The sequence below is a fragment of the Mus caroli genome, unplaced genomic scaffold (genome assembly GCF_978045245.1).
Source record: "Mus caroli unplaced genomic scaffold, Mus_caroli_1 scaffold_2, whole genome shotgun sequence".
Lineage (NCBI taxonomy): Eukaryota > Metazoa > Chordata > Mammalia > Rodentia > Muridae > Mus > Mus caroli.
Genome location: NW_028227257.1, coordinates 177,320,944 through 177,458,827, shown reverse-complemented (window position 1 = coordinate 177,458,827; position 137,884 = coordinate 177,320,944). Strand labels below are relative to the sequence as shown.

Sequence of the window (137,884 nt, the reverse complement as noted above, 5' to 3'; positions counted from 1 at the left end):
TAGCAAGAAAAATGCTTTATTTTAACACAACCTTGCTCTGTCCTCCCTGAGTGAGGCGTACAGAATCCACTCAGAGGTCAGCATCCTTCTCTACCTGTAGCTGTTTAAAGTCAAGGGAGACAAGCAGTCTATCAGCACACTGTCCTTGGCCTTGTTTCAACCAGCTGCTAGTACTACATAGTAAATAACTTCAACCCTGAGCCAGCAGAGACGGGGTAACCAAACAACCTGCCCAGTCACACTGATGTGACTTGAACTCTGGTCAATCTTTTTGCATAGCTATGATTTTAGTAACTGAGTTCATACCACTTCAAAGCACAGATAAAGAACAGTGTTAGGGCTGTGTGGTGGTGGCGCACACCTTTAATCCTAGCACTTGGGAGGTAGAGGCAGGCGGATTTCTGGGTTCGAGGCCAGCCCGGTCTACAAAGTGAGTTCCAGGACAGCCAGGACTACACAGAGAAACCCTGTCTTGAAAAAAAAAACCAAAAATAAAATTAAAAAAAAAAACAAATAAATAAATAAAAACAAAACAAAAGAACAGTATTAGAGGGACAAAAATTTTCCTGTGCACTGGACAGTAGTTGAAACTTATTGATTTACCATTAATGCTGTCACAGCCAACAGGGAAAGAAACAGTGAGACCAACTTAGGAGCACATGGGGGACTGGGAGAGTCAGGGGTCCAGCTCTGCTTAAAAATCAGTATAAAGCCATGGTACAGTTTCAGTATGCACATATCCCGTAGGCTGTGTGGTGGTTTGAATGAGAAATGTCCCCGATAGGCTCAAGAATGGTCGCCCGTAGATTGTGCACTGTTTCTAATTTCCTTTCCCCACTTCCTATTTGTGGCTGAGATGTGAGTGCTTGGCTTCCTGCTCCCAATGCCATGCCTCCTGTCACAATGGACTCCTTCCCTCTGGAACTGTAATACAGAATACTCTTTGTAGTCAGGAAGTTACAGAGACTTTAGGAGCAGTGGCCCAGCCGTATGAAGGTTGTCACTGGTTCATGAGGATATATTGTCCCTGGCTCCAGTCCTCCATAAGGTTCTGCCCAGGCACATGGGGTCAAGAGAACATGGAATGAGCCCTTTGAAACTGTGAGGCGGAATAAGTCCTTCCTCCTCTTAGTTGTTTCTTCAGGAATTTTGGTCATAACTATGTAACGCAAACTACTACAGCTATATTATAGGTTGTTACAAAAAAACACACATACTTTAATCTTTATTAGGCAAATACTATTACCATATGGTACAACTTATACATACTTTTGGAATACATTTATAGACAATGTGACAACTGCACATATATTTTGTATCTTACTTTTAAGAGTGACACTGCATCTATTAATTAACATGTACTTTCCTCTTTTTATGCATAGCCTCTGAAGTAGTTTGTGTAGTTCATATTTCATTACGTGGTCTTTATTTAAATTATTTCCTTCACTATTGGATATTTAAGTAACTGAAAGCTTTTGCTATTATAAATTATTCTTCAAGGAACATCTTTATGCAAATAGTAGCTTAATTACATAAAAATGTAATTCATCATTTCTTATGGTCACTACCTAGGCCAAGCCTTACACATCATATATCTCAATTAGTGGATTAGCATGCTAGCCAGTCTCTTCTCCTTTATCCATCCTGTATAATACTCAGGGATGGGTCATCCCATAGGTCATTTTCATGATGCCATCTTCTTAGGATGTCACGGTGTTTATCTGCCCATCTTTCATATGGTATGGTGGCCATGCAATCTGGGTCCTAAGTGAAAAGGGAATTAAGTAGAGCCAAGAGGACTGAATTTAGAACACTCCATCCCAGACGTGAATACCAGGGCTCAAGATGTGTGTACTAGCTTCCATCAGAGAAACAACAAAAGTCCTAAGTCCAGGTCTAGTTGTAGCTGCCTGGCTCTCTCCAGTAAATGAGGGCACTGCGTCACTAGTCACCGAGCATTGATGACACACATAGGCAGGAATAACAAGAGTCAGAACCCAAGAGAAGGTTATCCCAGATGAATAGGAATGTGCTGTGTCAGCTGCTGTGGGGCAAAGAGCCAGCGAGAACTAGATAGGATCATAGTCCAAAAACTCATGCCCAAGTGTGTGGCCAGAGCAGAAGCATAGCTGTGCCAGTGAGGTCTTTATGTAAGCAGTGGGAAGTTTTCTAAGAAGTCATTATTTAAGGGAATTACCACATTAACTTTCTAGTGTCAAGTAATAAGCTGGATCTGGAATTAGTGGACCTGGTTTCTTAACTTTCTACCTGCATGGTGAGCAAATCCATTAGCCAGGGTCGGTGTGCTCTGTGTGCAGCTGGCAGAGACTGATCCCTAAAAAGGCCCTCTAGCTGAAAAAAAAAAAAAAAAAAGAAGGACAAAAAAACCAAAAACCCCCAAACCCATAAATATACGTCAAATCAAAAGCACATACATGTTAGCTAAACTCCTTGAATGCAATTCCTTTCTTTTGACTTGAAGCCATCATCATTGCCAAAAGGTATATTAAGCAATATGAGCTTAGATTTGGGTCGAAGGCTAGGAAGAGGCAAAGGGTTTCAGAGGTGATAATGGACAATTAGACCTTATATTAGTCAGGATTGCCAGAGAAATAGGACATGTGTGTGTGTGTGTGTGTGTGTTTTAAAACTTTCTCAAAATATCTGTTTAAACTCTATGATGGCTATACTTGTTTGTCTTGACGACATCAGGAACTGAAACCTAAAAGTGCAGGGGACATCTGTGAAGGATTTTTTTTTTCTTAATTTGAAGTGAGAAGATCCACTTATAATCAGGATCTCTGAGATGGAAAGACACAGTTCCAATCCAGATCTTCTGATGTGGAAAGACCCACCTCTAATTTGGGCCATGCCTTCTGCTGGGAGCCTATATAGGGACATGGAAGGAGGATAGAAGCTTTTCTTCTTTGTCTGCTTGCCCTCACCTCGCTAGTAGGTCCACTTCTCCACTGACATTAGACCCTAGTTCTTTGGGATCCAGTGTATACAGAAGACCAGCCAAGACATCCAGCCTTGTGGACTGAGCAACTACCGGATTCTTGGACTTTTCATTCACAGACAGCCATTGCTGGATTAGCTGGATTGTAGTCTATAAGTCAGTCTATTAAATATTACATATATATACACATATATGTGTGTGTGTGTACAAATATAGAGAAAAAAGAATCATTCCATAAGTTCTGTTACTCTAGAGAACACTTATTAATACAAACTCTCAATATAAATTTCAGAGAGAGAGAGACAGAGAGAAAGACAGGGCGAGAAAGATAATATATAGCTGGAGAGAGAGAGAAAGGAAAAGAGAGAGGCAGAGACAGGGAGAGAGGAAGTTTTAAGAAGACTGTGATGGTTTGTCTATTCTTGGACCAGGGAGTGGCACCATTTGGAGGTGTGGCCTTGTTGGAATAGGTGTGACCTGGTTGGAGTAGGTGTGTCACTGTGGGTGTGGGCTTAAGACCCTCACCCCAGTTGCCTGGAAGTCAGTCTTCACTAGCAGCCTTTGGATGAAGACATAGAACTCTCAGCTCCTCCTGTGCCATGCCTGCCTGCATACTGCCATGCTCCCACCTTGGTGATAACGGACTGAACCTCTGAGCCTGTAAGCCAGCCCCAAGTAAATGTTTTTTTTTTTTTTAAATAAGACTTACCTTGGTCATGGTGTCTGTTCACAGCAGTAAAACCCTAACTAAGACAGAAGTTAATACTGGAGGTCTGGGGTATTGCTTTGATAGGCCTGACCATGCTTTTATTTGAAAGAATGTGGATTTTTGGACTTTGGATTTGAAACTCAGTGGAATGCTTTAAATGGGGCTTAATGGGTCATCCTATTAGGAATATGGAAGACTTTGTTGCTGGGAGTAATTTGAACTGTGTTGGCTTGGCCCAAGAGATTTCAAAAGAGAAGACTTTCAGTATGTGGCATAAAGACTGGTTTTGTGGTATTTTGGTGAAGAATGTGACTACTTTTTGCCCTTGTCTGAAAAGTCTGCCTGAGGCTAAGGTGAAGAGACTTGGATTAATTGCATTAATTGCATTGACAAAGGAAGTTTCAAAAAAGCCCAGCGAGACTTTGTTCTCTGGTTAAGTCTCACAAAGAGAAGTTTGAACAAGCATAGCAAGCTTAGAAAGGCAAAATATAAAATATATGGTTCGAGTATTAAAGACATACCAGGAAGTGAAATGGAGCAAAATCCTGTGTTCTAGGAAATAACAGATTAAGGGAGTGGGACCTTGAGGCAAGACCCTACTCAGCTGAATTTAGATCCAGGCATTGACTAAATGCATTTGCATTATGCTATGTTTAAGTATGGCCCCCATAGACTCATGTTTTTGAACAAGTCTATGAGGGCCAGGGATAGCCCTCTCTGCCAACTTCTTTCTTAGTTAGGGTTTTACTGCTGTGAACAGACACCATAACCGAGGCAAGTCTTATACAAAAAAAAAAAAAAAAAAAAAAAAAAAAAAAAAAAACCAAAAAACATTTACTTGGGGCTGGCTTACAGGCTCAGAGGTTCAGTTCATTATTACCAAGGTGGGAGCATGGCAGTATGCAGGCAGGCATGGCACAGGCAGAGCTGAGAGTTCTATGTCTTCATCCAAAGGCTGCTAGTGGAAGACTGACTTCCAGGCAACTGGGGTGAGGGTCTTAAGCCCACACCCACAGTGACACACCTACTCCAACCAGGTCACACCTATTCCAACAAGGCCACACCTCCAAATGGTGCCACTCCCTGGTCCAAGAATAGACAAACCATCACAAAGACCCATGGACCTAGCAAAGCTAAAATCTGCAAGGCAGCCTGCAGGCTGTAGAGCAAGAGGAAAGGTAACTTTGGAAACAAGAATGACATCACTTGGAGGCAGAATTCTGCCTTTTTTCAAGCACCTGGGCCCTTTTCTCTGAAGGTCCACCTGCAATACGATAGTATAATTTCCCTTGTTCATTCTTATTTGGATATTAGTCATATCCAAGAATTAACTTCACAGCACTATAGCCAAAATCTGGCACACAAAATTACCTCACACACAAAACAAGTCACAATGCGGAATCTCCACGCATGGAGGAAAGTTAGGGGCAAATGGTTTTGCCGGACTTTCTCACCTTATACAACCAAATCCAGACTTCTCATACTGAGTTGCTCATCTCTCCCAGGTCTTGAAGACAAGCCTCCACTCTCAGAATCTGCTGCTTTTCCTGTTTGCTGGTATCCACCCACCAATCATGGTAGACCATGGCTATCATGGATCCTGGCCTTCTGCACAGTCTAGACTGCCCGCTTCACTCAGGAAAATGCGCGTATGATGATTCTTCTCAACCAAGTGATGTGTGGGCTCAGATCTTTCCAAAAAAGACACAATGAGATGTCAAGGGAAGGCACACAGGGAGATATGTGTATTGGTTGGTTTTGTGCGTCAACTTGACACAAGCTGGAATTACCACAGAGAAAGCCTCCCCTGAGGAAATACCTCCATGAGATCCAGCTGTAAGGCATTTTCTCAATTAGTGATCAAGGGTAATAGGGCCCATTGTGAGTGATGCCATCCCTGGGCTAGTAGTTCTGGATTCTATAAGAAAGCTGAGCAAGCCAGGGGAAGCAAGCCAGTAAGTAACATCCCTCCATGGCCTCTGCATCAGATCCTGACCTGCTTGAGTTCTACTCCTGGCTTCCTTTGGTGATCAACAGCATAGTGGAAGTGTAAGCTGAATAAGCCCTTTCCTCTCCAATTTGCTTCTTGGTCATGTTGTTTTGTGTAGGAATAGAAATCCTGACTAAGACAAGATGAAACCTGGGACAGTGGCAGCCTCCCCTGCTTCACCCCCCTCCCCTACATTAACTAACCTCCAAGAGGATGAATGGTGCTAAAGAATACACTCCAGAGAGCTATTCACCACCTACTTGACATGCTTAAGAATACAGCAGCGACAATTTCTTCTCAAAGTCAAAACATTGATATCTCTCTGCTCTTCTCTTCCTTTTAGGTGTCCAGTATTACATCAAGTTTTGACTATAACTAAATTGGGCAACAGTTGATAATAAAGAGTTGGTTGTTACTATTGAGCTAAAATTTACATGTAAGGAACGTAAGTATGGAAGTCTAAAGGAGAAATGTTCCCCATAGGCTCAAGTATTTGGAAATTTGATTTCCAGTTGGTGGCACAGTTTGGGAAGACTTGTGGGGGCGTGGCCTTGATGAAGGGAGTACATCGATTGGGGTGGGATTTGAGATTATAAAGCCTCACCCTATTTCCAATTCTCTTAACCAGCTTTGTGTTTGTGGTGAAAAATAAGCTCTCTCAGCTTGCTGCCATGTTGTCTCTGGCAGTACGTATGCTAATTCTCTGGAACCATAAGCCAAAATAAACTCTTTTTTATTCTATAAGTTGTACTGATCATGGTTATCAGAGCAACAGAAAAGTAACTAATAAATTTATATATGTAGAAATGTATTAAGTGCACAAATGAGTTTTGGTGAATATATGCATATATTCACTGACTCACTATATAAATTCATATTATTTACATAATCAAGACATGTAGTCTATTGCCTGGTACTCAGAGCATTTAATTTTGCTATTTCTTCTTAGTTAAAATTTTAGTTTAAAAGTCTAAATTTAGAGCAACTTTGGGTTCTATGAATCCCCAATACCCTCTCTCCATCTCTCCTTTAACTTACATCTCTCATTAGTGTAGTTAATTTGTTATAAGTGCTAAGTTGATATACATACATTATAACTAGACTGTTTTTTAATGGCTTTTGGCAAATGTATCACGTACCCAAATATTGTGGATAGCCCTGGGGCTAATTATATTTGATGTTAAATCTGTTCTCATGTGAGGGGTTGTGAACAAGGAATGAGTTAGCACTCAGGTGATTTCCTGTAAACCTGCTTCCCACCTTAATTTGTAAAATAAAGGAGAGCTGATGATTGGGCAGATAAAAGGGAAGGTGGAGCAGAAAGTGAGGGAGAAGAAGGAGAAAATGGAAGAGGGAGAGGACACAGAGGAGAAGGAAGAAGGAGAAAAGCAGAGAAGAAGCACATGGCCTGGAGAAACTGTAGTTCTAACGAGTCTCATAGATGCGGAAGATGGTAGTGTTACTACGGTAGATCTGCCCAATCTAGGCGTACAGCATGTATTCATATTAACTGTGTTGTGTTTTCATTGCTGAGGCATATTTGGGAGGAGATTTACCGCAACACCTAAAGCTACATACAAAATAGTTTCACTGCCCTAACATTTTCCAGTCCCCACCCAGTCATCCCTCTTTCTTTCTCCCCTGATTTTCTTACTGGCTCACCTTTTGCCTTTTATATTGTGTCACATAATTAGAATCATACAGTATGTGGCCTTTCCAGATTGAATTTAGCAATATGCAGTTAAGGTTAATTTCATGTTCTTTTTGTGGCTTGAAATCACATTTCTTTCAATTACTAAAAATCCTGTTGTGTGGCTCCATCACAGTGAGTGTATACACTCATCTATAGAAGGACATCCTGTTACTTCTACGTTGGGACAACTATTAAGAAAGCTACCAACAGCATTGTGTGTGGGTTTTCTGTCTTCCCCCTGCCCCTTGGTATTTTTGCAGTACTGAAAATGGAACCATGGGTCTCTTGAATGTTAGGCAAGTAAGTACTCTACCATTGAATCACACCCCCAGGGACACGTGCAGGCTTCTGCATAGATGCAAGTTGTTGTTCTTGTTGTTGTTGTTTCTCCCCCCCCCCCCCCCCCCGGCTCCCCGAGACAGGGTTTCTCTGTGTAGCCCTGACTGTCCTGGAACTCACTTTGTAGACCAGGCTGGCCTCAAACTCAGAAATCCGCCTGCCTCTGCCTCCTGAGTGCTGGGATTAAAGGCGTGCGTCATCACGCCCGGCTAAGATTTGTTAATCTTGAAACTTTCTCAAGATTATATACATCTTTTGATAAGATTGTGTTTTTCAAATTAATATGCTTACATTGATTTTACAATTGCATTTCTAGGAGACACCTCATCTGTAATGATCCACACAACATTTAACACTTGCCTAACACTTAAAAATTAACACAATTTTTTACACTTACTTTATGAGGATAGTGATTTTTTAAATATACTTGGTATTAGGATAATGGTATTACTTCTTCCTTAAATATTTGCTAAGGAATTCACTATTGAAATTTTCTGTATATAAAATTTTCCTTCTAGAAAGATTGTTTATTTATTCACAATCCCCAATTATCCCTATCACAACCCCCTCCCTCCTATCTTCCCAGTTCCAACCTCACTCCCCTCCCCCAGCCCCATTTTTTTGTCCCTCATGGGTTCCAACCTGCCATGACATATCAAACTGTACCAGGACTAAGAGCATGCTATCCCACTGAGGCCAAAGCAGCCCAGCAAGGGTAAAGGGATCCAAAGGCAGACAACAGAGACAGTCCCCAGCTCAATTGTTAGGGGACTCTCATGAAGACCAAACTAAACATGGGCTACATATGTGTAGGGGGACCTAGGACCAGCCCCTGTATGCTCTTTGGTTGGTGGCTCAGTCTCTGTGAGCCCCAATGGGCTCAGGGATCCTTGATCCCTCCAACACCCCCAATCCTTCTGTCCACTCTTCCACAAGACTCACCAGTTCCATCTAATGTTTGACTGTGGGTCTCTTCTTCTGTTTCCATCAGCTGCTGGATGAAGCCTCTCAGGAGACAGTTATACTAGGCTCCTGTCTGCAGGTATGGCAGATATCATTAATAGTGTCAGGAGTTGGTTCTCTCCCATGTGATGGGTCTCAGGTTGGGCCAGTCATTGGTTGGCCATTCCCTTAATCTCTACTCCATCTTTATCCTTATACATCTTGTAGGCAAGACAAATTTTTGGTGGGAGGTTTTGTGGGTGGCTTGGTGTACACCTACCTCTACTGGATGTTCCACCTGGCTACAGCAGGTAGCCACTTCAGGCTTTATACTCCATGCTAGGAATCTCAGCTAGGGTCACCTCCATAGATTCTTGAGAGCACCCCCATCCCAGGTATCTGGCTTGTCCCAGAGATGCACCCCCACCAATTTCCATTTTCTCCCCACGTCTTTCCTCCTGACCCCTGTTCTCCCAACACCTGACTCCCTATCTCCTTTCCCCTTGCCACCCCCTCTCCCACACAGTTCCCTCCCTCCATCTACCTCAAATGTCTATTTTATTTCCCCTTCTGGGTAAGATTCAAGCATCCTCCCTTGAGCCCTCCTTGTTATTTATCTTCTTTGAGCTTGTGGATGGTTACATAGTTATCCTGAACTTTATGGCTAATGTCCACTTATTAGTGAGTACATACCATGAGTGTCTTTCTGGGTCTGGAATACTTCAATCAAGACAATACTTTCTAGTTCCATCCATTTGTCTGCAAATTTAATGATGTCCTTGATTTTTAAATAGCCGAGTAGTATTATGTTATGTAGATCTACCACAATTTCTTTATCCATTCTTCCATTGAGGAATATCTAGATTGTTTCCAGTTTCTGGCTATTATAAATAAAGCTGCTATAAACATAGTTGAGCAAGTGTCCTTGTGGTATGGTAGAACATCTTTTGTGTGTATGTCCAAGATTGATATAGCCAGATCTTAGGTAGACTATTTCTAATCTTCTGAGAAAATGCTAAATTGATTTCCAAAGTGGTTGTACAAGTTTGTACTCCGTGATGGTTTGAATAAGCGTGGGCCATAGAAAGTAGTACTGTCAGGAGGTGTGGCCTTCTTGGAGGAAGTGTGTCAATAAGGGTTTGGAGATTTCCTTCTATGCTCAGGTATGCACCCATTTAGGAAAAGAGCTTCCTCCTAGCTGCCTGAGGAGCCAGTCTTCTCCTGGATGCCCTTGGATCAAGATGTAGAATCCCAGCTCCTTCTCCAGCACCATGTCTTCCTGCATTCTGCCATGCTTCCCACCATGGTGATAATAGACTGAACCTCTGAAATGTAAGCCAGCCCCAATTAAATATTGCCCTTTATAAATGTTGCCTTGGTCATGGTGTCTCTTTACAGCTATGGAAACCCCAAGACACACTTCCACCAGCAATAGAGGAATTTTCCCTTGCTCCACATCCTCACCAGCATGTGCTGTCACTTGAGTTTTTTTTATCATAGCCATTCTGATTGGTGTAAGATGGAATCTCAGAGTCCTTTTGATTTGCATTTTCCTGATGACTAAGGACATTCAATATTTCTTTAATTGTTTCTTGGCCATTGGAGAGTCCTCTCTTGAGAAGTCTCTGTTTAGCTTTGTACTGTATTTTTAAAACTGGGTTATTTGGTTTGCTGCTGTCTAATTTCTTGAGTTTATATATTTTGCATATTTGCCCTCTGTTGGATCTAGAGTTGGTGAAGGTCTTTTCCCACTTTGTAGGCTGCTGTTTTGTCCTATTGATAGTGTGCTTTTCCTTTACATAAGCCTTTCAGTGTCACGAGGTCCCATTTATTAATTGTTAATCTTATTGCCTGAGCTTTTGGTTTTCTGTTCAGGAAGTTGTCTCCTACACCAATGTATTTAAGGCTATTCCCTAGATTCTGTTCTATTGGACTTAGAAGATCTGTTTTTGTGTCTTTGATCCACTTGGACTTGAGTTTTGTGCAAGGTGATAGATATGGATCTATCTGCTTTCTTCTACATGCAGACATCCAGTTAGACCAGCACCATTTGTTGTAGACGCCTTTTTTTTTTTCCTCCATTGTATGGTTTTGGTCTTTTTGTCAAAAAATCAAGTGTCCATAGGTGTGTGGGTTTATTTGTGGGTCTCCAGTTTTATTCCATTGACCGACCTGTCTGTTTTTATGCCAATATCATGCAGTTTTTATTACTAACTACTCTGTAGCACAGCTTGAGATCATGGATGGTGCTTGATTTCAGATGTTCTTTTACTGTACATGTTTTTGCTATCCTGGGCCTTTTATTTTTCCATATAAAGTTGTGAATTTCTTTTTCAAGGTCTGTAAAGAATTGTGTTGGAATTTTGGTGGGAATTGCTTTGCATCTGTAGATTGATTTTGGTAAGATGGCCAGTTTTACTATGTTAATCCTACCCATCCATTAGCATGGCACATCTTTTCGTCTTCCATAATTTCTTTCTTCAGAGACATGAAGTTCTTGCCATGCAGGTATTTCACTTGCTTGATTAGAGTTACATCAAGATAGTTTATATTATTTGTGGCTATTGTGAGGTGTACTGTTTCTCTAATATTTTTCTCAGCCTCTTTATTGTTTGTATAAAGGAGGGATAGTAACTTTTGTTTTGTATCCAGCCACTTTACTGGAGTTGTTTATCAGCTGAAGTTCTCTGGTAGAATATTGGTGGTCACTCTGTCTATTATCACATCATCTGCAGATAGCAATACTTTGACTTCTTCCTTCCCAAACTGTATCACTTTTAGTTGTCTGACTGCTATAGCTAGAACTTTATAAAGTACTGTATTGAATAGGTATGAAGAGTGTGGGCAGCCTTGTCTTGTCCCTGATTTTAGTGGAATTGCTTTAAGTTCCTCTCCAATTATTTGATATTGATTATTGGCTTGCTGTGTATTGCCTTATTGTGTTTAAGTATACATTGTATATTCCTGATCTCTCCAGGACTTTTAAAATGAAGGGGTACTGGATTTTTGTCAAAGGCTTTTTCAGTATCTAATACAGTGATCATGGTTCTTTTCTTTCAGTTTGTTTATATGGTTGATTATATTAATGGATTTTCATATACTGAACCATCCCTGCATCCCTGGGATGAAGCCTACTTCATCATGGTACATGATGGTTTGATGTGGTTTTTAAATTTGGTTTGCAAGGTTTTTTGTTTTGTTTTGTTTGGTTTGGTTTGGTTTTTCAAGACAGGGTTTCTCTGTGTAGCCCTGGCTATCCTGGAACTCACTCGGTAGACCAGGCTGGCCTCGAACTCAGAAATCCACCTGCCTCTGCCTCCCAAGTGCTGGGATTAAAGGCATGTGCCACCATGCAAGTATTTTATTGTGTATTTTTGCATCAATATTTATGAAAGAAACTGGTCTAAAATTCTGTTTCATTGTTGAGTTCTTGTGTGGTTTAGGTGTCATGGTGATGGTGGTCTCATAGAATAAGGTTGGCAATATTCCCTCTGTTTCTTTTTTTTGTGGAATATTTTGATGAGTATTGCTATTAGTTCTTCTTTCAATGTCTGGTAGAATTCTGTACTAAAACCATCTGGACCTGGGCTTTTAGGGTTAGGAGACTTTTAATGACGGTTTCTACCTCTTTAAGGGCTACAGTACTACTTAAATTATTTACCTGATCTTGATTTAACTTTGGTAAGTGATATCTATCAAGAAAACCACCCATTTCCTTTATATTTTTCAATTTTGTGCAGTATGAGCTTTTGAAGTAAGACATAATGATTCTTTGAATTTCCTCAGTTTCTGTAATTATATCTTCCTTTTCATTTCTGATTTTGTTAATTTGGTTACTGTTTCTCTGCCTTTTAGTTAGTTTGGCTAAGGGTTTGTCTATATTATTGATTTTCTCAAACAAACAAACAAATAGCTCTTGGTTTCATTGATTCTTTGATTTGTTATCTTTGTTTCTAATTTCAGCCCTGGGTTTATTTTCTGATATCTACTCATATTGGGTGTGTTTGCTTCTTTTTGTTCTATAGCATTCAGAGCTACTGTTAAGTTGCTAGTATGCAACCTCTCCAGTTCTTTTATGAAGGAACGTAGTGCTATGAACTTTCCTTAGTACTGCTTTTTATTGTGTCTCATACGTTTGTGTATGTTGTGCCTTCATTTTCATTGAATTCTAGAAAATCTTTAATTTATTTCTTTATTCCTTCCCTGGCCCAGTGGTAATTGAGTAGAGAGTTGTTCAATCTCCATGAAATTGTAGGCTTCTTGCTGCCCTTGTTGTTGTTCAAGTCCAGCTTTAATCCATGGTGGTCTGACAAGTGGTTATTTCAATTTTCTTGTATCTGTTGAGGTTTGCTTTGTGAACAACTATATGGTCAGTTTTTGAGACAGTTCTGTGAGGTGTTGAGAAAAGGTATATTCTTTTGTGTTAAGATGAAATGTTCTGTAGATATCTGTTAGGTCCATTTGATTCATAATGTCTGCTTGTTTCATTATTTCTCTTTTTAGTTTCTGTTGTGATGACCTGTCCATTGGTGAGGGAGAGGTGTCAAAGTCTCCTATTCATTAATGTGTGGGGGTTCATCATGTGATTTTTAGCTTTAGTAATCTTTCTTTTATGAATATAAGTGCCCTTGGATTTGGGGCATACATGTTCGGAATTGAAATGTCTTCTTGGTGGATTTTCCCTTTGATGAATATGAAGTATTCTTCCCCATCTCTTTTGATTACTTTTGGTTGAAATTCTATTTTTTTTTTAGATATGAGAATGGCTACTCCAGCTTCCTTCTTGGGTCTGTTTGCTTATAAAACACTTTTCCAGCCCTTTACTCTGAGGTAATGCCTATCTTTGTTGCTGAGGTGTGTTTCTTGTACGCAGCAGAATGAGGGATCCTGTTTTTACATCCATTCTGTTAGCCTGTGGTTTTTTTTATTCAGGAATTGAGTCTATTGATATTGAGAGATATTAATAGCCAATGATAACAACCATTAATCCTGGTGATGGTGGTACTGTGTGTGTGTGTGTTTGCAGGTGTGAAGTTATTTATTTCCTATGTTTTTATGGATGCACTTAACTTGGGTTAGAGTTTTCCTTCTAGGTCCTCAGTAAGACTGGATTTGTGGATAGTTTAAATTTGATTTTGTCATAGAATATCTTGGTTTCTCCATCTATGGTGATTAAAAGTTTTGCTGTGTATAGTAGTCTGGGCTGACATCTACCCAGGCCCTTCTGGCTTTCAGAGTCTCTGTTGAGAAGTGAGGTATAATTCTCATAGGTCTACTTTTATATGTTATTTAACCTTTATTCCTTGCAGCTTTTAGTATTTATTCTTTCATTGTTTTGTAAATTTAGTGTTTTGATTATTATGTGGCAGGAGGATTTTCATTTTGGTTAAACCTACTTGGTGTTTTGTAAGCTTCTTGTGTGTTTATAGGCATGTCTTTCTTTAGGTTAGGGAAATTTTCTTCTATGATTTTGTTTCAAATATTTTCTGGGCCTTGGATCTGGAAGTCTTCTCCTTCTTCTATTCCTATTATTCTTAAGTTTGGTCTTTTCAGTGTCCCAAATTTCTTGGATGTTTTGTGTCAGGAACTTTGTAGATTTAGTATTTTCTTTGACTAATGTATCAATTTCTTCTATGGTATATTGTACATCTGAGATTCTCTCATCTGTCTCTTGTATTTTGTTGGTGATGCTTACATCTGTCGTTCCTGTTCTCTTCCCTAGGTTTTCCATCTCCAGGATTCACTCAGTTTGTGTTTTCTTTATTGCTTCTCTTTCCATTTTCAGATCTTGAACAGTTTTATTCACTTCCTTCACCTGTTTGATTGTATTTTCCTGTATTTATTTCCTCTTTAAAGGCCTCTATCATCTTTATAAAATTGGATTTAAAGTTATCTTCATGTGCTTTGGCTGTGTTAGTATATCCAGGATATGTGGTAGGATAGCTGGGCTCTGATGGTGCCCTGCCTCTTGTTGATTATGTTGTTAAGCCAGCCTTTACCCATATGCCACTAGTGTTAGCTGGATGTTTCTGATGCAGGCAGGACTCCTTGAAGAGTCAGGCAGAAAGGTGCACCTGACAGTGGAGCTCAGGAACCAGCATGCTGTTCACTTCTGCTGGCTGTGCTCCAGGAGGATCTGAATGTCTCTGAGCCCCTGCATGCCTCCTCTGAGAAGGGAGGCATAGCCATGGGCCTGAGAATGGATCTCAGGGGACAACATTCAGCTCTCCTTTGCTCCTATAAAGATTTTAAATGGCAAATTCAGTTTGTTTAGTATAGCATTGCTTAGGTATCTTTCTTATTTTTCCCAACTTTGGAAATTTTTGTTTTTTAAAGAATGTATATAGTTTACCCCCCCATAATCAATATATTGGTTTAAAACTGTTCCTTTAAATTTTTTATTAGATTTACACATTTTGTGTGTTTTCCATGCATGTCTGTATGTATGCCATATGAATTCTTGGTGCCCTAAGAGGTTAGCAGATGCCCTCTGGGCATCAGATCCCCCGTAGCTGAAGTTAGGATGGTTGTAAACACCTTGTCAGTTCTGGGAATCAATCCTGCAAGAGCAAATAGTGTTCTGAACCACTGAACCATCTCTCCAGCCCTAAAATAGTTGTTAACATTTTTTTGTTTGATGTCTGTAAGATCTATAGAAATAGCTCTTCTCTCACCTCTGATATTAGTAGTTACTGTATTTTCCTCCCCTTTGATCATAATTATTCTAGACTTCATTAAACTCTTCATTAATTAGACTTTTAGATAAATTATTTTATATTATGCTAAAATAAGCATCTTGATATAAATTTCTATTAAGGTTGTTATATTTTTCTTTGCTTCATGTGTTATTTTAATGAGTCTTGATTGATTCCAAATATATGGGATTTTTCTGTTACTGATTTCTAGTAGAATTTCACTTTGGTCCAAAAAAATCCACTCTCCTTAATCTAATCTTAATCCAAAATTTACTGACACATATTTAATAATGCAGTATTAAGTCTTACTATGTCAACATTCTACTTGTTCTCAAAAAGATTGAAGTTTCCAGTTATGAAAGTGTTCTAAAAATATTATTTAGGTTAAATTTATTAATGTTATCTGTAAGAATTTACTTAGCTCTGATTCTACTAGTTACTGAGAGACATGTTAAGATCTTCAGTGATTCTGAATTTATTTTTGCTTGCTTTCAGATGGTATTCCTTCTTATATTTTGAAGCCTCTAGGTAGCACATAGTCCTTTATAATCACGTGGTCTTCCTAGTGCATTCCCACTCCCTGTCATCACACATTGTGTCTCCTCCTGCTCATGCCCCTTCTCTCCAGTTCAGTATTGTTAGATACTTACTCTACACTTTGGATGCTTTTGCTCTTCATGGCGTATCTTTTTCCACTTCCTGCTTTCAATTATTGGTACATTTGAACTTGTATTGTGAAAATGTGATTCTTGTGGAGAGCATGTAGCTAAGTCTTGATTTTTAATCCCATCTAACACTTTGTACCATTTAGTTGGGGTGTTTAGTTAATGTTCATTTAATATACTTATTTGTAAGGTTCGTTTGGTTATACATCTTGCTATTTGTTTGGGCTCATCCAACTTACATTTTCTCCCTTTCTTACCTCTCTTTGGGTTTTTCAAAACTATTTTGTAAATATGCTTAATTCTCTAGTGGCTGCTTAGCTAATGGCCTTGTAGTATAATGGTTGTGTTGTGATGGTGTGTGTGGTGTCTATATATGTAGGCAAATGTGGACATGAACATGAGTTCACTATCAGGTGCTTTCTCAATCTCTGTCTGTTTTTGAGACAGAGTCTCTCATTGAACTAGGTTAGGTGCTCACTGGATGGTTAGACTGTCTGCCTAGTAAGCCCCAGAGGCTCTCCAGTCCTACAAGTGCTGGGATTACAATCATATTTACATAGGTGCTAGGAACTGAAACGCAGCACTTTGCTCACTGAACCATCTCCCCAGTCACTTCATCTTATTTTTTAATAGTTGCTTTAAGGATCTAATATACATCCTATAGCAATCTCTGAATTTACCTTGTATTAGCTCACTGAAAACGCAGGAATCTTACTCATTTTATTATCTCTTCTAAATTTTATGGAATTTCTATTATATTTATTACTATTTGCTGTAACCCCACAATAAAGAGTTCCATTATATAATGCTATCATTTTTCAAGATATTGAGTATAGTCTTACAGTATTAATACTTATCCAGTATTTACTACTTCCTTTGTTCTGTATTCTTCCATTGGATCCCAGTTATCAACTTGCAGAATTCCATTTAGCTATCATGCAGCACAAGTCTCCTGGGGACACACGCTCTCAGCTTTTGTTCATCTGAAAACATCCATTTTATGTTCTTCTATGAAAGACAATTTTACTGCACATAAAATTCTGCCCTTCGTGTTGTATCAGATCAGGCCTTCCCAGCACTGATTGATCCCTGACTACAGTTACCTCATGAAGGCGTGTGACTGGAATGAGGCAGCGCTCCACAGCTGAGGTCATCTTTGAGGACCACTGAAGCTCTCAGCTAATAGCATATCCTGTTGCTGGGACAGTTCTTCTTGGAGGGCTTTCCCTGGGCATACTTCACAGTAGTCTGTTGAGGAGAATCTTACCATTATTTACATAGCTTTCTGTGTGGCATGTACAGGGTTTAATGTACTACCAACCCCAACTGACATGCCTTCTTAGCTTTGCTTTAGACATCACCACGCGCTTGAAGTACACCTGCCTTAGTGTTTGTTCTCTACTGTTCATTAACCTATGATCTCCTACGTTTGCTTGCAGAGTCTGATGCTATTACTTGAATGTTTTTCTTTCCCACTCATTTATCTCCTGGGTAGTCCAATTACATGCTTGGTGTTTTGTATTAAATATTATTTTCTGAGGATTTCTTCATATTTACTTTTCCTCTTTCCTTGAACATAAATAATTCTAAATATATATTTATATTATGTTCATGTGCTCTATAATCCAATATTAAGTTTATCAGTAAAATTTCCATTTTGATTATAGTATTTTTCACTTCAAATTTTGCTTTTTTTAATTTCACTACAACTGATTTCCATATAATATATTTTCTAATATAATTTTTTAAACAGACCTATAATGACTAGAGTCTCTGTTGCTAAGTATTACCTGAGGCTTGGTATCCATATTTTTGTTGTTGTTGTCCCATGAGTCTACTTTACTGTTTCTTTGCATGATTGACCAATTTCTTATTATAGACTTCATAAATGGCTTATTATAGAGGTCGGATCGGCCATATTGCTTAGCTTTAACATGGTTAAACTCAACTCCTGAGGAGGCCCTCCTCCCCATTGTTGAACAAGAGCTGAAATCTCTGATTAATTCATTCGTTGTCTTAGTTTTTCTGATGATGCCTGTTCCAAATGCAGATGATACTGTGAGTGTTTAGATGTGTAATTTAGAACTCTTTACCCTACCCTGCCCCTGCTTTTAGGACTCCTATTTCCCCGGCTGCTCTTCAGTCCTCAATACTGTACTCCCACACCACAATCTACTGTTCCTGGGACATCACCCTGAGCTGCTAGTATGCATCTATGGTCAAAGAGTAAAGCCCAGCAGCCACACATCGGATGGAGCACTGTTCCTTTAAAAGTATGCTCCTCTAGGCTTTACTTACTTATGATTTCTTTCTGGTGTCTTCAAACTGTCTAGTTTTTATATTTTGAGATGTTATAATTGTTACCTGTAGAAGCAATTAATTTATCCCACATATACCAGAAGCCAAATTTCCTAAGATTACTGTTGTGCCACTAGAATCACACCTAGCCCCAAACATCTCTGTCAGTTAATTGTAAAAGTGTTCTCTTGCTACATATGAATGCTAATTAGTCTGGAATTATAACTCATTATCATACATCAAAGATGTGAGTAGGAAGAGCCATATATCAGGAAAACAGAAATTACTCTGTATCGTCTAAATATAAAGGGTATGGATACGAAGATGTTATCAACACCCCCATAAAAGAAAAAGTGACATACACAGCATCCATCAGGAAACCTACCACCGACCCCCAGCCTGAAGCAACTCTACCAGATGGCTCTTAAAGCCCATCTAGAAAACTCTAGGAGCCTCACAGCCACTCATATTCTGACTCTGGATGATTGAAAAATGCGTCTTCTATCACAGATGGGCTCAGGGGTTCCTTTTGTGGACAAACTATATAGCACTGGTACAAGGTAACAGAAGAGACCTCAGTAAGTAGTCATGGATTTTCCTTCAGAGTAGGGAACTGGGGGTGAGGTTTGTGGTTATGCTGGGTAGACAAGAGGTGATCTGGCACAAATGTTGCAAAGTAACTGAAGGGTAACAAAGAAAGGGAAGCTAGAGAGCTTCAAGAAAGTTAGTCAAAAGACTAAACAAAAAAGACTCATGAACACTCATTTTCCATGCTTACTATTTTCATATGACTCCTGAAACTGAAGCATACATAACCTGTGAGCAAGAGAAAAGCTGCCAAACCCAGTTTCTGTCCAAGTTTAACTCTCCCATGAGAATATATCAATTTACTTTCAATGGGTTTTCTCCTATCTATTTCACATTGAATAAATATTCATTAGTTTGGTTAAAGAAATATCGATGTTATATCAGGGAGTGAGTCTTCGCTGATGGTATATGATGTGGAGACTTATGGTTCCTTTCCCAAAAACTCTGTGATAGTCTTCAGCCCACATATTCTTCCAGAATTTTCACTCAATTTCTCATCAATTAGTGAGATTCCTCTTCTTCTTGAAGCTAAGAGTGACTTTTAATGACTGCCTTGATGAATAAAGACAGAAATGACAGTATTTGACTTCCAGGGCTAAGTTGTGAAAAGTCCTATAGATCTGCCTATTTTCTTTCAAGATTCTTGCTTAAGGAACCTAGCCATCAAGTTGTGAAGAATCTCAGACTCTATTAACATCATGTGGAGATGTTCAAATGTACAGTCCCTGCTAAGGTCTCAATTATCATCTAGCATCACCTATTTGACACATCAGAGAGTAATACCTCAGGAAATCTTCCCCTTGACTTCCGAGGATCCCATATGTTGCCCTGGGGAGTAAAGAGAAACTGATTTGATCCAAGGATCTCTAAGATACAAATTAACAAGAAAATGTTTGGGTTTTAAAGCCACTACTACATTTGGAGTAACTGTTATGTAGCCATAGTAACTAGAATACCATTATATTACCTTGTTTAGATGTGAAAGTTCCAAATTCAAAACTCAACCAAGGTTTCAGAGACGATGTTGGTGCAATAATCTTGTATTTAATACATGGTTTTGGTGAGATAAGAGATCTTTTGTGGGTAAGAAGTAAGTCTTTTTGTGCTGACACTTTCAGGAACAGTATCTAAGATTTGTTAGGTCCTAAAGACATGGCTGTTAGTGTTCCATGAATGGAAAAACAAGTATGTTTCTAAGCAAGGCATTATTTAGAAAGTTTTTAGAGGTAGTTGACTATACTTTTACTCAACAAAATTTGCTGCCTAGAAGTAATTTTGGATGTCTTGTTATAGTTATTGTCAGTTTATGAGCTACAAAACTCATTAATTTTTCTCTCTTGCTCTTATAAAAATGTGTCACAATTACATGTATTACCTATCAAACTATGCCACACATCACCCTTGGCTGATCCTAAACACAATGCATCTTTAAGGACGAAGATTGATTTCCCGTTACTGAGGATAACCAAATTAATTTAGCAGACGGTAACTTCAAAACAAGAGATTCCTGTGTTTTTAAACAATACAGTCTTCAAAGGCAGTGGTTTGCCATGATTCAGATGCTTTTAGCATCCATGGTAACATCTCTGAACAAGGAAAATTCTTACCAAATTTGGAGTCTATGTTCTTATTTTGCAGACAGAAATGTAAGTTTATTTTTCTCATGGCCATACTTCATGTCACACATACATTGAACTATATGAAGAGAAGGAAAAGAGAAATCTGTAATGTCATAAAGGCACTAGGAGCAGATAGTACCCATTTATTTTTTAATTGTTCCTACTGGGAATAAGTATTTTCATTCTTCCCAGAGAACACTATAACAATGGGATAAATGAGGTGCTAGCTTTACGGCTTCACTGCCCACGTCTGTTTGATCAGAATTGAATAGGTCCTTCCTGCCTTGCCCTCCTCCAGCATCATTTCATGTCAACTCCATAAAGGTGAGTTGCCTATAGAGGAATCTCAGTGTAACTCAAGCTCAGAGGAAACATCAGTGTGGCAGGAAAGTCCTGGCAGCAAATACAAATACTAACACAGCCAACAAACTCAGGTGGGGACAACTCTGACAGCCCACAGCAAAACTGTACTTCTCTTCCTTATATGTCACAGAGCCTAGTGGGAGCACTGCCTCCAGATTCCTTCCTCCCCATTCTCCATAACTGTCATCATATCTCCTCCACACATACACTGTGCACACACACATCATGTCCTGCTTTCCACCTCAGTTCATATACAGAATATTCTTTCCTTGTGGGTGTTCTTGACACCTCTTCTTGATCAGCTAGACTGGCCGGGGACCCATTTATCTATTTCCTTCTTTCTTTAACTTGGTTCTATAATGGAATTCTCCCTCTCAAGGACAGGAGGGAGAAGAAGCTCTGAGTCACAAGCATTGTCATCCCAACATCCTCTGGATAATTATGTGTTTGCTCAAGTGTTAGTAGAATATAGGTAACCTCTCTATAAATTTATACAGTTGGAACATCGATGTATACAAGACCTGGCTACAGATTCAGGTGTATAGGTCAGGGGATACATTTATACTTATATATGATTTCAGCTCTGCTGAGATCTGAATTACATTTTAGTAACGATTTAAATGTATTAGTACTTTGACAGAGAGCTACCCCATTCCTGAGACCACCCTAATTTTACCTGATATCTCAGCATCACATTTTTAGACCAAAGCAGGAGTTTAGAGCCTTAGAAACTTCCAAGGGCCTGGCAGTCAGGCAGAGTCAAGTACCCTCTCGAATTTGTCCATCTTAATTCACCTCTGCACTTCAGTGTGTAAGGGGAAGTATTGATTCCCTAATTGGTTCTTGATTGTGTCAATAAGGAGGCAGAAGCCAATTGCTTGATGAAAAGGAAAAAGGTGGGACTTCCAGGTCCCAGGAGGAAAAGAAGGGGATAAGAGAGAGGAATCAGAGCACCGGGACAGCTGGGGCGCAGGGTCGACTGACACTTGCCAGCTACCCACAACACCCGCCACAGGATCTTAAGACTTCTGGTGAGTGGAGCACAGCTTCTGCTCCAATCCAATTGCGCGGGACCTGAGACTGCATTAGTTAGGGAAGCAGAAACCGGCCTGAGTAGGGCCACAGGCCTCATCCGGCCGGATCAGCGCGGGGTAGCTGGAGCGCAGGGTTGCCTGACACCCGCCAGCTACCCACGACCCCCGCCGCAGGATTTTGGGACAGCTGGTGAGTGGAACACAGCTTCTGCTCCAATCTTTAAACAGTGACAACGATAACAACTAACCCCAGAGATTACCAGATGGCGAAAGGTAAACGTAATAATCTTACTAACAGAAACCAAGACCACTCACCATCATCAGAACCCAGCACCCCCACTTCGCCCAGTCCAGGGCACCCCAACACACCGGAAAAGCTAGACACGGATTTAAAAGCATATCTCCTGATGATGATAGAGGACTTCAAGAAGGACTTTAATAACACACTTAAAGAAATGCAGGAGAACACTGCTAAACAGGCAGAAGACAATAAAGAGGAAGCACAAAAATCCCTTAAAGAATTGCAGGAGAACACTGCTAAAGAGTTACAAATCCTTAAAGAAAAACAGGATAACATAATCAAACAGGTAGAAGTCCTTACAGAAAAACAGGAAAACACATCCAAACAGATGATGGAAATGAACAAAACCATACTAGACCTAAAAAGGGAAGTAGACACAATAAAGAAAACCCAAAATGAGGCAACACTGGAGATAGAAACCCTAGGAAAGAAATCTGGAACCATAGATACGAGCATCAGCAACAGAATACAAGAGATGGAAGAGAGAATCTCAGGTGCAGAAGATTCCATAGAGAACATCGGCACAACAATCAAGGAAAATGTAAAATGCAAAAAGATCCTAACTCAAAACATCCAAGAAATACAGGACACAATGAGAAGACCAAACCTACGGATAATAGGAGTGGATGAGAATGAAGATTTTCAACTCAAAGGACCAGCAAACATCTTCAACAAAATTATAGAAGAAAACTTCCCAAATCTAAAGAAAGAGATGCCCATGAACATACAAGAAGCCTACAGAACTCCAAATAGACTGGACCAGAAAAGAAATACCTCCCGACACATAATAATCAGAGCAACAAATGCTCTAAATAAAGATAGAATTCTAAAAGCAGTAAGAGAAAAAGGCCAAGTAACATATAAAGGCAAGCCTATCAGAATTACACCAGACTTTTCACCAGAGACTATGAAAGCCAGAAGATCCTGGACAGATGTTATACAGACACTAAAAGAACACAAATTCCAGCCCAGGCTACTATACCCAGCCAAACTCTCAATTAACATAGATGGAGAAACCAAAGTATTCCACGACAAAACCAAATTCACACATTATCTCTCCACGAATCCAGCCCTTCAAAGGATAATAACAGAAAAAAACCAATACAAGGACAGGAACCACGCCCTAGAAACAACAAGAAGGTAATCCCTCAACAAACCTAAAAGAAGACAGCCACAAGAACAAAATGCCAACTTTAACATCAAAAATAACAGGAAACAACAATTACTTTTCCTTAATATCTCTTAATATCAATGGACTCAACTCCCCGATAAAAAGACATAGACTAACAAACTGGCTACACAAACAAGACCCAACATTTTGCTGCTTACAGGAAACTCATCTCAGAGAAAAGGATAGACACTACCTCAGAATGAAAGGCTGGAAAACAATTTTCCAAGCAAATGGCATGAAGAAACAAGCTGGAGTAGCCATTCTAATATCTGATAAGATTGACTTCCAACCCAAAGTCATTAAAAAAGACAGGGAGGGACACTTCATACTCATCAAAGGTAAAATCCTCCAAGAGGAACTATCAATCCTGAATATCTATGCTCCAAATACAAAGGCAGCCACATTCATTAAAGAAACTTTAGTAAAGCTCAAAGCACACATTGCACCTCATACAATAATAGTGGGAGACTTCAACACACCACTTTCACCAATGGACAGATCATGGAAACAGAAACTAAACAGGGACACAGTGAAACTAAGAGAAATTATGAATCAAATGGATCTGGCAGATATCTACAGAACATTCTATCCTAAAACAAAAGGATATACCTTCTTCTCAGCACCTCATGGTACCTTCTCCAAAATTGACCACATAATTGGTCACAAAGCAGGCCTCAACAGATACAAAAATATTGAAATTGTCCCATGCATCCTATCAGATCACCATGGACTAAGGCTGATCTTCAATAACAAAATAAATAATAGAAAGCCAACCTTCACGTGGAAACTGAACAACACTCTTCTCAATGATACCTTGGTCAAGGAAGGAATAAAGAAAGAAATTAAGGACTTTTTAGAGTTCAATGAAAATGAAGCCACAACATACCCAAACTTATGGGACGCAATGAAAGCATTTCTAAGAGGAAAACTCATAGCTCTGAGTGCCTCCAAAAGGAAACTAGAGAGAGCACACATTAGCAGCTTGACAACACACCTAAAAGCACTAGAACAAAAGGAAGCAAATTCACCCAAGAGGAGTAGACGGCAGGAAATAATCAAACTCAGGGGTGAAATCAACCAAGTGGAAACAAGAAAAACTATTCAAAGAATCAACCAATCAAGGAGCTGGTTCTTTGAGAAAATCAACAAGATAGATAAACCCTTAGCCAGACTCACTAGAGGGCACAGGGAAAGCATCCTAATTAACAAAATCAGAAATGAAAAAGGAGACATAACAACAGATCCTGAAGACATCCAAAACACCATCAGATCCTTCTACCAAAGGCTATACTCAACAAAACTGGAGAACCTGGATGAAATGGAGAAGTTCCTAGACAGATACCAGGTACCAAAGTTGAATCAAGATCAGGTTAATGATCTAAACAGCCCTATATCCCCCAAAGAAATAGAAGCAGTCATTAATAGTCTCCCAACTAAAAAAAGCCCAGGACCAGATGGGTTTAGTGCAGAGTTCTATCAGACCTTCAAAGAAGATCTAATCCCAGTTCTTCACAAACTATTCCACAAAATAGAAACAGAAGGTACTCTACCCAACTCATTCTATGAAGCCACAATTACTCTGATACCTAAACCACAAAAAGACCCAACAAAGATAGAAAACTTCAGACCAATATCCCTTATGAATATTGATGCAAAAATCCTCAATAAAGTTCTTGCTAACCGAATCCAAGAACACATCAAAACAATCATCCATCCTGACCAAGTAGGCTTCATCCCAGGGATGCAGGGATGGTTCAATATACGGAAATCCATCAACGTAATCCAGTATATAAACAAACTCAAAGACAAAAACCACATGGTCATCTCCTTAGATGCGGAAAAAGCATTTGACAAGATCCAACACCCATTCATGATAAAAGTCTTGGAAAGATCAGGAATTCAAGGCCCATACCTAAACATGATAAAAGCAATCTACAGCAAACCAGTAGCCAACATCAAAGTAAATGGTGAGAAGCTTGAAGCAATCCCTCTAAAATCAGGGACTAGACAAGGCTGTCCACTTTCTCCATACCTATTCAACATTGTACTTGAAGTCCTAGCCAGAGCAATTCGACAACAAAAGGAGATCAAAGGGATACAAATTGGAAAAGATGAAGTCAAAATATCACTTTTTGCAGATGATATGATAGTATATATAAGTGACCCTAAAAATTCCACCAGAGAACTCCTAAGCCTGATAAACAGCTTCGGTGAAGTAGCTGGATATAAAATTAACTCAAACAAATCAATGGCCTTTCTCTACACAAAGAATAAACAGGCTGAGAAAGAAATTAGGGAAACAACACCCTTCTCAATAGTCACAAATAATATAAAATATCTTGGCGTGACTCTAACTAAGGAAGTGAAAGATCTGTATAATAAAAACTTCAAGTCTCTGAAGAAAGAAATTATAGAAGATCTCAGAAGATGGAAAGATCTCCCATGCTCATGGATTGGCAGGATCAACATTGTAAAAATGGCTATCTTGCCAAAAGCAATCTACAGATTCAATGCAATCCCCATCAAAATTCCAACTCAATTCTTCAACGAATTAGAAAGTGCAATCTGCAAATTCATCTGGAATAACAAAAAACCTAGGATAGCAAAAACTCTTCTCAAGGATAAAAGAACCTCTGGTGGAATCACCATGCCGGACCTAAAGCTCTACTACAGAGCAATTGTGATAAAAACTGCATGGTACTGGTATAGTGACAGACAAATAGACCAATGGAATAGAATTGAAGACCCAGAAATGAACCCACACACCTATGGTAACTTGATCTTCGACAAGGGAGCTAAAAACATCCAGTGGAAGAAAGACAGCATTTTCAACAAATGGTGCTGGCACAACTGGTTGTTAACATGTAGAAGAATGCGAATCGATCCATTCCTATCTCCTTGTACTAAGGTCAAGTCTAAGTGGATCAAGGAACTTCACATAAAACCAGAGACACTGAAACTTATAGAGGAGAAAGTGGGGAAAAGCCTTGAAGATATGGGCACAGGGGAAAAATTCCTGAATAGAACAGTAATGGCTTGTGCTGTAAGATCGAGAATTGACAAGTGGGACCTCATGAAACTACAAAGCTTCTGCAAGGCTAAAGACACCATCAATAAGACAAAAAAACCACCAACAGATTGGGAAAGGATCTTCACCTATCCTAAATCAGATAAGGGACTAATATCCAATATATATAAAGAACTCAAGAAGGTGGACTCCAGAAAGTCAAATAACCCCATTAAAAAATGGGGCTCAGAACTGAACAAAGAATTCTCACCTGAGGAATACCGAATGGCAGAGAAACACCTGAAAAAATGTTCAACATCCTTAATCATCAGGGAAATGCAAATCAAAACAACCCTGAGATTCCACCTCACACCAGTCAGAATGGCTAAGATCAAAAATTCAGGTGACAGCAGATGCTGGCGAGGATGTGGAGAAAGAGGAACACTCCTCCATTGTTGGTGGGATTGCAAGCTTGTACAACCACTCTGGAAATCAGTCTGGCGGTTCCTCAGAAAATTGGACATAGTACTACCGGAGGATCCAGCAATACCTCTCCTGGGCATATATCCAGAAGATGTCCCAACCGGTAAAAAGGACACATGCTCCACTATGTTCATAGCAGCCCTATTTATAATAGCCAGAAGCTGGAAAGAACCCAGATGTCCCTCAACAGAGGAATGGATACAGAAATTATGGTACATTTACACAATGGAGTACTACTCAGCTATTAAAAAGAATGAATTTATGAAATTCCTAGCCAAATGGATGGACCTGGAGGGCATCATCTTGAGTGAAGTAACACAATCACAAAAGAACTCACACAATATGTATTCACTGATAAGTGGATATTAGCCCAAAACTTAGGATACCCAAGATATAAGATACAATTTGCTAAACGCATGAAACTCAAGAAGAATGAAGACCAAAGTGTGGACACTGTGCACCTTCTTAGAATTGGGAACAAAACACCCAGGGAAGGAGTTACAGAGACAAAGTTTGGAGCTGTGATGAAAGAATGGACCATCTAGAGACTACCATATCCAGGGATCCACCCCATAATCAGCTTCCAAACGCTGACACCATTGCATACACTAGCAAGATTTTGCTGAAAGGACCCAAATATAGCTGTCTCTTGTGAGAGGATGCCGGGGCCTAGCAAACACAGGAGTGGATGTTCACAGTCAGCTATTGGATGTATCACAGGGCTCCCAATGGAGAAGCTAGAGAAAGTACCCAAGGAGCTAAAGGGATCTGCAACCCTATTGTTGGAACAACATGATGTACTAACCAGAACCCCGGAGCTCTTGTCTCTAGCTGCATATGTATCGAAAGATGACCTAGTCGGCCATCAATGGAAAGAGAGGCCCATTGGACTTGCAAACTTTATATGCCCCAATATAGGGGAATGCCAGGGCCAAAAGAATGGGAATGGGTGGGTAGGGAAGTGGGGGGCGCTATGGGGGACTTTTGGGATAGCATTGGAAATGTAATTGAGGAAAATATGTAATAAAAATATTAAAAATCAAAAAAAAAAAAGAGAGAGGAATCAGAGCAGGTGGTAGAACAGAGGAAGCAGTAGCCATGTAGGTCTCTGGGCACCTATAATTGGTAGCCTCTGCTGTGGGCAAAGGCCAAAGAGAATAGGGCAGGATATTCTTCACCCAGCCATCGACTGTGTGGCTGGTTTTAAAATATTAAGGCTGTCTGAGGTTTTCTAGCTGTGCCAACGAAGGTGGACAGGAGAAAGGGCACAGCCAAGGTAGTTGTGGTGGCTTGACAGAGCTAGCCACTAGAGGTTGAGGGAGCTTGGGTAGAACTCTTGAGAAAGAGCTAGCGTGTTTTTAAAATTACACACAAGAGGAGTGTGTTTATTGGTTTTTTTCCTTAGATATCAGTAGCCCTAGTAAGAGGCTTATCAACAAGACTAGTATTTTTTTTTTTGACTAGTACTTAAGAATGGAAATTCTTAGGTATAGGCTGCATCTAGAAACACACACACACACACACACAAACAGATAGACAGAGACAGAAGCAGAGAGAGCACACAAACACATTGGCAAAACATCAAGTATTTTTTTTTTAAATCTGTGACAATAGCAGGGTCAGATGAGGCATCTAGAGCATGAAGATGCTTACATGGCTGAAAAATGTTTTATTGGTACAGTACAGACAGAAACCACATCAATAACTTGTCCTTAAAAAGAGTATATGAGAGAGCCAGGCGTTCGTGGCGCATGCCTTTAATCCCAGCACTTGGGAGGCAGAGGCAGACATATTTCTGAGTTCAAGGCCAGCCTGGTCTACAAAGTGAGTTCCAGGACAGCCAAGGCTACACAGAGAAATGGTGTCTCAAAAAAACAAAACAAAACAAAAACAAACAAATAAACAAAAAAGAGTATATGCGGTTGAACCTGTGGGGAGCAGGTGTGGCAGCAGTCCCAAGAAGGCGCCAGGGACTGCAGCTAAGTCTTATGACTTGCACCTGACTTCCTCATATAAACCACAAACATCTTGAGAGCTGCGCAGGTGTACCAGGATACCGGTAAATCCATTTTGATGGAGATATGCCCCTGCGCGTGGATGAGAACTGAGAGTATTTAAGGTGAGAGGCCCAGGGCTCGGGGGGGGGGGGAGATATAAACAAGAAGAAACAGGACTAAATAAACTGCTGTTAGAAGGACTCGTGGTTGTGTTGTTCTTGCTGGTCGAGAGCGGACGCGACATGAACCCATGTAAAACTTACTTGTTAGCAAACATACAAATAAGCTCAATTCCAAAGCAAAGTCCTTGTAAGAATGTTTGAAAACTGGAAGAAAATCTACACTGCCAAACTGAGAAAACAAGTAGATTAAACTTACAACAAAATGCCCACTAGCCAGGAAAACAAGGAGGGTTGGGTCGCACTCCAGAGGGGAGAGGAATGCTCTCTTTAAGTTGAACAACACTAGAGGTTGGCTAGAAGAGCGAGCATCAGAAGTGACAATCAGGGCCTAATTGCTCTTGAGTCCCAATTCTCAATCTGGACAGTTTTCATGAGAAAAGAAAAAGCGGCCCATCCCAGTTCTCTGCAAAGATGACCTCGATGACAGAAGCTCTCTGGGTGCTTCAGTTAGCATTTAAATGCCAATATGAAATATATTTCTATTTCGTTTGCTCTAAAATTATAGATAGAAATTAAACAAGTGAAATCACGAGAGCTATATCTCCACGTAGATGATTGCTTTCAGAACATTGAATGATGAAATCAGAAAAATCACCTAAGCTCATGCCATATTTCCTATTTGTGTTGCTTCCATGTTTTTTGACACTAAATTAACCGTACAAGATTTAGATCTCATCAAAGTGTTTCTGAGCAGATTCAACTATAAATGGTTCTGTAGATGAAAGACTCCTCTCTGGTCGCTGCAGCAAGGATCTCAAAGGATAGCTATAGCCCCAGAGGGGACTGAGTGTTCAATTTACTCTGTGCCTCCAGGAGACTTTTGTAGAACTTTGTTCTCTGGGTGTTCTAAAGTCCTTCCCGGAGAGCTCTCTCCAGTAAGGCACACCTTGGCTATCTGATAGTGTTCTGGAAACTCTGACCTGTTTGTCACATTCGAATCTTGCCCCATGTCTCTTACAGCCTGCTGCACTGGGGTCACAGGGATGCTGTGGAAGTCTGAGTCAATGATAAGATCTGTGCAGGGCATGGGAGAGGCTCTCAAGATAAGGATGGCAATGGAAAGACAGAGGTTCCTGTGGATCTTGCACAGAGCTCAAGTGGGAGCAGGTGAGGTTGTCCTCCTTCACCACTGCTCTGAAGAACTCCAAAAGTCCATTCACAGCTTCAGTTCTCCCTTTCCAAGGAGTGCTCTTTTGCTTACATAAAATGCAGAGTAAATCAAACCCACCAAGCATAAGAGAGGAAATTAGCCTGCGCCTACCTGATCTCCTCTCCTTGTCCACTCCCTCTGCGACTCTGTGCAGCATCAACCACTGACCTGCATGAACCCCACTCCCATCTGGTTGCAGAAGTGGCAGCCTATGGCAAACACAGTGGAACACTAGACCTCCTGCATGCTAGGCTCTACCACTGAGATACACCTCCAGCCTTTTCCTCAGGTTAGCTTGCTAAAGAACCTACTGCCTGAGGGCAGCTGTCCTTCCAACTCAGTTCAGTCCCTTGGGACCCAAAACAAACTGCTTTGCACACAGCTTAAGGGATTAAGTGAGTTAATAAATGACACTCTCCAAATTGCTAGTATTTGAAAAATACTTACAAGCCCTGTATTGCTGATCTCAAATTTAAAACAACAACATAGAGATGCCTTGACAGTTCTCACACAGATACCCTTAGAATGAGACTGACATGCAAAGGCAGGGAAAAACTCGATAGACTTTAGCCCCTCCATTAGTAGTGGGGTTGAAAGAGGAAAATTACTGGCCACCTGAACTTTTCAACTCTGAGTCCTACCCCTCCCATCTGGAGATTGTTCCCGGAACACTCCTGAACTCTTCACCCCAGAGTACATTCCTGAACTCTTCACCCCAGAGTCTGACCCCCTCCCAATTGAGGACGGTTCCAGGAACATTTTTTAGATAAAGGCTTCCTGAAACAACCCCAAGAACATTTTTGAGATAAAAGAACAACCTCAGAATGTTCCAATAGATCGGGTACATTGCCAAATATAGGACACGACCCCTTGGTTACGGAAAGCCCCTTGGAAAGCCCCTTGGAAAAACCCTTGGCAAAAACCCCTTAGTTACGCAAACTTGTACTTTTCCTACCCTGCTCCCCCCTTGGCTTTTTCCTATATAAGCCTGTGAAAAATTTGGGTCGTGGTCGATTCTCCTCTACACCATGCTTGGTGTATGAGTTTCGACCCCAGAGCTCTGGTACATGTGCTTTCTCGTTGTGCCTTTATTAAACCTTCCTATATTCTGAGTTCGGTCTCAGTGTCTTCTTGGGTTTGCGGCTGTCCCGAGACTTGAGTGAGGGTCTCCCTTCGGGGGGGGGGTCTTTCATTTGGGGGCTCGTCCGGGATTTGCGCGACCACCCAGAAGTCCTAGACCCACTTGAAGGTAAGATTTTCTGCTCTGTTTTTGGTCTGGTGTCTGTGTTCTGTTTCCGTATCTGGTGCGATCGCAGTTTCGGTTTTGCGGATGCTCTGTGCTCAGTACGTGCACCTGAGACCGCGCTCCGGGAGGGAGCGCGGGGTGGATAAGGATAGACGTGTCCAGGTGTCCACCGTCCGTTCACCCTGGGAGACGTCCCAGGCGGAACAGGGGAGGACCGGGGACGCCTGGTGGACCCCTCTGAAGGCCAAGAGACCATCACTTTGGTGGAAGGTCTAAATCGGCCGGCCTTGGAGAGGCCATCTGATTCTGTAAGTTGCCTGTGGTCGACGCGAAGTCGCCGCTGTTTTTGGTTTCTTTTTTGTCTCAGTCTCGTGTCCGCTCTTGTTGTGTCTGCTATTATTCTAGAAATGGGACAGTCTGCCTCCTCTCCCCTGTCTCTAACTCTGGAGCATTGGAGAGAGGTGAAGGTCAGAGCTCACAACCAGTCAGTGGAAGTTAGAAAAGGTCCTTGGCAGACCTTCTGCACCTCCGAGTGGCCGACATTTGGAGTGGGTTGGCCACCAGAAGGTGCTTTTGACTTGTCACTAATCGCCGCCGTCAGGCAGATTGTTTTCCAGGAAGAAGGAGGTCACCCTGATCAGATCCCCTACATTGTGACTTGGCAGAATCTTGTTCAGTTCCCACCTCCGTGGGTCAAGCCTTGGATCCCAAATCCTTCGAAACTGACGGTCGCGATTGTCCAGTCCGATGCAGCCGGAAAATCCGGTCCCTCAGCACCCCCCAAGATTTATCCAGAGGTTGACGACCTCCTCTGGATGGACTCCCAACCTCCCCCTTACCCCCTGCCCCAGCAGCCGCCTGCGGCCGCCCCGCCACAGGGACCAACAGCGAGAGGGGCTCAGGGACCGACGGGGGGGACTAGGAGCCGCCGAGGCCGAAGCCCTGGGGAGGAGGGAGGGCCAGATTCAACAGTCGCCTTGCTGCTTAGAGCACATGTGGGAGGGCCAGCGCCAGGACCTAATGATCTCATTCCTTTGCAGTACTGGCCTTTTTCCTCTTCTGATTTATATAATTGGAAAACTAACCACTCTCCCTTCTCAGAAAACCCTTCTGGGCTTATTGGGCTCCTTGAATCACTTATGTTCTCCCATCAACCCACTTGGGATGATTGTCAGCAACTCTTGCAGGTCCTCTTCACCACGGAGGAGAGAGAAAGGATACTGCTGGAAGCCAGGAAGAATGTCCTAGGACAAGATGGGACCCCCACTAATCTCCCCAATCTCATAAATGAATCCTTCCCCTTGACTCGTCCTAATTGGGACTACAACACTGTGGAAGGTAGGGAGCGTCTCACGGTCTACCGCCGGACTCTAGTGGCGGGGCTCAAAGGGGCCGCACGGCGACCCACTAATTTGGCCAAGGTAAGAGAGGTCCTTCAGGGTCCAGTGGAGCCGCCCTCTGTTTTCTTAGAACGAATAATGGAGGCTTACAGGAGGTATACACCGTTTGATCCCTCTTCAGAGGGTCAAAAAGCGGCCGTGGCTATGGCTTTCATTGGTCAGTCCGCCTCTGATATTAAGAAAAGGTTACAGAGACTAGAAGGGCTCCAAGATTATACTTTACAGGATCTAGTAAAGGAAGCTGAAAAAGTGTATCACAAAAGGGAGACAGAGGAAGAGAAGCGAGAGAGAGAAAAGAAAGAGATTGAAGAGAGAGAGAACCGGCGTGATCGCCGCCAAGAGAGAAATTTAACTAGAATATTGGCCATAGTAGTAGGTGAAAAAAGGTCAGAGAAAGAACAGTCAGGGTACCTGGGCAACAGGGCAAGAAGACCTCCGGGAGAACAGAAACTTCCACTTGAAAAAGACCAGTGTGCATACTGTAAAGAGAAAGGACATTGGGCCAGATGTTGCCCCAAAAGGAAGTCAAGAGAAGCCAAGGTGTTGACTATGAAAGAAGACTAGAGGAGTCAGGGCTCGGATCCCCTCCCCGAGCCTAGGGTAACACTTTCAGTGGAGGGGACTCCTGTTAATTTTTTAATAGACACAGGAGCAGAGCATTCAGTCTTGACTAAACCGCTAGGACAATTAGGAAACAAGAAGACTATGGTGATGGGAGCCACTGGCAGTAAATTTTACCCCTGGACCACTGAGCGAGTTTTAGAAATAGGAAAGAGTCAAGTAACTCACTCTTTTCTTGTGATTCCTGAGTGCCCTGCGCCCCTTCTGGGATGAGACTTGTTGACCAAACTTAAAGCTCAAGTTCAGTTCACCTCAAAGGGACCAGAAGTTACCTGGGGAGAGACCCCTATAGCGTGTTTGGTTTTAAATTTAGAAGAAGAGTATCGCCTCCATGAGCAGGGTCCCAAACAATTGCCAGACCCTGAATGGCTATCCGCTTTTTCTGGAGTCTGGGCTGAGCAAGCAGGAATGGGATTAGCTAAACAAGTACCACCGGTCGTGGTAGAGTTAAAAGCCGATGCCTCCCCCGTCTCGGTCAGACAATACCCTATGAGTAGGGAAGCTAAAGAAGGCATCCGGCCACATATTCAGAGACTGATAGAGCAAGGAATTCTAGTGCCTTGCCAATCCCCTTGGAACACACCTCTCCTGCCAGTACGGAAGCCTGGGACTAATGATTATCGACCAGTGCAAGATTTAAGAGAAGTTAACAAGAGGGTGCAGGACATTCAGCCTACTGTTCCAAATCCTTACAACCTACTAAGTTCCCTCCCGCCAGAGCGGACTTGGTACACTGTTCTAGACTTAAAAGATGCCTTTTTCTGCCTTCGATTACACCCTAATAGCCAGCCACTGTTTGCTTTTGAGTGGAGGGACCCAGAAGGAGGACACACGGGCCAGCTAACCTGGACGAGGTTGCCCCAAGGATTCAAGAACTCCCCTACTCTTTTTGACGAAGCGCTCCACCGTGACCTTGCGCCTTTTAGAGCGCAAAACCCTCAGATTTCTCTCTTACAGTATGTAGATGACTTACTGGTGGCAGCCTCAACCCAGGAACTGTGCCTTGAAGGAACCAAGAAGCTCCTGAATGAGCTGGGTGAGTTGGGGTACCGGGTATCGGCCAAGAAAGCTCAGCTATGTCGTACCGAGGTGACCTACCTAGGATACACCCTCCGAGAAGGAAAGCGGTGGCTCACCGAGGCCAGAAAAAAGACTGTGATGCTGATCCCAACCCCTACCACCCCGCGCCAAGTACGTGAGTTTCTGGGGACGGCAGGTTTTTGCAGACTCTGGATACCAGGGTTCGCAACACTGGCGGCCCCTCTATATCCACTTACTAAGGAAAAAGTCCCATTCACCTGGACTGAAGAACACCAAAAAGCCTTTGACAGCATAAAGGCAGCCCTGCTTGCAGCCCCCGCTCTGGCCTTGCCAGATTTGACTAAGCCTTTTACCCTATATGTTGATGAGCGAGCTGGAGTAGCCCGCGGGGTCTTGACTCAGACTCTGGGGCCCTGGAAGCGGCCAGTGGCCTACCTATCTAAAAAGCTCGACCCAGTCACCAGCGGTTGGCCCTCCTGCCTGAAAGCCATTGCTGCAGTAGCCCTGCTTGTTAAAGACGCTGACAAGCTTACTCTGGGTCAGCATGTGACTATAATTGCTCCTCATGCTCTGGAGAGTATTGTACGACAGCCCCCTGACCGGTGGATGACTAATGCCCGAATGACCCACTACCAGAGTTTGTTACTAAATGATCGAGTAACTTTTGCTCCACCTGCCATCCTCAATCCTGCCACCCTCCTCCCCTTGACGGATGACTCCACTCCTGTACATCAATGTGCTAATGTCCTGGCTGAAGAAACTGGAACGAGGAGGGATCTGACTGATCAGCCTTGGCCAGGTGTGCCTGCCTGGTACACAGATGGTAGCAGCTTTGTGGTAGAGGGAAGAAGAAGAGCAGGAGCGGCAGTGGTAGATGGAAAACAGGTAATTTGGGCGAGTGGTCTTCCAGAAGGAACTTCGGCTCAGAAGGCTGAACTCCTGGCGCTAACTCAAGCCCTGCGGTTGGCCGAAGGTAAGGCGATCAACATTTACACTGACAGCCGCTATGCTTTTGCTACAGCCCATATCCATGGGGCCATCTACCAACAGAGGGGGCTACTTACCTCGGCAGGTAGAGACATTAAAAACAAAGAAGAAATTCTGGCCCTCCTAGAGGCTATACATATGCCAAAGAAAGTGGCTATTATCCATTGTCCGGGCCACCAAAAAGGACAGGATCCTGTGGCCCGAGGAAACCAGATGGCTGATGTAGCAGCAAAGCAGGCAGCTCAAGGGGTAACAATTATGGTAGAAAGGGGCAGGCCCCTGCCAGAGCCCTCACTGGCAACCAGTCCTAATTATACTTACTCTGATGAAGATTTTAAACTATTAGATTCCATGGTTTGTCGCAAACAGGCGCAGGAATTCAATTTTAGGGGGCTAGCGCGGACTGTAGATGGGCGTATTATTTTACCTACAAAAGAAGGAAGAGACTATGTCCAAAAATTACATCAACTGACTCATCTGGGATCTGATAAACTCCTACAGCTGATCAAGGGTTCCGATTATTATATTTTAAAACTCAACTCGGTGGTACAACAGGTAATTGACTCCTGCCAGGCTTGTGCTCTCACCAATGCTGCCCGACCTTACAAAGAACAAGGAAAGAGACAACGAGGAGATCGCCCCGGAGTTTACTGGGAAGTGGACTTCACTGAAATTAAACCAGGAATGTATGGCAACAAGTACCTGCTGGTATTTATAGACACCTTTTCTGGATGGGTAGAGGCTTTTCCCACTAAGTCTGAAACCGCTCAGGTGGTGACCAAGAAGATCCTTGAAGAAATCCTACCCAGGTTTGGGATCCCCAAGGTAATTGGCTCAGACAACGGGCCGCATTTGTTGCCCAGGTAAGTCAGGGATTGGCCTCACAATTGGGGACTGATTGGAAGTTACATTGTGCTTATAGACCCCAGAGCTCAGGGCAGGTAGAAAGAATGAACAGGACTGTAAAAGAGACCCTAACTAAATTAGCTATTGAGACCGGTAAAGACTGGGTGACCCTCCTTCCCTTTGCGCTTCTTAGAGTCCGAAACACACCTGGACGTTTCGGTCTTACCCCTTATGAAATTCTACATGGGGGACCGCCCCCCTTGACTGAGTCTGGCGGGATATTGGATCCCTGTGTTGACTCTTCCTCACCCTCTGCTCTGTTTACCCATTTAAAGGCCTTAGAAGTTGTCAGAACACAGATCTGGGACCAGATCAAAGAAGCTTATGCACCGGGGACTACGGCAGTGCCCCACGGGTTCCAGGTTGGAGATTCGGTCCTTGTCAGACGACATCGCACTGGCACTCTTGAGCCTCGGTGGAAAGGACCATATCTGGTGCTGTTAACAACTCCCACGGCAGTAAAGGTAGACGGAATCGCCGCCTGGATCCACGCCTCCCACGTCAAGAAGGCTTCTAGCCAGGGAAGAGGCAACCATGAAGACAACTGGACGGTGGCAGCTACTGATAATCCTCTTAAACTTCGCTTGTGTCGCGGGTGCCACCCTAAGCCTAGGGAACCACAACCCTCATGCTCCAATTCAACAGTCTTGGGAAGTGCTTAATGAGGAGGGAAACATTGTATGGGCAGTCACTGCAGTCCATCCCCCTTGGACTTGGTGGCCTGATCTCACACCTGACATCTGTAAGTTAGCAGCAGGATCTCCCAATTGGGACCTCCCCGATCATACTGATCTTAGTAACCCACCCCCTGAACAGTGGTGCGTTCCGAGTGGAATAGGGAACACGTATGGATGTTCAGGGCAGTTCTACCGAGCTAATCTTAGAGCTGCACATTTTTATGTTTGCCCCGGTCAGGGTCGGAGCGGAAGGCTTCAACAAGAATGTGGAGGGGCATCAGATTATTTTTGTGGTAAATGGACATGTGAAACGACAGGGGAAGCCTACTGGAAGCCTTCCTCTGACTGGGACCTAATCACGGTAAAACGAGGTAGTGGTTATGACAGGCCAAACCAAGGAGAAAGAAACCCCCATAAATATCCAGAGAATGGGTGCGCTCTTAAAAACAGCCCCCCAGGACCATGCAAAGGTAAATACTGCAACCCCCTACTTATAAAATTCACCGAAAAAGGGAAACAAAATCGTTTGAGTTGGCTTAAAGGAAATAAGTGGGGTTGGCGCGTATACATTCCACCAAGAGACCCTGGGTTCATTTTTACGATCAGACTGACAGTGAAAGACCTGACGGTAACACCCATAGGGCCCAACAAAGTCCTTATGGAACAGGGCCCCCCAGTCGCACCGGCTCCCCCAAAAGTCCCGGCCGTACCAGCTCCACCAACTCCACAGCCTAAAACAGTGGAACCCTCCCTAGGGACTAATACTCCCCTCATAAAGCCAACCTTAGCTTCCCCACCGGCCCTAGATACAGAGAGCCGTCTGGTCAGTCTAGTCCAAGGAGCTTTTTTAGTTTTAAATAGGACTAATCCTAATATGACTCAATCATGTTGGTTATGCTATGCCTCTAGGCCCCCTTATTATGAAGGAATTGCTCAGATCAGGACTTATAATACTACTTCAGATCATTCTCAATGCCTTTGGGGAGAAAACAGAAAGTTGACTCTGGCAGCGGTTTCAGGAAGTGGGCTTTGTTTAGGACAGGTACCTCAGGATAAAGGGCACCTCTGTAATCAGACCCAGAACATCCAGCCTAACAAAAGTGGTCAGTATCTAGTGCCCCCCATACACACAGTATGGGCTTGCAATACCGGTCTCACTCCTTGTGTATCTATGTCTGTTTTTAATAGTTCCAAAGATTTCTGCATTTTAGTTCAACTTATTCCTAGACTCCTGTATCATGATGATAGCTCTTTTTTAGACAAATTTGATCACCGGGTCCGCTGGAAAAGAGAACCCATTACCTTAACTTTGGCAGTACTTTTAGGATTGGGAGTAGCAGCAGGAGTAGGTACAGGGACCGCTGCCTTAATTAAGACCCCCCAATACTATGAAGAATTACGTACAGCTATGGATGTTGATCTTAGAACTATAGAACAGTCTATAACCAAATTAGAAGAATCTTTGACTTCCCTGTCCGAAGTAGTGTTACAAAACAGGAGGGGATTAGACTTATTATTCCTTAAAGAAGGAGGACTCTGTGCTGCCCTAAAAGAAGAATGTTGTTTTTATGTTGACCATTCAGGAGTAATCAAAGATTCTATGGCCAAACTTAGAGAACGCCTAGATATACGTAAAAGAGAAAGAGAAAGCCAACAAGGATGGTTCGAAAGCTGGTTTAATAAGTCCCCTTGGTTCACCACTCTCCTCTCCACCATAACAGGACATTTAATTACACTTATGCTTTTGCTTACTTTTGGCCCCTGCATCCTCAATAAGTTAGTAGCTTTTATTAGAGAAAGAATAAATGCAGTACAGGTTATGGTACTAAGGCAACAATATCGGGTCCTCCAAGAGGCCGAAAACTCGCTCTAAGATTAGAGCTACTTACTAGAAGGAGTGGGGAATGAAAGAGGAAAATTACTGGCCACCTGAACTCTTCAACTCAGAGTCCTACCCCTCCCATCTAGAGATTGTTCCCGAAACACTCCTGAACTCTTCACCCCAGAGTACATTCCTGAACTCTTCACCCCAGAGTCCGACCCCCTCCCAATTGAGGACTGTTCCAGGAACATTTTTTAGATAAAGGCTTCCTGAAACAACCCCAAGAACATTTTTGAGATAAAAGAACAACCTCAGAATGTTCCAATAGATCGGGTACATTGCCAAATATAGGACACGACCCCTTGGTTACGGAAAGCCCCTTGGAAAAACCCTTGGCAAAACCCCTTAGTTACGCAAACTTGTACTTTTCCTACCCTGCTCCCCCCTTGGCTTTTTCCTATATAAGCCTGTGAAAAATTTGGGTCGTGGTCGATTCTCCTCTACACCATGCTTGGTGTATGAGTTTCGACCCCAGAGCTCTGGTACATGTGCTTTCTTGTTGTGCCTTTATTAAATCTTCCTTCCTATATTCTGAGTTCGGTCTCAGTGTCTTCTTGGGTTCGCGGCTGTCCCGAGACTTGAGTGAGGGTCTCCCTTCGGGGGTCTTTCAGGGTGACCTTCCCCAGTGTTAAATTCACCAATAAAAAGTGAGTGAAAGTCCAGTCAGACCATCTCCTCATTGAGGGAAAGAACAAAATGAAATCATATTGACAGAACATGATTCAGTTTTCTAAAGGACTGTTCCCTTGATCTCCACGTGAAACCTTCACTGATATCATTGACGAAAAGCCTGGAAACTGAAGGCATGCAGCATGAAAGGCTATTTGATTGTTTAGCCCGCCTGTACAACCACACATTCTCAACAGGTTGTTTCCTAGGTGAAGTGGAAACTTCTAAAAATGTCTTTGGAAAGTCAGTTATGTCAAATGATGCTTTGCTGAGGCACACAGGTGAAAGGATGTTTTGCTGGAGCAGACATGGAATAGAATGTTTTCCTGAGGCAGATACAGGTGCAAGGATGTTTTGATATAACAAACACGTGAAAGGACCTGTGATGAAGGTGTATAAATATGACCCACAGTCAGGGGGAGACGAGCACTGAGCATTGGTTTGCTCTGCCTCACCACTCTTCGCTAATGACACCCATGTATTGGTTTGCTTTACATAGCATTGTTGATCTCCACTAGTGGTAACACCAGAGACAAACTCACCAAAGAACTGCTCACAAGGTTCTGAGCTGCTTATGAGGTTCCTGCAGCAGCTTGCAGTTTCTTCAGGACTGGACTGTAGCTGCTGGTTCGTGTGTGGTGTCTGCCTGCCTAGAGGACTGGTCTGCAGCTGCTGAATCATCTTTGGTGTTTGCTACAGGACTGAACTGCTGACAAAGGAGATCAAGCCTGCTCCCAAAGAACTATTGCTGAATAGGTTCACTTCCCCCACATCCTAATAGCATTTCTCTTCCACCTCTGCTGGGTGCTGGGCTAGAGGAGAGGTTGAACCCTTATTAAAGTACATTGCAGAAAATGTATGCCTACACCTAGAACTTTGTCTAATGCATTTCCATTCGGTTCTAACATTGCGGCCTTTGGGTGAGGAGTTTGTTACAGTTTGTCATTTCTCATGTACGTAACAGTCTTTCTGAAACTTTGACTCCAATTTGCTTCATTTAAAATTTGCCTCATAGGAGGAGTGGGGAGGGGACAGGGAATTTTTAGAGGGGAAACTAGGAAAGGGGATAACATGTGAAATGTAAATGAAGAAAATAATAAATCTTTAAAAATAATAAAAATAATAGTAAATAAAATAAAATTTGCCTCATTATGTTGTCAGACCCTCTTCCCCAGCCCATACATAGATGGTTTTCATATTCCCTTTTGGAAATAGTTTAACCACACTTCTCACATGGTAACTGGAGTAGAGAGTATCTGGTATAAATTACAGAACACTGCGATGTGTGAAGACATTCTGTAGTGAATAAATTAAAGCAATAATTTCATATGTATCATGTCAAACTAACACTATTTATATTTGTGGTTCCTATAGTTTTTAGGCCTGGTTCTGAAATCTCTGGTATGGGGAAATTAAATGGAAGAGATTTGTCTCAGACTGTATTTCACAGGCTGGAGATAAGCCAGCCACTCCTAGGAATATTTCAAAGTAGAAGAACCTTTAGAAGCAAGTTTAACATGAAGGCTCTGCTAAGATTTAGGGAGATGTTGGTATTCCAACAGGTGAAAAAGACTGAGTTTAGGACCTCATCAGATACAATCAGCACTGGTCTAACAGTTAAGGGAGAATGGGAGAGGATGTTAGCACCCTCTCTATATGTGCAAATAGAATCACTGAATCAGAAGGGGCTGAGGAACCCCAAATATACTTATAATATGAAGGGAAACTCAAATTTAATGAAAATGTCTATGTTCAAAGGCAACAGTTTCTGATTTCTATGACTGATGCAGAGTGAGTGAATAAACATGAATCTGCTCCCCAGTGTAAACACACATACACACACACCACACATATACACACACACTCATATACATACTCATATGCACACACACATACATACAAACATACATATACACACAAACACATATACACACATACACACATACTCATATACACACTCATATGCACACACACACTCATATGCACATACATATACATACAAACACATATACACACATTCACACATACCACACATACACACACACTCATACACACACACATATACACATACACACAAACATACATACAAACATACATACACACACCACACATACACAGATACACAGACACTCATACACACACATACTCATACACACACATATACACATACATACAAACATACATATACACACATATACACACATACACACACATGCACACCATACATATACACAACTCATATACACAAACATATACATACATACACACACATACATATACATATAAACATACATATACACACACATACACACACTCATACACACACATACAAACATACATGTATACGCACATACATACAAACATACATGTACACACATACATACAAACATACATGTGCACACACATACCACACATATATACTCATATACACACACATACACACGCTCATATACACACACATACACATATATACATACATAAAAACATACATATACACATGCACATACACACATACACATATATGCACATATGCACACATACTTAGAGAACAGCCTATTTGTTTGAGACAAAGTCTCTGGCGATCAGGCTTGTTCTGAATTTACAGTTATCCTTGTGCCTCAATCTCATTTGTGTTGGGATTAAAAGTGTATATACTCATGCCTTTTCTAATTAGTGAGATTTAAGAATCAAGTTTTAAGTCTTTGTCACTGATTTCATTTTTCAAAAATATTTTTTTATTTTTTTTCTTCTCAGTACTTATCACTGAACCTACATTTCCCCCTGATTTGCTTATTTATTCACTATCTCCTTCAGCCTATGGTCTACAATGTAAGCTCTTTGAAGATGGAAAATTTGATTTTCTAATTCACTTTTGTATTCTCAGGCTTTAGAACACTGTCCCACCCAAAGTAGGTGCGTTGGCTAGTTTTATGTCTAGCTAGATACAAACTGGAATCATTTTGTGAGAGGAGACTTCAAATGAGAAAATATTGTCATCAAATTGGCCTGTGGGCAAACCTGCCTATTATTGTTGTTGCTGTCATCATCATCACCATCATCATCAATGATTGATGTAAGAGGACCCAGAACACTGTAGGAAGTACCACCCTGAGGTGATGGTCCAGGGTGCTGTAAGAAAGCAGGCTGACTAAACCATGAGTGTAGGAATAATCTCGTGTGCACTGTGTGAAAGCAGCACCTGTCAAGAAAAATCTGATGGCCAATAAGCTTTGGAAGGATTAGGAGGTGGGACATCTGGCAAAGAAAGAGAGGTCTCTCTGGGAAATAGTCTGGAGATTCTCCACTGAGATGCTGGGGGAAGTCAGGCATATAAAACTGAGTAGAGGTAACCAGCCACATGGCAGACATAGAATGGTGTGTGTGTGTATAAAATGTTTGTGTATGTATATGTATATATGGGTAATATAGGTTAAGAGCTAGTTGGAGAGTGTATTGGCTAGTTTTGTGTCAACTTGACACAGCTGGAGTTCTCACAGAGAAAGGAGCTTCAGTTGGGGAAATGTCTCCATGAGATCCAGCTGTAAGGCATTTTCTCAATTAGTGATCAAGGGGGAAAGGCCCCTTGTGGGTGGGACCATCTCTGGGCTGGTAGTCTTGGTTCTATAAGAGAGCAGACTGAGCCAGCCAGGGGAAGCAAGCCAGTAAAGAACATCCCTCCATGGCTTCTGCATCAGCTCCTGCTTTCTGACCTGCTTGAGTTCCAGTCCTGACTTCTTTCAGTCATGAACAGCAGTATGGAAGTGTAAACCGAATAAACCCTTTCCTCCCCAACTTGCTTCTTGGTCATGATGTTTGTGCAGGAATAGAAACCCTGACTAAGACAGAGAGCAAGGCTAAGCTAAGGCATAAGCTTGTATATATCTGTGTCATTGCTCAAGAACCAGGGAGGACACAGAAAAGCCCAAACGGTTATACATGAGGAGCAATCAGTCAGCAACATGCCTCAATGGCTTCTGCATCAGTCCGAGCCTCCAGGTACCTGCCTTGAGTTCTTGCCCTAGCTTCCCTTCATGATGAGCTAGAAGACAGAAGGAAAAATAAACATTTTCCTTCCCAAGCCGCTTTGGTCATGTGTTTTATCACAGCAATAGAAACTATAACTAAAGTAGTAGTGAATCGATAAATATTCTTTAAAGCATAAATTCACTTATTTGACACTTATTCCTTTATTATAAGAAATCAAGCTTAAATATATAATGCAAATTTTCTGCCAAAATAGCTAGAGAATAAAAACATGTAATTCATTACTACAGGAAGAAGTTCCTTAAATTCACATGGGTCGGCTTTGAGACAGTTTGAATCTTTAAAATACAAACTGGGATGCACATAAGGATTATCTTATTAAAGGTACTAATTTGAGGTCCACGAGCACAGGATGTTTAATCACTTCTCCTTGTATAAAAACTTGTAACATCAGCTTGGATAAGGTACTAAGAGCCAAGTGGAAGAGCAGACAGAGCCAAGCCAGCCAGTAGACTAACCTGCTACATTTGTTAATTCATGCATTCTTCACACTGATTCTATGTAGGAAGTTCAATCACTATCCCCAGATTTCAGGTTATGAAATTATGGAAGAAGGGGCTGGAGAGGTGGCTCAGTGGTTAAGAGCACTGACTGCTCTTTCGAAGGTCCCAAGTTCAAATCCCAGCAACAACATGGTGGCTCACAACCATCTGTAATGAGAATCTTCTTCTGGTGTGTCTGAAGACAGCTACAGCGTACTTACTTAAATAAATCTTTTAAAAAATATATATGAAAGAAGAGCTCAATGACGGCCTTCCAGGTCTAAACCCAATCTTTGCTCTTGTGGTCCTGGAGCTGCAGAACGCCTAGCTCCCACAGAGGGCAGTAGAGAGATGCCTGCAAGTCTATGTTTTCAGAAGACCCTTAAACCCTTGCTCACCCTCTGCTACACCACCGCCTGGGAGGCCAACAGCCATCTTGGAAGGCTTCAAACACAAGCTCAGAATCTCAAACTTGGAGTAGAACCGGGCACCATTTCTTCTCTTTCGTTCCTTTATTGTCTCCTTTTCTTCAGTCAAAAATTAATGGGTATTTTCTTTCTTTTTTTTTTTTTTTTTCGAGACAGGGTTTCTCTGTGTAGCCTTGGCTGTCCTGGAACTCACTTTGTAGACCAGGCTGGCCTCGAACTCAGAAATCCACCTGCCTCTGCCTCCCGAGTGCTGGGATTAAAAACGTGTGCCACCACGCCCTGCTTTTTTTTTTCTTTTTAAATCTGTTACTGGTACCACTTAGTACTTTATATACCCAGTTTTATTTTAAACTCTTTTCAGACAGGGTCTCGCTAGTAAGCCAGGCTGACTTTGAACTTAGAGTCTCTGTGCTCCACCTCCCAGCCACCATGCCTGGGGTTTCTCATATATGCTATAACCAAATACTATTCAATCTTCAACTTTTTATTTTTCTAATTACTTTCATATGCAGATTTCATCTAAAAGAAGTCTGCAACATTGGTGTGATATAAGGAACTGTCTTTACAGTAAAGTCAAGGCCACACGCAGCAAAGCATCCCATAGATCTGCAGTACAAAGGTCACGTGAGTCACGCTGAGAACTCTGGGAGGGCCATCGTTCCTCTGCCTTAAGGTTTGTCTGTTCCAGAGACAACGTACTCCAGAAGATGGAAACACAGGGAGATCTTCCCACGTAATCCAACCAGGGATGTTGTAAAGGGGAGCTTACTGAGTTGTGACCCAAGTGTGATCCTTATAAACGACAGCATTTGTCTTTTATTAAAAAAAAAAAAGTAAGTATTTGCAAAATACAAACTGGACCTGGCGGTTTTTAAAAACAGTGACCCAGGGGAGGTCATAAGGTTGGGAGAGGTGGGAGGCCCCAGGAGGTGTTGGGGTAAATATGATAAAATAAATTGTATGCATGGACAAAAAACTCAATTAGTAAAATAAATAAATAAATAAATAAATAAAATAAAAATTAAAATCCCTGTATTTTAGAAGTTTGACAGATGGAAACTTACAAAAAGCCATGCTGAAGACAGAGGAGAGCGTCAGGCCACCACAATGCAAGGAAAGCTAGCAGCTCCCAAAAGCTGGAAATTTCTTTGGAAACTTTTGATGGAGCTCACCCTGGTAGAAACTTTGATTTCAGCCTAGTGGTACTGAGTTTAGATTTCTAGCCTCTAGAAATGTGTAAGAAGAGGACAGTTTTGAGATGCCAATTTATGGTGATACGTTACAGGAAGTTTAAATGAAAAGTTTATGTGGTAGAAGATAATATCTTAATATGCCATAAGACTTTAAAACTCAGTGTCATTAAAAATAAGACCAGTCAGAATAAGAAAATAAGGTATATATTTAGTGAGGCCATTTGTAATATAGGCATTCTATAAGATTCCTATCCAAAGCATAGAAAAGGCCTAGATGCTTGCATGACCAACAACCATATGGAAATGTGTTCAACATCACTTGCTAATTACTAGGGAATGTAAATGAACATCCCAACAAGACAACATACCACTAGTTCTGCACAACTAAAATAATGAGTTCCAATAAAGTATATCTTTATTGTATAAGTATATCTCTCACACATTGTTAGTGAAGCAAGATGAAAAAACTACTTAGAAAAAGTGTAATTTACTAAATCTAAGAACGTGTATATTCTATAGTTCATCAACTCTACTCATATGTATGCTATCGTATGTTTTTATGCCCCGAGAAAGATGGGGAAAATGAGCAATAGCCAGCAGTAGTAGAATGCTTTTGGTTTTTGGGTTTTTTAATGCTATAGTCCTCTAAGACAACAATGTATAACAAAACAAAGAATGAACTACCTATCCCAGCGGAGGAGACCAGTACATCTCTGGGACATGTTAAGCAGAAACAGCAAGATGCAAAACAGTATATAATACATGACTCCACTAACATTTAGCTCATCAATAGGCACAGGCAAGCTACGGTGACAAAAGTTAGAGTTATCTTTTCCTAGGGTGGGGCGAGTGTATTGGGGAGGTCGCAGGAGAGCTTGCTCATATGTTTAGACAATTCCACATTTTCAATAGTATGGTAGGTGCACGGACATTTGCATTAGTAAAATAAAACAAAGTGTCCACATGAGATTTGTATTCTTTACTGTATTTAATTTAGATCTAAAGAAAAAATAGAAAACTTTAAAGAAATGGGACAATGACCGGCTAACCATCACTTGTTAAGAATCTGGAAACTGTCCTAATATCACTGAGAAAACAATGATCATATGAGAACATTAATAGACACTAAGCTTGGAGAGTGACTAAGAGAATTGCATCCTATACAAATACATGAAGCTCCTAAAGGAGTGTAAACATAAGGTACAGACACTTTTAAATAAAATTCCAAAAAAAAAAAAAAATCCCATTTCACGGATATAATCTCTTACACTTTCTCCGAATGTGAACCTATATGAGGCTGAAGGATGAACTAAGAGAAGGGCCGCTGTTTAGTTATCTGTGCTGTCTACGAGCCTCAGGACGAGTGACCATCCTCAAACTGAAAGCTAAGGGGAATGCTAAGGCAAGGGTGCCCAGAATCTACTTGGGGAATGACTACACTTTCAGTTCCAGAGAATCCAGAGGTGTGAATAGCTTAAGGTTGATGATGCTGTTTTACCTCTTTCTTTCTGTTTGAGGGTTAAAAGGTAATATGTTGTAGTCACAGTTATATACACAACTGGCTCAAATCCTGAAGTTTCTCTAATTACGAGCTGCCCAGTATGGTTGCCATAGAGCACCTGGAATGTAGGGAGTTTGAATGGATTTGTTCTCCAACTGCAAAATACACCTCACACACCAGTTTCAAAACTTTGTACAAAAGGAATATAAAACATCTCAAGAACATTCTGTTACGTGTCCAAATGACAATGGTTTAATGGTTTCAGTTAAATAAAATGTATTAATGAAATGAATTTAATTTGATTGCTCTTTAATGTTAATACAAAAATCCAAATTATTCATATGGCTCATGTTATATTTCTTTTGGGAAATGGGAGAGCTAAATAAAGATGGGAATTTTCATAATACTATTTCTTTCTCTTACGACATAGTTTCCAGAGAATTTTAAGATTTATGTTACAGTTATTTAATGTTTTCTGGCCAAATTACCTGTCTTTGTCAAAGATTAAAACCTATGCTTAATCTTTATAATCAACCTGGTTTTGGAATGGCCATATAATAAGATGTTTGGCCTGCATGATGTCATGGAATATTTGCCCAGACTTACCCCGAGCTCCAGAATATGTAAACCTGTGGTTCTGAAGTTTCTGAGAACTTGTAAGTACTGAGCAGAGCTAGATCTAAAGAGTTTACTAGGACACCTCAACCCAGACACTATATCCAAACAAACCAACAGTGCTGACCCTCGACATCTCTATGCTGAAGCCCCGACCTCTAATGACTGGATATGGAGATGAGGTTCTTAATTGACGATAATTAAGGTTAAAAGAAGCCAAAAGGGCAGGCTCTTGTCCATAAATTGTGTAGTCTTATAAGAGGAACTGGAGGTCTGTGTGCGGGGGAACCAGCTCAGCAACTGAGAGCACTTGCTGCTCGTGCAGAAGACCCAGGTTTGCTTCCCAGCACCCACATGGAGACTCACAGCCATTGCATATCCAGTTCTGATCTAATGCCCTCTTCTGACTTCTGTGAGCACCAGGCACACACATGCTGCTCATACACACATTCGGGTGAAACACATAAACATAAACTAATAAAATAATAAATCTAAAACATTTTTAAATACCAATTGTGAATGCTCAGCAAAAAGGCAGCAGTTTACAAGCAAGGGAAAGATCCCTCCCTCCCCAGAAACAGACTGTATCAGACCTTGATCTTGGACTCCTTGCAGTGATAGGAAAGCAAATTTCTTAAGTCAGGCAGTCTGTGATATTTTGTTAAGTTAACCTACACAACCTATTACAGATACATACCCAGTCAAGGCAATTCCAGCTTGATATTACTTAATACTAACTGTAGATCCATAAATTTGTTGGATAAAGCCACAGTGGTGTGTACCAAGTAGAAAGTAAATAAAGCTAGTTGATATCCCCTAAAAAGCAATGGCACAGGCTGTTTCATAGTCTTTACACACCAGTCCACTCATGGACCATCTTTGAAGAGCTCAGTCAAAAGGGCAAAGTTACATAGTTACTATTATTTTTAGGTAGTCTCTTAAAATATTCCCTTAACTACATAGAGGATATTCCCTTCAGCAGGTAGAAGTCACATTCCTGCTTGAACTTAAAGTGACAATATCTTTCCTAGGGATGTGCTTCTTGGGGTGATACCTTCAATGATTTCATCATAGTTTAAGCACAATAAAAGCTTACTTTATGCTCCAAGGCAAGAATACTCTGCATTATTCAATTAGTGTAGCACTCAGCCTGTGACTACTGGAATAAAATTTGACAAGGGATCAATCTCTCTCTCTCTCTCTCTCTCTCTCTCTCTCTCTCTCTCTCTCTCTCTCTCTCGGCCCTAGAATGGGGTGTAGAATGTTTTCTTACTTTAGAAACATCCCAGACACCTTCAGGTTTTTAAAATTCTGGTTTTGAATGGAGGTGGGGGAAGAAACAAGTGGGATTATTGCCCAAACCACTATCATACTGAACTGCGTCTTATAACTCTAAAGAGATCAAAGAACTTCACCAAATACAATTTCATTTCTTCCATACACCTTTCTGGGAAAAGGACTCAGCCTCTAACATAATCTCAAAGGAAGTAGGAAAAAAAAATGAATTCCCTCTTAAAGTGACTTGCTTTCGAGCTGAATGAAGCGCTTGGTCTCCCTGCGGCCAGCCGGGTGTCCACACGGCCGGGTGTCCACGCCCGTGTCTATCCACATCTGTGTCTATCCTGTTGTCTCCAGTTGGCTTGCTGCTCACCGGTTCTTTGGTTTTATTTCCCAGGCATGTTTGCACTGCTTGCTCCTTGGTAGTCACCCTGCTCCTAACGTCACGGTTCTATCAGAGTGGCTTTTGAACGGCTGTCCATTTGAGTGCAACTAACCTCAATCATTCATCAAGACAGCCCACCCCAACCCCTCCCCCTTTCCTCTGCCTTCTTTGGAGCAACCTGGCCTTCCCAAGGTGTTGGAGCAGCAGCCCGGGATCCCTTCTTCCCCTTTGTACTCTGGTCTAGAAACCACAGATTTGGAGGCCGTACTTTTAAGCGTGTCAGATCATGTTCCCACACTACCATTCCCAGGTGATGTAAAAAATCTTTTCTATTCCCACTTAAAACATGTGGTAAGAAATGGCGCCTACAGTAAGTGCACACTTGGCTCCCCAGAGAAAAATATTACATAAATGGCCATTGGTGGACGGCAATTATTTTGGTATTTCTGCGTCAAGTGGCAGAGTCTATGCACCTGCTATGACCACTGTTTCCCTAAGAGCCTGCACCCCCTTGCACTCAACTCTAGTACTCCTCTCCCCAAAACACCATTCCAAGCACCCCCTTTGCATATAACTTCCCCCTACAGCCCCGAGGGTGGGGATAAGAATTGATGTTCGCTCCATCCCATAGTCTTCTCAGCAGTACATGCTCAAATTTCTCTGTGTTTGCTCGAAGAGCGCGGATGGGTAAGTTCTTCACCCCCCCGTTAAAAGTTGCCTAAAATCCGCGTCTGGCCCTGGCACCGCCCGGCTCTCAGACAGAGCGAGGGCTGGCCGCCAAGTAGCCGCGATCCCTGACTTATTTCTAAAGGCAGGTTCGCCTCCGGGAGCGGCAGAGGGAGGCCCCGCAGAGCGCGGCGTCCGCCCGTGGGGCAGCTCCACCGGACCGGGCTGCTCCGGACTCTGAACCGCGCGGCCTCCGGCCCATGCCGGGTCGCCGCACGGCCGAGTCCAGCAGTGGCGGCGGCCCCCGGGGGATGGCGGCGGCCCGGCTCCGCCAGCAGGTGGCCCCGGGGTCCCGGCGGCGCCGCCCCCTCCGCCGGCGCGGCCCCTCCTCCCGCGGGGGCGGTCAGCGCCCCGGCCGCCGCTCCGCACCCGCCGCCGCCGCCCTCCCTCGGCTCGCCGCGTCCCCCGGGCCGCGTCCGCAGGCTGAGCCCAGGCGGGCCGCGGCGAGCACCCCGCAGCTCCGCGCCCCAGCCCGGCCCCGCTCCCAACGGAAAGTTGGGCTGCGGCGGGCTGCGTTCGGGAAGGAGCGAGGCGGCATGAGGGGGCACCGAGGGGTCGCCTAAGACACCGGGGAGGCGGCGCCGCGCGCGGGGACAACTTCGCCCCGGGCGCGCAACCCCCGGCCGGGCTCGCGGTGGTTCCTCCCGTCCCTCGGCCTCCCCCGCCGATCGCGACGCGGACCTTGGTCCCGGCGGCTCCGCGGCGGTGACACGAGCCCGCCTCAGCCGCCGCCTCAGTCTCCTGCCGCGCCGCCACCTTGCCCGCACCATGGAGTTCTCGGAGAGGAAAAGAAGCAGGAAATCCCAGAGCTTCAAACTGGTGAGCCGAGGTAAGCTGCCGGCCCGGGGACAGCGGCGGGAAGCCGGCGCCGCGCTCCGCGCACTCGGCCCCGCGCGCCCGGGCCGCCCGCGGTCTCCACGCCGGGGGCGCGCCCGCCCCGACCCCCTCGTCCCCGCCCGAACCCGGGCCCCCCGCGGGCCGCACACGCCCCGCCGCGGGGAAAGTTGTGCCTGAGGGGGACCCACCGGGTGTTATTGAAGGTAAACAAATCGGAGGGCACGTCAGGAAATTAGCAAACAATGACACCGGGGAGCCGAGCCCACTCTGGGGTGCCGCCGCCGCGGCGGCCGCTGGGCTGGGGTGGCCGAGGGTTTGCCTGGCCGGCAGGCCGAGAATAGACTGGGATTTGTTTTTGTTTTCGTTTTTTTTTTTTTTTTTTTTTTTTTTCTTCCCCCACGCAAAGAGAAGGAGGGGAGAAAAAGATGATCATTGTTCTTTTTAAGAAGAATCAGCTCATTAGGGAATCGAAGCTCAAGGCAGAAATTGTTGACATACAGCATCTTTTCCAGCTGAGTGATTTGGGTGGAAAGGTAGTTTTAAGATTATCTCGTATACCAGTCAGACAAGTGTCGCGTCACAAGAAAGAAAGAAAAATCCAGCTAGGTCCTGCCGACTAACAGGTGTACAGCACACTCTTTATAGGCGTTTATTTTGCCCGGGGAGGAGAAAGTTGACTAGTATCTCCTCTGGGTTCTGTTTCTTGTTCGGGCCCATCTTCCTGATTTGAGTCTTTAAAAAATGGTGCCAACTCGGACAAGAAACACCTGTCAAAATGTATCACCTTAATAATCGAGAATGGAGATACCTCCCCCCCCCCCGCCCCACCTCCCCAGAGGTAATGGTACAAGTCCTAATATGAGCCCACACTCTTTAAATATCTTTGCATTAACTTGGGTCAAAGCCAAATCAGAGAAGCTCTCCACTTTCCCTAGGTGGTTTTTATCTAGCGTTAGCATCTGAGGAAAGAGCCACATGATTGTTCCAAGGGCCCCAGCAAAAGTCACATGTGAACAGGTGACTGCAAGGGATGGAGTTTTTCCGAACTCAACTAAGCAGATATGAGGATTTTATAAAGCTCACTTTTGGTTAGTCTGGAAACGGTTTAATTATAGACATTTTTGCGAATCTGCTCATCTGTGTTTCCCCTAATTTAGCTTTGTACTGTTTAACGATAGATGCCTGAAATAGTGTAGTGCGTGCATTCAAAATATTTGGCTACTCCTTCTCGGCCTCCACCTCCCCAACCAGGATGTTGACTACTCTGGAAGTCTTTCCGAGTGTGATGGCCCTGTTGATACAACATGCTTCATTCAGGAATGGAGGCTGCTTTCTTATTTATGACCCCAGGGAACTGACTACTCTATCTTAAGAGAGAGGGTAGTTTTGTCATGTTGTCCTGTGACAGCTAAGACAAACAACAAGCAAACGAGCCCACCCAAACCTTGGGCAGTTGTTGAGTAGGGACCTCTATTTTCATACCTGGGTGGTCCTGCTTTGTAAAGAGCTACATTATCAAAATGCTGTAGTTTCCACACAAGATCGCAAGATGTTATATTTGAAATTTTGATTAACATAGTAAGTTTTTCCTTTTCTTTTTGAATGGTGAGTGATTCTGCTGTGCAGCTGCTTTTCACTTGTTTTTGGAAGATAAACTATTGCATCTTCAGTAAGGGCAGTAATTGCAAAAGATTCACTTATGTGAAAGGTAAAAGACGTGCTTCTTTTCAAAGTATACCTTTAAAAAAACACATCAATATCTTTTTTTTTTTTAAATACATGCTTACTTTTAAGCTGAGATTTTCTGGGTAAACCCAGTAGAGAGGCAGTTCCGAAACATGCGATTGATATGCTCACAGAAATGGTAGTGGAAATGCTTTTGAGAAACTCCATTGACCTGTGATTTGGCAAGATTTTTTTTCTTTTCTTTCTTTTTTCTTTATTTTATTTTATTTTTACAAATATACTTGCTGTAGTCAAACATATCTGTTTAGTAAGGCGAAGTGGTATTTCAGGTTCCTGCACTTCACAGTAAGTAAAGTTTGGGTGATTACTGTTGACTCCAGTTTCTGTGAGAGTTCTTGAAAATATACTTATAAATTATACACCTGGAGATGGGAGTCTTTAGCTGCTTATTCCTATTTGTTGAAGTCATTGAAATACTAATTTTCGGTTATTTTCTCATGCCAGATTATCACCATGAGGTGTATAAAATCTCAGAATTCAGCAATGATGTTAATGGGGAGACCAAAGAGACACAACCCATTTTCTTAGGTAGGTTCTTATGTCAATTAATTTCTCAGCAAAACAGTGTGGCGTGGCCATTTGCAATTTCAGGGGCAGGGTGGTGGTGGGAGAGATTATAGAAGAACGGGAAATGTCTGCCATTGCTTAATGCATGACATTCTTTTCAAGACCTTTTATTTTACAGATTGCCAATATATCCCTTATTAACATTGCTAAAAGTTGTAATTTCAGACATAAATGTTTATTAGTGTCTACACACAGTGCTAATTATCACTCAGTCACAGAGCCAGATGCTGACTACGCAGTTTCGCCACTCGGCGCTCACCCCATTTACATTGCATATTCGCTGGCATGCTTCACTGGCAATAGTTTGTGTAATTGGGGTATTACATCTTTGACATCTGGATAACAGAAATTCAATTTCCAGGAAGCTGCTATTTGTTTGGTTTTGCTTCTGCCTTGGGTGGGATAGAGGATGGATGTGCTGTCTTATTAAAATGTCCTTTCACCTCTATGGCCTGGTTGCTAATCCTGCCGCGGCACAGTTAAATTAAATCTGTAGTCCAAGCAGCGTAAAGAGGACAAAAGTGATTGTCTGCCTTGCCACCTCTTGATAGTGCCTCTTACTACTCAACAGCTTTGCACTTCCTGGCTGTGTCTTTTTCACTCACATTTGTGGTCAGAGAGAAAAGGTGACTGTCTTCTGTCACCACCCTTCCTGGCTTACCTACCTCGGGGACAGAGGGAGCAAAGGCAGCATCCTCCACACCTATGACAAGTGCCCACAGATATGTAGGTAGCCAAAAGTGTACCCTGGTTGCCTGTATTTGTATAGCTTAGGCATGAGGTGTGTCCACGAAGCATCTTACGTTTGTTATCTGTAGCCTTTGAGCCCAAAATCAAACTGTCCAGGATGCTTCCTCTGGCAGTGTTTATCAAGGCAAAGTGCAAGGTAGATGGTGGGGTTTGCTTTCACCTTTGCCCATCCTGGACTCTCTACCTCCTCAGGTAGTAGGGTGAGGGCCAGGTACTGCTGAACCAGGAAGGAGCGAGCCTGTGGGAAACTAGAGTAAGAGTGCTTGAGAGCAAGGGCCAGGACTGCTCAGTTACTGCGGTTATCTGCGCTTGATTGCCACTTACATCCAGATTGGTACTTTTGTTTTGTTTTCTTTTGTTTCGTATTCAAACATTATAACGACTATATTTTTGCCCAAGATTTCTTCCTCTGTTTTGGTTTAAGGAAGAAAAAGTGTGCAAAGCTTGCAAAGAGAAGTTACACTTACAGAGGTGAAATAGACATGAGCCGCTCCTGCCAGAATGGTGGTGGTCACAGGCACTCGGGCCTTTTTAGTAAGGCAGGGAACACTCCCAAGACCAGGACCACTCCCAGCACCTACTGACTCTTAGGAACACTGAACACCACAGCCAAGTGAGATGTTATGGCCCAGAAAGAGACCCGTCCCTTCTGTGCCCTAACCTGGGTGAGAAGCTAAGTATCACTTGAAGCCATCTGAGAAAAGGAATTTGCCTTTTGGTAGAAAGTTTACCGTTCTCATGTAAGTGGAACCGCATGGCCTGGACTTAGTTCTTGTCCTGCAAAGGCCTCCAGGCAGCTCCTTCCTATCAGTTGCTTGGGAAATAGTAGTGATGTTAGTAACAAAGTGTGAGGCTGAAGGAAAGGATGAAGATAGGATGGTGCTAGCACTCGGCACTCCATAAATGCAAGCTCTTGGGCGGGGCAATGGTCTTCCTTCCTTGTTTGAACTGAAGATATCGTTAAGGAACCAGGCCTTGAGTCCATCTTGACCATGGTTTGTAGAAAAGCCTTTGACAGACAGTTCAGAGGTTGAAGAAGCACCTGTTCTGGGGAAGATCAGATCTGGTTCTCAAAGATCCTATAGGCCAATTAAAAAGAAGTGCAAATGATTTGGAAACACAATTTCATAGAGCAGGAAATAATTACAGATGACATCCAAAATTAAGAATTTTGTTGTTAGCCGGGTGGTGGTGGCGCACGCCTTTAATCCCAGCACTTGGGAGGCAGAGGCAGGCGGATTTCTGAGTTCGAGGCCAGCCTGGACTACAAAGTGAGTTCCAGGACAGCCAGGGCTATACAGAGAAACCCTGTCTCGAAAAACAAAAAACAAACAAACAAAAAAATTGTTGTTGACAGTTTGTGTTACTCTTCTTAAAACAGATTTACATCTGGCTTGTTTGTAAATTGCTGAGTCCTATTCATTCTTAGGGTGTAGATCTAGAAGAGTTTGATACTTAAGTACTTGAGAGTTATAGAAAGTACTAGCACATAGCTTTCAGGACTTTACATAGGACGCTCTGTATTCAGACATGTGTGTTCTCTGCAACACTGCATCTAGAAGATTCAAGTGTGTATTTCAGGGGGATAGAGAGTACCCTGGAATTTATCAGAACTTCCCACATCAAATCTATTTCTTTGGAATATTTTTAGGCTGCTCACTAATGTACCATATCCGAGTGGTAAAGTAACTCCCTAGAATGGTAGCGTGTGTAAGTGCTTTGTTTAAGGGTGAGAAGAGGCAATTTTACCCTGTGGACTTTGACTTTCTCAAGCCAGCTCTTTGAAACTACAGTAAAGATTTGAGCACTGTTTGGAGGGAGACAATCTGTTTAATCAACTCAACAAGTGTTCCTGTGAGGAAATACTGGGAGCTGAGCACCTTTCTGGAATGTGAATTCGATCAGAAATGGATAGGACAGGGACCCTGAGGACTAAAGTCCTTTGGGAGGATGTGTGGATAAGGCAGTTCTGGAAGAAAGATGCAATGTGCAGCAGTCCTAGCAGCGGCCGTGTGAGCGAGGCTGCGAGGCTCTGTATGAGTGTTCCGATTGCCTCCCCCACACACAGCACACGCATGCCAGCCTTGTCATCCTCATTGCAGATAAGGCTCAGAGATGTTGCGGAGGGTACCAAAGGTCACTCCGTAGGACTTAACCCAAGTGGAACCCTAGGGCAAGTCCTGCCTGAGCTTTAAACACTCCACTGTGTGTGTCTTCTGCCTGAACAGTAATTAAATGGCTGTTGGAAAGGAACAGGGAAAGGCTCAAGAGCTAGTTGCAAGGGTAGGGTGGGGAGCTAGACCTTGAACCACTGAGATTTGCATAGGTAGAAGATTCCTGGTGGGAAGGGAGGGACTGGCTAAGCGAGACTGATAAGCAGGCTTGTCTACAATTAGATCCTAAGTGAGGGTTGCACTTTAGAGAGTATTCTCCTTCTATCTGGGAGTCCTTCTATAATCAGGACAGTTGTTATTATTCCAGGAATAACGAGCCCTAAAGCTTAGAGTGAAAAGAGGTACTACTAGCAACAGAACCTAACTCCTAACTTCTCCTCTGCCCAGCCAAGCCAAGTACTATTGAGACTTTAGCTAGAAGTCAGACACCTTTAAATGAGGCAGTGTGTTCTTTGTAATAGTGATACGAATATTAAGTCCCTTTTTATACTCTAGCTTTTAGTTCAGCTTTACTTTTGTAGGATATAAATCTGAGGCATATTTATCAGGTGTTCAAGTCTCATTAATTTATTCATTTAGCAAATATTTATCAAACTCCAATTGCATGTGTGCCACCCCCTCTATGTGCTGGTGTCTTTCATATTTCATCCAGTAGCACTGCTTTCAGCCGATGGAGTACGTGGTTCAGCAGTGATGCTGTTTGACTGGGCCCAGATCCCTGTATCTGGATAAGAACTCCCCCTACCAAGGGCTCCGAATCTTCCTCAAGAGAACACACATAAGCCTTCCACACGCCTCTTAAAGCTAGGAACGTAGTCCCTGACCACAGTGCAGGGCTCCTCTTTGGAGAGCTGGGATGGCCACTCTTCACCTAGGGATTAAAAAGCCTGGGTCCCACCTCAGTTCTTGGAGGCCCCCACCTCCATCACCAAAAGTACCGCCCTGGGAAGCTTTCCTTCCTTCTAGATGTTTCATCATGTATCGTGACAAGAGTGGGGTGCAACCTGAGGGTAGAGGGGAAAGAGGAAAAGGGCAGAATCCTTAAATACCAGTCAGGATCTGGAATCTAAACTGTTGCACTCATTCCGCTTACCAGACGCTTCACGGACACCACCCCCCCCCAGGTAAAGTACCTGCCCTTCCTGTGGCAGTGCTGCCTTTCCTTGATGGCCCAGGGAGGAGACAACTCTGTACTAAAACTAAGGCGAACATAGGTAGCATTTCTCAAAAGTCAGGTGCAGCATAACACTAAGAACCTGTGTATGCTATTCCATTCATTGCCCTAGTAAAAGGCACTGTTGTTTCTATTCTGTAGGGGAATTTGGGAGTTTACAGAGATGCCCGGTTGCTCAGAACTAGGATGTAAACCAGTGTGTTTTCCCACAATCTGGGATCTCTGAGGACCTGCCAGAGTTGACTCTGGGTCCCCAGGCCTGCACGGAGAGCAGGTTCTAGCTCTTGGATGTCGCTGTGTCTCGGAAGAGCTGAGAACAGAGTGGGGGCCCGAAGGTGGACTCTGACCCAGGCCGAAGGGAAAAGGGCAGGGAGGAGAGAGCTCTGGCTGGTTACTGCTGGGAGGGGAGTCCTGGTCTTGCTCAGTGGCAGTTTGGATTGGCAGAAACCCTGTCTGGGAACTCAGAGAATCCTCCTGCTGGAGGTTAGACACACAGCTCATTAGAGGAAGACCTGCTCCATTGTTCCAGCACTGCGGGTCCCGATGAGAAGAGGCAGTCCATGGTTTTAAGGCATTTATTGTAGAAAGGCAGAGAGAGTAGAGAGGTAGAGGCCATGGCCACGTGGAGAGAGGGGGGAAGGGAATGTGGAGAGAGGGGGAGCAAGAGGGCAAGAGAGAAGCAAGCGGGAAGCTGGAGTAAGAGTAAAAGAGGGAGGAGGGGGAAAAGCAGCCCCTTTTATAGTGGGCTAGGCCTACCTGGCTGTTGCCAGGTAACTGTGGAGGTAGAGTTCAGACAGAATACCAGGGACTTGGGGCATTGCCCTATGTGACTGATGGCCACACACCTCTTTGTTGGGGAATGTCGGAGGCTATAGCTGTGCCAGGAGCCAGGGGCCCAGTGGTCGTGGCCGAACACCTGCCGTCCTTTCCAGGTGGAAGTCACCTACAGGGTCACTGTGGTTCGAAGCCTATGCACAGCTCACTGTCCCACAACGAACTACTGATAAAAGGAGAGCAAAGCTGTCCCTAGAAGGGTAAAGGAGACTCAGAGAACCTCACATGCCCCCTAGAGTCTTGTGAACCTCTAGCTTATTAGAGTACTACAGTCATTGTTCAGTAACCACTGAACCCCATGGTGTCTAAGATTGCAGTTAGTAACAAAGTGTGGGATTATGCTCAAGCCTCTACCCCACAAAAGTCTTCAGAAATGTTGCAGTCAGCTTCTCTGTTAGAAAGTCTCCTGGGTACATTAGATACATTGTAGCGTCAGATGCAAAGTTGGTCATTCTTAAGCTGCGCTGTCTACCCAGAGGCAGGGGGCCATGGCAGGTAGCCTTGTCCCACCACTTTCACTAGTCACAAAGTTACTATCACTGCTAGGAAATAGACCTCTGTCTTCCTCCTGCTTGACAAATGTGAGACTTATCTTGGAGATAGAACCGACTTGCATAAGGCCATACAGTGCTTAGCAGTTGACCACACTTAAATTCAGGTGTCTTGATACCCTGCTCTGAGATCTTTTCACCATAGCAGGACTGTCTCTAATCCTTTCCTCACACGCTGCTCATGTGAGCTGATCTGACTGAGTGACCTCTCTGCAGAGACTATAGGATCAAGTTTGTCTCTCTTAACTGAGAACTCAGCATCCCTCGTTTGTCCGTTGAATCCTGCCAGCACATCCCTGCTTCTACATGCCTGCTCCCCAGCAAGTGGTGCTTCTCTAGATGAAGATGGCGTCCCAGGTAGGAGGTAGTTTATACTTTAGACCTGGAGAAGCTCAGGAGCCTCTAAGGAAGAGAGGGTTATTCATGGTCTCGTAAACTCACCACACTTCTGAGAAGCCGTTTCCATCTGTAGATGAGAGAAGTAGATCTATAGAAATGTTCACTTGCCTGAGTTGTGGAACAGTAACAGGAGCCACCTTTGAATGTGGTCTGGCCAGATTCTTTCTGCTTCTGCTTCATATAGAAAGTAGGGCCCATCCTCCTATCTTCTTGCTCCTTGTCTCTCTAGCTTACCTTTCTATTCTTCTCTTCTATTTTATTTACACTGGATAAAAATGTTCTGTGCCAAAGTGGTCTCTTCTCATAGCCCCCAGGAGCTCCTTGCTTTCTTGTCCCTGCCCTCTTACTAAGGCTGCTTCTGCCATCTGCGCTCTCCTACCATGCCTGCTCCAGTTCCAGACTCCTCACAAAATCCACTCTGTTTTGACAATGTTCAAAGTTCAATTCCAGTATTACCTAGGCCACATTTAAAGTTTAATTCCAATATTGCCCAGGTCATAAGCTTTTCAGTTTATAGCCCAGTAGAGAAAAAGTAGACTTAGGTTCAGAAAACTTGAGTTTGGTCTCAGGTCGAAAGTTAATAAATTACCTCGAGGGGCTGCAGAGATAGCTCAGTGAAATGTACTGGCTGCTCTTGCAGAGGACCCAGGTTTAACTCCCCGCACTCACATACACCATGACTGATAACTCAGGTTCTGGGGGAGCTAAACCCCTGTTCTGTCTTCCGCAGATGCTGCATGCATGTGGTACACAGATACACATATAGGCAAAATACCCACCCAAATTTTTTAAAATAAAAAAATGATGACACCTTGAACAAAACTCTTGAGCAAACGTCTTTATTTTCCGTGATGGAGCAGCACTGGCTTCCAGACTTCATCAGACTCCTCCTGAGCAAGCACATACAGAATCCCAAATACCATCTTTTCGAACTGGAAAGCTCACACTCTTAATTTGTATTATCCCCATCTCCATCTCCTTCCAAATTCAAAGTGTTCTTCTTCAGCGTGTTTTACTGCCGAAAACTAACATCATTCCTTTCCAGTGCTTAACATGCGCTGCCTCCTCTTTATTCTTTTTGTGCCTGGCCTTGTTGTGGTCTAGGTAATGATGCAGATCCTTCCCCAGACCTATTTGAACAGTTGTCACATCAGACTGCTTGTTTATTTTCACCATCTCTCCTGACCTGTCCTGATGTAGATTATCTAATCCTAGTGGCCTGGATTCCTCTTTGGAATCCCAGAAGCAATTAGTATAGTGTTGTGTTTATAATGGTGTTCACCCAGTAAGTTTTTGGACACTTGTTATTTAAGTACATGAACATATCAGACACCGCTGCATCAAACTGAAGATCCAACTTAGAACACAATACCCTATTGAAACTTTAGCAAGAGCAGATAAAACAAACTTCAGTGTTTCATAAAACGTCTCTGAGGACGTTCTTGTAATCTATCATGTTCAGTCACTGTTCTGTTTCTGTGATAAAACATCACGACCAAGGCAATTGATAAAGGGAAGTATTTAACTGGGGGCTTGCCTATAGTTTCAGAGGGTTCATCCTTGATCACCATGGTGGGAAATATGGTAGCAGGCAAGCGGGCATGGTGCTGGAGCAATAAATGAGAGCTTACATCCTGATCCTCAGTCAAGAAGACAGAGACATATAGAGTACTTGGTTTAAATCTTCCAAAGCCCACCCCAGTGACATACCTCCTCCAACAAGGATGTGTCTCTTAGTCCTTCCTAGACAGTCCACCACTTGGGAGCCAAATGTTCAAACATACAAGCCTATGGGCACCATTATCATTGAAACCACTATACATGTTAAAGCTAAAATTTGGGTTTTTCTGATGTTAGTCAGTGAGATACAATTTGAAATATTTTCTTTTACATATCCAGAAAAGTTCAAAAAGGAGATAAACTTAAATGTAAAAGCTAGTAACATGTTGAAGATCAAGATTAAAAGGCTACATGTTCTGCTAGTGTTGAACCTAGCCAGGACATTGGAACCTTCATAGAAGCAAAGCACCATGGGTAACACTGACTCATTGAAAAATGGAGCTTACGCTACCCAGGTCTCAGAGTCCACACAGAGCAGGGCTCTTTACTTAAAGAAACTTAAGCCATGCATCATACAGTTCAGCAACAAGCCTAGCAGCAGCATCGCCTTCCTGGGGCAAAAGATCCCATACGTCCCTGCTCAAGTCTCACCTTCCCAGGGAGGCCTTACAGGGGACAGAGAGATTGACATCACCTGACCCTCTCTTGAGGACCCACACAGGGCATTAACTGTCTTGAGAAAGGGTGCCTTTCTCAGAAGGCTTTGTGTGGTCCAACAACTGCTCTCTAAGTGAGAACTGTAGATGTCATGTTTTACTTCTACATTGATTGTGGTTAGGTTATTAAAAAATGTTCTCAAAGGGCAGAATATGAGACATACTGACAGCTTCTCCTTCCTAGTTCCCCTGAGAGATATCTATCTACCTGTCTGTCTGTCTGTCTATCTATCTATCTATCTATCTATCTATCTATCTATCTATCTATCTATCTATCTACCTATCTATCTACCTATCTATCTAGATAAAGATTTTGGAACAGTGTATTTTGCCCTTCAAAGCTTAAAATAAGCCTAGAACACTGATACAAGAAACCTGTGTGTGTGTGTGTGTGTGTGTGTGTGTGTGTGTGTTGCATTGCATTGCAGATTATTGGAGAGAAAACAACCTAGAAAAAGATGTGCCAGGAGCAGGAGAGTCAGTCTGGGCAGCAGGAGAGTCAGTCTGGGCATGCCAGCAGCACAAACATGCAGTAGTTGATTTGGGGAAGACCGTTAGCTTCTTTCTGGTATCACACACCATACCCCTCGTTTAATGCTTTTTAGTTAAGGCCACACTCCTTAGCATGATAAGGTTCCCATCGCAAACTGTCTCTTTCCCATTTATTTCTGACACTCCCCTTCTCAGCACCTCTGCCCAGCGACACCAGCCACTTTGCACTCTTACAGTGGGCCTGCTTCCTCAAACTATCAGCCATGTACCTTGCCATCTTCTGTCCTTCTTCACTGGTTCTATGTCATTCCTGAAGCATCCTTTAGGGAGTCAGCATGCACCCACCCTGGGTCTTCTCTGCAACATTCATGGGATCCCTAGTAAAGTAGAAATAGAAAAAGTTTAATTGTGGTCCTCTCATGCTACAGTGTAGGTAAGGGTTAGCCTTGTCCAGCACTGCTGTTCTCAGAAGGAACAGCAACAGCTGCTTGATGAAGGAAAGAAGGGAGGGAGGGAGAGAGGGAGGGAGGGAGGGAGGGAGGGAGGGAGGGAGGGAGGGAGGAAAGAAGGAAGGCAGGGTCTGATTTTAAACTTGGGTTTAAGTGAAACGTAACTAACTGGACTCTCGTTTCAGAAGTAAAATATGTCAACTATAACAATGAGATGTTTAGTTTTAATTGTGTATATTTCTATTTGTTCGGTTAATAAGAGCTTCCCACTCCAAACCTATCCCTCTGAAATAAGAAGTTGTTCTGTGAACCTGTATATTAACTATCTTCTACCTCCATGGCCTCAGACTCTCACACCACTTGTCAAGGTGCCCCTGAAATATTGCAGTACATCCTGGGCATGTCCACTGCTGGTCTCAGTCTAGAGTGGCCTCTTCCACCTTCTGTGTGGCCCTCTGTTATTTATCATTCCAGCCTCAGCAGAACTCTCTTTTATAAGGGCAAGACTTCTGAGTTTAAATGCTTACAGTTTTCCCAGTGCAAAACTTGGCACAGGACAGGTTCTTAATAACTGTTTTTGAGAGGATGGGTGAGTACCATGTAGAAACATGCTAACTATAATTTCCTACCAATTGTCAGCTAATCTGAGTGAGATACCACATTGAGTAGAGACAGTTTTCCTACATAGGAATGCCCCATGTAGTAGTGCAGTGAGCTCTTCTTTCTCTCCTAACATGTTGGCAGCATAAATATACATAAATGTCAGTAAGTTACAACAATCAAACATCATTTCCATGCTTGTGACCTACAGCATAGTCCTTAGCAGACCTTAGAGGAATGGCGTAGTCACTTGTGGGCAATTTAGCTTTGAGCAGAGAAGACTCCAGTTCTGCAGCACCAGGCAAGTCTGTCATTGTGTGGCAATCACAGAATATACTTACAAAGCTAGGATGCGAGGACACCGCCATCTGACCACGTCCTGTTGCTCATCGTTGCATATGAGGTTTCTTGGTGGAAACCTTGATGGAAACACAGCACTGTCCCATCACCCTCCACTGCTGAGCACTCTTGCCTTGGTTGTTTGGTTGTTGTCTTAGCCTTCTTTGTCTGTCTCTCTCACAGATGAGAAGCTCTGATGAACTGATTCAGCCTCAAGCAGGAGAGATGGAGGGCACATTCCACTCATGGTCAGGTTACTGTGCCTCCTCTCTGCACAAAGGACAGCTTATTACATGTGTACTTGACAATGTATTTAAAATCATTGCAAAGTCGAGACAGATTTTTCTTTCCTATTCCAGACAATCACTATCCTTGTAAATAAGAATCCATAAAATTGTTCTCTGAGTATTACATTTTTTTTCAAGCATGTAGAAATATACTGTGTTATTCAGGTTCCAAGGTTTCTACAGTGTTTTTTACTTGGAAATCAAATTTTATATCTGAAAGGTTAATGGAGAAAACTAATTATGCATCTGGTAACCAAATGTGTGATGAGACATTTGTCTCTGTAATTAACATCAAGGAACTTTTATAGTTACATAAAATCGAATGCTGCGTGGAGGATGCTATGAGCATTTGTTTGGATGAGGTGTCCAAAGCAGAGATGTTTATGGATGATATAAAGTTGAGCTGGAATGGAATGCAGGTGTCTGCACATCCCTCAGCATCTCTTATTGTTGAAGTGGAAGCCAGAAGATTAATAACTTTACTTTGTCATGATGAAATAAGTGATCTGTTCTTGGAACAGCGGTGCAGTACATAAGTTACTCAGTAATTCCAAGAATTTATTCTGTTCCAGGAATAATATCCTTAACAATTTATTTTTACAGAAAAAGTTGATGCAACATAATAGACTATGGAGTTGCGTATGTGGCTAATGGAATTATATCTCAAGCCTGACTTTACGCCTACAGATAAAATGCACAGAGTCCCACAGAAACGCAAGGTTAGGATACAACTAGAAAGCACAAAGTCAGGGGAGGCAGAAGCTAAGGTTCTTCCATTAACACTAACTCATTCTCATCGCACATATATAATTTTTTCGATTACAGCAAGACTTTAATGAGCACCTTAATATGCACTGCATGAACCATGGCTGGGAGCTGCCGCCATGGAAGTGTTAGCTTTCATTTCTTCACAAGTTCAGTGTCCTTCCTTTGACTGCTCCTCAGGAAGGGAGAGCCTGGTACTGGAACACAGTGGAGATGTCTGGTCCCCACCTGACCCAACTCCCCCTGGTTTACTCTGGCAATTCTTCATTTGTCAAGGAGAGGGAACTATTTCTAACATCCCTTCGGAAAAAGCTTTCCTAAGATAAGACAGGACCGAGGCACCCACACAGTGACCCTGTTTGCCATACCCTGCTTGCTTGGTGGAAGGGAGACGTTTCTTCAAAGATGCCACAGTTGTCAGTTTACTTCTTATAGATCAATGTTTTTAAAGCTTTCCTTAACTGAATCTTCCCATCATGTGTCTTAATATAATTTACTTTGTATTCATTTTGCAGCTGTCTACTGAACAGACACTAATGCCAGACTAAAGAGATGTTAAATCCCCTGCCTTGAGATAAGGGAAGTAGGGATCCCAAGGATACTTAGAATACTGAGGCCTCTGGGGGATTCAGGAACATAGCCTCTAGAAAGTGGCCCTTTCTTCCAGGCCAGTGATTTATGGGATCCCTGGATGTGTGAATGGGTGGGTCTCTGTGTCCATGCCTACTTCTCATGTTTTCTTGGGCCCTCTTCCATCTGCGTATTCATTTTCTTCTATTCTGATGAGTTTTTCTGGTTTTGTCTTACTATATTTATTTTATTATTATCCCTTGGAAGCCTGTTTGTTTTCAAATGAGGGATAGAAGTAGGGTGGATCTGAATGGGAAGGGAGGTGGGAGGAACTGGGAGGAGTAGAGAGAGGGGCAACCATAATTGGGAAAAATTATGTGAGGGTGAAAAAATCTATTTTCAATAAAAGGAAAAAAGAAAAAATAGAGAAAATGTCCTTTTAGCTGAGATCTAAACATATAGCTTGAAGGTGTGGCTTAGCATTCAGAGGGTTGATGGCACAAGTAGAGACTGAGACATGGAGGGGCTTCAGGACCACTGAGACTGCTGGAAGGCCTTCACTGTATGTAAAGCAGTGGTCTGCTGGCTTGACATGGCGGTCACTAATTAGATCTATCGAATTGTTCAGAAGGGAGGTCAGACATTACCTATGTGATTCTAATGTGTACTCAAACCTGATTGCCACTTCTGTGGACATGGGGGTGGGGTGGAGGGAATGTGACAAAAGCCAAGACTCCAGAAATGAGCAAGGAGGCCAGATGGGGAGACCAGTAAGCAATGTTGGGGATCTGGGACCTCATCATAAAGTTTTTGGCATTTCGCAGCAGGACATGGCATGATTAGATTTGCATAGTTGGAAAATCTCACTAAAGTCAGGGTGGAATAGGCTGGAGAAGAATGATGCTGCCAAGGTTCTTGGGTAGAAGCCTCATCCAGTGACGATGGGAGTAAAGTTGTAGTGATGGAGAAGCAGACAAGAAATGGAACTTAATGATTTCGTGTCTGCAGGAGGGGAGGTAGGAGGAGAGGGGAAGGGACAGGAGTGGGGAGAGGGAAGAGGGAGGAGGAGACAGAGGGGAAGAGAGAGGGGAGAGAAGAGGAAGGACAGGACAGGACAGGACAGGAGAGGAGGAGTGAAGAGGAGGGGGAGGAGGAGGAGGAGGAAGGGGAGGAGAGAGGAGGAGGGGAGGAGAGAGGAGGAGGGGATGGGAGGAGAGAGAGGGAGGGGAGAGGAGAGGAGAGGAAGGGGAGATAGAAGGGAGAGGGAGAGGAAAGGGGAGGACAGTTGAAAGGAAAGGAGGGGGAGAGGAAGGGGAGGGGAGAGGAGGTGAAAAGGGGAAAGGAGAAGAGGGGAGGGGAGAGGAGAGGAGAGGAAGGGGAGAAGAGTGGAGGAATGGTTCCCAGGTGTCTGACTTGTCAGCTGAGCTGGTGCCATTAACTAAGGCTTGGAGATAGGTACAGTCACAGCAAAATAAAGCTGTGATATGGAAAATTTTAATCCCAAAGGGAGAAGAAATTGGAGGAGGAAGGAGAAGACACCATGGGTTAGGAGTCAAGAAAGCATAGCTCTAAGGGCTGGCCAATTGGAGTTAAGAGCAGCCCAGATAAAACATAGTAAGTAATAACTTGGGTTATTGATAGGACAGTAGATTCTAATAACAGATTGTGAGATGCTAAGAGAGGCTAAGAGGCAATTAGATATATGGGTCTCGGATCCTGAAATGAAGTCTGCACTGGAGTTCTATACAGATGGTCAGTGGAGCCAAGCAAGAGTCAGTAACTCCAGAAAGAATGTGGAGGGCAGGACGACACCTGAACAGGCTTCCTGAAAAAAACCCAAGGCATTAAAGGCAATGCTTTGCAGACTGGTGGTTTTGACGTTGAAATGGGTTGTGATGCCAACTTAGTGGATTATCACCAGCACTGAGAACAGTAACAGCAGCAGCAGCAGCAGTATAAATACATGCATGCATGCATACACACATACATACATACATAGAGATTGCATGCAGGCCTAATGAATTAATAAATTCATGAAACTATCATCACATTTGTGTGTAGGGTTTCCATCTTCTGGGTTGTCATGGAAATATGTTTCTTACTTGAACCATGGTTGGGAAGTTTGGAAGCTACCCGTTTAAACTACCATTGCTCAACTCTAGAGATTTCCCACTAGTCTTGCTCCTGGAAGGCTGCCACCCTCCAGGTAACTTTAGCTTCATGTAATCTTTAAAGAAAAAGACTGCAGACAAAACTTGTTTAATTATCATCAATATCATTTATATTGAAAACAAAACTGTTACCACATGCGCATTTAACTTGCAGTATTTAAAGGTTTGGGTTTTTGTTGTTGTTGTTGTTGTTTTGGTTTTTTGTTTTTTGTTTGTTTGTTTGTTTCTTTCTTTCTTTCAAGGTGTTTATTGTAGAAAGGCAGAGAGAGGGAGGAGAGTAGAGAAGTAGAGGGCGGCCATGGCCATGTGGAGAGAGGGGAGAAGAGGGGGGGAGAAGGAGCCCGAAAGGTGAGAGTAAGAGCAAGAGCTTAAGGGAGAGAAGAGGCAGGAGCTGAAGTTCTTTAATTACTGAAGAAGTCAGTACTCGGTCATGTTCACATTTAACTGATAGATGATACAGATATGGAAATTAGCATCTTGGGAAGACAAGCTTTGCACTTGTGTATTAGAGTTCCGTCAGAAGATTTCTGTACAGTAGATTAGAGGATCAGCATTTCAAATTATATTGAAAAGGCTGTGTCTTTCCAAACAGTAAGTTATGAATATTTCATCTCTTACTGAATGAAGGCAAGAATTTTATTTACATTACTGTTGGAACTCAGAAGTGTCTTGTTTTTGTTGTTGCTTCTCTCTGTGTGTTTGCTATTGCTTTTGGTTTGGTTTGTTGAGTTTGTGTTGCTGTTTTCTCTTCTTTTTTCTTTCTTTCTTTCTCTTTACCCCCGTTGGTTTGCTTTGCCCTCACAGTGCTAGGATTTGGAGACAGCTCTATCTATGATTTTGTTATTTTTGTCCTGTGTAGATTGTCAGCTTTTTGCTGTATGTGTCATAGAATCACTAACATAAATACATTCATATTCTACTTCTCTGAATAAAACATTTGTTTTTCATAAAAAGAACAGAACTTATATGAATCAAGTTTCTAATTTAAAAGGAAATTTATGAACCTTGTTCTTTGACTAGATCATTAGCACAGTTAAGTCAGAACCCATAATGATGGTCCTGTAGAGACTCCATAGCTACCGCCATGTATGGTGACATAGCTAAGGGAATAAGGTACTCACCAGCATTCAGAGGATGTAACAGCAGCTCCCTGGACACGTTGTGAACACAGCAGGAGCCCCTCTGCCTTCACTGTCTAACTGAGTGGGCTGGCACATGGTGAAGCACATGAACCCAGATTCCAATGACATCCAGGTGAGTTCTAGCCCATGCTGCAGTTTCCAATGAGGACAATGCATAGACTAATGTTCAAAGTTCTCAGCTAATCCTCAGGCTAAGTAGATGTGTCTGATACGTATATCTCAGGGTATCCCTGAATGTCATTCAACACATCTGTAGATAATAATATGTTGTAATGCCAAAAGTTTGGACACACCTGAATAGAATACTGTCTGGAAAGCCTAGAACAGTGGTTCTCAGCCTTCCTAATGCTGTGACCCTTTAATACAGTTCCTTATGTTGTGGTGACCCCCCCCCAACTATAAAATTATTTCATTGCTGCCTCATAACTGTAGTTATGCCTCTGTTATGAATTTATGCTGATTATACTCTGTATGAATAAGGAAATATTGCTCCCAATATTTCCTTAAGGAAATGATGCTACAATGACTAATCTTGTACCGCATCACAGACTGTTGAACTGTCTCTGTAGGATTAATTCTGACAAGGGGGCTTGCTAACTTTCACTCCAAAAAGGGATTTTGTTTTGTTTTACCCAATTGTATACCTAGCAGGAATATATGACAGTGCCTGTATCCCTACTCAGAACTAGACTCTTATGAGTCTGTGATACTTGTTTGCCAAATGAAAGGATGATGTGTTTCACCTTAATTTTCATTACATTAATCATCAGTGACATAAGGAATGTAAAATATTTATCAAATCCTTTACTTTTATTCCTGCCGTGAATTATTCTTGTGTCCTTGTCTAGTTTTTAGTTTATCCGAGCCCTCAAACATGCGACCACGTATTACAGTCTGGATGCTCTTATCTGGTATCTGACTCACCAGGTCAGCACTCTGTGGCCACTCTTTTGCCTCTCTCCTGTTCGGTGGCATTTAGACTATGCTGGTGGAGCCCTTGGATCTCTTGAATGCCCTCCAAGGCCTTACAGGAAGCTGGCACCTGGCAAGGCCTCTTCAGCAGAGCTTGCTGTTCCTTATTTATTGGGGCTTCACTGAAGACTGCAGTTTTAAAGGGGGGTTCACATAGAAAACCGTTGCTCCTTCTTATCAACTGTCTCTTCCCAGACCATACTTTGCTGAGTTGGAACCCCAGTCTTGCATGTCCCTGGTAAACACAGCCCTTTCCCCCCACTTGCACCTTCCTCCTCTCCCCCCCCCCCCAGGGGATGCCTGTTGGAAACCTTGATAATATTTGCGAGGTGCTAATCTCAGGTCCTCTCATAGTGGAGTCTACTTCAGATTCCTTTTCTTCCAGTTCATTGCAGAGGATTTTGGTGAGGAAAACTACCACAGACATGAGGAACCTGCCTCCCTTCTGCCCTTCCTCATGGCTAGCATGTCCTGAGACATGCTTAAAGTTTAGTCTTCACTAAGACTTGGTTCCACACCAGCTTACACAGGTGTCGGAGGGGAAATATTTGGGACCATTAGTGTAATCCTGGTCAGCATACGGCTTCCCACTGAGAAGCTCGGCTCTCTTTGTATTTACTTTAGCATGCCATTAACCTGAAAAATGCAAGGAGTCTTGAGCGTATGTGTAACAAGGACTCTCCTGTATTGTGCAACCCTTGCCACTGTCTGGTTCCAGAACATTTTCATCATCCCCAGCAGAAAAGCATTCTCAATGTTACCTCTGTACTGAGGCTTCTGCCCTCCACTCCAGCGCTAGCACTTAAGAACTGGAAAAGCCAGCCCTTTAAGACAGTAGTCTGCCCTCCAGACTGGAAGCTGTTTCTTCAATCTGCTTTTTTTCCCTGTTGATAAAGAACAGTGTCCTACTCGGTCACCAGTTCAGTGATCTGCGGCCTCTTTCCTTCTCGGTGGCATTCAGACCGCTGTATGAGCCCTGGGAGCTCCACCTATGGTATAGTTCAAGATAATTAAGTCACTCAGTAATTACTGCTTTCTGAAGTGAAACATTCTCTTTGCTTCTTTTAATCATTCTTGTTGGATTTTTTATTATTCCACAGCCTCTTTAAAACAAAACTGGGCGTGACAGTGTAATACAAACCCAACCATCAGTGAGCATAGTAAGACTGTAGCCAGCTTCCTGTGATTTGGGCCCTGCTAAGTGGGTGGTGGGTTGCACATTGGAACAGGGGGAGTGAGGAGTGGAGTTGTTAATGGCCTCCGGGATTGGGAATCCAGGAGTAGGTCTCACTCACCTTCTAGGTTAGAAACCAATGTACTCATACTGCCATTGATGCGTGTTTTGACCTGTCTCTGTGCTATTAGTAAAAGAAGATCTGCTATGTCCATGAAAGGTGTTCTACGATCTTTGGAGTTGTCCAGAGAGGACAGCCAGCTGAAGCACCAGGACTGAAGTCAGCTTTACATGGCTACGTTTCAAGAGCCTACTCATTTTCTGGCTTTATCAGAGCAAGGTTCTTGGGGCTATGTCATAGCTCAGTGATAGTGTGGGTGCTAAGGCTGTAGCTTCAAGTCCAGCATCGCAAATAACGAAGCAAGCTCAGTGTATACTTACATTTATGTAACCTTCTTTTTATAATTCTCTGGCTGCTGCTACTGTCCATTCAGGTCCATAAGCTAGAGACCTCAATGCTATCTGTCACTGATTTTTCTTTGACATACCTCCCAGGAGTTAATAAGCAAGCCCTTTGGACTAAAGTTCTTTAATGTCTTCTTCTTTTCTCTTCGTTCCCACTCCTAATTGTGTCAGAAACTCATCCCTATGTAATCTTTAGCAACACTCACCTGACTTTCCCTCCACACATGACTTTCTCCATCATTTTCCCAAATTGTTTTTCTAAAAGACTTATCTGTTCATCTCTTATCTTTCTATTGGAAGATAGTGAATTTAAGTTACCTAGTACAGTAACTCATTGTCTCCGGAGTCTTGCTCAGCCTAGCATGTGAGGCTGCTGGTGAGGTGATGGCCTCACTGTCATAGCTTTTGGAATTTGAAACTCCTGCCACACTAAGCTGCTACTCAAGAATAGTAGCTGGTGGCATGTCTCTATGGACATCTTCCTGAGGCTAGGAGTGATGGCATTAGGAGCCAACAGAAATCCAGGTTAACACTCCCCACCCGTGAGGAGAGAAAGAATAACTCTGGTCCAGAAGCTACAGAAAGAGCCGCATCTTCAAGGGAGAGCCCTGTTCTGACTTCAGGGAGGAAACTCAGAATGTCTCTGCAAATAGGCAGGCAGTTTGGTGACCAGGGTTTGAGGACACAGAAGAGAAGTCGTTATGGGGCCTGGGAGAATTGGGATCATCTTTCGGAGCAACAAATCAATACAAAAAGATTTGGGTAGAGATGTTAGGAAATTTGGAGGGGAGTGTTTTTTCAGCTTGTGCCTGGTGATCGTTGCATCTTTGAGACCCTGGCGAATGTCTGTTGAGAAATGGATTTGATTACCTTTTCACATTGGCCTATTAAATATTGCTTGTTTACTGCCTTTGTGTTGGCATCTGTTTTCACTAGGCCTCCTTCTGTTTTATAAGCCAGTTCCTAAAGTTTCTTTTTTTAAGATGTATTTTTTTAAATGTATGAGTGCTCTATCTGCATGTACACCTGCATGCCAGAAGAGGGCATCAGATCCCTTTACAGATGGTTGTGAGTCAGCACGTGGTTGCTGAGAATCGAACTCAGGACCTCTGGAAGAGAAGACAGTGCTCTTAACTGCTGAGCCATCTCTCCAGCCCCTCTTACAGTTTCTTAAGCAAGGTCTAGGGAACATTTACTATGCACTAGCACTTGGTGATCTGCAGTGCACATGCGTGGTGACTTCACAAGAGAAGAAGACACATGAAGATGGCATATTATCTTTTCCTTGTGGCCCCCGAACTGAATGTCCTGGCTAGATTAAGAGTGATTCCGTGGGGACCTGCTGTGCTGTCGTCTGCGACTTCTTCATGTGAAGGGAGGTGATGTAGCAGCGCCAGCATTGAGTGAAGGGTAAACAGAGCTCTGCCTGCTGTGTTCTGTGGACCTTGTCTGCTTCAGTTACTCTCTACCTTATTTTGTCCATCTGTTACAGAAGCTGGAACTGAGTGACTCAGCTGGACTGGCTCATTGTGATAATAAGTGGGTCATTTACTATAGGTGGTCACTCAGTAAGTGGCTCAAGGGACCCACCTGTCTCCCTCTAAGCGCAGCTCCAGCACTGGAGTTACAGGGGCTTAAAGCTCAGCTCTTGTGTGGGTGCTAGGGATCTGAACTTAGGTCCTCATGCTTGCTTGCATAACAAGCACTTTGCTGACTGAGCCGTCTCCGGAGCTCCAGTTACTCTAGGCTTGAAAGGAATTAAATTATGCTTGTTTCACTAATAAGACAGCCACATGTCATAGCTCAACTAGAATATGATTTCTTTTGTTTGTTATTCCTAAGTAGATTGGTCTCTTGGAGTCGAATATGAGTGAAGGTACATGCGGGTTTGGAAAGACATCAGGAATTCACAGGTTTCCGTATAGAATCTTATTTCTCCAAGTAGTACCTCACTCCCAAGACATTGTTTCCCAGATCCCTGTGCACAGAAAGACCCTGATGCGCTAGACCCAGGAAGACTAGAGGTCAGCAAGCACCTTAGTCTCAATGGAAAGAACCGACGCACTCGGAGTCTCCTGTGAGAGATTAGGCCCCTGATCTATCCGAATGGATTATCTGAAGACACGGTCGCTGTCCTCAGAGGCGTTAGGTGTTTTATTAACCAGCACCTTGGAAACTACGAATAGCCTGAGCCCTTCTGGTCTGCTTCTGCATAGCCCTTAGGTTATCTTAGGTTACTGTAGTACAGTTTCGAGGCAAACCTTTTTAATTCAAGAAACTAAAATAATGTAGCCAGTGGCAAGTCAGTGCAGTTGAGGAGTGAATCCAGATCTTGGGAAGATCATCCTAATCCAGCTGTTCCTCCAGCTACTCCCTGCATCTGGGTGTGTGTGTCAGCCTGTCTGGCTGCCCTGTTCTGGAGACTGACTCAGCTTTTTTGTAGTTCCTCAGCAGTCACCAGATTCTGACTTTCTGCCTCATCTGTCCTGAATGTGCAAGCAAAGTGCTTTCCCTCTGTGTGCTGCCCGTCCAGGAGTCCCAGGGTTCCTGTATCCCAGGAGCACCGGCAGAGGCAGTGGCCACAGCTTCTCCCCACTTTTCTGGATACAGTGAGTATCCAAGCGCCCTCCTGAAGACTAGGTTATCCATTAAGGAGCCCAACCTTCTGCTTCTAAGAAAAACTTCTCAGTGAGTCCTGTTTGAACCCTCCTTCTTCTGGTCCCTCTCCTGGTTTCAGAAGAGAGTTCTGTGATTATATGTGGTATTCTATTTTTCTGTTCTTTAACACGGCCTGCCACCAGCCCACCTTGAGCGGGCTCCCTTGGCAGCCTCACTGCTTTCTTCCTGTCCTTCCCCTTCTGGGTTTCATTCTGCTCAGCTCTGCCCTTCCCTTAGAGGTTTTGACCTTTGTGGACATTGCTTACTGCCAGGTTCTTCCTGTGCACGTGCCACCTGCTTTCTTCCTTTACTTATGGCTGCTCAGCATTCTGGGCATCAACACCACCAAAAAAATGGAAAAGCAAACAAAAACCCTCCACTTGTGTCTTTAGTCTTAATCATCACAGACCCCAAACTCTAGAACTTGGAAAGTAAACCATGACAAAGCATTGTTGCTTTTAAAGTGTTCCAGGATCCTCCTGCCTTTTCTTTTCTTTCTTTTTTTCCTATGGTAGCACTTTATTATAGATTCCTATCTTCCAAACACAGGTGAGGGGTGGTCAGGAAGCATCCCTCTCTCTTCCTGTTATATATATGGTCAGCACAGGAGGTGGCCTGGCAATGGGTCAAGAACCTGTTAGCCTGGCTGTGGGCAGCTCTTTCCAGGGAGCTACAGGTAACTGGAAAGGCAGCACCTAGCCTGTGCCATGGAGACCCGCCTTTGGTACTCCATTGCCGGTCTGGCAAAAGGGTTGGTCACAAGTGGGAACACAGAGGAAAGATGCCTCCTCTTGCTGAGCCCCTGCTGTTGACCTGTGGGAAAGCCAGTCCCTGACGCTAAGACTCACACTGCCTGCCAGGAGGCTACTTCAGAGCTCCCCGGAACTCTTCCAGGCACACCCTGCTCTGGAGACTAGCGAGAACGGTATAAATTTTGTTGACTCTGCGATATTTAAATCATTCTTGGGCATTCATTCCCATAAAAGATGGAAAGTGATTTACTGTTTCTGGATAACTTTGCTGGTGTTTGAAGTAGGAAAAAAAGTTCTACCAATTAAGGTATTTCTCTTCTCACTAATGTGTTAAAACATAACATAAACTTAGAAATATGTTTTCACCTGCATTCTATTCAACATGAACGGCAGAATTTATATTTTTACTACCATCTTTAAACCGAAGGTGTTGCTCAGTAGCCAAGCACATGCTTGCCATGAATTGGTCCCCAGACTCCACCCCTCACGTTTTGAACTTTCTTATTTCAAAATATTTTATAAAATGTCCATACACCATAGTTGGTAAGAAAATACATTAATAAACTGAATATCTAACTAGATACTACAGCACATAGGTTTCTGTGAAACTACCAGGTTTTGTATGGAAATTCTGGCTCATATGATGCTAAGTACATTAAAATATCATTATATATTTACTTGTGATCTACATTCTTTCTAATAGTCTCTTCTGTCTGTTATTTCTCCTCACATTTTAAATTTTAAGCATTTATTAGGATGACTTCATGGCTAGGTGTACATACTATGAAATAAGGTTTCCAATGCTTCAGTTACAGGGAAGCACACTTCCTCTCTAAGATGATATTGTTACTATAGAGTTTAAGGTGACGCGTGGCTGGGGAGGTAGTGTGGTAATGCAGCACACATCCAGTACGGAGCAGACCCTGGGCTTAACCTCCAGCACCACGAGAGAGAAGAGAAGACAGGGTGTGTGTAATAGCTTGCGATAGCTGTGTGATTGTGCAGCTATCTTTGGTACTGTTTGTTAAATGTAAGCATAGCATAGAGATGCCTTAGCTGCCTTCTGTTGTGTTTGGGATGGCGGGGGGCATGGGGAGCAGGGTCTCTTGTAGCTCTGTCTGGCCTGGAACTGGCTGTGTAGACCAGGATGGTCTCCAGCTCGCCCGAGACCTGCTTCCCTGAGTGCTGGGATTAAAGGCGTGGACCGCCACGCCCAGCTGAATAGCCTTAGTTTAAAAAAAAAAATTAAAACATGCCCTGAGGGGAGAAAAATCTTAAGAAGTTGAAGTTTTAAAAACAAATGAATCAACAAACAAGAAACAGATCTGGAGACCGGCTGCACAGTAAATATATGTTACTGAACTGTAATTGAAAGTAGTTAGTGATGGTGAAGTTTAGAACATACTCATTTTTTCATCATCAGATAAGAATCAACAGTCTCTTCCTTTCTCCTCCCCCCCCCCACATCATCTCTTCCTCTACATGTTCCCAGACAGCCACTTCCCTTCTTTCTCTCCTTTCTCTTTCTGTCTTTCTCTATCCCCTTTCTTTCTCTGCCTCTACTCCCTTCCCCAAACCCACTTTTCATGTCCCCCTCAAAACTTCATTTTATACTAAAAGAAAAAGAAAGAAAAAGAAGAAGTCAATATAAGTGACATAACGTTTAGAAACAGTGCTGAATCTTGCCCAAAGTACAGAGTTGGCACAGCAGGGACCATGCAGTAGATTTGGGGGGTGTGGTTTCCAGAGGAAGACAGAGTGGGGAGGCTGTACTTCCCTTCTCCTGCGGATACAGCCAGTGTCTAAATGAACAGGGATCCCTGAGACAGCCTCACCAGGACACTAGGAAATGAAGACCTCCAGCTTGCTGTGCAGCCCTGGAGAATACCTGCCTTAAGAGCTCCACTTCGAAGCTTCCTTGTTTTGGAATCTACTCCATGAGGCTGACAGCTGAGGGGGCAGAATAATTACCACTTATCTGCCTGCCATCCCCTGCAGCTATGGGGACTGTGGCTGAGCAGATGACTCTGCCCTGCTGGTCCCATCTTTGGTCTTCTGTCACCACTTTTTTTTCTTATGAACCCTCACTCATCAAATACTTCCAAAGAGGAGACTGAAATTTAGTTTCTGATCCATCTTAGTTAGGGTTTTACTTCTGTGAATAGGACATCATGACCAAGGCAACTCTTAGGACAACATTTAATTAGAGCTAGCGTATAGATTCAGAGTTTCAGTCCATTATCAAGGCAGGAGCATGGCAGCATCCAGGCAGGCATGGTGCAGGCGGAGCTGAGAGTTCTACATCTCCATCTGAAGGCTGCTAGCAGGATACTGGTTTCCAGGCAGCTTGGATGAGGGTCTTAAAGCCCACACCCCACAGTGACACACCCACTCCAACAAGGCCACACCTCCAAATAATGCCACCACCTGGGCTGAGCCATCACATTATCCTACACTAAAGAGAGCTTTTTCTTAGAGAGAACCTGGCCAGGAAACTATTTAGATAAAATGTGTCAGAGCATATAGCCAGTTTTCCTTCCTTTAAGCTTGCTGAATGATTTCAGAGTGTGGAATCAGTATTTTTTCCCATTTCCAAGGGCTGTCTGCTCTGCAGGTTATGGGAGGGGACTATTTGTGTTTGGTTTTCTTAAGTTACAGTGCTAACTTTGACCCTGTTTCCATTAGGAGACGAAAGCATGGAAATTAAAAAACAAATTACGGGGATGAGAAGATTGCTGAATGACAGCACTGGAAGGATATATCAGCGTGTCGGCAAAGAAGGGGAAAAATTAAAACAAGAGCCGCAGGTTGTGGATTTAGTCTGGCCTCAGCGGTCCAACTCTTCCACCGAGGCCTCACAGGACCTCCACCCTAATTCACATGGGGTGTGGAATGAACTACCAACCCAAAGCGGGCAGTTCTCAGGGCAGTCTGGTCCACGCTCCAGAACCTTCCAGAGTCAGCCCCACATCTCTGCAAGTTCCAATGGTACGATTGTCCAAAATATTTAGAATATCCTGGTGGGTTTGTTTTATTCCTGAATACTGAGTTTGTCCTTTGAGATCAGTCTATGACACCCTCCACTGGTCACCACCCTTGCTGGGTTCTTTGTAATTTTCTGGTGTGGCCTGCGAACAGAACACGGAGTCTTACACATGCTAGGACACTGCTTGTGTGGGCCTGCGGATAGAACACAGGGTCTTACACATGCTAGGACACTGCTTGTGTGGGCCTGCGGATAGAACACAGGGTCTTACACATGCTAGGACACTGCTTGTGTGGGCCTGCGGATAGAACACAGGGTCTTACACATGCTAGGACACTGCTTGTGTGGGCCTGCGGATAGAACACAGGGTCTTACATATGCTAGGACACTGCTTGTGTGGGCCTGCGGATAGAACACAGGGTCTTACACATGCTGGGACACTGCTTGTGTGGGCCTGCAGATAGACATGGGGTCTTACACATGCTGGGACACTGCTTGTGTGGGCCTGCGGATAGAACACAGGGTCTTACACATGCTGGGACACTGCTTTGCTACTCAGCACCAGCTCCTGCACTGTGTTATTTTAAAAAGGCAGCAGGGGAGGATGAAAAGAGAAAGTCTTAAGAGTGAGGAAGGTCAGGGGTCTGTAGAATCAGAATTATCATGCGCTAGTGCATAGAGGATGCTGTCACCGCAGACTGGACATCACTGCAGAAGCAGTTCCCTTTAGCGCTGGTAGAAGCTGCCTGGCTGTGTGCTGTGTTATTGATGCAGCTCTTGCTTGCCCCTCACTTCACTTCCTCATCAGAGAGGCCCAGTCAGTGATGCTGCACAGCCTCACCTTTTTTTTTCCCATCTTTTTTTTTTTTTAATTTCTTTTTTTATTAGATATTTTCTTTATTTACATTTCAAATGCTATCCCAAAACAGCCTCACCTTTTACACAGCTCTTTCTTTCCTCCTGTTCCAATGCTGAATTGCGGAAACTCAAGCTGAAATGGTCACCTTTAAAGCAGCAGGTCTCAACCTGTGGGGCACGACCCCTTGGGAGTCAACTGACCCTTCCCCAGGGCTCTCCCGAGACCATCATAAAATACACATATCTATGATACAATTCATAATAGTGACAAAATTATAGTTATGAACTAGCAATGAAAATAATGTTATGGGTGGGCGTGGGTCACCACAACACAAGCAACTGTGTTAAAGCTGTCAGAGTAATGGAAGGCTGAGAGCCACTGGTTTACAGCAAAATCTGTTTACAATGGCTGACTATTAAAGTTAAAATGGCTGACTGTTAAGGTAAAATGGCCGACTGTTAAGTTGGGAGGAGGGGTACCAATTTTTTTTCTCAAAGCTTAGGGGAAAGAATTGATGCTTTCCTTGATAATATTAATTTTCCATCCAGTAACACTGTATGTTGTTTGGTTTATAAATTACACATGGATATGCAGATCTGTAGTTCCCATAAAGAGTAAGGGGAAAATAAGGTATTTCAGATTCCTTGAAAAGTTAAGACTTTCCTTCCTGGCATTTTCATTTTATGAGATCCTTTGGTAAAAAGAATATGTTTTGATTTTTTTTTCTTACACACAATTCACAGTAACCAGTTCAGGGGCCTGAGGAGCCATTGTGAGACACTGTTGAGACAGTAAGGGACCCTAGTGATCGATGTATGGCAGCTTCTCTCCCTCCCAGTATTACATAGGCAAGCATCAAGTCCACATGCTGGCAGGCTTCCAGGTTAGAGGGACGTTGCTCTTTAAAGGCTCCTCCATAAAAGTAAAAAGTCTGTTCTCCTTAAAATTGGAAAATGATTTATAATGAGCTGAGAAGGGCTAGTTTTGTCCTCTAAAAAATCATAAAGACAGTGCTTAGATTAGTACCTAGGGTTGCTCTGCAAAGCCCTCTTCACTCCACTAAGAGAAAAGAGTATATAGTATGTGTACACACACATACACATACACACACACACACACATACACACACGCACACACACATACACACACATACATACACACACACATACATACACACACACATACACACACACATACACACACACATACACACACACACACATACACACACATACTCACACACATACACACATACATACACACACATACACACACATACTCACACACATATATGAGTATATAGTAAGTGTAGTCCTCCCACATCAATAATTTGGGGGTAACATGTTCTACTCACCAATATACAAGAGTGATGGATTTATCTTAGAAATGGGTACTAATATTAAAAGTTACAAAAAATTCCTCCAAATCACTGTTAAAAAATAGATCTTTTCTGATTATTGCTTGCATCATTTCAGTACAGATATACTATGCAAGGGCTGAAAAGAGAGTTCAGTAGTCACAGTGTCTGTCACATAGCATGGAAGCCTGAGTTCAAATCCAGGTGCAGCTTTTGCAACCCCTGCACTAGCGGTTTGAAGTCAGAACAGACGCTGTGGCCAGTTGGTCTAACCAGGTCAGTAGGCTCCAAGTGAGCTAGCTGAGAGATCCTCTCCTTCAAGGAAGACACACACTTGACATCAACCTTTGGCCTTCACACTCACATGCACACTCATGTGATCATACATATACACCAGGCACACTCAGACACACAAATGTTCTGTACAGTTGATCCTTGAGTAATGTATGCTGGAATTATATTTTGTAGAGATTTGCAACATTGGGCAAACCATCAAATAGATGCCACAGCCTAGAAACAGTGGAAAAAATATGTGGAAGTTAGACATGTCATCAATGCATAAAATATGTCTATATATCAATTATTTTTTATCATTATAATTTAATACCAGTTATTTTTATCATTATAATTTACTACCAAAACACATTATTTTAAAAATCAAGATTTATTAGAACTTAGGCACACAAACACTATGTAGACTGTGCATGACGTCATTAAGAGAAATTTAAACATATGTAAATTTTTTAGCTGCCCCCTGTTACCATTGTGGAGAGTTAAAAATCAAAGTGGGATCTTTGACTTCCCTTGGGCCTATGCCCCGCCCACCTCCCACAGTCCCTCACAGGTCGCTTGGATACAGCTGACTGCTCTGTGTTACTTTGGAATGGTTGGTAAGTCTAAAGCTGAGTCACTTTGCTTCCATTGGAGTTTTAATGCTTACTCTTCTCCAGACGTTACCTTTAATTCTTCTGTGGTTTTACCGTGGTAAGCGTTGCTATCTACAAATAATGATGATTGTAGGAGTTAGATTGTATCTAGTGGATGGTAAATTACCTAAATTGGAACAAAACCTTTTACTTGACCTCACCTGCCTGCCAGAGACTTAAGAAGCAGCTGCCCCTGAGACTCCCTTGATGCGTGGCAGCCAACCTGGGGCTGGAGAGGTCCAGCTGCTGAAGCTTTTTGCCAAATGGTCTGTTTTAGTTCACGGACAATGGGGAAATACTGTTCATACGTGGGAGAAACAGAAGAGAGCAGCTTTGTTAAGGGACATACATTAAACTTAAACAGTGAGACGGACACTAGTGAGGGGCTCCTAAGAAGCTAGAAAAGAGGGATGGTCGGTCCTTCATGAAGAAGAGCAACTGCAGACACCTCGGAGCAAGAAAACACTAGCCAATCCCACCCTGCCTCCTGCTTCTCCCCACCCCAGCCGAGTTCTAGAAGTTTCTATGTATCCAGAGCTCATCATTGCTACTAGGTTTTTTAGGGTGTCTTAAGTTTTACTGTGAACTCCCGTAGCATGCAGACCAGCAGCGGTTCTGCAGGAACTCAGAGCTGGACTCTGGTTTTGCTTTTGCTGTTTGAGAAAGTAACCTGAGTGTTTTATCGTGACTTGTCAGAGCCTCACAGTAGACAGGCCTGCCTCGCCAGTACATTGTGTGCCCGAATTCACACAGACCCTGTGACACAACACAGCATGCACCTTCCAAACAGAAGCCTGGATAATTAGATAAAGTCAGACACCCCACATTTAGGTTGTGAAAATTACTGGTACGTTTTCTTCTGACACAGTTTGATGATAATTGTAAGTACTTCAAAATTCATTCAAGATATATTTTTTTCCTTTTCTTTGTAATTAATTCTTGCATGCTTTGGGAGTATATCACTCTTCTCTTTCATGCTTAGGAGAACTTCCAGGGGTGAATTCAATAGTCGGATCCAACTGCTGTACTTGTAACTGCCAGTCAACCTTGCAGGCCATTCTCCAAGAGCTCAAGACCATGAGGAAATTAATGCAGTTTCAAGCAGGTACAAAGATCAGCCCTATATACACATCCTCTGCTGGTGATGTGTAGCTGACATCTTCGCTTGTGTGCATTGTCCTTTTGTCCCACACTCCTCCCACTTTGCTGTCTGTCTTGCTATGCCTTTTCAAGTATCCATTTTCTCGACTCTTTCAACAACCTGTGATTTTTGTCTTATTTTATTTTTTAGTAAATCAAACAAATTTTGTCATTGTCCTTAATACCGCTGTTGGGCACATACGCATGAACTCACCATACTTCATCTCCTGATCTCCTGGTACTTCACAAATGCTAGTTAATTAAATTTTGGAATATCTTATGTGAAAGAGCCCTTCAGGAAATACAGGCTTCCTTGCAGAAGATGCTCAAGGACGAGCACAAATGAGAAGCGGTGAGCCCTGGGCTCTGCCTGTGACTTTCTGCTGGCACTAGGACAGAAATGGTTAGACACACCTCGTGTCTGCTCTGTCCACTTCCTTCACTTGGCTCTTTGTTCTCTTTGTCGTTGGATAAGGGGAACAACCGAGTAAGGCATGTGTGGCTGGGAACTGAACCCCCAGTTTCTCACTTTCTCGCTGGATAACTCCTAAGCTTCCCATCCTTATCTGTGACTGAGTATTAATGTCTGACTCTCAGGGTCGGGTTTTAAAGGTGACAGAGATAGCAACAATAAATGAGACCTATAAGGCAGACTTACTGCGCACCTCTGTTCTTTTATGGGCCCCACAGCACTTGCTAGAAGTTTGGAAGTCGAGGTCTTTGTCTAGTAGCTCATTATCTAATCATCACAATGAATAAGGAACCTGGAATTTTTATTTTGTTACATATGCAAAAATAGCAAGACCCTCTAGACAGCAGAAACTGCTTGGCACTGTTCATGTGTCACAGCAGGCCAGCAGCCCAGGCCTGTGGTGATGGGCCCGCTGACCCTTCACACCGTAGTGTTCAGAGTCATCTCTCAGAAAGTGCGCTCGGTGCCAGCCTCCCAGTAAGATCCTCACATGCGGTGATGGGGTTCTGATATAAAAGGCTTAGTACTTGCACTTACCAGTCACTCACAATCACATTTTTAAAGAAAGCAAAAAGAATTCATTTATGGGAATAATAAGTCCAAGCCAAGGACTAAACTTGGTCTTATCCCAACACAGAAGTGAGCATTTGGTGAATAAGTCGGCAAGCTCTTGACTCGCCTTGTCCCACCACAATAATCAGTGTTCTTGCTAATTGTCAAAGGCAGGATCTCCTATGCACAGGCCCCAGAAAGAAAGGTTACCTCATTCTTATTGGTGTTCTCACAGAGGGAGATATGCATATGATTTATTTTGTTATTTAAGCTCCTTACTACTGAAATGGCAATCTAGGGATTGCACTCATGCAGACCCTTGACTGGAGCCTTTTAGAATCTATTAAGTAAATGCTACCTTGTCACCGTGTTTTCTCTCCTGAACCTTTGCAGATTAGCGAGGCAAGTGATTCTGGAGCTATGAGGAATAAAGAAAGGATAAACCGAATAAATGACTCTCCTTTAATTTTCTTAAACTTTAAAAAAAAAATCATGTTGTGTGGGCAGATTTACTTAAGGGTTATCGCCCATGAGATTTAGGATTTAAATTCTGTTTTGAAAGCTTTACCCTTATTTTTACAGGAGGACTTAGACCAAACAGTGAGAGCTGAGTGCAGGAAAATGGGGCTCTTTCAAGACTTGCAGGAGAAGCAAGACTTGATAGCCCTCTGTCTGGACACCAAAAGCATCGGAAAGAGTGAGCTTAGAAAGGGCTTGGGCCTGGGGGATGCAGCTTAGCTGCTCCTGATCATGGCTGCCAGAGTCTATTTGGCCCTGGGGACGAGAATCAAAATGCATATATGGCTGTATGTTGGAATCTCTGGAGAAACCTTGTAACAATATTGGTGCCCTGGCCCTACCCTTCGATATTCTGACCCACTGAGTCCAGGACAAATTATTAAGAATTGGGGTAATTTTCAAAATGCTACACTGATTCTAAAGTGTAGCTGAGAGCTAGAACTAGTGTCACTAATTAGCACGTGCATAGTCAGAAAGGCCACTATCCAGGGAGTTGCTTCCTGAACTTAGACACTGCCTTCTAGTGCAAGGATAAAAACATATTTGAATCAGTATCAATATTCTTGTTTTTTGGACTCATAGGAAATAAGAGGAAGCAGTCCATGTTGATGTGCATTTAAGGACTTAATTTTCATGTGGCCTGTATTCATAGGTTTCTTTCTGTTTAGAAAAAAAGGCAGGCATTTCTAGAGTTCTTATTTAGGGAGCCATGTTGAGAGAGTTGGTGCAACCCATATTCTCCTGTGTCCCGTCCATCAGTGGTTGATAAATGCTCCTACTTGGGGCATGCCTATGAAAGGCAAACTTGCCATCTCAGGTTCCTTAAGTACATGTTCTGCATGAGTACCTGGTCATTGTACTATTTGTAGATTTGCTATTTCACTCGACTCATTCAGAACAAGTGACGTCTAGAGAAGCAGGCAGCCTGACTTGACACCGGGGAACGCAGTGTGCAGAGAACACTTGACGAGGAAGGATGACTGATGAGGCTTTTCCATGTCCTTACCCACCCAGCCCTGTTCTAGACAGAATTCTTCCAAACTGTTTCTTTCAACCAGTCTTGCCCAGATCATCATCATCCTGTCCTTGTAGGCTGATCAGCTGAACTCCAGTGACATTAGGGCTTTTGCTAGGATGGGCTTACCAGAGAGCATGAGCATCTATCCTTAGATTTATGTTCTGGGGTTCTCCTTCAAACCTGCCACATGACCATGAAGCCATAGCTCTTAACCGTTTCCTTCCATCGAAGTCAGGCTGCTGTACTGGTCTGATGATCCAGTACATTCAGAGCTGTTTCTCCTGGTGAGAAACACTTTGCTGTTAGGACTTTAAGGTGCTGAGTGAGATATATCTACCTGTTCTTGATCCTGAGGGAGCCAAGCCTCAGAGTCAGCTTGTATATCGCAGAGACAGGCCAGGGTAGGTTTTCCTCAGACACAAGTGCCTGTACCATATTTGTGTTTATTGTCCACAGTTGGAACTCAAAACAGACAACAACCCCCAATTTCCCTTATGTGCTCCCAGCGAACCGCTGTCTCACGCAAGAGAAATAAAAAGAAAAAAGTGCTTCCGAAGACTGTGCAACCTGTGACGACTGTGGAACCAAAGCCCAGTCCCTTGGAAACTGAGAAGAAGCCAGCAGTCTCGGCCACAAGGCCACCAGGTCTCCAAGCTGCAGAGCGCACCTCTACTGAGGAGAACCACGTCCTGGGATTTGGCATTGTTCTGGAATCGCCATCCTCAGATGTAAGTTGATATGTTCTGGCTGCCAACCTGGTTGATAGAAGTTTCAGGAACCTTGTAGTATTAAGACTTTTTCCACCTAACTAGTTCTGCCCCAAACAAGAAGAGAGGCATGCATGTGGGAAAGAGGAGGAGACTAGTAAGAACCGGAAAAATGTGAGCCTTCCTTGTTCACAGACATCCCACTTCTTATCTCAGAAAGGAGAGGGGTGTGTTGTAAATAATCTGCTCGCTAATTTCTCTACGATTTTTAATTTCCAAGTGGCAGTTTTCAATTTCCTCAATGTAGAAAACTAAGAGAACATAATTAAATCCTTTGTAGACAGGCATAAATGAACAGAAGCATACAGATAAGGTCATACCTTTGTGGAAACACAAACTAAAAATAAGAAAGGAGCAGCGGTGCTAATTCTGTTTTATAGATGCAAGCCACACTGCTAATTAGGCGGCGGTGCCATGCCATTTACTCCGTGTAATGATAGGTTAACACTCTGCAAAGGTTTGCTATTTTAATATCACGGCCTGAACGATGTTGCAGTCTGGGACGGTAGATTGCATCCGAGATATCCATCTGACATGCTGTTTTATATTCATGGGCCCATAAATGAATTTCTGTCATAATGTGCTGAATTTGCAGCTGCATACTCTATTTACAATATCTTTATCTAGGGTACCTTTACATTGTGAATCCCAACTTGTTGTCAGAGTTCTTAAAATAAACAGGAAAAAGTGATGAATTGTTCCCAGATTGCATAGGGTGAGGCTCCTGCCGAGCGCTCCCACAGACTCCTATAGGATTGGAGTTTCTCCCTGCCTCCTGAACTTTAAATAGGAAACAAATTGCTGATTTCTGTAAGTATCGTGAGAGGAAGGCAGTTTGCTAGCATTTATCTACGTTTGGGCTTTTAATGAAAAGAATCATCTCACTATGTTTTCAATCTAGAAAATTCTTTGCACTTCACCAAACCCTTACTGTTTTAATGGTACGTGTGTGCTAAAGCCATTAAACTCTTCTAAACTAATATTTAATTTACGAAGTCCTTTTGGTAGTGAAGTTTGGTTGTGTGACCAGCTCCCTTGTTTGATTGTATTGTGTTATCACAACAGCTAAAGCCTGGTTCAAGCCCTAGGTGAATCATATATTTGAAAACAGATAAATTATTCTATAATAATTACAAATTAAACTGTCATGTTTTCCTTAAATTTCTTAAAATTCTTTTCTGCTAGGCATTGGTATATTAGAACAGACTGTAGATCATCTGCTGCGTAGATGTGTCTAGTGCCACTAATAACTGAATTTTCCCCTTTTATTGTTAAGATTCAAGTGTATTTTATCAATAAATTGGAGGTGTGGTAAAGACCCTGTGTATATTTGCAAAATAGAATAGAATTTTTATTAGTTTTACCAACATCAGTATTTATTTATGTAATACATACAAACAGTTTACATTTTATTCATGGCTGGCTCTGGTACTTCTTACCAAAAATGATCATTAAACGATAGCATGATTGTAAAGAAAGGATGGGAAAGCTGTGGGCATGTCATCTTTACAGTACCCATTACACCACCATTTAATTTACCTCTTCAGTACATGAGTGAGCTGAGAACCTCACACAGAGAACTTAACAATGAGTCCCAGGACGAGCTGCAAAAATGCTTTCCATGGGCTATGCTCATAGGTGTCTATCAGGCTGGCCGGAGCAGTTCCTGGGACGAGGAGTGGGCTTGACTCCAGAAAAATGGACTCTCTCTGCTCAAGGGACCTCCAACTTAGGTCCCTTTCTAATCTTCTAGTATTTCTTAGCTATGAGCCTATAAAATGTTTAATGGAAGTCTATAGGGAATAATTCTTCTAATTTTTATAGCAATTTTCCTATAAAACAAGTTGGAGAAAACACAGGGAGATAGGAGTTTTGCATTAGAAAATGGCCTCTGAGTCGGGCGTGGTGGCGCACGCCTTTAATCCCAGCACTCGGGAGGCAGAGGCAGGCAGATTTCTGAGTTCGAGGCCAGCCCGGTCTACAAAGTGAGTTCCAGGACAGCTAGGGCTACACAGAGAAACCCTGTTTCCAAAAAAAGAAAGAAAGAAAGAAAGAAAGAAAGAAAGAAAGAAAGAAAGAAAGAAAGAAAGAAAGAAAGAAAGAAAGAAAGAAAGAAAATAGCCTCTGAAAAGTCTGCAGTTTTCAGAGGCCTTCAGTGGTAGTGTTGGGCAGTTTGTCCGTTGTTTCTCAAATAGCTGAGTGGCTTTGGGGAAAAGCAGGATGCTTCCAGGAGAGAAAACCTGATGCTGCACGTGAGGTACAGTCCATCTTCGTCTGGGGGCACAGAGGAGCCGCTGGTGTAGGGTTCACGCAGAGGAACAAATCTGCCTGTGTGAGGGTGGTGCCTGGAGTCCGTTATGAATGACAGACAGATGAAGAGGAAGAAGCTAGATCAATGGTTCTCAACTTGTGGGTCGAGACCCCTTTGGGAGTCAGCTGTGCCTTTCACAGGAGTCGCATATCAGAGCTCCTGCATATCAGATATTCACGTTAGGATTTACAATAGTAGCAAAATCATAGTTATGAAGTAGCAACAAAAATACTTTTATGGTTGAGAGTCATCACAGCAATCAGGAGCTGTATTGTAGGGTCCCGGCCTTAGGAGGGCTGAGAAGGGAGGTCCTTGAGGACAGGCGGCTTGCTGAAGGCAGAGCTCAGGCCTGGGTTCGGCTTTGGGAAGGAGGTGGGTGATGAGCTCTTACCAGCAACTTGACTCCAGGTGGGACTTCCTGTTCTACACAGGAAAGAAGTGAGTTCAGCGCCCTCCACCGGCCCTTAGACCTTGTCAGCTAAGGAGGAAGAGTGGCAAGCACCACCCCTCTGCTAAAACAACAAACCTGTGGATGATCCTTAAAGATTCGCAGTGTATTAAGTTACTCTGTTATATTAACTTGTCATGTCACACAAATGCAATTGTGTGTATTCACAGAGAAAAACCAAATGTAACAGCCCATGTGGCCCTGGAGATCACTGTAGCTAAGTCTTCTGAATGACGACTATCCCTCCTTCATCACAGGAATGCACCGTGCTCTAACCAGACCCACTGAAATATCAACACATTAAATGATATATCATATATGGGAAGTCCTACTGCAGTGTTTTACATATAAAAGGTCCTTAATAAGTGTAATTTACTTAATCTACAAATGATAAAATATCAGCTCCTGCAGGAAGACACCTTGTACAAAATCATCTTGAAAATATTGGGTCTCCATTTGGCTTCAGCCATAGCCCCTCCTCGGTGCATCTCCTCTCTGCCCACACACTCTCAGGGCTCTAATCCAATCTGAGCAATTCTCCTTTATGGAAACTTCTTGGGTTTTTGGTTTTTGGTTTGGTTTTTTTTGTTGTTGTTGTTTTGTTTTTGTTTTTTTACTGAATTACTTCCATGATTTTGTATCCTTCTACCCCGGCTGCTCAAGAGCAGGGTTCTCTATTATAAAAGTCGTAATACTCATGGGACGTCCTGGGTGAAACAACTCGCCTCCATTTAATCTTGCCGTTGTCCTCTTAAAGAGAGTCTGCACAAGTTGTCAGGGTCAGATGAGGTTGAACTAATTCTCTACTCCGATCCTGTCATCTGCCCCTGTTCACTGTGGAAAAGCCTCTGGATGCCCATTCTTTGGTTTTTTAATTTTTATTGTTTTATATGTATAGGTATTTTGCCCTTGTGCATGTGTGGGCACCATGTGTCTGTCTGGTGCCCATGGTGGCCAGAAGGAAGTGTTGGACTCCTTGGAGTTACAGATGGTTGTGAACCACCTGTGGGTGCTGTGAGGCGAAGCTTTCAGGCTTCTAGAAAAGCATCCTTTACCACAGAGCCATCGCTCCAGCCCTCAAGCACATTTCTTGGTCGTGATAAGCACTCAGTAATTCTTTATGACTGACCATTACGTGAAAGGGAACCAGATGGTTAGACTGTGATTCTTTCATTCTGTTTACTCAGCGTTTTCTTGGGGGACAGCAAGTGGCTAAAAGAGCAGGCCACTAGCTTAGGATCTCAGTTGTGTGACCCTGAGCAAGTGAACCCTGTTCCTCACTCAGCTTCCTCCCTATAAATGGGAATAATCGTGCTTTCCTCACAGAGCTGGCCTCCTGGAAGAATTAATGAAGCCTTCTATGGTAAGCACTTAGAACAGTGCCTGGCACATTTTAAGCACTCGATAAATATTGGTTCTTTTTTTTTTTTTTAAACCTTACCATTCCTAACTAAGTGCCTTCAGAGGGACCAATGTAAATATGGCTAAGTAAACTTAGCTGTCTGTATGATGGTCAGATGCACGTGAACAAACAGCACTTTTGAGGGGGAAATAGCTAAGGGGTGTGGGGGCTCGCATTTGGAACATGATTATTCGACCCCTTTTAAGTTAACACTTAAATAAAATTCAGACCTAAATTACACAGAAGCAAAAGCAGAAACCCAAAGCCAATTCTGAAATGCAAATACGTGATTTAATCCTTTATGACCTCACAACACAATGCTCTATGAGACAAAGCAGCTGCCCACTTCTTGTGCTCACGGCTGTTGGACGCTGGGTCTGTCCATCACTTTCTTAGGGCGGGTAGCACCTGAACTGCCTACTTTTATGTCTGTTAATGGTTGACTTCTGTTTTGTCTTGTTTGCTTTGCTTTATTGAACTACTCAGATAAGGTTTAAAAACCTATTTCATAATTTTTAATCATAGAAAATGTTTCTATTCGATGGAGTTATTATAAATACTCTCCAGTAATTCCAGATGGCAAAAATTTTAAGTTAACAGAAGACAAATGATGAATATTCATCAATTTAAGATAATTTTGTTAATCCTGATTTTGTATGCTTCTTAAATAATTTTAAAGGCATTGGTGCCTTCAACAAAAATAGCTTTTCAATTCAGAGTGCTTTCCTGATAACATCTTATCTCAATAGATAAAATGTTCTGCTAGGATCAATTAAGGTAAACCATGGAAACCATTTTCCATTCACTCATTGACATTGAGGCAGATGTGCCTGAGAGCCTCGGTTTCTGTGGGAGACTGCTTGGGTCCAAATCCTCACCTCGTTATGTTAGTTGGATGATCTTTTAACAAGTTACCTAACCTTCCTGGTCCTTGGCTTTGCACGTGAAACCTTGGAGTAAAGATGGTAGCCACTTCATGGGATGAGCAAACTGATGCACTCTGTGTTTCCCTAGAGCCTAGGATATAATAAGCAACAAATAAATATCAATTATAGCATTATATTCCAGGGTGCTCTAAAGGGAACGTAATAGTCTTTGCTCTTTAAGGAACACATGGGAAGAGTTTGCAGACAGTACTTGCAAGCCACAGAGCACACAGAATGTCTCCAGAAAACTGGGAAGATTGGAGCTTCTGTACCTGGAAGGTCAGAGACAAGCGTCTCACCATGGACGTCTTCTCAGAGGAGCAATTTCCATGGAGTTAGGGGAGAAGAAGCTAGACTGTGGTGTTAAAATCTTCCATATTGTCCATTTAGCTCAGTCATCTTTAGCATAAATCAGGCCTTAATGTTCAGAACCACGATTTATTGCCTGAGAAGGAAAAGGCTAACTACAGCTCTGAAAGGCTAGAATCTCTCACTATGCAAATGCATGAGGAAACTTGTGAGAGACTAAATTGTACTGTCTTTTCTAAGATCTTAATTCTACCAAATTTTATCAAAGAAACATAAAAGAAGTAGAACTTTAACGATTTTTAAAATCCTAGTCAATATTAAATATATGCTGTGACCATTACACTTGCTTTTTCCTAGAGATTTTGTTAAGCACATTTAATATCGGTCTAGATAGGGTGCAGCCAACCAGCAGCATCTGTTCTATCAACACTGGGATTCTCAGTTCAGCTACATCCTTAGGCCACACCTGTGCTGAGCTGACTAACAGAACAGAGTCAGCCAGAGTATAACCGTCCCCCAGTCTCAGCTGATCATTGGCCAAGTGCCTTGAGGTACCATTAAAAAATGGTGATAGTAAATTTACTGGGTGCAGATTTTATTTGTAGAAAAAATGTTAATTTTTCTTATAAAAAAGATAACATTTATGAGCAAACCAAAATATGTTACGTGTTTTGTGTGTTTAAGACTTTTTTCTTTTGGGCAGTGGTAACACATACCTTTAGTCCCAGCACTTGGGAGGCAGAGGCAGGCGGATCTCTCTTTGAGGCCAGTTTGAAGCCAGCCTGGTCTACAGATTGAGTTCCAGGACAGTCAAGGCTACACAAAAAAACCTTGTCTCAAAATTCTAATAATAATTATAGTAATAATAATTAACAAATAAAATAATTTTTCTCTCATGAACTGAAACTCATTTTTCTTGAAATAGATCAAATATTTAGTAGTCTAAATAAATAGGACAGAGGCTCATTATATATTGTAGTGTTGCAATATATAATGTTACATTTTGCAGGGGCAGAAAATCCATCTTCCTCAGCAAAGCCCACTTGCTCATCTCTAGTTTTCTTTAAGGTTCCATCCTGAGCCGTTCTGAGACTTGACCAGCTGGCCCAGCTCCCTGGTCCTCACTCATATCACCTGAGACAGATAGTCTTGTGCATGTGTTAGTGAATGTGAGTCCTGCACAACACAGAGCTGGGAAGGCCATTGTGTATCATTTATTAATAATAACAGTTGAAAATCTGGGGCTAATAGCCAATCAAAAGCATCTATGCACGTCTCTCCTCTTAACCAATGCTGTGTCTGTAGCCTGTTAAGTGTCTTACTATAATGCTGTACTATTACTATCATATATAAAATAGCCTGTATCAGAGGTGCTCCCTGAGCGACTCATTATGTGATCTCTTTAAGTGTTTTATGATATGTTCATAGGAACTTGTGGGTGGCAGGGGACAGGGAAGTGTCTTTTTCATTTATCTTGTTGTAAAATCTATTACCTAAACTACTTCTAAGCGAAAGGAACACCACACCGGAAATGCAAAGAAACAGCATAGTCAGTGCAGCTGTCCTTGGTCCAGGGACATTTTCAAGAGCCATTAGGACTCAGCAGTGTTTGCTCCCAGAGCATCACCAGTAGAAGATGAAATCACACTGCTTAAGGCATTCCCACTGCTGATACGTTATACTCAGTGACCAGGGTGCCTAAAGGGGGCGGAATACTGCCCAGTGGGACTTCATGGTGAGCCTACAAAGAATAACTGTCAACATTGTAAGTTGTGCCCATCATTTGGACGTCATCATTTCAACATCTTTCAGCAACAGTGGATGTGCAGATTAGTTTATTCTCTGTCTTGGCTTGAGCATCAAATAACGAATCTCTCAAGGAAAGCCTAGAGTATTTTTTACGTTGCTTATGTAGAAAAGTATTTTTATAACTGTTATCAATAAGCAGATCTCATTTAAACCTCAGCCAATAAACAAACAAGCAAAAAGATAATGGTTCTACAACTAGAGAAAGTGTTTTAACCTGATTTTAAATATACATGCAGAGTTGTGGTTCATTATACAGCAATAATGTACTATGGTTATGCTTATAAAGTAGATGGCAAGATTTCATAGTGAAAACAAGATAATTAGTATCATGGTTTCTTTTTTTTTCCCCGTGTTTTAGAGCATAAAGTTAGCCCTCCCCCACCTCCCTTCCTTTTTCTTAAAAAGAATTGGTGCATTGTGGCGCCTTTAACCATGCTTTAGTGGCCTGTTGTTACCTGCTAACAAGTCCGAACAGGAGTCAGGGAAGAAGATGGGGGAGGGGCTGTAACTCAGCCACCTTTGCAATTATGTTGCTGTCTGTTGCAACTATTGACCCTGCAGTGGCAGATAGCAACAGCTTCCGCTACAGATGGCCCCTCTGCAGCCACGCACCATATGCTTACGTACCATAAGAGGTCTTGGTGCTACAGAAACCTCCAGGTGTCTACTCTTAGACATCATAGCAGGTGCCACAAATAATAACCATACTGTGGTGGTCTCCTAACTCTTATCTTCAGGGCCCTGTTAGAGTGCCATCCCATCTTTTTCCCTTCTCTTTCCCAGCCTGCCTTTTCTTGGTCCCTTTCCTCCACATCCCGGGCAGCCAGTCCTGCCTGACATTAGCACTAACAGCCCTTGCTCAGAGCCCCTCGGGTAGTGTTCCTCTTACCATGTAGTGTGTGTGGTGGGGGTGTTTATGTCCACCATAGCTACAGAGCCAGCCTTGACTCCCTCTCCACAGAAGGCACTTGGTGAGTAGGTACTGAGTCAGGTGCTCATCTCGGCCTGGAGCCCGCAAACCATCATTCTAAGACACTGCTGTGTACCTGGCCACAGCATGAGTGAGACTCAGGAGGCCACTTCCTCTGCAGAGCAAAAGGGAAACTCGGACCTGGTCACTGAGTTCCTATGTAGCATTTTGTTTATTCTAGTACATATGCTGACTGGATTCTTGGCACGCTAGATATAAAAGCTATGTATCCCAGCTAGATAAATGCAGTACAAAATGTGCTGTAAACATATTTCATAGAAAGTAATCTGCAGACATTAAGAAGGGGGTGGCTAGTTCAGCCCTGTGTTCTATTCAGGTGAGTGTTTCTGAAGCTAGGGTGCTTCAGGGAAATCCTCCAGGGAAAATGTTTAGAGTCTCAAAAGTCAGATGTCTGAGTTTTAAGCACCCAGAGTTACAGAAATAAACTAAATTGCAGTTCTTTCCCTGTCTTCTCTTATGACTTAAGATCTCCTGTACTACCCTAGATGGTCAGATGACTATAGGATGCACTTGGCTGAGGGTTCTCATGGATTCTACATGATACAGGAACTCCTATGAAAAATCTGAGCTGAGTTCATTTAGAATCAAAGCTCACAGGATGTACAAAACATAAAACCTTCTGTCAGATTTTGATGGTAAAATTCTCTCCATTTCTAACAATTCCACATTGGAGTCCTTAACAAGTGTTTTCTGAGTGCTTGCCGTGTGCCCATGCATGTGCAGGATTAGGTATTCAGTCTCTGGCTCCTGTCAAGCTCCCCTAGACCTTTGACCAGCAAGCAGCAAGATGCAAAAGTCCGGGGGAATCTGACAGCACTGTGTTTTCAGTGATCTTTACCAGGCGCTCAGAAGCCGAATGTTAAATGGCAAAGTGGAGCGGAAGAATGAGGTGACGTTCTGGATAATCCAGTCCAAAATTCCATTTTCAAGGGGCAAGGTCCAAACACCTTCCTTAGCTGTCTGAATGATGTAGGCTATGTACTGAATGTGCTACACTGTATAGTGTGCTGGGCACACAGTAGGACAAACAAAGAGAGTGACTTTATCAGGAGAGACTCTGACCCCCACTCCTCACATCTAAAGGGCTGCATATTTAAGAGCTGCACATAGGACATCTGGGGACAATCTGTGATTGACAGACAGCTTGTAGGAGGAGGACTCTCCTTTGACCAAATCCACCCCCTTCCGTTTCTATTCATTTGCATTATCACCATTTGTAGGTTTTATTGGGGTAACCCATTTCATAGATGATAGAGAGGAGTGGGGACATGTGGGGGTAGTCCTGCATTTGTCAACTTACATGAAGTAAATTATTTGACATTTGCATTATTCTGAAGTCATTTTTTGGTTCAAGGTTTTTAGGCCTTAGTTTCACCATTTACAAAATAAGAGTGTTGCATCTAGGCGAGGCGTGTCTTTTTCCTATAGGATTGTATTACTGTGTAATTATCCAGCCTTCTCCGAACTACTTGTATGTCTAGAAACATGTAAGACTTATTGTTGGAATTATCACATCACCTTTTATGAATTATAAGTGGTTGTTAATTTTATAAATTGCAAAATCTGGTGCCCAGAGCTGAGATGCTGAGACTACATAGACTATATCATATAGCCACTGGTTGGTTGATTGATTGATTGATTGATTGATTTTGATTTTTTTATCTTTGCTCTTATGCCTAAAGTAAAATGTTTCACATCTTGTTTTTAATGAAATATTTCTCTTTTTATTTTTTGGTAGCCAGAAGTGCAACTTGCCGAAGGCTTCGATGTGTTTATGCCCAAATCTCAGCTGGACTCTATACTGTCAAACTACACTCGCTCAGGAAGCCTTCTGTTTAGAAAACTGGTGTGTGCATTTTTTGACGACAAGACTTTGGCTAACTCCTTACCCAACGGAAAGCGGAAAAGAGGGTTCAATGACAACCGGAAAGGACTAGACCAAAACATTGTGGGTGCAATAAAAGGTTGGTCTGCGTCGTTTCATTTTAGGGGTTCTTTGTTGAGTTTTGCCTTCAATCCATCAAGGTACAGGTAAAACAATGCTAAGCTAACTAGATGCAAGTTTAATTTGCTATTAGCAACCTCCCCATGGATGTGACTCTGTAAGTCCCCACCCCAGATATTCTAGGCTACTTACTACTCAATGTGATACCAATGTATTGCTGAACTCATAGCTTTAGAACCAGCTTTGTCTGCTACAGAACCAAAATACTTGGCAAGTGGAGATATATATATATATATATATGTGTGTGTGTGTGTGTCTGTATATATACATACATACATACATATATACACACACACACATGTATATATATATATTCCAAGAACTTTGCCAAACTATGATTTGGGCAAAATTTAAGCTTAAAAATAAGAATAAAAGTGTGGTATTCGTTTTATAAAGTAGCACATCTCTTGGGAAGTTTAGAAACTGTGCCATCAGAACATAGCTGAAGATCTTTTAAATATGAGTGAAGCCACTTACTCTCTCTCCCCACATATCCCCAGCTAACGCAGTCCATTTTGTAGTGTGGCATGCAGTTTTATTTGTCACTTGGAGGGACAGTTTTGGTTCTTCTCCTTTACCTCCTTTGAACACGTGACCATTCCACCATGGCGTGGCAGGTATGTGGATGTGTGTCTTCATCCCTAGCCACTTCCAAATCTTACAGCCTGCTCTTCCCTGTTCTGTATCTGTGTTCAGGACTGTGGTGGCTTTAGAAAGAGAATTATTCAAATGTTGTTATCAAAATGAATTGGAGCTTAGCCTCTGCTCTGAATGTTCTTCCCTGGCTCGGGCTCTACCTTGTCGTGACTGTCAGTGGGGCTGACTCAGAGCTTTCCCTACCTCCTCTTGCTGGCCTTTATCTTGCAGAATGAGTAAATGAATTCAATAATGCTTAAAGGATACTTGGAAATTCACAATTAACTTTACAAAATAATTCAATTTTTAAATGGAGTTAGCAAGTACCAGACACCCTTTGCTCGTGGCCAGAAGGACATTGCCTTCATTAACAGGACATTTCTCATAGTCCATCAGAATTTTTTTTTCACTTAGAGTGACAGTTGAGTTCTATTAAATAAGAAGCACCACAGAGATACCACCGCCTTTGCCATTTATGAAAAGGATGATTCAGCCTGCAGTGACACAAAAAACAAGATTATAGAATTTGAAAGCCAGTCAATAATGTAACTAGGACTCTCTGAAGAGAAGAGGAGCTGTTTCCATCGCCACAGACTGGGCCTTCTCAAACAAGGGGGTCAAGGCTGCTGATGTAGTTCCACAACACACATGCATTGGCTTGATTTTCTTTCTTTTCCAGAACAGTCTATTAACTTTATAAAGGCACTGTGAAATTGGAAAGCTGTAACTTCAGCTGTGTGACATTAGAAGTGCGTCTATGATAGATGGTAATGAAATACATCATTGCAAGTGTCTATAATAGATGGTAATGAAATACATCATTGCAAGTAGACTGGTAATCAGACAAGGGTTCAAAATCTGTTTCAAATAGCAAGAGGCTAGACATCAGACAAGAGTTTAAAAATATACTACACAAGTTAAAAGAAGATATACCTTAATTTTTTCCATGCTTTTAATAAATATAGCAACAAGATCCCTATTCCTAATACAAACTAAAGCAAGTTAATGAAAGAATTCAACATTTCCAGTCTGCCCACAACCTCATTTAAAACCCTGTTCTAGCTTTATTCTGTTGCTGTGACAAAACCACAAATTTAATGATAGACATATTCTGGTTTCTTTCTCTAATTACAAAAATAATTCATCCTGATAAAAGTCTTAATTCCCACTTCAGAGTACCCTGTGCCCTCCTGCCATCTTGATTCAGCTATGAGAACAGCACCTGCCTGCTCTGTAAGACATTTTATTTAGTTAGTTTACAGGATTCCTTATAAGCTCCTTGAAAACATGCTTTGTCTGACATGTTCTTACTACCTGCACCACTTGTAGGAAGTCAGGAGAAGCCACTGCCAAGCATGTTGATCTAGCAATGACTTTTGAGGGCGGCTGGGAAGCTGCAGCTGCTGGCAGAGGCTTTGCCGGAGCTTCCCTCGTGTGCCCTGAGACAGGGCCCCTGAGAAGAGTCCATTGTCATCATGTCCGTGTAACTCCCTCATCATCTTATGTCAGATCATAAGAGAGGACCAGAGAGTGATGTCACATGCAGACTGTTACAAGCTAGCACTTACTCTTTGAGCCCACTGAGCTTGCTCCCAAATCCTTTTCTTTCCCCTAAGAGAAAGAGTTAGAAGCGTCTAGATTGCACTGGCCGGGGTATTCACTCTTCTTTCTGTGGATACCTGCGCTCTGACCCTGCTTGCTCTTAGCTTTATCCCTACTCAGTCACTGAACTCTCGTGGGATGAAGGGAAACATCCCCTTCCTCTACACACTGCTTCTGGAAATGCGTGCTGAGTGAACGAGGAGCAACACTTTTGGTTTTCATCCTGACGTAGGTCTTACTTCACCAGCACAATGGGTTTAGTGCCAAATAGTTTCATACTTCTATAACCAGTTTGGAATGGCAGATGTCAAAATACACTTGTAAATGTCTAATAAAAGCACTCAATAAATTTCCAGTGAAAATATAAAAGTGGAAACCAAAATTTAATATAAATCTCTTAAGACCACACCTCCCAATACATCTCTCTTTGCCATAGTTTTCTCTCAATGGTTCTGAGAACATACGTTTACAAATGAATTTTGGAAGTAGGTATTATTGAAGGTCTTACAGAATAACCATCCCTAGCTTTTCTTCCTATCAGAGATAAGAGGGAAACATATTCTCCTAACTCGGGTCTTTTGCATCTGAGTTATTTGGAGAAGTAGTGAAATGACCTCTTCCCATACCCTATTCCAAGGCTGTCTGGATTGTTGTTGTCATGGCCGAGTATTTAAGAAAGAGTGTGTGTGTGTGTGCATTCTTCCCTACTCTGTCTCATGAAGTAGTGAACCCACTGTGTATGATGTTGAAAAGTCCTATAAACTAAGAACAGAAAAATGGTTCACTTTATAAATTCTCACATGTAAGAAATAGCAGTGAAGGAGCAAAGAGGATTAGATCAATTAAAACACCAGTTGCAGAATGATACAGTCTGTGAAATGCCTGTGAGAGGGAACAGAGAGGCCATGAGATCTCATGTATTGATTTATGTATGTGTTATTTATGTATCCTTGCATCTCTGAAATGAAACCAACTTAACTGCGGTGGCTGGTCATTTTTATGTGTTCTTAGATTCAGTTTGCAAGTGTTTTTAAAAGTTAGATTTATTTATTTTATTTTATGTCCATGAGTGTTTTGCCAGCATGTATGTATATGTAGCACATGTGTGCAGTGTTTGTGAGAGACAGGAGAGGGCACCAGGTCCCCAGGCCTGGGTTTCAGAGCGTGCTCTCGGTAAGTGAGAGCAGGTTGTGCCCTTACTCACTGAGCTTCCTCCAGCTCCAGTTTGCAAGGATCATAGTGAGATTTTTTTCATCTACATTCATCATTGAGATTGGTTTATAGCTTTCTTTTTTATTGTGTCTCTATCTGGTTCATAGTTGGTGTTATGCAGCCTTCATAAAAAGAAGTCCAGACTCAGAGACAGGTTATGCAGGTGATATTTATTGTCTTGAAGAAGCTAGCTTTGACTGTCAATCACTTTTTAAAAATGAACCATGGAAAAAAGTTTATTAGGGGATAATTAACACAGTGTTTTTGTGTGATAATTCTTCCCATGACAATATCTCAAAAGCAAAACATAAGCTTCTTTGCAGAGATGATAGTTTTCACATAATTTTATGCATTCGTAGTGACTTATAGGTAAATGATGAGATTAATGGGTAAGTAAGGTATTGCTAATGACCTTAATTGGGAAAACTCACCTGAGGCTGGGGAGTGTGGCCCCGTGGTAGAGCACATGCTTAGCATATGTGAAGCCCTGCGTTTGATCCCCAGATTGGTAAGAACAAAACAAATGACGATATAAAAACCTTAATATTTTGAGCAGCAGGAAACAACTTAGCTCTTTAACTAGAGATTTGTAAGCAGTGCTGGGCAAAGCTTAGCTGGGACTCGTAACTGACTCTGTAGGCAAAACCTAACACAGAGGTGAGTCCTGCATTTCCTTGCCACCCAGCACGCTGTCCCTCCGAAGGCTGCTGTTGGCTCACCATTGCTTGTTCTGTGTTATGCTCACTGGACCATGCAATTTGACCTAAGAGTTACCTATATGTGATATTGACTGCCTGGAAGCCCTTCAAAAATAGTTGCAACAAAGCATAACTGTAGTTATGCTTTTTAATCTGACTTTATAGTAATTAAGTAAGAAAGTTTTTGCTGTGTAACTGGGCTGGAGTTTTGACACTCCTTGCATTCAGCTGATATCACTGATGTCTGTCAAATGGAAGAGATGGTTGGTTGTTGGCCGTCACTCTACCTCCTTCAGCACAGCTGGCCACTCCTGAGAGATCAGCATTGCCTGTCTAGAGAGCCTTGGGGACTGAGAACTATGGGAGGGACAGCTTGTATATAGTAGTATTGCAAACAGTTTAAAATTGAATGCCCACTATCATTAATCACACTGTCACATACTTTACAGAAAGGACCATCAAAAGCTCCCACTTTATTTCATGACTCTAGACAATTAAGGTCCATATCTGTTGTGTGATAGGACCTCTGTTTCCTACAGTTACTGTAGATAATTCACCTTATGGTGAATTGATTTTTAAAAGGGGGAGGGGAGAAGTAGCTGTTTGGAATATGGGTTAAATATAATCTTCTAGCTAACAATATCATTTTAAAAGCTTATTATTTACTATTATTATTTGACCTCAAAGATTTGAATTTATATAGAAGTGGAGTTTGTATCTGGTTTATTCTTATTTTTTATGGTAATTTCCTGTGTTCCCAGAACTCCATGATACATTGGCTACAATTCGCATATCTCTATGGTGATGGTTTTATTTCTTTATACAAAGGACAGAGGCTATAAGACATTTGAGTAAATTTACTTAGCTTAAACTTACCCAAAGTGGCAGCATTAAAGTGGCCTCTCTGACTTCAAAGTCATTTTCTAGTATGTAGTTTTTATAGAGATGTTTGAAATTAAGCATTTCTCTCTTAAAATTTTGGATTCTTTGTAAAATCTCCTTGGAAGTTGGCTCTGCTGATGGTCTGAGACCAGTTATTATTGATGCAAAGCATATTAAAAGTGAATTTCTAGTTAGACATAGCTCTGCTTCAATTTATTTCCTAGATTCAAGGATAGGTCTTTTCCTGAAGATATTGAAAACTAATTCTATGATGCTGGGGAAGAAAATCAAAGAGTGCTGCCTTCTCCAGTGAAAGAAACACATCTAATACTTTTCTCATTCATAGAACTGAATTTAACAAAAGCGTGAAAGCAAATATTACATAGAGCTTATCTCCCCCAAGTTTTATGTAAATTAAATTCTTGATTAGACATTAGTCAACAAGAGGCGGCGCATGCTTTGCTTCAAGGATCTTTTTGGAAGATGAATAACCAGCTGCTAATTTACCTGATCATTTTTATATATATATAAAATCTGCTTAAAACAGATCACAACTGTATAACAGCCACAGTGTTACATGTAGAAAGCTTGGCTCTTCATCTGGATCATCAGAATGTTTTTTGCAGTTTTTTGGGTTGGTTGATTTATTTTTGTGTGTGGATATTGAGGTTTAAACCTAGGGCTTCATGGCTTCATGCACACTAGGTGAGCATTCAGCCTTCGCCTTGTTTTTGTTTTATTTTCCTACCTTTTTGGGGATCTCAGTGACAAATGAATCATACTGAACTCAACAATGCTATGTAGGCAACCCTGAGTTTTCGGTTCCCTGCAGACTGGATCTCATATTTTGCATCAAGATCATCTAGGAGGTTGGGTCAAAATCTAGATTCTGGGGCTCCATCCTCAGAGATGAATCCCATAGGTGTGAGACAGTCTCAAATCTTGGTCTTTGAGCAGGTGATACTGATTTTGGTTGCTTTCAGCATCCCCAACTCCCTTGGGGAAGATACACCTATGCTCAGAATCAGATAGTCACTTTAGATGTCAGCAGCATGCAGCCATCTACCTGTGAGACTCCAATTTCTGAAGGCTGTTTTCTTTCTCATCTGGAAGAAATGATAACACAGCATTAATCTCAGCAGAGTCCTTCTTATCCCTTCTTTGAACTCAAAGATTTGCTTTTTTTTATTGTGCTTGTTTGTTGTGTTGTTTGATTGTGTTGTTTTGTTTGAGAAAGGGCTTCACTGTACAGCCCTACTGACCTGGAACTACCTGTGTAGACCAGGCTGGCTTCCAGTTTATAGAGATCTGGATGTCTCTGCCTGGTGTTGGGATTCAAGGCATGTGCCACCACTTGGCTTAAAGAGAGTTTTTGTTTAAACCCTGTGTTGTATACTACAAAGTTTCCGTTTTCAGCATCCTTGAAGTGACTCTGTAGGACTAGACTGAACAACATATTCATCTAATTCACTCATATCACCAAGAAGAAAGAAAAGCGTTCCCATATCCAGACTTAGAAATCAGTAAACACATTCCAGTGGTATCCCTTCTGTCTTGACCTCACAGTCTCCATCCTTGGCAGTCTCTTGACCCAGGTTCCCTCTATTCCATGGGGCTTATTCATGGAAGAAGCACTTATTCTGCCAGCTTCTTCACCACGCAGAGTGGTCGGTTCTGTCCATGCTCACACTCTGTAGAAGTTATAAGAACAGGTTCTCTTTATAATAGCCAGAAGCTGGAAAGAACCCAGATGTCCCTCAACAGAGGAATGGATACAGAAATTATGGTACATTTACACAATGGAGTACTACTCAGCTATTAAAAAGAATGAATTTATGAAATTCCTAGCCAAATGGATGGACCTGGAGGGCATCATCTTGAGTGAAGTAACACAATCACAAAAGAACTCACACAATATGTATTCATTGATAAGTGGATATTAGCCCAAAACTTAGGATACCCAAGATATAAGATACAATTTGATAAACGCAAGAAACTCAAGAAGAATGAAGACCAAAGTGTGGACACTGTGCACCTTCTTAGAATTGGGAACAAAACACCCAGGGAAGGAGTTACAGAGACAAAGTTCGTAGCTGTGATGAAAGGATGGACCATTTAGAGACTGCTGTATCCAGGGATCCGTCCCATAATCAGCTTCTAAACGCTGACACCATTGCATACACTAGCAAGATTTTGCTGAAAGGACCCAAATATAGCTGTCTCTTGTGAGACAATGCCGGGGCCTACCAAACACAGGAGTGGATGTTCACAGTCAGCTATTGGATGTATCACAGGGCTCCCAATGGAGAAGCTAGAGAAAGTACCCAAGGAGCTAAAGGGATCTGCAACCCTATTGTTGGAACAACATGATGTACTAACCAGAACCCCGGAGCTCTTGTCTCTAGCTGCATATGTATCGAAAGATGGCCTAGTTGGCCATCAATGGAAAGAGAGGCCCATTGGACTTGCAAACTTTATATGCCCCAATATAGGGGAATGCCAGGGCCAAAAGAATGGGAATGGGTGGGTAGGGAAGTGGGGGGCGCTATGGGGGACTTTTGGGATAGCATTGGAAATGTAATTGAGGAAAATATGTAATAAAAATATTAAAAATCAAAAAAAAAAGAACAGGTTCTCATAAGCCTATAAGCATCATCAACATGCATGATAAAAATGCCTTTAAAATACAAGCATTTGGGTTACAAAGATATGAGTAAAATCCTAGCTCCTGCCCATAAGGAACATTCCATTTGCTAAAGCTACAGACGTGTTAGCAGTAACCAATAGCATAGACCCATACTCCAAGCCAGAGTAAAATACACGTCACATGCCCATTGCCTAAAGGGGAGCAAACACAAAGGAAATAAACCTCACTGAAGAAGAGTTTACCAAGTAGGTGATTCTAAAGTAGACCTTGAATGATGATGAGCAGTCTGTCAAATGCAAAGGGGTTGGACAAAGCTAGCTATGGGGTGATAGTAAAACTTAAGTCTGCTGACGTGAAATGGAAGCCTTTGCCTGCACAGCTATTAACACTAGTTGTTAATAGTTGGTAGACCTTGAATCGTCAGCAACCTGTGCTGTAAATAATTTACCTTCACAAATGTAATACCAATGAATTGAACTCAGACACAGTTTATCCACAAAAGTTTTCATTGAGTGGTCCTTTGTAAATTTGCTTCTCAGTGTTACACAGATGCCATCTCCTACCTAGTTGTGATGGTTTGCATATCCTTGGACCAAGGAGTGGCATCATCTGAAGGTGTGGCCTTCTTGGAATAGGTGTGATCTGGTTGGAATGGGTGTGTCACTGTGAGTGTGCGTATAAGATCCTTACCCTAGTTGCCTGGAAGTCAGTCTTCCACTAGCAGCCTTTGGATGAGGACATAGAACTCTCAGCTCCTCCTGCGCCATGCCTGCCTGGATACTGCCATGCTCCCACCTTGATGATAATGGACTGAACCTCTGAACCTGTAAGCCAGCCCCAATTAAATGTTGTTGTTTTTTTTTATAAAACTTGCCTTGGTCATAGTGTCTGTTCACAGCAGTAAAACCCTAACTAATACAGAAGTTGGTACCAGGAGTGGGGTATTGCTGTGATAGGCCTATCCATACTTTTATTTGAAAGAATGTGGATTTTGGGACTTTGGATTTGGAAAGCAGTGGAATGCTATAAATGGGGCTTAATGGGTCATCCTAGTAGGAATATGGAAGACTTTGTTGCTGGGAGTAATTTGAACTGTGTTGACCTGGCCCAAGAGATTTCAAAGGAGAGGAATTTCAGAATGTGGCATAAAGACTGGTTTTGTGGTATTTTGGTGAAGAATGTGGCTACTTTTTGCCCTTGTCTGAAAAGTTTGCCTGAGGCTAAGGTGAAGAGACTTGGATTAATTGCATTGACAAAGGAAGTTTCAAAAAAGCCCAGCAGAGACTTTGTTCTCTGGTTAAGTCTTATGAAGAGAAGTTTGAACAAGCATAGCAAGCTTAGAAAGGAAAAATATAAAATATATGGTTTGAGTATTAAAGGAGTACCAGGAAGTGAAATGGAGCAAAATCTTGTGTTCTAGGAGATAAAAGATTAAGGGAGTGGGACCTTGGGGCAAGATCCTACCCAGCTAAATTAGATCCAGGCATGGTGGTACACACCTTTAATCCCATGAGACAAGCATGCTGATCTCTACATTCAAGGTCAATCTACAGAGCAAGAACCAGGATTGCCAAGCTTAGGCAGTGAAGGATTTAGAAAAAAAAAAAAAAAGCTAGTGATAATGTAATAATACAAGGGGATCATGTTCTAGTTCCTGTAAGCAGCAGAACTCGGCAGCTTCAGCCATGTGCCTCTGGCTCTAAAGTTAAGAATGGAAGGAACTACTGGGAAAATTGATGCTGGTTAGCTGGAGCTAAGGAATTAGCGGTGATTAAGAAGAGACCAGCATCACTGAGGTGAAATCTTCTGGAAATTGTTTTCTGGGAGCACAAAGAAGCAGTGTTCCAGAGATACCCAAGGTTGTACCTCATGCTGCGGCTGGACTTGGTAATGTGTAAGAGTCACTCAGGTGGTACTGCTTGTGAAGGAATGAAGGGATCATGGAGAGAAGCTGAGGCTTAGCACTGTGAGAGGCCAGGGAAGCCCATTGGAGAAGGTGAAGCCTCAGCTGTAGTTGATGGCCCAGGAATGAAGGGGTCATGCAAAGGATTTGAGGCTTGGCACCCTGAAGAGAGCCTATGAGAGGCTATTGGTGAAGCCTAGTTGGAATGGAACACCCCAGTGTATTGGAGATGTCAGTACCATGGGATGATCACCAAGAACAGCAGCCGTAATGGAGTGGATCAATCTGAGCATAGAGTGCTACAGAGGACAGAGATGGAGAAGTGATGCCAGCCCTTAGGAGGAGTCCAAAAGATCAAGTGGAATCCCAGACACTGAAAGAAGAAGCTGTAACATTGAAATTGCCTTGGAGACTCAAAGATGTTAAAGATGCCAGAGCCATGGGATAAATGCTGAGGAAAGCTGCTAACAGGGAGTGGAACCAGCGCAGGAGGAGCTGAGAGTTCTATGTCCTCATCCAAAGGCTGCTAGTGGAAGACTGACTTCCAGGCAACTAGGGTAAGGATCTTATACCCACACCCACAGTGACACACCCATTCCAACCAGGTCACACCTATTCCAAGAAGGCCACACCTTCAGATGATGCCACTCCCTGGTCCAAGGATATGCAAACCATCACACTAGTAAATAAGAATCCTTGAGATTAGGCCCACAGTGAGTTTGAATGTGTGCCCTGCTTCATACCTGCTCTTCTAAAAGCTCAAAAGAAGGTTCCCATCTTCTTTAGAACTGTTGGTCCATCTGCTTCCTACATAAGGAGCAATTAGAGATGTGGGCAAGCTCAATAACTTGGTATATTTTCCTGATTTCTCTTCAGCCTTTCACATATGGATAAAAACCATTTTTGGATTAATTTCCAAAATCTCAATTGTAATTCCCAGGTGCTGAATTCTTACCAAGTGTGCATTTTAACACTAGTGTTAGAGTCACAGAGACAGCCTCCTGTAGAGAGAAGCTTCTGTCACAGACAGGAGGCCATTGAGGCATGGCTGCATTGCGTAGTATGATAGACACCATTGTTCTGGTTGACATTGCCTGTCTGTATATTTATTATGAAAATTTCCCAGCAGATGAAAGCAAGGTCTTGGAGAAGGGCACTTATCTTCATCGGGATGCCATTTGGGTTAGCTGTGGTCCCTAACAATACACAACAATATGTTCCCCACACAGCCAACCTTCTTTCTTTTCAGCTTCCTGAATTATCGGCGTATCAGAGATATTCACTGGCAGAATTGTATAGTAAGTCCCGAATTGGGCAGTCATATTCCCAGTAGTTTTTCTGGGACTTACAGTTGATGCCAGAAACATTTTCAGTTCAGTTCCATAAGCCAGTGTTGACTGGGTCATACAATATATGCATCAAAAACATGAGAGACTCAGACAATTGATATTTGCTAGTGTTTCTGCCCTAGATGTCTGAATACAAATGGTCATGAAATATTTGTCATCTTTGTAGTTTTACAGACTAATGATAAACCCACAGAAAAACTAAAGATAAGCTCTGAATAAAAAATAAAAACTTAAAAAAAAAACAAACCTTTTTTACATCCATAGTCATTTAAAATGAAACCAAAAACTGTCATTGGCTTGGAGGCTGCCTCTAAAGCACCTTTGTGTAAGAGAAAGCATGGCCGTATCTGTCTTGCCCATAGAGAGCCCCGTAGAGAGGGGGCTGCTGCCTTCTGGGAGGACTCTGCGCTTCTCTCTCACTGCTGCTCCCCATGGGTTTCTGCAGTGTGCTCCTTGCTTGCTGCTCTTGGTCCTTCTCAGCTCACAGTAGTTCTCAGAAACCTTTGCCTCAGACTTAGCAGCTTCTTATCTACCCCAGTCCTTTGATCAGAGCAAACCCAGTATTTAGGTGCACATGCCCCTGTGATTTTGTAGCCCAGTGTTCCGTAGTCAAAGCAGCTTAGTCAGGTACAACTACATGGGAGCATATCCTAATTAGACCTGTGGATGCAAGCTAGAAGCAAGCGAGCCACCTAGCAGTCCAGCATGAGACACACAGGGTGTTGTGACTTAATCGTAGTGTTTAGGGCCTGCCTTAACCTCAGACATAGCCATCCTCTTGAAGGTACCTGAGTCTTCTAGCCCTAGCACCTGTGTTAGCCACGATGTCTTTAACAACTTCACCAACCAGTGTACTCGGCAGAATTGAAAACAAAAGAGCACATTTAGTGCCTTCTTTTCTTTTCAACCCATCCTGCCCGCTCTGTTTTTCCAACTTCTTGTACTCATTTTCTTTTTAGTTTCTCTGACCCCATTAATCTGCCCATCACTTTGTTCTCAAAAGTTTCTTTGAAAGTCTCAGCATCTCCCTTTGTTCTTCTCATTTATACTGCCCACTGTACAGGCCAAGTAACACTTGTAAAACCAAATGTTGTAATGTCATTTCCCATATTTAGCTGCTGTTTATTGATTAAATCAAGTCCAGCCCAGTCCCCAGGGTTTTCCAGACTGCCCACAACTTGGTTTCTCTCCTTGTAGATGTGTTTCCAAGTGCTGCTTGCTGGGGGAGCCAGCTGAGCTCGGGCACCATTCCTTAGACACTACTCATTCTTGGGTTTTGGCTTTGGATTTTGTAGTCTCTCTAAGGCTTTCTCTTTCAATTCTTTTCTGGACAAATCCAAGTCATGTTTCTGGACAGGCGCAAGTATCACCACCTCAACCGTGAGACTTTCTTGAGATGCCCAACTTCAATGGTTGAATTTCTCCGAATTCCCACAATACTTGTTGCCTCGCTATGGTGTAGCAGTAAGTCTTAACCATTTGCTTTGCTGTTAATGGCTTGTGTGGAAGGCAGCCTAAATTGAAGCAGTTTAGGAATTAAAAACTGTGCTGTTATAATCTCACTGGCAAAGCAGATAAATGTGGATCTGTGGTCATCTGTTTGATGTTGTTTGAGTGTGTTGTCTTCTAAGTTCCTATGGACAAAGAGTACATTTTCTACTACTTTTTAAATTCTTTGATACATGAAAGTATGCCATTCATATAACCAATAAACCCAGGCAAGAAGGAAAGAACCAAACAGTTTATCCTCACTTAAAAGGGTAGTTTTTTAAAACACGGATTGGAGGGATGGCTCAGTGGCTGAAGCCTTTGATCTGCAAGAATGAGGACTGGAATTTGGACATGCTGTACCCATATAAAAGTTCAGTGCAGTGTGTAACTGTAACCCCACCCCTGAGAGATGGAGACTAGTGAATCCCAGGGTCTCAGTGCCTACTCTGTTGATTCAAATAGCGAGTTTCAGGTCCAGTAAAGAAAACCCTGAGCAATTGAAGAACATGCACCTAGACACACATACACAGTTGAAACACAACTGCACATTGGATTTGTACAGGGGTTGGTGTGGATGGCACATAGCTTCCCCAGACCAAGCTGGAAAGGGCGGCCGAAATCCTCGAATCTGGAATGTAAGTGTGAACAGTAAGGTAACAGCAGCAGAGCAAATGATTTATCTTGACCAAGGGTGTATAGCTCTTGTTGATAAAAACATTAAGGTAATCCAATTATAGAGCCAAATCTGTATCCAGCGAAGGCTCTGAAAACACATGTTATTTTCTGAGAACAAAAAACAAGCTATACCGTATGCAAGAGAGTCTGTTCTCATCATCTTGGAAAGGTGAAATATGGTAAATTTACTGTAGGGTTTGGCTTTGAGGCAGGCCAGTAATGGGATCCATAGTCAGGCTTTACTTATTACTTCCTGTCTTTTCTATCTCAAGACTTCTTAGTATATAACTATATCCACGGAGCTACGTGTGTTGCTTAGCACTGGTCCTCATAGCAAATCAGTACCTCAGAGACAGGATAGCAAAAAAAAAGTGTGGAAACTTGATTGGAAGCCTCAAAATATGAACCCAAAATTTTCCTGAAACTGATCTCAATTAGAAATAAAAGAAAGAAGAAAAAACAAAAAGCCTACCTATAAGACCTGGTGCCTTTGCCCTAACACCCACTGTGCAGAGAGATGTGTTGTGGATGCGCTGTGAGCCCCTGATCTGTCCTGGGGACGGGGCCTGCTCAGTGGTTTGTTCTTGCACTGTCAGTCACCTCTGCAGTTAGGAATTTTTTTTATGTGTATGGTTTGTTGGCGTGTATATATGTACATCATGTGTGTGTGCCTGGTGCTCATGGAGATCAGAAAAGGTCATTCGATCCACTAGAATCCGCAGGCAGTTATGAGCTGCTGTGTAGGTGATGGTAGGTGAACAGAAACTCGTCAAGGTCCTCTGCAAGAGCAGCAAATGCTCTTAGCCACTGAGCATCCCTGCAGCCCAGCTTTGCATGTGGATGGCTGCGAAGACCAAGTGGTACTCTAATTTCCCACTGAGTCATACTGGCATTGGCAGGTGTTTTCTCCAGACTTACTAGCTAGGCATGAGTTCTGTAATCCCTGAGCTAGCTTCTTAAGTTCATTTACCCAGAATCCCTAGCTTTAAAAACTGTGAACAACTCATTACCTTCTCAATCAAACATTTGTCTCAAGAGCAGACAAGCATAGGTGAGTTCCATGGTGCAGTATTTGGGCAGAAAGGGGTGATATGATACATCCCACTTTATGCCGCGCTTTTATGCCTGCGCTTTTGATGATTCTCAGTCTTGAAGTTTTTGTTTTACTGGATATGTAACTTGCTGGCCTAGAGAGTAAGTGACTCATACCAAAGATTTCCAAGGTAAATTTCAAGTAGTGTTCCTACAAATCTGTCGGGTTTTTTTCTTTGCTGAAAAACATTAGATTATCATCCAGCAAAGCTTGTCATTAGTCCAGATATTACCGCTGGGCAGAGATGATTCCCTTGAACTATAGTAGATGCATTAAACAAAGTAACTGTACCACAGCTGGCCAGCGGAAAGTGTTAATCATATTTCCCACTCACTGTGTTATAAATGAGCTCTGCTGTGGGCTTTCTTAACTGGATATAAATTTAAATTAGCGTTGTTTAATTTGAGAACTTACTATCGGCGCTCCTCAGACCTTCCTTCCTGACAGGGATGCCATTGTAGCACAACAGAATGAAGGCAGGCAGAGGATGCAGCCGTGTTCCTCCAGGCTCTGCTCCGCTCAGATCTCTGAGAATCACTGTGATTAAACACAACTGTCTAAACCTCACATTTCCCACAGGGCTGGCGGTAATGAAGGAAGTGTTGTAAGCACGCAGGCTCCTGAGCACCGTTCACACTTCGGAAACATTGCCTTTTCTGGTGGTCAGCGTCTCCAAGTCAGGAATTCTAGGGTTCAGAAGTTTTGGTCCAAAACTCTCTCAGTAGTAAACCTACAGAGTTACCTAAATATGTCTGGGAATCAATGTTATATATGTTTAAGGCCTTTTCATAATGGCCACCAACTTAAATAATGGTCCTGCTCAGTAGCAGTCAGCTGAGCGGTCGGTGGTTTCCGTAGCTGCCTGCTGACCTGTAGAGTGGACTGCCTGGCTGGTTCTGACAGCAGCTCATGTATCTCACGCAGAGAACATTCTTTTATCATCAAGCTCACGACTGCTTAAACTGCTAAATCTCCTTAAAGCCTTGATTTTTAGGGTGCATTAGTTTGTGAACTATACTAAATGGTTGCTACTGATTCAAATCTAAAATGAGCTTCTGGACACTGATGACTTAGGGGCTTAACAGGTAAGAGCACTTGCGGTTCAAGTGTGGGGACTTGGTTTTGATCCCAGTACCCACATAAAGAGCAGAGCATGGCTACACGTGCCTATAACTGTAGCACAATGCAGGCAGAGACAAATGAGTGGCTAGAGCTTGCTCACCACCAGCCTAGCAACAGTGTCAACTCTTTTATTTAAATAAGGGATAAGGGCCTGGAGGGATGGCTCAGTCTTGAGTTCAATCCCCAGCAACCACATGGTGGCTCACAACCATCTATAGTGTGATCTGCTGTTCTCTTCTTGCATGCATGTGTACATGCCAACAGAGCACTCAAATACATAAAGAAAGGACACCTGATATCTGCCACTCACCTCTGTATGTGTGCACACACTTGAGTGCATACACCAAGCACACATAGGTATCAAAATAAAACTTAAAACAAAGAAACCCTTCCTTTACTTCTTTCAGGATAAGAATGCACTAGAGCCAAAAGGTTTCCATATGTGTTCTTCATATGTGTTCTTCATGAAGAGTATGTTCATGTTTGCCTCCTGTGTGTCAACGGTGAATGGGAGACATGAATTCTGCACTTGCTAAGTTCCAAGTCTAGATAAACAAGAGACATTGTTATTGGGGAAGAGGGCACCCTCTGGCAGAGGAGCTCTGGGAGACCTTATCTGAGAATGTTGGAGCCCTGGGAGAGACACTGTGTGTATTCACTTCAGAAAAAAGAGGGGCTCTCTTATGTCTCTCTTAAAGCTGGCTTTTGGTGTTTCTTCAGACCAGTAACTATAAGGTGTTTGGCTGAGGTCTGGTCAAATTAACTTTGAGTGATAAAATCCTAGGAGAAATTTTGACTGTCTCATAGACTGTTTGAAGTGTGACATTTGTCCCGATTAACACAGCATTGAGTCTAAGAAGTGGAACTAATAGACTCCATCGTGAATGTAGTGAAGATATTTGCCCAAGTTTGTTTTCCTCTCTGCCTTACCCCTCAGGTTTGGAACTGATGTTATATTTCCTGCAGATGTTCTATTCTTAAAACTCAGAAGGCTCCTCTCTCTCTGGTGCTCTTTCTTTCTTTCTTTCTTTCTTTCTTTTTTTTTTTTTTTTTGGTTTTTCGAGACAGAGTTTCTCTGTGTAGCCCTGGCTGTCCTGGCACTCACTTTGTAGACCAGGCTGGCCTCGAACTCAGAAATCCACCTGCCTCTGCCTCCCGAGTGCTGGGATTAAAGGCGTGCGCCACCACGCCCGGCTTCTGGTGCTCTTTCTTTACTATCTCAAAGCAACCTGAAGTTCACTGTTGCGGCCTGCCCGCAGTCCACAACACGAACGGTTCAACTGAGAATGGCAGTTCGAGCTGAAAAGAGAGGAATCTAGACGGGGCGGAAGAAAGAATGGAGCTAAGACAACATTCTGATCAAAGCTCAATTTTACTATTTACAGACACTCAGTTATAAAGGAAGGGGGAGGGAACCCGATTTCCCGCCAAGTAACTCAGGGTCCAGTAGCAGGACGAACACGTGTGTGCCTTTTCCAAGCAGCAAAGGCAGGGTCCAGCAGTAGGCGTGGCAGAACGAATGAGCAGGAAGCTCCACCCTTGAGCAAGCAGGTTCCAGGCTGGGGGAAGGGAGGCCACAGTTCACGAGTGTCTTCTCTATCACTGTTTTTAATTTCTCTAAGTAACTGTGTGGCCACACATGGTGTTTACTGTTGCTTTGTATACTTAACAAATTGATGTAGCAGATCCCTATGGACTTCTGCCACTAGGTTTTACTTCCAAAAGTCCTGTTTTTTACAGATAGGAGTCCACAGCCATACTCTGTAGATTGTTCATGTTTAACTTTCAGCCACAGCAGCATAAAGCCTTTCCTTTCTCCAGACTTTCTTCAAGACAGTAAGATTGAGTCTCCCTCTCCCCCATCCAATGCAAAGGTCGTCTTTTGTCCCCTGGAATTTATATCTGAGTTTTCCTAAAGGGTTCACTGGGAATGGCTAACAGAGAACAGTGGCGTCAGCCTCATTGGGCATTATCAAGTGGCTCTCACAAGCAGTGTACAACCCTACTTCTTATTTTTACCAGTATCGAGTGTGGCCAGACTTTGGTTTCCACCTGTCATTGGAAGCGTGCTGATCGTTGAGTGGGCGAGTCCCTGATTAGAAATGAGTTGAGCCACAGTTTCTGTGTTTCCGAGCTTCCTGTCAGGTCATAGTTCTCTTATCTGGGTCCTTTCTAAGTCACGTGTGTTACACAACTGCCAGTCATCTCCCGCTTATGAAAGCACAGCGCACGCTGCCTCTTGTCATGTCACACTTGGGATGTGACCGCCAGGTTTCTTTTTCTTAATGCTTCATGTTTCCTAATGTCCATTTTTGAAAAATCCCTTCTGCTCATACAATCTAATAGTATTCTCTTACCTCCCCCCCCCAAAAAAAAAACTCTTAGAGATATTTTTAGATGTGTCTGTTTGTGTGTATGTTCGCTTGTATCTCAGTTGGTACAGTGCTTGCCTAGCATGTACAAAGGCCTATGTTTGACCCCCAGTGCCAAGCAAAACTGTGTGTAGAGGTGCATGCCTGGAACCCCAGTGCTCAGGAGGTGGAGGAGGAGAGTGGGCTCATGGACATCCTTGCCCACATGGCGGGTTTGAGGCCATCTTAGGATATATGAATGTCTCTTTGCACAGGAGTATATATGAACGTTCTTCTCTGTTTTGAGAATCTCTAGATTTCATCATGACCATCAAACAGTTGTGCAGTTAGCTCTTTCTTTTAGATGAAGAGTGGCTTTCCTCAGAGTAACTGCAAGGTAGTCTATTATCTTCTCAGTTCAGCTGCTGGGAGTCTGCTCTCAGCCTGGGGCTTCTGTAGACAGTCTCCGTCTATTCCAGGTACTTTGGAGATGTCTCTGCTGCTGATGGAGATATCTCTGCCATTGATGGAGATGTCTCTGCTGCTGATGGAGACGTTTCTGTTGTTAATGGAGATGTCTCTGCTGTTGAAGCTCTTTAGCTCCTTTATCTCGGGCCTAGGTGTACATTTGTGTTTATTATTAATTTGGTGGCCATGAAGGGCTTATGATTTAATCTGGACATCTTAATTTATTTTTCCCTTGATTTTCTGGTTTCTCTCCCTCTGAAACATCTCTGTTTATTAGACCTTTTTGGGCTGGGGAGTTATATGTTGTATCTTTTTTGTTTGTTTTGTATCTTAATTTGCTTTTGCATGTTACAATATATTTGTCTATTATTTCCCTATCTTGATGATGTTAATTCTTTGATTAACTTATCCTTTGAATTTTTAAGTTTATTTTTATTTTATATATTTTATTATTTATTTTGTGTGAGATGGGGTGGAGACTGAGAGCGTGTCAGAGACTATGTGGCAGTTGGAAGACAATTTTTTTATATAATTTATTACACTTTATTATGCTCAGTAGGTTCCCCAATGTTTCCCATTTGAATTTTTTTTATTACGTATTTTCCTCAATTACATTTCCAATGCTATCCCAAAAGTCCCCCATACCCCCCCCCACTTCCCTACCTACCCATTCCCATTCTTTTGGCCCTGGCATTCCCAGGAAGACAATTTATAAAGATGATGCTCTGCATGTGTTCTAGAGACCAAACCTAGGTCGTCAGGCTTATGCAGCAAGCCCATTAACAGGCTGATCCATCTTGCTGACTCTGCTCTGATTTTTTTTTTAATTTCAACAACTTTATCTTTTTAATTTCTCTAAACTATATTCAATTCTTCTTTTGCAATTGGTCTTGATTTTATGTATGTGTGTATACACTACATATATGTAATATATATGTGTGTACATACACACTCATATATGCACACACATGAGCTGGTGCATGTTTGGAGATTAAAGGACAACTTACAGGAGTCAGGGATTCTCCTTCCACCATATTGATCCCAAAAATCTAACTCAGGTTATTAAGCTTGGCAGGAAACTCCTTCATGATCTGAGCCATTCTTTGACCATGACTTACTGTTTTCTGGGTGAATGAAATCCCTCCTTTGATATCTTAAGCAAACTTCCTTGCTATTCCTCATCTTAAGTTAGTGGGAGTCTGATTCTGATATCTTACATCTGGCTTAAGGCAGATTGTTTCCTGCATGCTTTGTTGTTTGAGAATAATTTATATGTAGTGGGCTTCTCCTCCTTTCTTCCTCCGTTTCCCCCTCCCCTTTTTCTGTGACACCAATTGCATAAGTCCTCGTCAAAGTCCCTCTTCTCTCCCTTTTGTCTGGACCCAGGGACACCAACAGCAAGGCTTATGCTCATCTCTAAGTTCAGGATAACCGCAAAACCCAAACCTCTTCCAGCTATAATGCAAGCATTTGTCACTTTCAACATCCCCTCCTGCACAGGCTGGAGCTGGCCTGTTGCTTCCTCCCTGTGTCATTAGTTGGTCATCACTGTCTCCACAACTTCACGCAGAGGCTTGGCTTCTTTGTATCTCAGTCTCCTAGGACCTCATCTCCTCCCCCCTCATCAGTGTGAAGCCTACATGTCCATGATTATTGAGACTGCAGCTACCTGGTATAGCTTCAAGGTGTACCTTCACTTCTGTGTATAACCTTCTCTGTATTCAAATATCCTTCCTCCCTCCCTCCCTTCCTAGCTTTTGGGAACATTTGTTTTATTCTTTGACAATTTCGTGCATGTGTATAATGTGTCATGATCATATCCAACCCAGATCCTCTCTGCCACCTTTATTCCACACCCCAGCACCACCACATGCTGCCTGCATGCTTATGGATATAGGGTAATCCACTGGAACATTGGCAACCTGTTCTACTCTGGCAGCCATCAACTGTCAATGGCTCCTGATCTTGGAGTGGGGCCACATGAGCCTTTTTCCCTGATGGAATGTGTTCTGCTAGACCTTTCCCAGGTAGCCAGAGCAGCTCTGCGTCCATGAGGAATGGTCATGCCTAAAGGACAGCATTCATAACACTTCTTCTGCTCTAACTCTTACAGCCTCTCTCCTTTCCCATGATGCTTCTTGAGGCTAGTGGAGTTTGATATCATGTCCCACTTGGCACTGAGCACTCAACCCTCTTTGATTTTTGGCACTTTAATCAGTCATTAGTCTCTGCAGTGGCTGCTTTTGTCTTCCTTCAATATCTACTTTCTCTTAAGGTTCAGCTCAGCCATCACTTTATCCAAAATCTTTCCCTAAGTGCCTACCCCTCTAGCCGAAGCATGGTAAGATGCCCCCTTCTCTCTCATCTTCTATAGGTTTTGATGTATTAGCTTGATCTCTGCTGTGTTGTTTTGTTTTGTTTAAAGCAAAGTCTTGCTGTCTAGTTCAGCCCAGCTTTGAACTCTCAGTCCCTCTGACTCTTTCTTTACCCATCCCCTCATCCTCTGAGAAGGTGCTTCCTCCATCCCTCAACCCCACCCCCACCTCTACTCTACCACCACCATCCCCTGGGCATCCCCTTCCCTGGGGCATCAAGTCTCTACAAGATTAGGCACCTCTGCTCCCAATGGGGCCAGACAAGGCAGCCCTCTAGACATGTGCTGGAGGCACGGACCAGCTATGCTCTTTGGTTGGTGACTTATTTCTCTGGGAGCTCCAGGGGTCCAGGTTAGATGACACTGTTGGTCTTCCTATGGGGTTGCCATCCCCTTCAGCTCCTTCAATCCTTCCCCTAACTCTTCCGTAGTGGTCCCCAACCTCAGTCCAAAGTCTGGCTGTAAGTATCTGCATCTGTCTCAGTCAGCTGCAGGTAGAGCCTCTCAGAGGACAGCCATGCTCCTGTCTGCAAGCAGAATATAATAACATCAGTAATAGTGTCTGGGTTTGGTGCCTGTGCATGCGATGGATCACAAGTTAAGTTGGTTACTGGATGGCGTTTCCTTCAGTCTCTGCCCCATTTTTGTTTCTGCATTTCTTTTAGACAGGAATAGTTCTAGGTCAAAAATTTTGAAGGTGGGTTTGTGACCCCATCCTTCCACTGGGGGCCCTGCCTAACTCTTAGGAGTGCTAGATTTACAGGCATGCACCACTATGCCCAGCTTTCTACTCATCCTAAGCTGTATTTGCCATTATCTTCCACTTCCCCACAGACTCTTTGAGAACACGAGGCCACTTACTCATCAGCACCCAGTAACCCTGGTGCACGTGGTGCCGGATAATCATTTCCTGAATGAGCACATATTATCTTCCTAACAAGGCCACATGGTGTCAAGGTTCAAGATAAGAAACATCACCCTGTTTATGCACAGGTCAGATAGCATCATCCACTTTAACAGTCCTTTAACAGTCAGCAGAAAGGGTGAGAGAAACTGTATGCTGAAGCAGTCACATCTCAAAAGACTTCTTGTGATTTTGTGTCTCACAATGTACTTGGAAGATTTGTGAGTGTACAGAGGCCAGTGATAGGAAAGAGTTGGGGCATTCAGAGGCCTGGTGGCATTGGAGTATGTGGTCTAGTGTAATTGGTGGTACGTGAAGACCTGGGCTTTCCTCCAACCTATATAAAAGACTCTTCGTGGAAGCACTTTGGTTTCCAGAAGTGGATATTTCTCAGGTACCCATGGGACAAGCTGCCTTCTGAGTCTGTGTGTAACCATAGTGAGGGCAAGGGCTGCCCTAGGACCGTCATCTGTATCTTGGGAAGCCCCATTCCCTGAAACTCCGTGGCTTTGCCTCTCTTTGCACATCTCCTCATCTCTATCAGCTGGGCTCTTCCTCTAGCTCCCCCACTCCCTGCCCCCAGCTCTGGCTTTATATCTGACATAGCAGGGCTCCCCACATGGTGATTCTAATGCTCTACACACCACGCTTTCATTGTAGTTGCTCGTTGTGCTGGGGGAGGCAGAACCAGGTCCTGCTCTTCTCTGCTAGAGTGATGGGCTTTTACGTCATCGCACATCTCCACACACCATCGGCTCAGCTTCCGTGTGTAGGTCCTCCTCATCTATTCGGCTGGTCTCCAGTGAAGTAGCGTCCACAGGGCAGGAGATTAGCCAGATTCATCCAGTTTTCTCTCCCCAGATGTCGCCACACTTCTCTGGTGTGTGGTTAAAAACAATATCAACATTCTCATCTTTGACGTGGAAATAATTACTTAATCATTGCTTTGCTTCTGTTGAAGAGCTGACCGTTTTCCTCTTACAATACCTATATACTCATCTACAAAATCAAAGATTAAAAACCCAGTAATTTCTAAGGAAAACAGTCCTTTCTGGCTATGCGATCTCAAATCAGTTATTTAACTTGCACATCCTTGGATCTTGTCATCTGTAATTAAGATCACAATACCCACCCCACTGGTTATTGTGAAGATTAAATGAGCCCTATAAACTGCTTAGCACATGGAAAGCCTAAAATAATAGCCTTAAGAGAGCAGAGGAGGCTGGGATGGGTGTGAGTGCCTTTAATTCCAACGCTGAGATTAACTCTGCTCTTAAACACCCCTGGCTACAAGTGGTCCCCAGTCAGGTCTCTACTACAAATGCTGTTGTCCCTAGCCCCACCCCCTCACCCCCCACCCCCATCCCCAAGGTTTAAGGAACTTGGCATCTAATGAAGACCCACTTTTCACATCTTCTCTATACAAACCTTAGTTTCCATTTGGCAGCTTGAGTTATAACTGAGTCATTGTAGCTGAAAGTGTACTATCACTGCTGGCTAGAATTTGTAAACCACAGGAGGCTGAATTCGTACAAATCTCCCCTTCTGAATGTGTGCATGGCGCAGTGAGGTCCTTTAGAAGTCCATATCCTACTCTGTTTTTCCAATTTAGAAAAACCCAAATAAGCAGTCCCTTGAACTTGTTTTTGGGGGCCGTGGCCAGTCTGCTGTGTTGGGATTGTCAGACACACTCCCCAGCACCAGGCTCATTGATGATTATATTAAAAGCCACATTCCAGAGAAGGATCTGCTCAGCCACCACAAGCCTATTCATTATTTATAAACAATTAAAGGGCATGGTTCAAATGAATGCAAGCATCTGGGAAAGTCATTATTCATGTACGAATCTACTCGAGCATTTGTCATCTCCCTGGTGACTTAACATACTCTCTGCGCCTTGAGACCTCAGATTATATTAAGCAAAGTAGATGCTTAAACTCTTTTATTTAGTTTAATCGTTGGTCTCACTCCACTTGTTCAGATTATTTGGGCTCGTTTAAAATTAGCCCTCCTGTCTCCTTGATACATTAAAATAGGAAGGAGGGAAATTTCTTTTTAGAACCTACTGCATTCTGAGGATGAATGCAAATTATCCTACTATGATTCTTAATGACCCACTATTAACATAGTAGGAACCCCAGTGCATTAATGCAATGCTACTTTTCACATCATTACTCCTAATGGAAGTGTTACCAGGATAATAGCTTGACCTTTAGCTATAGATTCTGATAGCAAAATATATTCTGCTTCTTCATACCTCTATTCACATAGCGTATCTGCCACTTTCACATCAGCGCCATGATGATCTCTCGGCCTTGTTCTGAGGTCTCATCTGCAGTTGTAATGGAGAGAATAGAATTTCATCTTCAATAGGTAAATTCTAGTTAAAAGTCCCTTTGAAGTTCAGATGTAATCCATGAGCCAGAATGCCAATAATGTGCCTACGGAAGTATTTGTTTGTGTAGGCATTTTTTTTTTTTTAAAGAAGCCCGTGCTGTGCCTTCAAAGGTCTTAGTCATGGGCCCAGGGGATGGTGATTTCTCTAACATTTTTCTATTGAAAGCAGAAAAGAAAGCAGAAGTTTTAACTGAAAGAAGGAAAAAAGTAAGCAGGAAGTGTGTTGCCTTTTTAAGACCGTTGACTAACGGAGCTCAAGGTTAGACTGTAACTCTCGGAGCTGCAGCCCTGCGTGAAATGAGAGAGAACTTTCCACAGCCTTCCCTTGGGTTCTTCTGAACCGGCTGTTGGCACACACAGAGCCATTGGCCGTTGGCATAGCTCAGGTCTACTTTGTTATTTTGGAATCACAACTTGCTAATGTGTGATGATTTGGGCACAAACATTTTACAATCTTACGAAAGGAGGTTGCTATGGAAATTAATTGTGTACATAGCATTTTGAGTGAAAAGATGTTTACCCCATCATTTCTGTAGTATGCTTTTTATTTAAATGAATAGAGTGTTAAATACAAATGAATTGTTTTGTAAATTTTATTTATTAAATCAGAACTTCAAGCACCTTTTGACAGTTCTTCAACTAGTAAATGTTATTGTGGGCATTTGATCATGGTGAAGCCTTTTCTCTTTACATATGTTTTGCTAATTAAGACTTCCTACTCATTCAGAGAGGCCATTTTCCAATTAATCCACATTTGTTGAGCTCCCGTGCTTTGCTAACATTAGCAACAAGACTGGGGACTCTGTGCCTCTCTTGCCTGTTTCTTGAGCTTCTTCACTATACTGGGTGCTTTGAGGGAGACAAAGAAATGAGCCTGGCATAGGAAGTTGAAGAGCACATCTGAGCCCCAGGAATATGGTGCCTTTGCTCTGCTGTTTGCTCTCATTTGCCCTGCATAGCCTGCTGTGGCTCGCCTGATAACTCTACTCCTGATCCGGCTGTCTAACCATCCCTCTTCCCCCGAGGCTGTGACAGACCCTTCTTCCATTTGGACTCTGGGGAGATCTGCACATCTCCCTCCAATACCACATCACCTGGCATGTATCACTCCTCTGCGCACGTGCAATCCATCTGGTCCATGGCCTCATGGTGTCGGGACCTCAGTAGTCACTGCCTTCCACTTCTGCTTGGTGGTCCCCACTCAGCCAGCACAGCTCGGCATCGTTCCACCTTTGCTGCTTACACTCCAGCATCCCATCAGACTATTCTAGGTGTTCCCTACTGCCATCTAACCCTCACCTGCCGACCCACTGGTGTCTCCATGTACTGATCTTTGTAGCATCTCGGAGCCGGTCTGTAAGCCTCTCTGCTCTCCTTTTCCTCCATTGTGCTGCTGAGCTAGACTAGCCAATCCGAACACTAGTCCATCCCTTCCAGCCAGAGCCCCACATAGACTGCTGCACCCCACCCAGCAACCCCCAGTAGACTGCTGCTCCCGTTCACTGTTTGAAGCCTTGCTGCTTGGCCTCAGTCTGCACTTGCCCGTTGTCAATAAGTTTAAACCTTCCCACACTCTCCGCCTCCATGGTGTCTCACCACTGAGCTCTCTGAGCCCGCAGAGCCTGGAGCCTCCGGCCTAGAGCCATTTCTTGTCAATATCCTCAACCTCTGGCCTCCCCTCCATTTGAAGGTGGTCTCAGTACTTTAGTCCTCTATCCCATCACCCCTAGTTCCTCCAAGATGGGTCCTTGACTCATTCCCTCCTTTCTCTTGTGTCCTGTACTCAGCTACCGTGTTGCCTGTTCCCACCACCTACAAACCATCCTTCCTCCTCCCTCCCCTCTGAGCCCAGGTGTTTCTAGAGGGATGTTGGTGGCTCTTCCCTGGATGGCTTTCAGAAGACTCTACTGCTCTGGGAACCATCTGTCACCCATGAGAAGGCTTTCTGCCTGAATCCTGGCTTTGTGGTCATCCTGGGCTTCTTAGTGGGCTTCTCTGCCTCTGTATTTATTCCTGGTGTTCTCCACAACCTACGCTGTCGGGTGCCCTTCATTCTGTATGTTCTCTCTTCTTAACAATATGTCTGTTTATTGTTTTAACTACCACATATGCAGTGGGCTCTTTCGTGATTGCTGAGTTTAGCATCCACAGATTTAACCAAGCAGGGATTGAAAATAGTCAAGGAAATAAATAAAACAGAAAACCTTTGATGCTGACACCATAGTTTAGTGGTAAAGCACACGGTTTAAATGTGTAGAGTTCTGGTGGTGCACACCTTTAATCCCATCACTTGGGAAGCAGAGACAGGTGGCTCTCTTAGTTCAAGGCCAGTCTGGTCTACAGAGCAAATTTCAGGACAGCCAGGGTTACACAGTGAAACACTTTGTCTCCAAACAACAACAGAAATAAAACCAAGCATGTAGCCTTTTTCCTTGTGATTATTCTAAAAATATATGGTGGTAGCATGATGATAGCATGATGATAGTACGCACAGGTAATGCATCGGCTATCCGATTATCTCCCAGGGTCTCGGAACTGGTCCCCACAGACCCAGACCTGACAGTGTCATTCACCCAGCTTCTTTGTACCTCTCCACCCCAGGTCTACAATGCTTTTACCTCACACACCTGACCACAGAATGTCATTCACCTGCCCTAGATGCTTGACTACCTGGGACAAGTATTAACTTCCAGAAGGACCCCCATCTCCCCTCTGACCTGCAGAGCCATCCTCTCCATACCTGGTGTCTTTTCCTAGACAACTGGACTGCTTGCATCTGAGTTTACACATACAACTTCTTTCCTCTATTTCCCTAGGACACGATTTTAAATGTAATATTGCTGAACAGGAGTCTAACCATTTTATGGGTCTCATTATATTTTATTCTTATTTCCCAATAAAAAATTCCCAGTCTTATGCTGCTAGTATAGTAATACTTGCCACAATTTTGCTACTATCAAACACAGCCTTTTTGAAATTGTTTTTCTATCTTAGGATAGGTGTGGAAAGTATGCTTTGCGGTTCTTTGATTTACTACTAGTTGAGCCTTTTCCCTAGTATTTTATACTTCAAATACACTATTGATCTACAGGACTATTGAACTCTTTTAAATGAGTGCACTCTTTAAAGATATTGAACATTCTGCCGCATATATAATGTGGCCAGGTTTCGTAGCTCTTTTAAGATGTTTGCTTTTCACTGAATGAGAATTTCAATTTTTGTGTAGTTAAATCTGTCAATATTTCCCTTTGTCATTTATTTTTGAACGAGACCTTTTAACACATTGAAATTACCAACATCTTAAATACCACGAAGGCAGTGTGACATGGCGGCTTACTGACCCACAGGCAGCGAGGTAAAAAGGCGGGTTGAGAGTGCTCAGGAGCAGAAATGTCAACTGCACACCTCACATGTGGTCACACACTGTGTGGCTTTCTTTCCTGGGGTCATTGTCCTGCCTCTCTTTTGTCCTGCCCTGGGACTCTCCATGGCTTAATAGGACAGATCTTTCCTCATATCTCATTCAGTGTGCAGGATGTTGATTCCTGCTTGGACTGAGGCTTAGCATTTCAATAAGATGGACAACAGGATTAGCTTAGTTGAGCAGCGCGTCCTTGGGGATGGATCATCGTGAGAACATCTCCATGTAATGCTGCGCTCGATTTTAAATGAGCAACACAGAGGACGTCACTTAACATATATTCTCAACTCTGTCATGAATGGGACTGCCTAAGCTATATGAAACATTTTCTTTTCCCATCAGACACGTGTGCACAAAAGAAGAGCAGTTTCCACACTGTTACTAACCAGTTCCATGTTGAAGCGTAAGCCATCATGCATAGCCAGGGCTCAGCTGCTTGCCATATTTACCTAAAAACCATAGTGCTGACGTGGAGGATGGTCTTAGGCAAGGTTTCCCTTGCTGTGAAGAGACACCAAGGCCATGGCAACTCTTATGAAAAATGACATTTCACTGGGGCTGGCTTACAGTCTTTTAGAGGTTTGCTCCATTATCATCACTGCAGGAAGCATGGCGGCATGCAGGTAGGTAGGCAGGCACGGTGCTGGAGATGAAGCTGAGAGTTCTACATCTTCATCTGTAGGAAGCAGGAAGAAACTGACACACTAGGCATAGCTCGAACATAGGAGACCTCAAAGTCCACCCCCACAGTGACATGCTTTCTCCACACCTCCTAAGAGTGCCACTCCCTTTGGGCCTAGCACTCAAACATACAAGGCTGTGGGGGCCATTCCTATTTAAACCACCACAAGGATATACCCTATGGGTCTGACATCCTTAAGAATTCTCTTCAGGGCTGAGGAACTAGCTTGGAGAGCGCATGCTTGGCATGTGTGTGTGTTTAGGTTAAATTCCCAGCCCCAGAAAGAACGACAAAAGACAGACTTGTTTTCTCCTTGGGACTATCTTCCTGTTTTGTTCTGCACCCCTTTGTTGTAAAAGTGTTTAGTAGCATTTCTTGTTTTCTTTCAGTCTTTACAGAAAATTACTGTACTGCGAATCATGTGGATAAACTTCCTGGCCCCAGAGACTGGGTGCAGATTCTGCAGGATCAGATTAAACTGGCCAGAAGAAGGTTGAAAAGAGGCTCAGGTATGGACAAGCTGTGGACGTCATTGCCATGGTGCCTTATTGAACCTTATGGAGCACAGTGCTTTCTCCCTGGGGTATCATGGTATCTTTTGTCTCTGGAAGGAGATGTTCAGTGTAATGTGCTGTGTTGGCTCTAGTGAATTTTTAAAGTTGTCTTAAGATTGAATAGTAAAAATGATGTAGGCCATTTGCTTTTAATAGCACAAGAGGAAAAGATTACTAATGTCATCTGTGGTCTAATGTGCTTCACGGGGAGAACTGGGTCTTCTGTAGTTTGCTTTTATCTGACTATTGATTTTTGGTTGTTTATATCTACATGAGTTTTTAAAAGAACTAATTCCTCAAAGTTTAAAAATGAAAAAAGAAGAAGGAAAAAAAAGTAGGAAGTCACACACCTTCCATGCCAACACAGGAGATAGAAGCAGAAGGGTCTCCATGAGACTGAGGCCAGCCTGGTCTACAGAGTGAGCTATAGGACATGTTTCAGAAATTAAAATAAAATAAAAAAGCAAAATTCGTCCTGTCAGAAACACCACATCAAGTTGGAAGGAATTTAAGGTGCATATCTGTGTGTGTGTATGTTCATGCGTGTGTTTAAAACTTGAGCATTGGCAGTTTGACAGCTATTTTCCTAGGCAACGTGAACACCCGTTGGATAGTGACTATATAGATTTGGTCATCTGGTCTCAAGCCTCTCGAACCTGACCTCCTTACCAGCTAGAAATCTCCTTAGATTGACTTCCTCCTCTCACCCAGGAATGCTTCTCTCTGCTAGAGCACAAATCTCTTAGATTTTATTTATAAACTTTATGTACATTAGTATGTATGTTATCAAAAACAATATGGTGGTTCCTCACAAACAATACAAATAAGGCCTGGTGGGAGGGGAGCAGCTCAGCTGGTCACATGGTTACCTTGCAAACACTAGAAGGTCCCAGAACACAAGTCAGATATAAATAAGCAAATCATAAATAAGCAGCATGCCCTGTAGTCTCAGCCCTGGGTTTGCAGGGTGGGCTGGCAGCCATCTTAGCTGGCTTGATGAATTCCAAGCCAGTTAGAGACAGCACCTGAATAACACAGCACCTGAGGTTGTGCTCCGGCCCCGCACAGCACACACGTGCACACACTGGTGTGTGTGCGCGCACACACACACACACACACACACACAGGACCTACTAAACTCGTTACTGGTATATCCCCAAATAAACCCAGGACATTAAAGAGACATCTGTACTCCTGCCTTCGTTGAAGTATTTTTCCTAACGGCTTCTAAAACATAATCACCATAGGCATCCAGGTTAGTGGGTCAAGTAATAATGAAAATGCGCTCTCCATACATAACTAGACACGTTTGAACCTTTAAAAAGAAGGAATTTTCTTGTTTGTGTCAACATGGGAAAGCCTCATGCTGAGTAGGGTAAACCAGCGCAAAATTACAAGTGCCAGGGAACCACACTGAGGACTCTGATGAGGTAGGGCTCACAGAAGTAGAGTGTGGAGTGTAGTCAGTCACCAGGAGCCCTGGGGTCTGGGAAGATGCCAGGCAAAGGAACAAAATTTCAGTTTGTCAGAGAGAAAAAAGTGATCATGTGGCGTGACTAATAATGTTATTATAATATACTCAAAAATAATCAAGTTATTCTTACTCTTGCTTCTCTCTCTCTCACTCTCGCTCCACCTCTCTCCTCTTTCCCTCCCCCCTCTCTCCACGTGGTCATGGCCGGCCTCTGCTTCTCTACTCTCTCCTTCTCTCTGCCTTTCTCTGCCTCTACTACCCTCTTAACTCCCCTCCCCATGCTCTCAATAAACTCTATTCTATACTAAAAATAATAATAATAATAATTGAGTCACATCACATATTTTCACAAAGTATATGATACATAGATTTTTTGTACATTTAGCCATTCTGCATGTGTACTATTTCAAAATACCATGCTGTATATCATAAATATGTATTTTTTAATTAAAAGAGAATTTATTAAATGTGCTTTCAACTTCTGTTGGTCAGAGTAGTCCAGTGACGGAGAGGCTCTGAACATATCCCATAGTGGAGCTAGAGGCCCCGGCAGTCCTAGTCTCCATGAAGGCCTGGGATTCCTGGAGGGCATAGACTCGGCCCACATTGGAATCTGAAAGAAGCTGAAGCTGCTTCTCATGTCACCAAAGGGATCAGCACCAGCGCCACAAAGGAGAGGAATTCGCACGGGAGACTGGAGGCCAGAGGAGGAGAATCACTTAGCCCCGTGATTTTATCTGGGCAGCACTAGGAAGTGGGTCTTTCCACATAAATGAGGCAGACTCGCACAGGTCACTTGATCTAAGCAGTGCCTTGAGGTTCTTCCAAAGAGCAGCTTGCTGTGTGGCCTGTCACCCTGGCAGGGTTAGCACCACATTCCTGTACGAGTGTTGCAGAGTTAGCACCACATTCCTGTACAAGTGTTGCCCGCAGAAAGGAGCTGCCTTGCACAGGAACTTACTTACTTCCTTTTTATTATTATTATTTGTAAACTTATGCATGATTTTTATTAGTCAAATGAAAATAAGGCCTAGATTGTCCTGACAGCAGGCCTTGGGCTCTGTGAGGCTGTAGCAGACAGTTCGGAAGGTAGGCGTTGGGAACTAAGCTGCTCCTCACGTATCTCCGAGCCTTTGATGCTGCGGTAGCAGAGCTTCTCCGTCCAATTCACTTTAGTGAACAGGACTTTATTGGCTCTCAGTTCTGGAGGCTAGAAATCCAAGACTGAGGGCTTTTCTTGCTGCATCAGCCCATGCAGAAAGACACAGAGACACAGAGAATGTGGGAGTGAGACAGAGGAAAGTTCTGTGTGTGCGTGTGTGTGCACGAGTGTCTGTATATGTGCATGTGTGTACATGTGTGTATGCGTGTATATATGGTATGTATGTGTGTGTGTGACTATGGGTGTATATGTGTATGTGTGTGTATATGTGTGCATGTGTATATGGCAGTATGTGTGTGTGCATATATGTGTATGTGTGTGTATGTATGGGTGAGTGGGTATGGGTGTGTGTGTGTGAAGTCACCCTTCCTTGGTAACAACATGAACCCACTCTGAAAGGCAGGGCGAGGTTGTGGCCTGAACACCTCTCACCAGGCTTCTCCTGCTGGCTCTGCTGTCCTGGGACTGAGCTCTTTGAGATGCAGCGTCTTTGAGGGACACATTCAGACCAGAGCCATCTTTAACAGGTGCTTATCAGCTGAAGCCTTCCCAGTGCAGCCCTGTCCTCCAGCCTCAGGCTCTGCAGCCAAACTGGCCTTCGCTCTGGTACTAAAACCGGCTGCTCTCTCCACCTTTCCCAAGTGCTGCAGAGCCTCCCTTGTCCTAAAGCTTCCGTAGAGGCCCCAGCACGTTCACTTCTGTCACCTGTAGAATCCCTTTCCTGTTTCCTGCAAGCAGAGTCTGCTTCTATGCCGCATCTGTGTCCCAGATGACATAGTGTGGCAGTGCTGACTCTCAAGACGTGTTTGAGTGAATCATTAAAGCATCAGTAATTCCAGAGAGAACACGGTGCCCTGGCAGCACCCTGGTTTTCTAGACAAGCTGTGACCTCCTGAAGAACACTGCTGTTTTCTCTGTTATGGCTCAAAGGTTTATTCCACTCCCTGTGGACACATGGCATGTGGATGGCAGTGTCCCTGAACTCTGACCTGAGGACCCCTAGTGTCACTCTGTGGCCACCATATTAGAGTCCTTCCCAGTCTCCTTCCTCTCACACATCTTCCAGAGAGTCAGAGCCTATGCATCCTGTGGGCTCACTTCATCTGGGTGGACAACTGGAAATATCCAAGACTGACCTACTAAGCTGGCTCTTCACTTGAGTACTTCAGGGCTTCTGCTTCTGCCCCACAAAACACCCCTCCCCTGTATGATCTTACACCCCTCCCACTCCTGGAAGGGGTTAAGATAGGAATAAAAAGGAGAGAAAAAGAGGAAAAAGAAAAAGCAACATTTGAAAGACCTGTAAGTGGCCAATTAGGTATACCCAGCACATATCCCTAACTGAGCAGTGATATGGTAGTTCAGTTTTACAGGCAAAGCAGGTTCCAAGCCTGAATGGCGGCTCTGCCAATAAGCATGACGTACTTTTGTGATTCCTAGCTTCTGCTCTGAATGACTCAACCATTGGATACTTAAGGACTTCCGTCCCTGTCCCTACCTGTTAATTTGAAGGGGGAAATTGTTGGCCCGAAATACAGAGACACCAGACATTCAGATTTGAGAGAAATCTAAAATGGGTCATGATAAAAAAAGGCATAAATGTAGCATCAGCCTCCTGCCTGCTTCTGCTCTTCTCACAAGGGGCTTCCAGACCTGCACTGATGCTGCACTACCTCAGGCAGGCCAGCAGGTACCTGTGCATGAGTCTGCTCCCGAAACTGGTGAGAGCAGACGGGAAGTGTGCATCAGCTCCTTGAGAGTCTGAGGAAAGGAACGGTCTGGACTGAGACTATTGATGCCTCTGGTTGTAATGCTACAGTCACTGCCTGGCACAGACGGGCTGGGAGGCTGTTCATTTACCAGGCCCTGTCCCTCTGGAGGAAAGTCCTATAGGACCTGAAAATTTTAAGTTTTAAGAAAACCTTTAAAGGTAGGAGTCCCAGAAAGTCAGGAGACATTGAAGAATGGGATTGAAAAATGACACAGTCTTGCTGAATCACAAGATGAAAATAAGTTTAGTTTAAATTTCTTCTTCTGGTGCCTTCACCGTGTTACCTGTGTGGATTTCTCAGAGGTTTTATTTGGTTCATGGTTTGAAGATAATCATCATGGTTCATGATGAGGAAGGTGACTGACAGACAGAGCGTGTAATTAGGACTCCTCATTTCCTGACAGCTCGGCAAAACAGCAAGCAGAGGCTGAGGCTGGAACCATGAAAACAGCCAGGCCCAGACTGGAACCCGCAAGCTGATTCCCAGTTACCCATTTCTACCAGCTAGGCCTCCTAAAGGTTCTACAACCTCCCAAAACAGTACGACCAGCAAGGAGCCAAGGATTCAAACACAGGAGCCCAGCCCAGGGGAGGAACCTGCAGACCTTAATCCTCTTGTCTGTCGGGTGCTGAGATCAGGGTCTCTCGCCTTTCCCTCTCCACTCCAGCACAGACTTCTGCACACAGAACGGTGTCTCACAGCATCTCTGTTCCTGATTTTCATCTCATACATTCCTACACACACACTTGGCCATCTCTCCAGAAAGAGACCCAAACTGTAACATGGTCCTCAGGGCCTCCTTTCTGGTGACTCCCTTCACTCATTCACTCGGGATGTGACTTGAGACATCTGAACTTTTGATCAGCAGGTCTACACGAATGCTCCACCTGGATGTTTCTGACGTGTCGAGTAAGCTGTCTTGACCACCAGGAAAGAAGCTGACTTAAGATAGAACCAGCCCTGATATATGGGCCAAACCAGATCAAAAGGATGGTGGCCCAGCCTTAGCAGACAGTATGTGTCTATGTGTGAGACACTGGTACACTTCCTCCTTACTAGCCCAGGGTGCAACTCCAGCAAGCAGATGGGGAGAACCACTTGTCCTTCCTGGAAGAGCTGGGATCTATAATGTGACTGGCTCTTGGGTTTTTCATCTTGATTATTTTCCATCAAAATGGTAATACAGACAGTGTGTTAAAGATATCCCACAACTTCCATAGCCTCATTTATCATACTTGGCTCCATTCCTAGAATGAGGTGTAGACTCTGACTGGACCAAGCTAATCAGCTCACCACTCGGGGAAGTGTGTGTGGACTGTAGGGAAAGCGCTGCCCCACGAGATTGGAAAGGTCGTTATGCAAATCTAACAACTTCATTTGGGGCTCTCATCACATGTAATCATTTTTCTCTATAACTAGAATTCCAATCCTGGTGTGAATTTTTATCATTTTTATTAGTTTACTTCCTCAGACCTGAAATCACAATTTATTGTTTGCGTTAGATCCAGGAGTAAAGCTGCCACTGCTATTAAATTTTTATTGGACTTACTCAGTCTTTTCCAAATTTTACAACTTGATCATTGCCAGAGAAGAGCGGCTTTGAGCTTGTTGTTACAGACAGGTATTCCTCATCCATGACACTTGACTCTGCGCATGCGGCCAGCACATGTTAATTTATATATAGCCATTTACATACATTTAGGTCATATATGTTCTGTTCTGACAAAAACACAAGATCATATAGGCCTGCATTTTAAAAGTATGGGTAAGAGCCAGAGAAATGGCTTAGCAATTAAGACCACTAGCTGCTCCCCCAGAGGACCTAGATTCAATTCTCAGTACCCACGTATGGCTCACCACAGGCTATAACTGCCATTCCAGGAGATCTAATGCTCTCTTCTAGCCTGGTCCCAGGCAGATGTGATGGTGTGTGTGTGTAACCCCAGCACTGGGGTGCTGATAGGGATAGGCTGATCCTACAATTCTCTGACTGGCTAGCCTAGCTAAAATTTCAAGCTACAGGTTCAGTGAGAGAACTCCCCAAATAATTATGTGGAGAATGATAGGGGAAGACAGCTGAGCACAACCTGGGTCCTCTGAGTGCGCCTACACACAGGAGTATGCAAAGGCATGCATGTACATGCGCACACATACAGAGTCTAACTAGTAAAAACCTAATGCCTTTTATCTAGAGAATTTTAGTATGTCTTACATCTTTTCTGTAAATCACCTTACTCTACTCAATCCTGCCAGTTCTCTTTTGGCCATTCTAGTAAATACTATATAATTTTTGTGATCTCTACTCCATTGCAACCAAAACTGGCCTTGACTGTCCTATCTCGTCTCTGTTTTCTTGCTGCAGTGAATCACATGGGCCAGCAGAGGCTGATGCCAGGCCTACCCACCTAAGGACAAGATAATTGAGGCTAAACTAGAGATAGAAAGCTTGGAGCATTGCTGGCTGTGTCTGTCTCTGGTCATGTTTACATCATTAACAGTGAAAATGAGACTATAGTGTTGCGTTGGCTTTTCCACCATCCCCATGAAGCAATGGGCTGGCCTCGAAGTCCAGGAGTAGAGTCAGCAGGAACTTTAGGATATGGGTAGAATATAGAGGATGCCACCAGAATTATCCTATATGCAAATGTTTCCTCCATCCCTAGCCTGTCAGGGAAGACTTCACTCCCTAAGTTACCAGGCATATGAGCCTTTTCTTTGCATTTAGTAGAAGGTGTGTGTGTGTGTGTGTGTGTGTGTGTGTGTGTGTGTGTCTCCAAAGAAGGGTCACCCTTTGCAAAACCCCTAAGGAGACTAAAACCCATATCAGAAGAGCAAGGCTTATATTTTAAATTACAAAAAGGAGGAACTTTTGAAGAAATACGTATTCTCTCTCTGTGGCTTCCTTCATGACTAAATGAATCCAGGACTGACGACTCCAGAACCAGGCATCGCCCAAGAAAAGTTCTTTCTGAGAATTCCCACTAGGAGTGGCCCTTGGGAATGTACAGTTCTACAGACAGAAGGCAGTAATTTACCTGCTTTCAGTGTGTGGCTAAGCAGTCCATCCTGCTTAGAGAACATGAACAGAAATCGCCCCTGACTGACAAAATGAGGTCAGAAGACTTCCCAGATTTTTAATCCAGGAAGGTTGACTCTCTGCCATGAACATCCGAACAAAATCGTACTTAAATAATGATGCTCGAACCTGTGAAACGTGAACCAAGTGAAGCGAGCAGCGAGAAGGATGAGGACACCGTGCGCTCTGGAGTTGCTTTAATTGTGTTCCTGTGTTCTGCAGAATGAATGTGCTCCCACAACTAATGAGGTCTGTGTTTTATGTTTGTAACCAGCAGAGGTAGCTGACGGTGATGAAAGACTGGACCGCATCTCTCTACCCCCAACAGGTAAAACACATTTACATTTCATCACCCGCTGCAAGGCAACATTTGCATTGAAAATGCTTTGACCATTAGGGATGCGGCTGCTTGAGCAAGCTGCTTCTGTAATAGACCCAGGCCCCACATTCAGTTTCTTGGAGGGCTAGGTTCAGATCTGTTTTCACACTGAATATGAAAAACAACATTTTTCTTACACCCTATTTTATATTCATAACAATTTCAGAAATGCAAATCCTAAGGAGTTAGTACCACAAGAGGCTGCCTCGCCCAGTCTTTAGACATTAAAAGGCATTTTTGACATAAAATGACATTTACCTTTAAACCAGGACTGTCAACTTTGTGTGACCAACTTCAGGCCCATTTTTGTCTTGTTCCACCAGAGGCCTTTGAGAGGCAGGCATCCCCAGTCTTCACGTAGTAGTTTCTGTGTTTTTTAAAGTGTGATTGAATAAGCCAGCCCAGCCAGCCGGTGTGAGTGACACACTCCTGGGATTTGAACCAGATCAGCGAATGCAACAGAGTACTGAAGCATTCACTACACAAAGGTGTGCAGCTGTGGGCTGGACTCTGTATAATGCCTCTGATCCTAGCCTCCTGCCTGTGTGTGAGTTCACACCCAAGAGTAGAATAGGTGTCTGACCAGTGAGCCACAATTGTGTCAGACAGCTTCTACCCTCACTTATGCCCCACTTGATCTCAGGACTCCCATTTGGCTGTCCTTCAAAGATTGTCCGAAGATTCCATCCATAAAATTCAGACAGTCCAAAAAGACCTTAAACTATAAAAGCTCAATTCAGCGTTGGTAGTAGGATTTCTTTGTTTGTTTCCTCTCGATCCGGGGCTATAAGACTTGAATTAAATTCAGAAAGTGTGAGTGAGTGTAGTATGTTTGCAGAAACTCTTGGTAGAGTCCCTACTGGTCACATGGTCTCGTGACCATGAATCCCAAGACCACGGAGTCTTGAGGCCCAGAAACGTACCTTGGAGTTTACTGCAGCAAAGCTGATAGGTGAATTTAGAGCTGCCAGAAGCCTCTGCCATGAAAATCATAAATCACACCTCGCTTACTCTGCCTTGTGTAGCCAAGCAACAAGTCAATGGACAGATAAATAAGATGGGTCACATGGTGCACAAAGACCTGCCTACGTTTAGCTCTTATGTTCTATAGTAGTTATATCTGTGTTTCCAAACTCGTAAGTCAGGATAGTGAATGTGTGATCTCTAGTGTTCCTAACCATTCTCTGAATATCAGGACAACTCATACTGAGAACACTTGTATTGCCTTTGACCCATTCCAAACAGATGCAGGAAATACTAATCATAATAATGAAATTGTAGTTCAGGGGCCTCCGAGAGGAATGTCATACTTTTAAAAGTATTTGTCCCCTGGGCATCTGTAGCAGCTGTCCTCTGTATCAGATGACGCAGTGGGCTTTGGTTTATCAGTTGAAGACTGTGCATCTTGCAATTATACCTCTGCATTTAACTGTCTCAAGATGGAGGCCGAGGGGTTTCAGAGTGAACAAAACAGCCCAGGGATGCTAAAGGAGCTTCGTGGGAATGACAAACTCCCAAGGAATTGGAAAATGAAGGGACACTGGGAGCCATCTGCGCCAATACCTCCTTTTTATCCAACCCTTTTGTTTCAAGGGGGTGGCAGAGACTAAGGCACAGAAACATTAAGTGACTTTTCCAAGGTGAGAGCTTGGTTGGGGGCCGTTGTCCTCTAGACTCCCAGCCCTTCCTTATACCTAAGCCAAAGCGAGCCTTCTCTGTGTATTTCTTAAAGATCCAGGGAGACTTGGACAGGTGGTACCATTAGGATTCCATTTCAGTGACTCAGCCTTCATTTGTATCTTTGACACCATCTACCCAAAGTCCATTTCAGTTTAAGCTTGTTGCTTCTATTCCTTTCTTAAATTCTTCCCCTGGAATGTGAGGTGATTAGAAAGAGACTATTGCTAGATAGAGATACAAACCACTAAATAGCATTGTATGTGTTTTTAAAGTGTTTGCCCTTTCGGAAAAGTAGGGAAAAGGTCACAGATTAGGTCTCAGATTTTAGATAATCTTGATAGCAAGCTTCAGGGTTGCCTTTCAAAGTAAAATCCCAAATCCGACACACTTCTTAGAATGCAGCATAGCTGTGGGTCAGCCCTTGACATGCGCTGACACAGCCATCCGAAGGGTGAAACTGCACGTCTTACACACAGAGTTCCAGTGTGCACGGCCTCACTGAACAGAACTGTGGAACCATCTGAGTGTGAGGTCCTCGCTGATCTGAGCTGACCGAAGCTGACCCTTCGCAGAGAGCCGACAGTGCTTTGATTACTTTGTCTTTGTCTTCTTGTAATGTTATATCAGGAGAGAGGAGGAGAGACCCTCCGGTTGCTGTGAGCCTGCAGTGATCAGGTGGTCAGATGGCATCTATTCCCAGCTACTTAGCTGAGTCTCCGAAAGCGTCTTATGTAGCCCAGGTTGGCCTCTGCCTTTAAGTCCTCTTGCCCCTCCCCCAGGTGCTGGGACAATAGGCATAGACCATGCCGCTGAAAATGAGTTGACCCATTCAGTGAGCCTTTGAGCAGCAGTCAGCATGGGACCCCACACAGGTTCTTGTCCTCAGACTAGGGTGAGAGACAGAAGCAGCTGCTGACACACTGAGGCAGAGATGTGGAAGGAGTGCCAGATGGGAGACTGCACCCAGAAATCCAGGGACAATTAAGTAAGACAGTTTCCTTACTATTCTCAGAGACAGCTGTGACTGATGCCCCTACACACAGACCCAATAGAGAAGAGTTGGTGCACGTATCTAATAGAGATCAAATAAGTGAATTCGTCTCCTGAGTTGCTGGGTTTTCACCTAAGACACATTTTTTCCCACTCTATCCAAGTCTGCACATGTATTACCTGCTATTTAATAGTGTTTTCAGGAGTAAGTCATATTTAGCTATTTTCTATTGTTGAACAATACACGGCCAATGGTAATATATATTCGTGGGCTTTCTTGTTTTAAATAAATCCATCATAAGTTCCTAATTCTGGAAATTACTCACTTAGCACAATTGAAGTTGATGCTTAGTGGCTTGACGACTGTGACTGTGACTGTGCCCCGCCCTCAAACCCTCCCGTCAATTACCTGCTCCCCACCGGGGGTGGGGGTGGGGTGGGGGGGGAAGTATGCCTCTCTGCTTCAGAGGAGCGGCCTCCCTCACTGTCTTGTCTCTGTTTAGGTCATACATTTGTCATCAAGAGAGAGACCCCAGAGGACCCAGAACCAGGTTCCATGGCCTAGACTTGCATTCTGGAACATTCTTCATTTTCTCCAAGGTCCATGTAGCAGCTACAGATCCTGCAGCGTGGGTGTTCTGTGGTGGCTTGTCCTGTCCGAATAATTTCTTTGTGACATGTGGTATCACAACTCCAGTTTGGCATAATATTTTTTTAAAGAACCATGCTTACAGTTGCTACCCTGTAAGCGTCCAGTGTGTGTGACCCACCGTAAAGAAGCCATTCCCTTCCTGTCTCTGTCCGTTCACAGACTAGGTGTGAAGACAGCAGTCTTTCTAAACATATTTATTTTATTGTGAATTGCTTAGCTGCATGCAGAGAGGAAACCTTCTCTTCCAGGACTGATAAAGGTTACAAGGCAGCGCTAACTATCCCCTCTTCAGCTTAGAGAAGGAAACAGTTGTTCTGAGAAACAGGAGAGCTCCTACCTGGCCAGTGAAGTCGTTTCTGACATCAGTCATAGTAACCCGGAACAGACATTTGGAACTGGAGAAGTACAAACGATGTAAGAATCCTTAGGAAATAAAATCTTTCACATAATTTATAATGACGTGATGACAAAAAAAATAATAACTCAAAGTAAGCAGCCATCTGCTTGGGAGCCGTCAAGCATTTAAACTGAGCAGCCTTGGCTGTGACCATTTTCATGTTCATTCTGTAGTCTGTCTGGTCCCTCACCCGCCTGCCTTCTGCTTTTTGTAAAAAAAAAAAAATCTGGCTTTATTTTAAAGAAATCTTTGCTGTGGGGATAATTGTTTTACAGACATATTTACCTCCACATTCATTGAAAATACCACCTTAGAAAGCCTTGCATTTACACCTTATTTATGGTATAAAGCAAACTGCCTTGAATCTTGGGCACTTGACACAAAGGCCAAAAATAGCTGTTAACGAAAAAAACGTGACTCTCATCCAGCAAACCCCAGGGGTAAAAACCCCAGGGACAAAAGCTTAGCCTTTGCCTACTATTGGTGCAGCGATGGGTTAAAGCCGACAGTGTGCTTCAAGGACCGAGTCCCACTCCGAGCTTTGCCCTTGAGAGAGCCGAGAGTTGGGTTGCCTAGGACCGGGTACAATTCGTGGCCAGCTGGCCATAGAACCTGGATATCCTTGGGACCCTGTCCAGTGCACTGCACCACACCCCACGAAACACTAAAGATAGGATCAGAACACTATTCCACTGAGACCAGCTAGAGAAAGTGATAGGTGATATCCCTGGAATGTGACAAAGTCCGCTTCTAGGTGTTGCTCCTACTGTCAGTCTCCTGAGGAGATGGCAGCATCTCACGGATGCACCTTTTATTTCTCTTGGAAGCTATGGGGACAGCTTGGAAATTACTCCCATCCTGCAGTCAGCTCCCATAGGTTTCGGTTTCCCACTGGCCCTAATCCTGTGTTTTATCCAGGGGTCTGATGAGCTGCAGACAGACCAGGACTCTCATCACTCTGCAGCAGGCCCTGAAAAAGGACTGTCTTCTGCCTCCCAGAATGAAATACTGCTCAAGGGGACTAGAGAAGCTCAGTTAGCGCCTGTCACTTGATTAAATGGTGGTGAATTTGTTTTCAGTACAGGGAGAACATAGACTCACAACTGGAGGTCGGTTGGGTGTGAACAATAAACCTTCAGAAAACACTTCCTTCCAAGCCTTGGGTGACAGCTTGGAGTTTTCAGTACTTGAGGAGGGGTGGGATTGTTTGACTCACAGATAAGTGCAATGGGTTCACAGATTGGGAAGGCAGAGCAAAACTGTAACAGTAAAACCATACTTTGTAAGTTTACATTGTATTTGTGTTAACTTACCGTGACTACTGTTCAGCTTTGTTTAGAAACCCTTTTTATAGGCTTTCTTAGCAAAAAACAAAAAAGTCCATATCTATGGATGACATGTCTCAGTCTTCTGTACATATATTTTATTAATATGTAAATATTCAGATTTTTAAAATTATAATGTTCTTTTAAAAGAATTCAATGCAAAGCTAGCTGTGAAAATGGTGTGTAACACTGTGTTGTGATTTCAACTCCCAAGACGCCCTTTATGTCCATTCTGGAAAAATACAATAAATTACTTTAATTGAATGCACATGAGTCTTGCTTGCTACCCAGTCTTCCTGTGTTTATGAAGTCAATGCTGTTCATTAATTAAAAGCTATTTATGAATATTCTGATGATTCTTTTCTCAGGGTTTATGCCTGAGTGGGATATTATGTTTACAAATAAAGCTAGCAGATTTCTAGCAGAGCTTGGAAGACGTTACAGTCCCAGCTCCGTCTGGCAGTCGGATCAATGGCTACAGCGAGTCCCACAGAAACACTTGGGCATTAAGCACCGAGATGCTCCAAGCCTAATTTTAAATGAATTAGGTAGCCTTATAATCTTCACTTAAAAGGTTAAGCCCTGCTTCTATGGAAACAACACACCAGAAGGCCAAATCAATCCTTCCCAATGAAAAGTGGCTGCTAAGGCGCAGGCGCAGGCGCAGGCGCAGGCGCAAGCGCTGCTCTTCCTTTACCACCGCAGGGCGCTGCGCCGGGCTGGCCCCCTCTTGTTCCCTAGGGCATCCCCAGTCCCCAGCTCAGAGCATGTGACATTACAGAGCCTGGAATCTGGCTCCATGGGGGATTTACTTCAGAATCTGTTCCAAAACGAGGGTTTTGAGCTGTTCAGAACTTGGGCTCATAGTGGTAATGGGTAGCTGCTGTTTAAGAAATCAGCTAGACTGGGGTGAGGAAAGGGACGCAGCAGGATGAGCTGTTTGCAAAAGAAAATCTACAGTCAACACAAATCGTCACACTTTTTTTTTCTTTGAACCTGCAAGCTTGCCTCAAGCTATCCCTTCCTACCATGCACCCTCTCCTTTGCGGGTATCCATGAAAATGTTTGTTGAGAGATCCATGTGACGCTTTACTGCCCAGGGCCACTGGGATACACTTGTTCCCTTATGCTAGCAAGGGCTCGGACAGCTTTTACAGTCTGATGTGAGAAGGGGAGTGTCCAAAGTAGGAGGCGCCACCAGAAGGGGATCACTACCCTCTTCCTTTTACACCCCAGCCTCATCAAGTGATTGACAGGGTGGGCATATTTCCCAGCTACACCCAAGTTCAGCTCCACCATGTACCCATCA

The 137,884-nt window shown here is 43.1% G+C and overlaps 1 protein-coding gene across 3 annotated transcripts; it reads left to right on the top strand.

Moving 5' to 3' along the window:
- Positions 1-50,661: 50,661 nt before the first annotated feature.
- Positions 50,662-136,837, top strand: Bend7 (BEN domain containing 7). Of its 3 annotated transcripts, none has more exons than XM_021152280.3 (9): positions 50,662-51,095; positions 53,294-53,377; positions 77,096-77,398; positions 81,521-81,643; positions 84,696-84,967; positions 94,941-95,166; positions 123,504-123,623; positions 131,430-131,480; positions 134,705-136,837. In XM_021152280.3, exons 1-9 carry the CDS (start codon positions 51,035-51,037, stop codon positions 134,764-134,766), a joined length of 1,302 nt encoding a protein of 433 aa, XP_021007939.1. In that variant the 5' UTR covers positions 50,662-51,034; the 3' UTR covers positions 134,767-136,837. The 3 variants fall into 3 exon arrangements, with proteins under 3 accessions (XP_021007939.1, XP_021007931.1, XP_029330035.1); XM_021152272.3 differs by having other exon boundaries at positions 131,427-131,480; XM_029474175.2 differs by lacking the exon at positions 50,662-51,095 and adding an exon at positions 73,444-73,609 and having other exon boundaries at positions 53,292-53,377; positions 131,427-131,480.
- The last annotated feature ends 1,047 nt before the right edge of the window (positions 136,838-137,884 follow it).

Bases quoted from the DNA above. Each gene is read 5' to 3' on its own strand.
- Bend7 (XM_021152272.3), top strand. From the start codon at position 51,035: ATGGAGTTCTCGGAGAGGAAAAGAAGCAGGAAATCCCAGAGCTTCAAA. The intron at 53,378-77,095 runs GTAGGTTCTTAT...TGTTTCCATTAG, and splicing joins GACACAACCCATTTTCTTAG to GAGACGAAAGCATGGAAATT. The intron at 84,968-94,940 runs GTAAGTTGATAT...ATTTTTTGGTAG, and splicing joins TGGAATCGCCATCCTCAGAT to CCAGAAGTGCAACTTGCCGA.